The sequence below is a fragment of the Acipenser ruthenus genome, chromosome 55 (assembly GCF_902713425.1).
Source record: "Acipenser ruthenus chromosome 55, fAciRut3.2 maternal haplotype, whole genome shotgun sequence".
Taxonomy (NCBI): Eukaryota; Metazoa; Chordata; class Actinopteri; order Acipenseriformes; family Acipenseridae; genus Acipenser; species Acipenser ruthenus.
The window spans coordinates 37,067-155,000 of NC_081243.1; the positions used below are offsets into that span (position 1 = coordinate 37,067).

General features: G+C 43.7%; 6 protein-coding genes across 16 annotated transcripts; 4 read left to right on the forward strand and 2 right to left on the reverse strand.

The window, feature by feature from the left end:
- Window positions 1-585: 585 nt before the first annotated feature.
- LOC117401614 (methyl-CpG-binding protein 2-like) lies at window positions 586-15,392 on the reverse strand. The gene is made up of 4 exons (XM_059017213.1): window positions 15,165-15,392; window positions 7,730-8,140; window positions 4,923-6,045; window positions 586-1,413 (listed from the first exon to the last, which is right to left on the reverse strand). The coding sequence occupies exons 1-4, from the start codon at window positions 15,194-15,196 to the stop codon at window positions 1,369-1,371; spliced, it is 1,611 nt and encodes a 536-aa protein (XP_058873196.1). The 5' UTR covers window positions 15,197-15,392; the 3' UTR covers window positions 586-1,368.
- A 6,046-nt stretch (window positions 15,393-21,438) lies between these two features.
- Window positions 21,439-26,593, forward strand: opn1sw2 (opsin 1 (cone pigments), short-wave-sensitive 2). The gene is made up of 5 exons (XM_034002594.3): window positions 21,439-21,965; window positions 23,541-23,709; window positions 24,047-24,212; window positions 25,033-25,272; window positions 25,720-26,593. The coding sequence occupies exons 1-5, from the start codon at window positions 21,575-21,577 to the stop codon at window positions 25,840-25,842; spliced, it is 1,089 nt and encodes a 362-aa protein (XP_033858485.3). The 5' UTR covers window positions 21,439-21,574; the 3' UTR covers window positions 25,843-26,593.
- A 6,791-nt stretch (window positions 26,594-33,384) lies between these two features.
- LOC131723409 (uncharacterized) lies at window positions 33,385-40,931 on the forward strand. Of its 3 annotated transcripts, XR_009320264.1 has the most exons (11): window positions 33,431-33,532; window positions 34,144-34,401; window positions 35,306-35,479; window positions 36,288-36,445; window positions 36,644-36,842; window positions 37,202-37,298; window positions 37,920-38,091; window positions 38,518-38,667; window positions 39,041-39,312; window positions 39,929-40,078; window positions 40,234-40,931. XR_009320264.1 is itself a non-coding variant. In XM_059017182.1 (10 exons), exons 2-10 carry the CDS (start codon window positions 34,151-34,153, stop codon window positions 39,995-39,997), a joined length of 1,542 nt encoding a protein of 513 aa, XP_058873165.1. In that variant the 5' UTR covers window positions 33,385-33,448; window positions 34,144-34,150; the 3' UTR covers window positions 39,998-40,222. The 3 variants fall into 3 exon arrangements, 2 of the variants coding, with proteins under 2 accessions (XP_058873165.1, XP_058873164.1); XM_059017182.1 differs by lacking the exon at window positions 40,234-40,931 and having other exon boundaries at window positions 33,385-33,448; window positions 39,929-40,222; XM_059017181.1 differs by lacking the exon at window positions 40,234-40,931 and having other exon boundaries at window positions 39,929-40,222.
- Window positions 40,932-43,101: 2,170 nt separating this feature from the next.
- Window positions 43,102-76,902, forward strand: fgd1 (FYVE, RhoGEF and PH domain containing 1). Of its 2 annotated transcripts, none has more exons than XM_059017134.1 (18): window positions 43,102-44,933; window positions 60,214-60,411; window positions 60,839-61,019; window positions 63,653-64,304; window positions 65,173-65,262; window positions 65,707-65,855; window positions 66,190-66,346; window positions 67,305-67,443; window positions 68,100-68,158; window positions 68,578-68,724; window positions 68,893-68,985; window positions 69,874-69,953; window positions 70,667-70,697; window positions 71,211-71,312; window positions 71,605-71,730; window positions 72,105-72,266; window positions 72,719-72,865; window positions 73,023-76,902. In XM_059017134.1, exons 1-18 carry the CDS (start codon window positions 44,738-44,740, stop codon window positions 73,284-73,286), a joined length of 2,973 nt encoding a protein of 990 aa, XP_058873117.1. In that variant the 5' UTR covers window positions 43,102-44,737; the 3' UTR covers window positions 73,287-76,902. The 2 variants fall into 2 exon arrangements, with proteins under 2 accessions (XP_058873117.1, XP_058873118.1); XM_059017135.1 differs by lacking the exon at window positions 43,102-44,933 and adding an exon at window positions 53,238-53,883.
- A 549-nt stretch (window positions 76,903-77,451) lies between these two features.
- On the reverse strand, window positions 77,452-106,654 carry LOC117401609 (uncharacterized). Of its 7 annotated transcripts, none has more exons than XM_034002366.3 (20): window positions 106,468-106,654; window positions 96,522-97,276; window positions 96,223-96,366; window positions 94,600-94,723; window positions 93,603-93,982; window positions 92,255-92,331; window positions 91,897-91,940; window positions 90,427-90,570; window positions 88,306-88,350; window positions 87,614-87,667; window positions 86,997-87,074; window positions 86,383-86,433; window positions 85,888-85,959; window positions 84,722-84,892; window positions 83,481-83,687; window positions 83,103-83,165; window positions 82,625-82,714; window positions 81,886-81,981; window positions 80,981-81,211; window positions 77,452-80,334 (listed from the first exon to the last, which is right to left on the reverse strand). In XM_034002366.3, the coding sequence occupies exons 2-20, from the start codon at window positions 96,878-96,880 to the stop codon at window positions 79,837-79,839; spliced, it is 2,928 nt and encodes a 975-aa protein (XP_033858257.3). In that variant the 5' UTR covers window positions 96,881-97,276; window positions 106,468-106,654; the 3' UTR covers window positions 77,452-79,836. The 7 variants fall into 7 exon arrangements, with proteins under 7 accessions (XP_033858257.3, XP_058873076.1, XP_058873075.1 ...); XM_059017093.1 differs by lacking the exon at window positions 106,468-106,654 and adding an exon at window positions 106,040-106,277; XM_059017092.1 differs by lacking the exon at window positions 106,468-106,654 and adding an exon at window positions 100,731-100,806.
- Window positions 106,655-109,170: 2,516 nt separating this feature from the next.
- Window positions 109,171-116,122, forward strand: LOC117967548 (myoD family inhibitor-like). Of its 2 annotated transcripts, none has more exons than XM_059017209.1 (5): window positions 109,171-109,450; window positions 111,224-111,338; window positions 111,496-111,597; window positions 111,730-111,993; window positions 113,844-116,122. In XM_059017209.1, the coding sequence occupies exons 2-5, from the start codon at window positions 111,236-111,238 to the stop codon at window positions 114,089-114,091; spliced, it is 717 nt and encodes a 238-aa protein (XP_058873192.1). In that variant the 5' UTR covers window positions 109,171-109,450; window positions 111,224-111,235; the 3' UTR covers window positions 114,092-116,122. The 2 variants fall into 2 exon arrangements, with proteins under 2 accessions (XP_058873192.1, XP_058873191.1); XM_059017208.1 differs by lacking the exon at window positions 113,844-116,122 and adding an exon at window positions 113,426-113,823.
- The last annotated feature ends 1,812 nt before the right edge of the window (window positions 116,123-117,934 follow it).

Here is a 117,934-nt window from a genome sequence, read left to right on the forward strand (position 1 = left end):
GCGCCGTAATAACAGTCCAGTGCTGGCCTGGTGCCCACGAAGTCGACAGACAGGGCAGGCCGGTTGGTAAGACGTCTGTCTGGAATACAGTATTTAGACCAATCTACTGGAAACCCATTAGACCAGTTCAGGAAGAAGTTTAACTCCCAACATCACAGAAACACACTCCAGTACCCCCTCCCTCTGTTCACCACTGCAGAAATGCTGTTTCATACCAAGGAAAGACAACGGCCATGCAGCTTCCTCGATCATATGATTGGATGTCTCGTGAGGTGAGGGGGGCGTGGCTGACACGCAGAGGCCAATCAGCATGGATTTCAGTTACTAAGCCCAACCCCCTTTCAATGACATCACAAACAGGTCACAGGGGAGGCAGACCATCAATGGAAGCTGACAAAAAATATAAATTACAAAAAAATATATACCATGACCAGATGAGTTTCAAACTAGTTTTTTTTTTTTTTGTTCTGAAAAACGCAGACACGGTACGCGTCTACTTAGGGAAGAGTCTTTTTTTCAAAGTCCACAGGGTAAAAAAAAAGATTAGTTTTCCCCGGGTGGAAGAAACAGCAGGTTGTTGGTTTATTTGTTTGTTTATTGTTGTTTTTTTCAACCATTATTTTATTTTTTAAATGCTTATTATTTATTTTTGAGGAAAATGGCCACAGCGTACTTTGTAACAAAGCCGCGAGTGAACTGACATTTTCTCAATATCAGGAAGGCTAGGATCCGGGTTCAAAAGGTGACCTTTGTCTAATACAGTAGCTGCGGTGGTAGGACAACCCTTCTCACTGATTGAAGACAAAAATAATAATAATAATAAAAAATATATAAAAATAAAAATTATAAAAATAGGATAAAAAGGGAGTAGGGTGTCCCCCATCACGCAACATTTGCTATAAAGTGCTATGCATTTTTATCAAAACTGGCCAAGGTTGAAACAGTCAGCAATTTCACAACGTTGTGTGTGTGTGGTAGAGTTGGCTTCGGTGGGCTTCAGTGGACTGAGCTGCAATCAAATTTCGCCTTTCACTCGGACCCCCTGAAACCTGGTAGGAGACCTAGTTTGAGGTTTGCTGTATCAAACCCCCCCCCCCCCCCCCAAGTCTCCCTGCCTGGTGTGCCGCGCAGCGTCCTGAACCCCGGTCTCCTGAACCCCAGTTCCAAGCCCCAAAGCAGCTCCGTGTTCCCTCGGCTTTACAGGTACTGACTCCTCTTGTGAATCGGACTTCTCCGCATTATTGAAACAGGTGCGTTGAAATAAATTGGAAGGGCAAAACACGGGGCCCCGTGTCGTTAGCGCACGTGTGCGTTTCTGTTAAGACTTCCATCACAAGGCCACTTCTCTTTCCCTGCATCATCCCTTCTTCAAGGCCCTGTCCTTCTGGCACACACAGACTGTGTCTCAGAGCTCTGATTTGGATAAAATTAAAAAGAAACGTGATTTAGAGAGGAGGCGGTCCCTAAACGACATCAATGCCAGGAAGGTTTTGTTCTGGTGTCGTACAGCCTTAGGATGGGGGGGGGGGGGGGGAATCGGAAAATTACCTCCCAAGTTTTAGCTTTTAAAAAACATTTGTAAAGTTTTAGTCAACGAAGATGGTTGTGCGACACTGTGTGGTCATTTTCACTGTAAGGCTTTCCTTTTCATTAATCCAGACCACATGCCCAACAAGACCTGACTGGGGGGGGGGGGGGGGGGGGGGTCTGGTGCGAGAACTTGAACTCGCATCCTTTCATATTGCAGCCCAGTCCTGCAACCACTGCGCCACTGGAATTGACTGCTATACTAGCAACTAAGAACTAAAAAAATTCCTATCAAACTTTTTTTTTTTTTTTTTTAATGGTTGACCCCAAAACTAGATGATTCAGGCTGTTTCTCGTGTCCCATTTAGTCTTATATTTCCATGTACAATCTGCTCAGAATTGGTAGCATGTTAGTCACTCATGCAACGTGGAACACTGCGCTGTATTTTATTACACACACCTACGACAGCGCTGGGAGAAAATATCTGACTATTGCAACAACAAACACTGCAAGAAATTTATTCCTCGGGGGGGGGGGAATGGATTTCTGTTCTCGTACACGGAAGAAATCCGCTTCTTTTCTAAACATACACAGCAAACTTTTGGCAAGACGAGAAAATTCAGCGACAAAATGCCGGATCCGTTTGCGTTTCTAACTTTTTATTTTTTTATTCTGACTAAATTCTTGCAGGCAACTTCAGTGAGGTTAGGTTAAAGATATTTCCTGTCCTTGCAGACCCTGATAAAGTTGAAAAGGGAAACTTTAGGGACCAAATCCGATCAGCCACAGTAATTTTGCTTTTTGTGGATAAATCTAGGAGGCGTATTTATTCCCCCCCCGCCCCCCCTCCTCCATCCACAAGGCAGACAATCTCTCTCCTTCTCCACAACAAACTGGGATGCTGGCCAAGTCATGGTTTTGCTGAAATAAGTACGGTCTGGCTCTAGCAGTGTTTTTAACACTGTCGTGGGTTCTGCACGTTACCAGCACTGTGAATATGTCTGAGAGAGAGAAGCTGTGCATAACTGTGTATAAAAACGACACACCTTCTCTCAATAGAATGTATTTTAACACGGTGTACAGCTATGGCATAAAGAATTGCATCACCTAGAATTTTAATGATAACTCCAAAGCGCTGGTGTGTAATTCAATATGTTAACGTAACATTATTCAGCAGGTTTCATTCGACTTTATGAAGCAAAACGAGTTCATTCTATATGCAAAACACTTGGCCACAAATGACCTCTAGTTAACTCGGAAAGGAGGTTCGGTCAGTATTTTTTTTGTGGGGGGGTGTTATTTAATCTTGTGGTGGGTAAGACTCCGGCCCCGTGGAAGAAAAATGAGAACAAACCTTTCTGGCATTGGCTGAAAACATTTCATTATTATTATTATTATTATTATTAGTAGTAGTAGTACGATCAGCCTGCGTGTGGAGATACAGATGGCTTCACTTAGCCCGTCTTCAGTGATTATTGTCCTCCTTGATGCCTGTATGTCTGAATCTGCAGCATCACACACAGGTAAGGCTAGTGTGAACCTTTCACAGCAGGACTACACTTACCAGAATGCACTGGGGTGTGTGACCTGAAACGCTTGAACTGTGTCAAACCAAGGACGTTTTTACATTATCATCATTATTATTATTATTATTTTTACTGTGTTGTTTTTTTTATTTGTTTTAGATAAGGTGCTTTGTTATATGAATAATAAATATGTAGTTATATAACACAAAATAAAAAAACACAACAAATAAAAAAAATGAAACGGTACTCAAACCACAGCTGTAAGAACTCCCTGAGCAGCAGCGTCAGTCTTTCTTGCTGCTGGCAGACAGACAGACCCCTGAACCTGTCTGAAACCTCACCAGAAAGGAGTCTGTAAAACTCAAAAAAATCACACCTTGTTGGTGTATCTGCAGTTTACAATTCAATGCGAAAGCTCAGAGAGATCCCATATATGGCGCGGCTGCATAATTCCTAGCTCTTCACCTACCTCCAACATTAGTTAAAAATGCAGAACGGGAATCCGTTCAGCTTCTTTTAAAAGAGGTGCAAATCTAAGGTATTAAAAAAAATAAATAAATAAATAAATAAATAAAAATAATGAAATATATATGTTGTTTAGCTCAAAGAGCCAGCTGCCCAATGTGTCGATATGTTGTACATATCTTTCTCAAGAGCGCATGTGTTTGAATCACAACATTGGAGGTGTGTATATATATCTATAATCTCCTACTATCACTGTTTATACTGTAATGGAGCGATCCTATTTTATTAAGGGTCTGAACGGTTGTCCTTAACTAAGTATCATCTTTAACTTCTCCACTCCGCAGCCCCAGAAAGCGCACACACACAATTCCCAGAACCTCTTAATCCTCACACCTGTTTTAGAAATCCAAACGCTGTGTGTAACTAGGGCTCTGGTATCTGAGATTCAGCCTCCTCTCGAAGTCTGATCTTAACCTCTTACGAGCCAGACAGACAGACAGCCAGCAGGAAGTTCTTACCACACTGCAGTTAAACCACGTCGCTTTTCAAAGCTTCAGTAAAAAGCATGGAGAGAGATTCTCTAGCTTCAACGTATACTATAGCTAATGAACCTGATAGACAAACCTGGAATGGCTTTAGCTGCTATGCAGTGGTTTGTCTATTACTGTGTGTGTGTGTATTTATATATATAAAATAAATATATATATATATTTTTTTTTTTTTGTTTATTTAGCAGACGCCTTTATCCAAGGCGACTTACAGAGACTAGGGTATGTGAACTATGCATCAGCTGCAGAGTCACTTACAACTACGTCTCACCCGAAAGACGGAGCACAAGGAGGTGAAGTGACTTGCTCAGGGTCACACAGTGAGTCAGTGGCTGAGGTGGGATTTGAACCGGGGACCTCCTGGTTACAAGCCCTTTTCTTTAACCACTGGACCACACAGCCATTTTTTGCCATTAATAGCCTATCTTTCTTCTCAAATTCCACCTTGAAGCTTTGAAACAACAACAACTATTAGGATAAGGAAAAAAAAAAAAAAAAAACAAAACACCCCAAAAAATAATTATAATTGTAATAAAAATAATAATAATGAAAAATAAAAAATGTGTGTCTAGTTGTCAGGAAGCAACGTGTATTATTATTATTATTATTATTATTGTATGTATTTGTTGTCTGTTTAGGAGCCCTATCCACTGGGAGTACCTTCAGCTGCCTTTATTAATCTAAACTCTCAAAATATATATATATTTTTTTTAAGTTGTCGACGCAGTATTATTCTCCTTCCTCTTTTTACACGTTTTTTAATTATAATTATTAGTTTATTATTATTTGTTGCTGTCGTCATTATTATTATTATTATTATTATTATTTGATCGGGTTGTTTTGCAGTCAGCTCACTCTCTCGCTGACGGGGGTCCGGGATTCCACAGTCTCCTCCCGGCTGGGCCTCGGCACGGCCGACGTGGGCACAATGTCCTTCACGTCCCCTCCCTCCGCCCCCCCTCCCATGATCACCCCCGCCCGCTGTTTGCCTTTGGCTTCCACAGCAGCGGCTGCTTGAGTCTTGCTGGGGCAGCTGTCCCCTCGGGTGGCAGCCTCCTTTCTGGGCTGCTGCTGTTGCTGCTCCCGGCACAGTTTGGGGGCGCTCAAGTCCTGCGGCTGCTCTGCGTGCGTGGCGGGAGGGGGAGGGTGTTGGGCGGGGTGGTGATGCTTGTGCTGGGGTTTCTTTTTCTTCTGTCCCTTTGAAGGGCTTCCCCCCACTCCCACTCCCACTCCCACTCCTCCTCCACCTCCACCGCTGCTGCTGCTACCCCCACCTTCCCCCCCTTCCTTGTGCTTCCTCCCAGGGCACTTGGTCCCCTTCACTCCCTTCTCCAGCGCCCCAGAGGAGGCTGGGGGAGGAGGAGGAGGAGGAGGAGGAGGAGGCGGTGGCTCCGGCTCCTCCACGGTCTCCCTCGTCTTCCGCTTCTTGATGGGCAGCGCCGTATCGTGCACCTTCCCCGCGAGCGGAGCTCTCTTCCTGGCTTCGACTGCCTGCGCTGCGGACAGGCTGGCTGTCGCGGGTATCGTCCCCTGACTCCCGGACCCCCCAGCCACCCCCACCCCCACCCCCGCCGGCTTGCGCCCCCTCTTCTTCGGGGCGCCCCCCGGGGGCTCCTGCTCCAGCTTCCTCTTCCTGCCGGGCCTCTTTTTAATGGCCACCGCCCCGGTTTGGGGTTTGGAAGCCGGGGGAACGAAAGGCATCTTGACCAGCAGCTTGCCGGGACTCTTCTCCACCACGCGCTGCACCGCCACCCCCTCGGAGGCCGACCGCAGCTTCCCGCTGCCCTTGGGCCTCCCCCGCCCCCTCCCCGAGGCTTTCACCACCTTGGGTTTCTTGGGGGGCTTCTTGTCGCGTCGGGAGGGGCTGCCGCGCCCCGTGACGGTGAAGTCGAAGTCGTTGGGGTCGGTGGTGGTGTCCCCCACTTTCTGGAAGTACGCGATGAGCTCCACTTTCGAGCGGAAGGCCTTCCCCTCCGGGCTGCAAAAGAGAAAATGTGAAAAACGGTTCACTGTGAGCAAGTCAGGGTTTCTCCCTCCGCTCCCCTCTGCGTTCCCAAGTTCAAAATGCTGTATTTTCATTTTTCAAGTTGATGGATTACTGATCCGTATCCTGTTACAAAAACCATTAAAAAAAATAAAATAAATAATTCCATTTACTAACAGTACATTCATTTAAAAAGTGCAGCTATATCCCAACACCATAAAATAAAACATAGATCTCACTCTCTCTCTCTCGGCAGGTTTAACAGGTAAAATGAGAGAGAGAGAGAGAGAGAGAGAGAGAGAGAGAGATCTACGTTTTAAAATGAGACAGACAGAGAGAGAGAGAGAGAGTGAGATCTACGTTTTAAAAAGAGACAGAGAGGGAGAGACAGGGAGAGAGAGAGAGAGAGAGATAGAGAGAGAGGGAGAGAGAGAGAGAGAGAATGTACTACTTCAGGATCTGGATGGAGGGTTAATTAATTGGTTCAATTAAACCATTTAGAAGAGAGTTTGAAGCACAAGCCCACGAGTGAAAGGGCCAGCGTTCTTAAAACAGAATTCAAAATGTAAGCGATATGCAGAGGGTGCTACAGGAGCTTTGGCTGCTCCAGGGACGAGAATCTCTAAAGAAGAGGGTTACAGCTGCGGCCAAATGTTTTGCATCACCACCCTTAAAATGAACTTAAAAAAAGAGACTGACAAACTGAAAAAATGTGACGTTTCGAAAAATCTAACATGAAATACTTTTACGGCTTCCATTAGACTTTTTTTTTGCGATATCATTTTGTAGGTTCTTTGGACTACATGACGTTAAATAAGAAAAGATCCAAATTATGTTTTTTTTTTTTTTTTTTTTAAAGTATGTCTCAATCCTAAAATTCTAGATGATGCAAAAACTGTATTTATTTATTTATTTAATTTTTTAATCTGACACTAGAAACAGATTTGCAAACAGCGTCACCTCCACACGCACGCTGCTCGATTGACCTATGCACAGAAAAACAATAACCTTCCCACCAGACAGATATTTATTACAGAAAAATCAATTAATAATTTACCCGTGTTTGCACAGAAAACAAAAACAGCACAAGACATACTACACTTTCTTTTTTTTAACTTAAATAATAATAATAATAATAATAATAATAATAAATAATAATAATAATAATTCCTCCCGTAGTAAGAGAAATAAATAAAGTCTCCCCTCGTCCCGTCGCGCTACGCAGGGATCCTGTTGAGAGACGCGAGGCTGCAGAATAGACAGATTCTCTCATTCACGGTTTCATCAAAACAGGACGGTGCCCAAAAACACAGCCTTCAAATGGAGCCTCAGTTGGCATGACGAAAAAGTAGGTCAGTACACCCACTCTGTATGTCAAGAGACTTCAGAACGCTAAATCAAAAGCTGGAATCCTTTGCTGGAACGCAAATAAAAAAAAAAAAAAAAAAAAAAAAAAAAAAAAAAAAGCAGGTCACTGTGACACAGAATCTCAAACCTGCTTCTGCTAAGGAATGGCCGTACCAAGTCTGGGTTGATTATAATTAAATTTCAATAACCCCCTCCTCCAAAATAATTAAAAAAAAATAAAATAAAAAATACCAACCTCCTGAAACTCAGTTCCAAGCCCCAAAGTGGCTTGCACAAGCGCACCCCCCCCCCCCATACCCCCTCCACTCACTTGATCAGGTACACATCGTATTTCCCGGCCGACCTCCCAGACTTGCGCTGTTTCAGCTTGCGCGCCCAGCCCTGGGGCAGCGAGGGGTCGTCGTACAGGGGCCCCCGGTCGCGGATGACGGAGCGCCTCTGTTTGGGGGAGACGGCAGGCTCTGGGGGGGCTGGGGCGGAGCTGGCGGCCCCCGCTGCAGACTCACAGGGCTCGGCTCTCCCAGCCTCCATGGAAGACGGTGGCTGCTCTGCGGAGGAGGAGGAGGAGGAGGAGGAGGAGGGGGGAGGGGGAGGAGGAGAAGGAGGGGGCGGGGCAGGCTGCAGCCCCTCCTCATCCCGCCCCCCTTCCTTCTTCAACTTCTTCGGTTTTGGGGGTTTCTCCTTCTGTCCCGGCTGCTCCTGGTCTTCGTTTTTCTCCTCACTGGAGGGACAAAAATAAATAAATAAATAAATGCATTTAAAAAACAGGAAATGGAAAAAAAAGATCATGCTTCTGTTTTTCTGTGTTTATCCCTACCCCCTCCCCTCCAGTATTCGTTTATTTTTAAGAACCAGAGATTTTGTAGACGGTCGTACAAAAAAAAAATATTAATAGTAATAATAATAATAATTAAAAAGTCTACCGGAAGCCATAAATAAACCAAGCGATGGTATGCAATTGAAAATGGCAACTAATATTATTCAGCAGGTTTCGTTAGACACTGTGAAGTAAAAGGAGTTCATTCTATAGGGGGATGCAAAACTATTGGCCATCGCTGTAATTGGCTTACAACAACTCATGTGGTGATGTGTTAGTTTCCTTTGTGGTTGGTGGTGATGATGATGATGATGATGTGGCACAAACCCACATGCAGCGAAGGCCTCCACACGGGGAGTTTCTGCAGGTGGGTAAAACACCTGTTTCTGTCCTCTGAGCTCATTTTAAAATAACCCGTTTTTTTCTGGGCAGCAATGACTTAATTTGTACACACTCCCAGCCCCTCCTTCGAAGGAATGCAATTTGAAATGAACAAATAAAAAACGCGTTTTGATGCTAAAACTGCATTTCTGCTTGGGTTCAGATTCCTTTTGAGGAAAAAACCTACACTCCCCATCTCAGCATGTGTCGTCTAAGTTTTGTGTGTGTTGAATGTTTTATGCTCCAAAAAAAAAAACGACCAGTTTGCAAACAGTCTAGTCTTCTTAAAAGCACCCTAAAATCTCATTATTATTATTATTTTTTTAAAGAACTATATATATATTTAATAGATTTATTACCTTTTAATTTTTCAACAAAATGCCCTGCCCTTTATTACACCTGTAGTTGACCACCTATTTTTTTTTTTTTGTACGCAATTGGAAACGCGTAAAAACCACAAGAAAAGTTTCAAAACAGTTTGACATTTTACTGAACGCTTCACTGGAAACGCGCTCCTTAAAAAAGAACCTAAGGGGGGCTCCAGAGTGGCGCATCCAGTAAAGGCGCTCCACGTGGAGTGCAGGATGCGAGTTCAAGTCCAGGCTATTCCACAGCCGACCATGGACAGGAGCTTCCAGGGGGCGGCGCTCAATTGGCCGAGCGTCGCCCGGTGGGAGGGAGGGTTAGGTCAGCCAGGGTGTCCTCGGCTCACCGCGCACCAGCGCCCCCTGTAGTCTGGCCGGGCGCCTGCGGGCTTGCCTGTAAGGTGCCCAGAGCTGCGTTGTCCTCCGACGCTGTAGCTCTGAGGCGGCTTCACGGTGAGTCTGCAGCGTGTAAAGAAGCGGGCAGCTGATGGCACATGCTTTGGAGGACAGCGTGTGTTCATCTTCACCGCTCCCGAGTCAGCGCAGGGGTGGGAGCGGGGAGCTGAGCCTAAAAAAAATAATAATTGGCCATTCTAAATTGGGAGAAAATACTAAAAAAAATAATTGGCGGCAAGTAAATTTATAAAAAAAAAAAGAAAAAACGGACCTTATATAGATATTAGGGCTGTCCAAGTGCTGAACATGTACAATTCTTCCTAAGCCTGTATCCACGGCCAGAGCTACACACACGTCGGCTGTAGCGTCTAAACAGCTGCGTGTGTAAAACGCAGGCCCATACAGATAACTCTTCCACACACGCACTGTAATCCCATCCACATTGATGTTCTAGAAAGATCACAAAAAGCTGAAAACGTCTGGAAAAATGAACCGGAATTTAAGACCGCGGAACACGCCGTGGGGACACGAAGCCTCTTTGTAACTTCAGGAGAACGGAGCTCCTTTCACATTCCTACCCCAGTCCTGACCCAGGTTCAGTCCCCGCAGAGTGTGAATACACCCAGCGAGCCACCTCCAGGCGTGGCTCGACGCGCTTTGACCCGGGTCGAGCAAGACAAAATGCCCGACGGCCGTTTTGTGACAACAAACAGCCGGGCCCGCGTGAAGGTTTCACCTCCGCGAGGAACGCTTCTGTTTGTTCTGTTTCGCCACGTTTGTGTCGCTTGAGACATGAGCCGGACTGCAGCGGGGATGAAGAAGCGTTTGCTCTGATCAACATCTGAGCCGACGGTTCAATCCAGAGAAGCTTGGGAGGAAGCGTCTGTAACAAGCTGCTTCCAGGGCACTGATCCGCGCGTCGTGGACGTGCGTCTGTCACCCGGGTCAGCCCTGCTTTATCACAAGCACTGTGAAATCGTGAAGCCAACCCGCATGACACCGGCTCCCGACCCGGGCGGAGCACGCCAGCGTGAGAGGGGCTTAGGTTTCAGGCCACTGCGCGGCACACCAGGGGAGACTTGGGGGTTTGATACAGCAAAGCTGCCTCAAACCAAGTCTCCGGGGGTCTCCTGCAAGTTGCTGTTCCTGAAAAAGTGGCTTTGTCTTCCCTCAGCTTAACAGAAGCCGGTGTTTTTATCATTCTGTAAAAAAATAAATAAATAAATAAATAAATAAATAAATAAATAAATAGAAATAAATAAATAAACATAGAATAATCTGTTGCAATCTCCCGATACTTCAAAACTGGCAAAAAAAAATAATAATAATCGAAACCAGATCTCCTGCCTCTTAAGACAATGCTTGATTAAAAAAAATACATATATTTAAAAAAAAAAAAAAAAAAAAATAATAATAATAATGAATTTCATAACAATGTTTTTGCTCAGAGACAAACAGCTGGAAATAGAGAACGCAAGTACATTATGCAGACAACGCCATCGCAGATAAAAAAGAAAGCTTCCAATATATCAGCAAAAGCAAAAATTATTAATTTTACATTATTATTATTATTATTATTATTATTATTATTTATTTCTTAGCAGACTCCCTTATCCAGGGCGACTTACAATTGTTACAAGATATCACATTATTTTTACATACAGTTACCCATTTATACAGTTGGGTTTTTACTGGAGCAATCTAGGTAAAGTACCTTGCTCAAGGGTACAGCAGCAGTGGGATTGTACCCACGACCAACCAACGAGTCCAGAGCCCTAACCACTACTCCACACTGCTGCCCTACATGAACAGTTTAAAAAATAAAAAAAATATAAAATAAATAAAGACACACATTTTGTAGTGGCCTGTGCAAGAAACTGGTTAGTAAAGTTTTTGCAACACAAACAAAAGCTTAGCAGAAGAGACCGATCATGCAGGATAAAATGATTTTCATATTATTAAACTAGCTGGGTTACAGAATTACTGCACGCGGAATTCTCTTTCCGAATACCGCAAGTATTACATGCACGTTGCCAAAAATATCTCCAGTTGACCGACGCGGTGAAAAAGGAAATACTTTCTCAAAATAAAACCGGAAGGCCATTCCGTTAAGCCACGTTGTATTTATTTATACTTGAACAACTGGACTCCCCGGCCTCTGGCGTTGAAAGAGATCTGGGGAGAAAAACACAGCGGACCCCAATAGAATGAACAAATCCTGCTTCCTAAAGTCAGAGGACACCTGCTGAATAATGTTAACATACTGTGACATTTCGAAATCTAACATGAAATACTACCATGCCTTTCGATAGATCTTTCTTTGATTACACGATGCTAAATAAAAATATCTAAAATTATATTTATATATACATTTTTTTTATTATTATGTCTCAATCCTAAAAAAAAATTCTAGATAATACAAAAGCTTCTGGCCAGTGCTGTAGGCCGTCCAGTGGGTGCGCCCTTGTATGTTTTCCTTTCCCTAAAAGACGCAGGACACGCAGGGGCTCCGCTATTGGTCAAGGCGGGACACAGCACCTCCTAAGCCCCGCTCCGCATAGAGATTCCGGGAAGGAATGCTGGGAAACAAGTTGTAAATATTTAATTGAGAAAAAGGAGAATTGAATTTCAGTTTAATTCCGCCTCGCTTCAATGCTGGGAGCGAGAGCGGTGGTGTATTGATTTTGAAAAGACAGACTTGGGGGGAGAGGTGAGAGAGAGAGAGAGAGAAAAAACAATGGATCCACTTCCTAATCCAAGTTAATACCCTGACAGAAGTTATAAATCGCAATCGTTTCAAGGGTGATAAAATCGACAAATGAAAATGTAATTATTATATCCACGTAACCTGTAGTTATACCAGCGCATCCCTGTGAACGACATGTCGTTGTAGGGTTTGCTGTGGCGTTGTGAGTGACCCTGTTGCCAGATCGTCATTGTAAATAAGAACATAAGAAAGTTTCCAAACGAGAGGAGGCCCCCGTTCGGCCCATCTTGCTTGTTTGGTTGTTAGTAGCTTATTGATCCCAGAATCTCATCAAGCAGCTTCTTGAAGGATCCCAGGGTGTCAGCTTCAACAACATTACTGGGGATCCAGACCCTCACAATTCTCTGTGTAAAAAAGTGCCTCCTATTTTCTGTTCTGAATGCCCCTTTATCTAATCTCCACTCGTGACCCCTGGTCCTTGTTTCTTTTTTCTGGTCGAAAAAGTCCCCTGGGTCGACACTGTCAACAAAGCAAGGAACCAAAAGCCATCAGGTTTGTGTACTGGGTTCTGACCTGCTTGCGAAGATAGCCTTTCGAGGTGTGTAGAGTCAAGCGAATTTGGGTTGATTTTGTCACTGCTATAGAACTAAAACACAGAGAGGCGTTTTTAAATGAGGGTCTGGAAAGCGAAGAAGCTGGTCAAACTGAATTTTCCTTTCAAACTTTTGTTTTCATAAGGCCGTTGGTTTAAATGGAAAGGCATGGCAGGTGGTTCTGAGTATTATTTTTTTGGTTCAAATTTGGGCTAGTTTCACAGTCTTGGTTTTCAGTGATTGGTTAAATCGAGAGTAAAATTATAACGGTAATCTTAAAAAAAAAAAAAGTGTTTTAAACCTTTAAAATTGCGACCTTTGCACTAGTTCGTTCTCTCTCAGTGTCTCTACAGAGATCCTTCGAAAAGTAACTTAAAAACTTCCAGAAACTGAAAAACCGCCATTTACACTTGCTTTGTGTACAGGGTTATGTAAAACAAGTTATTATAAAATCTCCACAGGAAAACAAAAAAGTGTGCCAACATTTTTTTTTTAACATATCAAATCTGGCGGGAACATAGGCCTTGCCTACTCCAAACCGATTTTTAAGATGGTGTCCAAACTGAACTTATCGAAACACGTCCCTCCCAAACAGGACGTGTCTGAATATATCACACCTTTAACGTGCGTTTGTGAAAATAATAATAATAATAATAAATATAATAATAATAATAATAATAAACAGCAACAGCCGCCATCTTGTGTTACCCGAACTCAACCCGCTCGTTTTAAATTTTCAAATCTTGCGTCTCGCGGAACGACCGTTTCTCAAACGAAAACGAAGCGTATTTTCTCTTTTACAGTAATGGCGGGCATATATTTATTAAACCATTTTATTTATTTATGTATTTATTTATTTATTTTAAATCCCCTGTTTCTCCTTTACATTTTTGACTACAAATCCCAGTATATTTGTACAGTGGTATATAATGGTAGTCTGACTCTAGCTATACACTTCCCCGTTACTAAATTAGATAAACAGCACAATAAAAAAATACATATAAAATCAGGTGACCTTTTGGGGGGAAAAAATATAACAGAAAATAACCCCTATCCTGCCTCAAAAACCCGGTACATTTCCACAAATGTGAACGTTTTTCACAATGACGCACTTAAAACACACTCCACAGTCTGCAACACTGCTGGAGCCGTGTTTAATGTTAAGTACACCGGTGTATTTTACCATTCCCAAGCACATTAAAAGACGGTTTAAAATGTTATTTTCACACAACAAGAATTAATCTCCGTTAATTAAGAGACGCTGAATATTTTCGAAAGAGGCTGGGTGTATAAATTTGTGACAATGACGTTTTAACACGGTAAAAAAAACCCATAAAATACACACAGTGTGTGAGAAAGTATCATTGCACACTCGACAACGTAATCCCTTTTCAAGTACAGTTCACCTAAAAATGACAGCAAGTATGTTTTTTTTAAAAAATATAAATATATATTTAAGTCAACGACCAAGATAAACACAACTGAAATTATACTGGAAGGCTAAATGGTTTTTATCCTGTTTCAAAACAGCATTAATGACACAACAAGCCTCTATGAATCGGTGGCGCTTTGTTGTTTTTTTTTTTTTTTTATAGTTTATTAAAAAACACAAGCTTCAAAAACGCATTTAAAATAAATAAATCACATTTTACACACCCTCAGTGCGTGAACAAATATACTGTATTTTCAACATGACCAAATATATATATATATATAATATATAATATATAATATTGGCTCCTGTGCACAGTCCTGTCATCTCTCTCTCTCTTTTTACATCAAGAAAAAAAATATAAACACAGTTTTTTGGGTAAAATACACTTGCTCTTTCTTCGCCGGCAAAAAGACAGACAACGACACCGACAACATATACAGAAATATTAAAAAATACCAATCTAGGCTGTTCTAGTATTTTATATTATTTTTAAAACCAAAAAGTTTGATATTATTAATATTACGCATTGTGCTAACAACACAGACCCTGAACACACACCGCCGGACATCTGTTGTGTTTTTTGATATTGCAAATGTCACTTCAAGCAAAAAATAAAATAAAATAAAATAAAATAAAATAAAACATGCTATTTTAAGTAAGGCATTCTTGTTTGTGTTTTAGGGAGTTACAACGCTGACCAACTGGATGCAAAAAACAGGATGAGGTCTATATATACAAAAATAAATACATTTTAAAAACACAATGCCTTATATATTACAGTAAAGAGTGTCAGACATACAGACTAACGCACACCTCCTTTCTTTCTTTCTAAAAATGGTATTTCCTCACACCAGAAAGCGGGTGAAAATGCACCTCAATCAGGGTATTTACCCTCCCTCCCGTTAGCAAACAAAACAGAAAAATACCCTTCACTTATAAAGATTGCACGCTGCAAAATTGTTGATTTTAAACTAGAAAAATACCCCAAAAAACAAAAATAAGGGTGCGTATGTAATATATAATATATGTTTATTTTTAATTGTAGACTTACAGTCTCTCCTCTCCGCTCTCCGCGGCGGCCATTTTTGTATATTTAAATAAATAAATAAATAAATAATATATATATTTAAAAAATAAAAAAAATAAATAAATAAAAAATAAAAAAATAATTCGCTTCACATCTTTCGGATTCACCCCCCTCCTCCTCTTTGTGGAGAGGAAAAACTCTCGCGATATCCGCGCCAAAGCCTCTGCCGTTTTACCAGCACGTCTCGCGAGACTCCTGCACTCAGCTGCGAAGTCGAAAAATTGTCACCCTAAAAGACCTCCCCCCGCCCCCTTTCTCCAGATAGAAACTCCAATTGGCTGGAAAGCAACGACGGTCGCTGTGATTGGTTGCAGCACCTCGCACTCACCCGCCTCATGGAAAAGCGGACTGGCTGAGAGTAAAGCCGGTCCAATTTGGTACAAACTGATTGGGCAAAAGGGACGTCACTCGTCGACTAAAGTGGAGTCGTTTTACCCCGCCTGTCCATTCCCTTAAGTGTGATTGGTTAGAAGACATGTCAGTTGATTTTAGCTCTGGTTCAAGCCCGATCTGATTGGTGGATCAGAACCTCAATCCAATTATTACGTACAACCCCTTTTCTCTGTCAAAAAAACTTTTTGGTTGAAAAAAGTTAAGCGTAGGAAATGGTTTGTTTTACTTTCCAGCTAATTTAATAATGGCATTAACATAATTAATTACAAGCTTTTGTTTTGTTTTGTTTTCACCATTTAAAATGATGTGATCTGGATATATATATATATATATATTTGAGTGGGTTTTATGATAACTTTTACCACAGTATTCTGCATAATAATCTCTAATAATATATATTTTTATATATAAAAAAAAAAGTTTATGCTGAACAAAATCGTCTACGACTAGATAAATGTCAGAACAAATTTTAATAGACTTATCAAAACGCCACGTTCTCAAAAACCGAACATAAGAACATAAGAAAGTTTACAAACAAGAGGAGGCCATTCGGCCTATCTTGCTCGTTTGGTTGTTAGTAGCTTATTGATCCCAGAATCTCATCAAGCAGCTTCTTGAAGGATCCCAGGGTGTCAGCTTCAACAACATGACTGGGGATCCAGACCCTCACAATTCTCTGTGTAAAAAAGTGCCTCCTATTTTCTGTTCCAAATGCCCCTTTATCTAATCTCCATTTGTGACCCCTGGTCCTTGTTTCTTTTTTCAGGTCAAAGAAGTCCCCTGGGTCGACATTGTCAACCCAGGGGACGAATTACCGCAGCTCAGTGAAACAACAGTCGAGGACCGAAAATCCGTCAAGTAACCGTAATTTAAAAATGCAAAACCGCTGTCAAGTCAAATCCGCCCACCCGACCTCGATTCCTTGCGGTAATGTTTGCTTCCACCAGAGGGCAGAATACACACATAAAATCTACACCACGCAATCTCAAAATTACAACACGATTATCGATTCTCAATAGCAGGGCGATGCAAACTCTCCAACTGGGGTTAGAGAAAGATATATTTGCTATTGAATTTATGAAGTTTCTTTTAGTGTTTCTATTGAAGACGCTGAGAAAGACTTCCAGTGGAAACGTTTGCCGTTGAATTTATGAAGTTTCTTTTAGTGTTTCTATTGAAGACGCTGAGAGACTTCTAGTGGAAACGTTTGCCGTTGAATTTATGAAGTTTCTTTTAGTGTTTCTGTTGAAGACACTGAGAAAGACTTCCAGTGGAAACGTTTGCCATTGAATTTATGAAGTTTCTTTCAGTGCGTCTAATCTCAGAGCTGTTGAGTGTTTTAACAGCTCAGGACGGATGATGATTAGAGATGCTACTGTCTTTTATAGAGAGACTCAATCCCGCTCTGGATTTCGTAGGCCAGGGATTTCAATCCTAACAGGTTTATCATCTCAGGCAGAGACACAAAGCCGCGGAATCTCTTCCTGACCTATAAACCCTGCGACTCCCTCTCGGATTCAAACAGCACAGGTTTTATTTCCTGATAAAACTGTCCTGTAGCAAAAGCACAGCAAGGGGTAATAAAGCACAGAGAGGTGTGGTAAAGCATAGGGAAGCATTGTAAAGCACAGAGAGGTGTGGTAAAGCATAGGGAAGCATTGTAAAGCACAGAGAGGTCTGGTAAAGCATAGGGAAGCATTGTAAAGCACAGAGAGGTCTGGTAAAGCATAGGGAAGCATTGTAAAGCGCAGAGAGGTCTGGTAAAGCATAGGGAAGCATTGTAAAGCACAGAGAGGTCTGGTAAAGCTTAGGGAAGCATTGTAAAGCACAGAGAGGTCTGGTAAAGCATAGGGAAGCATTGTAAAGCACAGAGAGGTCTGGTAAAGCATAGGGAAGCATTGTAAAGCACAGATAGGTCTGGTAAAGCATAGGGAAGCATTGTAAAGCACAGATAGGTCTGGTAAAGCATAGGGAAGCATTGTAAAGCACAGAGAGGTCTGGTAAAGCATAGGGAAGCATTGTAAAGCACAGAGAGGTCTGGTAAAGCATAGGGAAGCATTGTAAAGCACAGAGAGGTGTGGTAAAGCATAGGGAAGCATTGTAAAGCACAGAGAGGTCTGCTAAAGCATAGGGAAGCATTGTAAAGCACAGAGAGGTCTGGTAAAGCATAGGGAAGCATTGTAAAGCACAGAGAGGCCTGGTAAAGCAATCCTCAGACAGACAGACAGACAGACAGATGACTTTCGCTGTCTCTTTGTCTGATCGCTGGCGCCTAACCCTGGCTGTGGATTTCTCCCGAAGCAACACAGTATTTCACTGAGAAGGATCGCGGTTCGCATCCGGAGCTGTCACGTTGCATTAGCACTGTCAGGTCTCGTCACCCCAATTGACAGCCGTTACGGTTGGGAGTGCCTAACGTAGCCTCCCGAAACCTGAGGGGGTGGGGGTGGGGGTCACTCTTTGTCAATCTCTGGGAGACCCCCGCCCTGTCCCTTTCGTTTAGAGATCTTAGCACAGTGTTTAGTGACATGAGCGCTAAGCGGGTAATGAGATCAGTTTTGGCGATGGAAGTGAGGTCACAGTATGAATGTCAAGGATGAGAGAGGGGAGGGGGTGAGGGGGGTTGACTAATTGAGAGTGAAAGAAAGGAGGGGGGTTGACTTATTGAGAGTGGAAGAAAGGGGGGGTTGACTAATTGAGAGTGAAAGAAAGGAGGGGGGGTTGACTTATTGAGAGTGGAAGAAAGGAGGGGGGGTTGACTAATTGAGAGTGAAAGAAAGGAGGGGGAGATGGGTTGGGGCGGCGGGGGGGGGGGGGGGGGGGGCAGGGTGAATAGAAAATAAAGTCGTTTACCTTATCGAAGCGCAAAAGCTGTCTGTAACATCTTCACACACACACACACACACACGAGGAGAGCCTGTTGTTTCTGATTTTACTGAGAGGAAAAATGAAATTATCACACCCAGAGGTGTTTGCGCGCAGGCGGGTATGTAGCAGTGACGGCTCTGGAGGTGTGCTGGTGCGTTTTGCACAGCGTTGTAGACGTATATCTATCTATCTATCTATCTATCTATCTATCTATCTATCTATCTATCTATATTTTCCTATATTGACGCTGAACTCCGCGTTACCTTCCTTGTCCAGGTGACAGAGTTGCAGCAGGCGCCACCCTGTGGACAGTCCGGGGATTGCAGGCTCTTTCCATTGAATTGAACTCTCTGCAAAGGAAAATAAAATTGTCCACATCAGGTCTCAAGTTGAAAGGTTCACGTAAGACCCGTAACCCCAACATGATTAGCGGCAGCCACTGGACACAGATAACATATACTCTTAAATGCAGGGTGTAGTTCGAGCTCGGGACGGACCCCTCCCAGAAGAATTAAGAGCTTAGAAAAACGCAGATGAGTTTTTCATTCCCCGCGGCGACGGGAAAAGAAATAAGCCGATTTTTCTTTGTGTCCCGTCCTGGTTTTTGTTTGTAAACCCAGGGAGCAAATCCTCAACGATCAGCAAGATCTGCGAAACGCGCACACAGAAACACACACACAGAAACACACACACACACACTGAGATACACACACACACACTGAGACACACACACTGAGATACACACACTGAGATACACACACTGAGACACACACTGAGATACACACACACACACTGAGACACACACACTGAGACACACACACTGAGATACACACACTGAGACACACACACTGAGACACACACACACACACGGAGACACACACACACACACAGAAACACACACACACACTGAGACACACACACACACACTCACACAGAAACACACACACACACACTGAGACACACACACACACACACTGAGACACACACACTGAGACACACACACTGAGATACACACACTGAGACACACACACTGAGACACACACACACACACTGAGACACACAAACTGAGATACACACACTGAGACACACACACTGAGACACACACACACACACTGAGACACACACACTGAGATACACACACTGAGACACACACACTGAGACACACACACACACACTGAGACACACACACTGAGATACAGACACACACACTGAGACACACACACTGAGATACACACACTGAGACACACACACACACTGAGATACACACACACACACTGAGACACACACACTGAGATACAGACACTGAGATACAGACACACACACTGAGACACACACACTGAGATACACACACTGAGACACACACACACTGAGATACACACACACACTGAGACACACACACACTGAGACACACACACTGAGATACACACACACACACTGAGATACACACACTGAGACACACACACACAGAAACACACACACACAAACTGAGACACACACACACACAGAAACACACACACACACTGAGACACACACACACAGACTGAGACGCGCACACAGAAACACACACACACACTGAGACACACACACTGAGATACACACACTGAGACACACACACTGAGATACACACACTGAGACACACACACTGAGATACAGACACACACACTGAGATACACACACTGAGACACACACACTGAGACACACACACTGAGATACAGACACACACACTGAGACACACACACTGAGATACACACACTGAGATACAGACACACACACTGAGACACACACACTGAGATACACACACTGAGACACACACACTGAGATACACACACACACACGGAGACACACACACACTGAGACACACACACTGAGATACACACACTGAGACACACACACTGAGATACACACACTGAGACACACACACTGAGATACAGACACACACACTGAGATACACACACTGAGACACACACACTGAGACACACACACTGAGATACAGACACACACACTGAGACACACACACTGAGATACACACACTGAGATACAGACACACACACTGAGACACACACACTGAGATACACACACTGAGACACACACACTGAGATACACACACACACACGGAGACACACACACACTGAGACACACACACTGAGATACACACACTGAGACACACACACTGAGATACACACACTGAGACACACACACTGAGACACACACACACATACACACACTGAGACACACACACTGAGACACACACACTGAGACACAGATACACACACGCACACATACTGAGACACAGACACACACAGTGAGACACACACACACAAACTGAGACACACACACTGAAACAGACACAGACACACACACAGACTGAGACACAGACACTGATACACATACACTGAGACACAGACACACACATACACTGAAACACAGACACACACACACGCACACATACTGAGACAAAGACACACACAGTGAGACACACACACACAAACTGAGACACACACACTGAAACAGACACAGACACACACACACACTGAGACAGACACACACACACATTTTGGCTCAAAAACAAAACAAAAGAAAAAAAAATCGATTCGGAAAAGTTTTTGTAGGATGTATTTATATATTTCGCCTCGTCTCCCACATGACACACTGCGGGGCTAATTCCAACTATCAGATCAGCTGCGGCACAAGCGCTCGCGATTAGCCGATGTAAACGCATTTTGAGGGGGCTAATCTTGCAGATCAAGCGCTGCGGACGGCTGATTTGCCACCGGGATAATCCCTGATTAACAGTTAGCAGGGATTTTAGGAGACGAAATCAGATTAAAAAAAAAAAACAAAAAACCACACACACACTCACACCACCAAAAAGAAAAAAAAATACATTGGGCGAATCGTAAAGCAAGGGGATCAAAAACGCCATTATATAAACCAGCTCTTGTGCGCTATAAAAAAGGGACATGCATTAACTGTGAAGCCGGAGCCCCCCCAAAGAGAGAAGAGGAGATAGCTGCGTTCAGGGAGAGACCGAAAAAAACCGACCAAGACCACAGCTAACAAACAAAAAAAAAAAACACACACAAACTCAGGTTTATTTATTTATTTATTTAAATATGCACAAAATGAGGTCCGACTCCAAAGTTCAGGAGCTCCCGGAGGACTTCTACATCCCCATCCCGTTGGATACGAACAACATCACCTCCCTCAGCCCCTTCCTGGTCCCGCAGACCCACCTGGCCAGCCCGGCGGTCTTCATGTGCATGGCCGCCTTCATGTTCGTCTTGATGATCGCCGGCTTCCCCATCAACGCCCTGACCATTGCCTGCACCGTCAAATACAAGAAGCTGCGCTCCCACCTCAACTACATCCTGGTCAACCTGGCCATTGCTAACCTGCTGGTGGCCACCGTGGGATCGTTCACCGCCTTTTACAGCTTCTCCAACATGTACTTTCGCTTTGGCCCTCTAGCGTGCAAAATCGAGGGCTTCGTTGCCACGCTGGGAGGTGAGTGAGTCAGCGGTAAGGTTATGTATAGTATGTAACTGGGGGGGCGTTGGGGGGGCGTTGGGGGAAGGGAGGGGGGCTCCAAAATCTAGATCTGTTGCACCAGTCAGGTTATAAGCAAAATAGTTCATTTGTAAATGCAAAAGGTGCTACGAATTAAGGGAGAGGGATAGAATTTGTGTTTTTAGACCTGATGTCCTGCTGCCCTTCATTTATTATTATTATTATTATTATTATTATTATTATTATTATTATTATTATTATTATTATTATTATTTATTTATTTCTTAGCAGACGCCCTTATCCAGGGCGACTTACAATCGCAAGCAAATACATTTCAAGTGTTACAATACAAGTAATACAATAAGAGCAAGAAATACAATAACTTTTGTTCAAGTGTGACAAACCACAATTCAATAATACAGCAGATAATAGTGATAGTTACATCAGGATATGATTAAATAGTGATAGTTACATCAGGATATGATTAGATACAAAGTACTACAGGTTAAACACTTGGCAGATTACAGTATTCTGAAGTACAGGATTAAATGCAGTAAAATAGGGGGCAGATAAGAGCAAAATAAAGCGCATTTAAATGAAGGGTGATAGTGTCCCAGGATACAAACAGAGGAGTTCTACAGGTGCTGTTTGAAGAGGTGAGTCTTGAGGAGGCGCCGGAATGTGGTCAGGGACTGGGCAGTCCATTTACAGCTATCCCCAAATGTTTTCCATCACCTACAATGTTAGTATGTATATATATATATATATATTATTATTATTATTATTATTATTTATTTATTTATTTATTTATTTATTTATTTATTTATTTATTTATTTCTTAGCAGGCGCCCTTATCCAGGGTGACTTACAGTCATAAACAAATACATTTCAAGAATCACAGTACAAGTAATACAATTAAGAGCAAGATAAACACAATGACTTTGGTTCTAGCAAGTACAAGAATATGACAAAATCCGATTCAATAACGGAGCAGATAACAGTGTCAGTGATAGTTACATCAGGATATGATTAAATGCAAAATACTACAGATTCAATAACACTTGATTACAGTTCTCTAAAGTACAAGATTAAATGCAGTGAAATATATGTAATGGCGCTGTTTACTTATCTTTTTAAACAGCTGAAGGGCTTTTGCCCCTGAAACGTCTTGAAAATAAAATATATATATATTTTTTTATCTTTTAAAGTTTTTGTATACATTTAAAAAAAAAAAAAGTCTTTCATATGCCTTCAATTTTGTACTCTGCAGTTATATATATATATATATAAAATATATATTAAAAAATATATATTTGAACATAATTTTTTTATTTAACATCATGCAATCAAAGAAACTGCAAAATGATATCGCCAAAAAATGTCCAAGAATCAGCAGAATTTCATGTTAGATTTCAAAATGTTAATTGTCAGTTATATGGAGGGATAACTCCAAAGCGGCGGTGTGTATGTAGAGGGGGGTGCTAGGGTTTGTTTTTTGGGGGGGACGGGACAGGACGTGTTCCCCGGTGCTTGCTGGGTGTTAAGTCACGGGTGGCTCGATTGTTTTCGCAGGGATGGTGAGTCTGTGGTCTCTGGCTGTGGTGGCATTCGAACGTTACCTGGTGATTTGCAAGCCAGTAGGAAACTTCTCTTTCAAGAGTACTCACGCTATCATAGGCTGCGTGGTCACCTGGGTCTTTTCCCTCATCGCTTCTGTGCCACCTCTCTTCGGATGGAGCCGGTAAGTAACCCCCCCCCCCCCCCCCCCAGCCAACTCTCTGTTTCAGGTTAACTGTTATTAATTATGAATGAGTCATTCAGCAGACGCTTTTATCCAAAGCGACTTACAGAGACTCGGAGGGTGAACTCTGCATCATCAACAACTGCTGCTGCTGCTGCAGAGTCACTTCCAACAGGACCTAATCCGAAAAGTGGACCGTAAGTTGTGCCTCTGCGTAGAATGAACTCGTCTTTGCTTCGCGATTTGAAGCATGTTACGTTAGCACATTGAAGTGACATGCCAGCTTTGCAGTGTTTCCGCATTACTTCATGCTAACAAAGCGACAGTGTCCTTGCAGTTACATCCCCGAGGGTCTGCAGTGTTCCTGCGGGCCGGACTGGTACACGACAAACAACAAATACAACAACGAGTCCTACGTCATGTTTCTCTTCTGCTTCTGCTTCGGGCTCCCCTTCAGCGTCATCATGTTCTGTTACTCCCAGCTGCTGTTCACCCTGAGATCGGTAAGAACGACCACTGTGCTTTACAATGCTTCCCCATGCTTTACCAGACCTCCCTGTGCTTTACAATGCTTCCCTATGCTTTACCAGACCTCTCTGTGCTTTACAATGCTTCCCTATGCTTTACCAGACCTCTCTGTGCTTTACAATGCTTCCCTATGCTTTACCAGACCTCTCTGTGCTTTACAATGCTTCCCCATGCTTTACCAGACCTCCCTGTGCTTTACAATGCTTCCCTATGCTTTACCAGACCTCTCTGTGCTTTACAATGCTTCCCTATGCTTTACCAGACCTCTCTGTGCTTTACAATGCTTCCCTATGCTTTACCAGACCTCTCTGTGCTTTACAATGCTTCCCTATGCTTTACCAGACCTCCCTGTGCTTTACAATGCTTCCCTATGCTTTACCACACCTCTCTGTGCTTTACAATGCTTCCCTATGCTTTACCAGACCTCTCTGTGCTTTACAATGCTTCCCTATGCTTTACCAGACCTCTCTGTGCTTTACAATGCTTCCCTATGCTTTACCAGACCTCTCTGTGCTTCACAATGCTTCCCTGTGTTTTTTTGGTTCACCCCTGAATTGATTTCTCTGTTTCATCACAAATCCTGCAAGAAAAAAATCAGTAACAACAGGGATAGAAACAAGACTCACGTTGCACAGCGGACAACACAACACACCTGAGCTTGTTAGCTAAACACACTGTGTGGCTGATCAAGCTGGTAGTAAAACCTGGAATGGGTGACACTGCTGTGCAACAGGAGTCTGATTCCCATCCCTGAATCCCAAAACAAATCAATAACCGGTAATCGATGGCGCGCAGGTAGCCAAGGCACAGGAGCAGTCAGTCTCAACTCAGAAGGCGGAGCGGGAGGTCACGAAGATGGTCGTGGTCATGGTGATGGGTTTCCTGGTGTGCTGGCTGCCCTACGCCTCCTTCTCCCTGTGGATCGTGCTGAACCGGGGAGAGACCTTCGACCTGCGTCTCGCCAGCGTGCCGTCCATCTTCTCCAAGGCCTCCACCGTCTACAACCCAGTCATCTACGTGTTCATGAACAAGCAGGTGAGAGTCGGGGGGGGGGGGGCTGGGATTGAAGCAGAGAGAGCCCAGCGAGAGAAACACTAAAAAAAATTCAATAGAGTTTCCACTAGAAGTCTTTCTCAGCGTCTTCAATAGAAACACTAAAAGAAACTTCATAAATTCAACGGCAAGCGTTTCCACTAGAAGTCTTTCTCAGCGTCTTCAATAGAAACACTAAAAGAAACTTCATGAATTCAATGGCAAACGTTTCCACTAGAAGTCTTTCTCAGCGTCTTCAATAGAAACACTACAAGAAACTTCATAAATTCAATGATTGTGGGACACTTTTATAAGTGTAACTCTATAATTCTGCTACAAAGCTGACTGTCTCTCCCTGTTCTCCTCCCTCTCTCTCTCTCTCTGACCCCCTCTCCCTGTTCCCCTCCCTCTCTCTCTCTCTCTCTCTGTCCCCCTCTCTCCGCCCCACAGTTCCGCTCCTGCATGCTGAAGCTGGTTTTCTGTGGGAAGAGTCCGTTCGGCGAGGAGGAAGATGTCTCCTCTCAGGTCACCCAGGTCTCCTCTGTTTCCTCCAGCCAGGTGACACCAGCGTAGACCTTCCCTGCATCCCTTTCACCTCCGACTGCTGCCACACAGCCACGGCTGGGCCACAGCAGCCACCAATTTGTTGTAAATTTTATTTGGTGTGTGTGGGGCAGAGTCTTACTTTTTAAACACATTAAAATGTGAGGTTTATATGTATATATGAATAAAATAGTCTACAGCATCAAAGCACAGAGAGGTGTGGTAAAGCATAGTGAAAGCATTGTAAAGCACAGAGAGGTGTGGTAAAGCATAGGGAAGCATTGTAAAGCACAGAGAGGTCTGGTAAAGCACAGGGAAGCATTGTAAAGCACAGAGAGGTCTGGTAAAGCATAGGGAAGCATTGTAAAGCACAGAGAGGTCTGGTAAAGCATAGGGAAGCATTGTAAAGCACAGAGAGGTCTGGTAAAGCATAGGGAAGCATTGTAAAGCACAGAGAGGTCTGGTAAAGCATAGGGAAGCATTGTAAAGCACAGAGAGGTCTGGTAAAGCATAGGGAAGCATTGTAAAGCACAGAGAGGTCTGGTAAAGCATAGGGAAGCATTGTAAAGCACAGAGAGGTCTGGTAAAGCATAGGGAAGCATTGTAAAGCACAGAGAGGTCTGGTAAAGCATAGGGAAGCATTGTAAAGCACAGAGAGGTCTGGTAAAGCATAGGGAAGCAATCTCTGAACTAATCTTCTCTGTTAAATAATGTAGCATTATTAATTATTATAATAACAACACCTTTTGTTCTAGAATGTAAACAAAATACCCCCCCCCCCCCCCCCAAAAAAAACCCAAAAAAACAAACACTGTATGCTAGAGAGGAGTTTATTATGGTTACTTGACTTGTTTCTGATGAAAATAAAATATGCAGCAGATAAAAAAGTGCCGTGTGTGTTTGTTTTTTCTATTTTTATTTATTTTTTTATTTAAGTATATCAAAATGTACACGGGGGTATGGTAAACAGTGTAAGTAGAACACCAATAATAATAATAATACTACTACTAATAATAATAATAACAACAATAATAATAACACTAATAATAATAATATTAATAATAATAATAATAATAATAATAATAATAAACACAGCAAAGGCATGGTATTAATATCGAAGTTTATTCTGAAGTAGTGCTTTGTGAAAGATGACTCATTCGCTCCGCGTTGATAATTATCCTCTTTGCACGCTGCACGTCCGTCCCAGGGGTGACAAATCGAAGGGGACTTGACAAATTGCAGGGGACAGCCGGGTAATGACAGCCTGACATCAAATCAATGGCCTGCCTGACACCTTGGCACTTCTGACAGCTCTCGTAAAACTTTTCCTGAGGTACGTGCCTGGGTGGAGCTGGAGTAAAGATTAGTTAAAAAAAAAAAGCACATAGTAAAACCAGGTATGGATTAAACTGCTATGCAATGGGAGTCTTATTTCCATCCCTGTATATATAGTAGCCATGGTAGTGCCACTGTCTGTCTGTCTGCCATTGAAGATCATTGAGGGTATCGTTAGCACACTGTGGTCCCGTTCTACCAGCCTCACCCCATTGCAGCTGCCCTATACTTGTGCTACCATTGCCCCTCAGTGTAATACAGAACCACTGTAGCTCCACTGTCTGTCTGCATTGCCATTGAAGATCATGTAGGGTACAGTTAGCACACTGTGGTCCCATTCTACCAGCCTCGCCCCATTGTAGCTGCCCTATACTTGCCACTGAAGACATTTCAAAGTAAGAGAATGCAGACAACAGATTCTCAGATGATGTTCTTCAAAATCAGGGACAGTTGAGAACTCCACACCCCCCTCCCCCTCTCCCCAGACTATCCACCTGTCCATCAGAGAATCATGTGTGACATCACTCAGTTCTGAAGGTGGGACCGGCAGTGTCTAAGGTATATAAACCCCTGCACAAAACCCAGAGTGTTGATTTCGCTGGACTGGACCCGGGTTCGACTTCTGTATAATCAGGTAAGATTCATACGAAATTCTTTTCGCATTGTAAGTTTTTTTTAACATGTTCATTTTGCAGGGTTACCTCACCCTTTATCGTTCAACACAGGTGAGGGAGGCTGGTGTCGATTGGTTCTGATTTACCATTCAGAGTGATTTCAGAGACAGCTGCTGGGGTTCGAGTGGATCGCTGTTCTCCGCAGAGTCTTAGAAAAGCAGCGATCCTCACAAACCCAAGCAGCTGTTTCTTCACTCGTTTCGCTAGGAAAGGTAAATTAGCCCGATCAACACAGAAAACCCTGAACTGTGGAGAGCTGATCCGTATTAGCTAATAACTGCTTTGTACAATCTATCTATCTATACATGTGTGTGTGTGTGGAGTAGTGGTTAGGGCTCTGGACTCTTGACCGGAGGGTCGTGGGTTCAATCCCAGGTGGGGGACACTGCTGCTGTACCCTTGACCTAGTTCACATTGTATTCTAGTAGTGTTATTATTATACATAGCATCCTAGTTCATATTGTATTCTAGTAGTGTTATTATTATACAGAGCATCCTAGTTCAGATTGTATTCTAGTAGTGTTATTATTATACAGAGCATCCTAGTTCAGATTGTATTCTAGTAGTGTTATTATTATACACAGCATCCTAGTTCATATTGGATTCTAGTAGTGTTATTATTATACACAGCATCCTAGTTCATATTGTATTCTAGTAGTGTTATTATTATACAGAGCATCCTAGTTCATATTGGATTCTAGTAGTGTTATTATTATACAGAGCATCCTAGTTCATATTGTATTCTAGCAGTGTTATTATTATACAGAGCATCCTAGTTCATATTGTATTCTAGCAGTGTTATTATTATACATAGCATCCTAGTTCATATTGGATTCTAGTAGTGTTATTATTATACATAGCATCCTAGTTCATATTGTATTCTAGCAGTGTTATTATTATACATAGCATCCTAGTTCATATTGTATTCTAGCAGTGTTATTATTATACATAGCATCCTAGTTCATATTGGATTCTAGTAGTGTTATTATTATACACAACATCCTAGTTCATATTGGATTCTAGTAGTGTTATTATTATACAGAGCATCCTAGTTCATATTGGATTCTAGTAGTGTTATTATTATACAGAGCATCCTAGTTCATATTGGATTCTAGTAGTGTTATTATTTGCACTTGCTGTAAACTACACTGTGTTTAAATATGAAGCTTGCATTGTAACCCTGTGTTGCCCTGTAACACCTGTGTGAGTCGCCTAGGATAAAGGGGTGTGGCAAACAAATTAATAATAATAATAATAATAATAATAATAATAATAATAATAATAATAATAATCATCATCATCATCATCTCTGGCACTGCAGGCTCTGAAGGAGAGATGTCTGTGCTCCCCTCTCTCCTCTTGCTGGTCACAGTGGTCACCCTGGCGCAGAATCTCAGGGCTGGAGAGGTCCCAGGTGCGAATGGAGCATGCAGGGACCGTCTCATGAGCAGAATCTACCCTGGTGAAGACGTCCTGCTCGATAGCTCTCTGTGCTTTACAATGCTTCCCTATGCTTTACCAGACCTCTCTGTGCTTTACAATGCTTCCCTATGCTTTACCAGACCTCTCTGTGCTTTACAATGCTTCCCTATGCTTTACCAGACCTCTCTGTGCTTTACAATGCTTGCCTATGCTTTACCAGACCTCTCTGTGCTTTACAATGCTTCCCTATGCTTTACCACACCTCTCTGTGCTTTACAATGCTTCCCTATGCTTTACCAGACCTCTCTGTGCTTTACAATGCTTCCCTGTGCTTTACCAGACCTCTCTGTGCTTTACAATGCTTCCCTATGCTTTACCAGACCTCTCTGTGCTTTACAATGCTTCCCTATGCTTTACCACACCTCTCTGTGCTTTACAATGCTTCCCTGTGCTTTAGCAGACCTCTCTGTGCTTTACGATGCTTCCCTATGCTTTACCAGACCTCTCTGTGCTTTACAATGCTTCCCTATGCTTTACCACACCTCTCTGTGCTTTACAATGCTTCCCTGTGCTTTACCACACCTCTCTGTGCTTTACAATGTTTCCCTATGCTTTACCAGACCTCTCTGTGCTTTACAATGCTTCCCTATGCTTTACCAGACCTCTCTGTGCTTTACAATGCTTCCCTATGCTTTACCAGACCTCTCTGTGCTTTACAATGCATCCCTATGCTTTACCAGACCTCTCTGTGCTTTACAATGCTTCCCTATGCTTTACCAGACCTCTCTGTGCTTTACAATGCTTCCCTATGCTTTACCAGACCTCTCTGTGCTTTACAATGCTTCCCTATGCTTTACCAGACCTCTCTGTGCTTTACAATGCTTCCCTATGCTTTACCAGACCTCTCTGTGCTTTACAATGCTTCCCTATGCTTTACCAGACCTCTCTGTGCTTTACAGTGCTTCCCTATGCTTTACCAGACCTCTCTGTGCTTTACAATGCTTCCCTATGCTTTACCAGACCTCTCTGTGCTTTACAGTGCTTCCCTATGCTTTACCAGACCTCTCTGTGCTTTACAATGCTTCCCTATGCTTTACCAGGCCTCTCTGTGCTTTACAATGCTTCCCTATGCTTTACCAGACCTCTCTGTCCTTTACAATGCTTCCCTGTGCTTTACCAGACCTCTCTGTGCTTTACAATGCTTCCCTATTCTTTACCAGACCTCTCTGTGCTTTACAATGCTTCCCTATGCTTTACCAGACCTCTCTGTGCTTTACAATGCTTCCCTATGCTTTACCAGACCTCTCTGTGCTTTACAATGCTTCCCTATGCTTTACCAGACCTCTCTGTGCTTTACAATGCTTCCCTATGCTTTACCACACCTCTCTGTGCTTTACAATGCTTCCCTATGCTTTACCACACCTCTCTGTGCTTTACAATGCTTCCCTATGCTTTACCAGACCTCTCTGTGCTTTACAATGCTTCCCTATGCTTTACCAGACCTCTCTGTGCTTTACAATGCTTCCCTATGCTTTACCAGACCTCTCTGTGCTTTACAATGCTTCCCTATGCTTTAGCAGACCTCTCTGTGCTTTACAATGCTTCCCTATGCTTTAGCAGACCTCTCTGTGCTTTACAATGCTTCCCTATGCTTTACCAGACCTCTCTGTGCTTTACAATGCTTCCCTATGCTTTACCAGACCTCTCTGTGCTTTACAATGCTTCCCTATGCTTTACCAGACCTCTCTGTGCTTTACAATGCTTCCCTATGCTTTACCAGACCTCTCTGTGTTTTACAATGCTTCCCTATGCTTTACCAGACCTCTCTGTACTTTACAATGCTTCCCTATGCTTTACCTCTCAGGTAACACGGTCGAACAGAACTGGTTTTTGTTTAACCAAAACCTTGACGTCAAAGAGAAAAGGCAACACCCGGGAAAGAGAGAAGACGACTCCGCCGGGAAGGAGGAAAACAGACAACGGGAACCGACTTCGGGAAAGACGAACGCCGCGGCGAAACGGGAGCGGCCGTCAATGGCGACCACGATTCTGTCCGGTTACCGCAGCCTGTTGCTAGGGAAACGGTGGCCGGGAGTCGAACGTTTCCTTGACGACGCGACGCAGGTGAAGAGACAGCATCCAGGGAAGAGGGGCTTCTGAGTGTGCAGCAGACACAATTCATAGTGAAATATCGATAATCGATCATCTACATTCACTTTAATTATGTTTTTTTAAATGTACCGAGGAAGCTACCACATTGTAAATACTGCTTGCAATGCCACAAAACAAAACGCAGCGTTTAAAGACATGTTTTTATTTTTTAAATGTATTTATTAATTTTATATATATATATATATATATATATATATATATATATATATATATATATATATATATATATATATATATATATGTAGATGCCTATAGGTCTATACGTCTGCTTTGAAATCGTGATTATGTAAAAATTAAAAATAAAACAAATTAAATAAATGAGCAAACGTCTGACGGGTGTTTTCTGTGGTTTTACTGGACACGTTGTATTTTAGTTCAGCTTTTCAGTTCCAGTAAGTATTCTTAATTTTAGAACAGAAAATAGCAGGCACTTTTTTACACAGAGAATTGTGAGGGTCTGGAACCAACTCCCCAGTAATGTTGTTGAAGCCGACACCCTGGGATCCTTCAAGAAGCTGCTTGAGGAGATTCTGGGATCAATAAGCTACTAACAACCAAACGAGCAAGATGGGCCGAATGGCCTCCTCTCGTTTGTAAACTCTCTTATGTTCTTAAAACTCTGTGTACCTGTAAATATTTTAAATATCCCTTACCAATCTTTACCTGTTATTTTACAATGGGAAAAGGTGTATACACCTGGGCTGGGTTGCGCGCAACTATGCGTAATTTAATTCCTAAATTAGAACGTAAAGTCTCTACTAAGTCCTTAGTTGTTAGCAGATAGTTTATAATAAGCGTTATCTTACTTCAGTTGCACTAATTAAGACAATTGTTTGTTAGTTTATCGCCAAGACCGTCGGTGACATCATCGCTGCTCTGGTAGCCAATTAGAAGTGAGGATATTTCAGAGGGCTTTGTCAATGATACAGATCCAAACTACCGAAAATAAACATATAATTTAATGGGAAATATTAAGAATGTTTAGTTTTAGAGATGAATTGATTAAAATTACACCCGCGCCTTTTTGTGAATCGGGATCTGGTATAAAATACTTAGTTTTAGGAAAGTTTATAAATTATAACTTCAATAACGTTAATTGATGTTCCATATGTCTCTGAGACATGTTCTATTCACAAAAACCTTCAAGTGTCTCAAATACTGTGTGGCTTGTTCACGGATAATAAATATACATATTTAATTACACATCAGAATATAACCCTGCTGAAAAAAAAATTAAAAGTCCAATAGGATATGTTATTATTATTATTTATTTCTTAGCAGACGCTCTTATCCAGGGCGACTTACAATTGTTACAAGATATCACATTATACATTATTTCACATTATACAGATATCACATTATTTTACATACAATTACCCATTTATACAGTTGGGTTTTTACTGGAACAATCTAGGTAAAGTACCTTGCTCAAGGGTACAACAGCAGTGTCCCCCACCTGGGATTGAACCCACGACCCTCCGGTCAAGAGTCCAGAGCCCTGACCACTACTCCACACTGCTGCCATTCTGAAGGAATCCTTCAGAAATTGAAATAATTCAATACGAATTTATTTTATTTTATTTATTTATTTATGTATTTATTTTTGTTTATCCTATTCAATCCTACAAGAAACTTTAGAATCTACCATGATTTAAAAGGATGTCCTATAATTATCAGGAGGGTGCAGGATATGTATGATTGTACTGTGATTCTTGAAATGTATTTTTGTTTAGGGCTGTAAGTCGACCTGGATAAGGGCGTCTGCTAAGAAATAAATAATTATAGAAATAAATAAATACATAAATAAATTAGCTAAGCTAAGTAAGAACTTACAAAGAGGTGGCGCATGCGCATGCGCAGGCCATTGACAAAAGTTAATACAAATGCGTTTTTTTTTGTTTTTTTAATTGGAGCGGTTATCCAATCAACAATAAGCAGCATCAGTCCTTAGCCAATGAGGATAGTTTGGGGGCGTGTTTTTTTCGGGGCGCTGGATTCAAAGACGACAGAACAGCGGGCAACAAAAACTGCTGGTTCGTTTGGTTATTAATTTACTGCTTTTTTAAATTGGAAACTTAATTTTAACGGGTGTCGAAGCAGACTGGTGCGAATTTAAAGTAGGTTTATTTGGAAATAAGTTGACCGCTTGAGTTATTTATTTTTTCAAATACACTGTATTTGTTTTTGTTATAAAGCCATCAGAAGAAGTAGCGTTGAATTAACTACGCGAGGTGTGAAACAATTTTTAATTGAAAAAAAAAAACGAACCATACCCAAACTTTAGGGTTTAGCGAGTTTCATTCCTGAAAAATAACATTCAAATTAAATTAGTCGTTTGGTTATTTGTATTTAATAACGAAAAAAACAAAACAAAAACCAATTGCGTTTGCTTGTTTTGCTGGTGGGGTGAGATAGCGCTAGATTATAATTTTATGGATGTTTAGCTAAAATGAAATTCGTCTGCCATTATTAAATAAATAAATAAATAAATAAATAAATAAATAAATAAATAATAATTATTATTATTATTATTGTTATTATTATTATTATTATTATTATTATTATTATTATTATTATTATTATTAGTCAGTTTCGCCCAGAAATTCCTGAAATGCGACATTTGTACTTAGCCAATAAACATACGGTCGCGTATCCAAGTACCTGATAATTTAAAATAACTATAGATTGTAAAAAAAAAATATCTAACGTGTTGTGAAATGTCTCGCAGCTGCGAGATGTCCATGCTGGTGCTGTCCGCCGGGCTCCTGTGCTGGTTCCGACCCGCTGAGCCCCTCCTCCCCGAGGCGGCGGGTGTGATCGCGGAGGGTCGGGCGCAGCTGGAGCGGGTCGAACATTTCGCCAGCCAGCCGCGGTACGGAGAGTGCTGGTCAGCGGCGCTCCGGAGAGTCGACGTCGGGTGCAAGGATTTCAACGAGGAGACTCAAAGCAGGATCGCACTGGCTTTTGCTCACTGTCACCTGCAAAGGTACGATCGACCCGTTTTTAATTATCTGTGCGTTTAGTTATGCGTTTTATAACTCCTGCATTGAGCTAGTGACCTATAATACCAGATAACTGTTCGTTCCTATATGATTTCGGTGGAATATTTCAAGACCGTTGACGAGAACTTGATGTAAACAAACCGTTTTGCTTGGTTAATACATTAAACAGCTAAACAGGCAAATGGGATTTTAATGTTCCTGTGTTAATTTTCACTATGTTCTGTATTTTGAATTTCATTTTACTCTTGCAGGTATCCCTACTCACGGTTTTTTTTGTTCTCATCACCCAGGGCGAGTTACATACTTATTATTATTATTATTATTATTATTATTATTATTATTATTATTATTTATTTCTTAGACGCCCTTATCCAGGGCGACTTACAATTGTTACAAGATATCACATTATTTTTACATACAATTACCCATTTATACAGTTGGGTTTTTACTGGAGCAATCTAGGTAAAGTACCTTGCTCAAGGGTACAGCAGCAGTGTCCTCCACCTGGGATTGAACCCACGACCCTCCGGTCAAGAGTCCAGAGCCCTGACCACTACTCCACACTGCTGCAATACAGTAGTTAATTTAATTTTATTATTTATTTATTGCATTTTTAAATAGTGCTTTCAATACAAAATTATCACAAAGCACATGTCAAAAACCATTTACACAACACCTTTGTGTAACGGTCCTCAGGCATGTGTCGCACACACGCACACACTCGCTTATTAAATAGCTTACAGTAAGTACACACAATGAAATAGGAGGCAGGATTTTCACGAGTTACACCTGCAGTGGCAGATTAGCCGTGCGAGGGTTCGTGCACCCGCTGAGGATCCGGTAACGGGGGCGCGTGTGTTTCTCAACGGTGTCTGTGCTGTTCGGCAGGTCTGCCCGCTCGTTTCCCCTGTGCGCCGAGGGGAGCTCCGTTCAAGACTGCACTCGCCATATGGACGCGTTGGCCTTCAGCACCTACACGGAGTTCTTCACTCACGCCCACAGCATCTGCTACTTCCTGCAGAGCGAGGCCTGGCAGCTGCAGGCCGAGAACACTGTCCAAAGGTACGGGGCAGAGGGACCATCTTAACGGTTTAACAGTTTTTTGAGAGCGAGGTGCTCCCAGTGGTTAAAGGGGTCTTGCTACCAGGAGGTTCCTGGTTCAATCCCAGCCACTGATTCCCTGTGTGTGTGCGTGACCCTCAGCAAGTCACTGAACCTCCTTGTACCCGTTTACACAGTTGGGTTTTTTACTGGAGCAATCTAGGTAAAGTACCTTGCTCAAGGGTACAGCAGCAGTGTCCCCCCCCCACCTGGGATTGAACCCACGACCCTCCGGTCAAGAGTCCAGAGCCCTGACCACTACTCCACACTGCTGCCCTTGTTGATGATGCAGAGTTCACCCGCCCTAGTCTCTGTAAGTCTCTTTGGATAAAAGCGCCTGCTGCTAAATGGCTGATTGATAAGCGAGAGCAGTGTTGTGTTCTGGCCACTGCTTGGGTCTATTTTAAAATGATCCTCCTGTATGGCAAAGGATGGCAATAAGAGTCCTGTTGCATAGCAGTTTAAATCCATACCTGGTTTTGCTACAAGCTTGATTTAGCGATTAGTGTGTATAGGTAACAAACTCAGGTGTGCAATGCAGACAGACAGTGGCAATGCAATAATGGTTCTGTATTACACTGAGGGGCAATGGTAGCACAAGTATAGGGCAGCTGCAATGGGGTGAGGCTGGTAAAATGGGACCACAGTGTGCTAACTATACCCTACATGATCTTCAGTGGCAATGACAGACAGCGACACTACAATGGTTCTGATTTGATCATTTTTCTCTCTCTCTCTCTCTCTCTCTCTCTCTCTCTCTCTCTCTCAGGCTGACGGAGAATTCGGCCCACGTTGCCCTTCAGCTGGAAGCTACGAACCGCCTGGCTGAGAGGATGGTGGAGGCGCAGAACGCCACTCTGAGATCCCAGGAAGAGATCCTGCAGAACGGAGACGCCCTGAAACAGACCCTGCAGGACTCCTCTCAGGGTAGGAATCGGACTCCTATTGCACAGCAGCTTCACCCAGTCCAGGTTTTACTACCAGCTTGATCAGCCCCCAGTGTGTCTAGGCACAGGGCTGGTAATAAGGCTGCTATTGCACAGCACTTGGAGGGGTTTAAAAGATAACTGGGCAACATTTGTAAAACTCTGTCTCCCTCCCTCCGTCTCCCTCCCTCCCTCTCAGGAGTGAAGCAGGTGTTTGCGGAGATGCAGCAGTCGGCCAGCGAGCAGCGGCTGGTTTTCTCAGAGATCTTTAACCGCGTCTCGTTCCTGCACAGCTTCGTGGTGTCCGAGTCCCACACTCTCTACTCCCTGCTGTACAACCTCCTGGCACTGGGGGCAGTGTTCATAGTGACTGCCACGCAGCGCACTGCGGGAGCCCGGTGAGAGACGGACACACTGAGACACAAACGCACTGAGACACACTGAGATACAAACACAAACCCAATGACACACACTAAAATACACCGAGACACTGACATCAGTGAGACACAGACACACACACTGACGTACACTGAGCTACTCGGACACAAACACACAGTTTAGCAAGCAAAGAGGCATTGTATGATTTTAATGTCCCTTTCACCTGGAAACAATGTTCTTTTTAATCCTGTATTTTTTTTTTTTGTTTTGTTTTGTATTTATTTATTTCGTTCAGTGTCCTTTAAGAGCTGGCCCCCGGTCCAGCCATGATTGGACCCTGTGGTTTGAAGCTGCCTGCTTCATCTCTTTGCTGTTGCAGGCTGTTCCTGTTCTGCCTGGTCGCTCTCAACGTGTATCTGGAGCGGCTGATCTGCCACGTGGTTCTGGAGTCCACGGAACCGGGCTATGAGCAGGCCGTGAGAATCTCAGCTTCTTTACATCATCATAATAATAATAATAATAATAATAATAATAATAATAATAATAACTATTTGTTTATTTAGCAGACACCTTTATCCGAGGCGACTTACAGAGACTAGGGTGTGTGACTAGGGTGTGTGCTTTAGTAATGAAAGTCCCTCCAGGACTGGAGCTTCACACCCCAGCAGTAGGCTCAGTCGCGGGGGGTTATCTCGCTCCTGGAGGTCTGTTCCACTCCAGGTTTTAACTGGTTACAATTTCTACAGTTGACCACTTCAGGGTCTGAATGCAAGTTTCAATTAAGCAATTTAGAACAGAGCTGGAACAAAGACCAGGAATGGAATAGCCAGGAATGGAATAGCCAGCTTTGGCTGTCCCTGATCTATTTTGTAATAAGCCCCCCTCTCCTCCAGTGTGTGTCTCATTCTCTCTCTTTTTCTCTCTCTCTCTCTCAAATTCAAACGAGGCTTTATTGGCATTACAAAATAAATGTAAGTTTTGCCAAAATACCAAAGCATTTAAAACATCAACACAACTCCTCAATAAGATAGCTGCTCCCCCTCACAGTTTTCTCCTTTCTCTCTCTCTCTCTCTCTCCTCTCTCTCTCTCTCTCTAGGAGCAGCTGTCTTTCCTGGTCGGGTTGCTGCGCAGGTCCATGGTTCTGTTCTCGGTTCTGGTTCTGGTCTACACTGCGGTCCGGTACAGAGACCTGACCCGGGAGAGTGTGGAGATTCTGAGGCAGCTCCGAGAGACGCAGTCCAACCTGCAGGAGGTGTTCAGACAGGCCGGTGAGAGGAGAGGAGAGCTCTGGCCAAAAGTTTAGCATCGTCTAGAATTTTAGGGTTGAGACATTTTAAAATAAAAAATAAAAAAAAATGATTTTTTTTTTTTATTTAATTCTTGTAATCAAAGAAACTTCAAAATTATATCGCAGAAGTCATACTAGTAGTACAGTAGTTGGATTTCAAAATGTCACGTTTTTAAATTTGTCAGTTTTATTTGCAAAGTATATGGGGAGGAAAACTCCGAAGCGCTGGTGTGTAATTCGATATGTTAACGTATCATTATTCAGCAGCTTTCATTCCACTTCATGAAGCAAAATTTAGTTAATTCTACAGGGTGACGACGCAAAACATAATTTGTAAAGCAGTAATCCTCTATTGAAAAGTATTTAGAAAGTTTCTGAGGACTCTGATGTCGCCGTCTCCCTCCAGAACGTCTGACGCAGTCGATGGACGTCCGGATGTGCCAGCGAGGGAAGGAGAAGGAGGAGGAGACGACCGAGTGGGACGGGGACGTGTCTGTCCTCTCGTTCCCTCGCTATCCTGCCGAGACCAGCTCCTTGTCCTCTGACGCACAGAGCTGTGAGCAAACCTGTCTGTCTCTGTCTTTTTTTTTAGGGATGTTTTTAAACACATTTGTTAAACATTTTTACAGTCTACCCTAACTTCGGGGAATGACACAAACGGATTGTGGGTTTTCATGAATCAGAATATGGATCAAAGTGTGTTGGTTTTTATTTATTTATCTCATTTTATAGTCTCCTAATCCCATTCACACCAGCTGTAACAAACCCTCGCTTGTTACGAATCCATTAACAGAGGATACTGACTAGTCTTTCCCACTGCCTGTCACACTGAGCTCCTTTTTAAAGTCAAACAAATGTATACTCTCTCTCTCTCTCTCTCTCTCTCTCTCTCTCTCTCTCTCTTGCTTTAATACCCCTGTTTCTTCCAGCTGTGTGGCTGCAGTCTGTGGGGGTCCGTGATCCTGTGAGCCCCTCTCAGAGGAGGTCTGTGGGGGACAGTGCTCCTGTGAGCCCCTCTCGGAGGAGGAGTTCTGTGGGGGTCCGTGATCCTGTGAGCCCCTCTCGGAGGAGATCTGTGGGGGAGAGTGCTCCTGTGAGCCCCTCTCGGACCAGCAGGAGACAGCAGTCTCATTGGAGACACGTCTCCAAGCCAGCCCCCAGCGCTCTGGTGTACAGCATCCTGGTGGAAGATGAGCCAGCAGTGAGTATTTCTGGGACTGTGTGTAATATTTATTATTATTTCTTAGCAGACGCCCTTATCCAGGGCGACTTACAATTGTTACAAGATATCACATTATTTTTACATACAATTACCCATTTATACAGTTGGGTTTTTACTGGAGCAATCTAGGTAAAGTACCTTGCTCAAGGGTACAGCAGCAGTGTCCCACACCTGGGATTGAACCCACGACCCTCCGGTCAAGAGTCCAGAGCCCTAACCACTACTCCACACCACTAGATATAGATAGACAGATAGATAGATATACACACAGTACTGTGTGTGTGTGTGTATATGTATATGTATATATATATATATATATATATATATATATATATATATATATATATATATATATATATATATATATAAACAATTAAACAAACTTTTTAAAGATGCTCAAAGTACAATATGAACACTGAAGTGTTTAAGGACAGTTTTAGCTGATTTATCTTGTGTCGTCAAACGTCCTGAATACTTCTGTGTTTTACTTTTTGTGCACCTTTTTACTGTTTCCCCACCCCCAGCCCACAGCCTTCCACACCTTCTGCACAAAAAGGTGAAAACGATTCTCTCGCTGTCTCTGTTTCACTCCCAGAAGCCAAGATACAACCTGCGCAATCGGCAGTCCTTGCCAGGGCCGCTGGCATTGCAAGGGTTAAAGTAGACGGACGGACGAAAAGAACTCCAAAACCACAAACTTATAAACCTGCTGGGATCTCGCAGCTGGAAAGCACAGAAAGATTAGGTACAATATGATAACTATTTTATTTCTAGCTAGAGAAAGTTTGCTGAAACATATACCAGGGATGAAAATACGATCTCTCTCTCCTCTCTCTCTCTCTCTCTCTCTCTCTCTCTCTCTCTCTCTCTCTCTCTCCCTCCCCCCCAATTGCACAGCAGGTTGATCCATTCCTGGTTTCACGAGGAGTTTAATCATCAGACACACCTGAGCGTGTTACCTATATACACACTGGGGGCTGATCAAGCTGGTAGTAAAACCTGGACTGGGTGACACTGCTGTGCAATAGGAGTCTGCCATCCCTGATGTACAGAGGGTCTATACCCCCGCTCTTAAACTCTGTAATAATCAATGAAGTTTGTGGTTTGTTTTTTTTTAAAGGTCCGCTTTTAATAAAGGATCTTATTCTGCATCATAAGCTGAGCTCAGTAGAAACTGACTTTGAAGTTGTACTGTATTCTTAAACACCTTGCACTGTGACATTGATGTACAGCCCTGTACTCGCAACCCTGTGTGGTTTGCTGGTAACTGTGTTTGTATTTTTTTTCAAAGCAATCCACTGGTGAATTTAAGCTCCTAACAGGTCCAGCTGTCAGTCATGTTGACAAGAAGTTATCATTAAAATAAAATTCAGATCAAGTCTGGGAATTTTCATCCTCAGAGTCATAATTATAGAGGCTGTATTTCCTTTGAGAGCTCTTTTAAAATGGAATAAGAAATGGATCAAATGATACATGTTTGTTTTTTTTTTTTTTTGTTACTGGCATGTGTTTTTGTGGTGCTGCTTTTAATTGCATTTCTTTTTTTGTACTTGGAAAATAAATCTTGATTTTGAAAAAATCTATTTTCAACTTGCAAACTTGTTGTTGTTGTTGTTTGGGTGGGTTGGGTTTAAACAACCATTTGGAAGAGAAAATATTTCCCACATAGAAAAATAAAGGTGAGAGGTTTTGGTTAATTTAATATATATATATATATATATAATTTTTTTGTTAAAACAGTTTGTATGAACTTTTATGGAGTTTGAGATGTTTCCCTGCCATAACTTTGAGAAAAAAAAAAAACACACACACACACGCCTTCTAAACAGATAGTAGGTATGGTCCAATTCTGCACACAGTGATTCGAAGGTGATATCAAATGTAAAGTGTGGTCCAGTGGTTAAAGTCCAGGGCTTGTGACCGGAAGGTCACGGGTTCAAATCCCACCTCTGCCTCCGACTGACTCGCTGTGTGTGACCCTGAGCGAGTCACTTCACCTCCTTGTGCTCCATCCTGCGGATGAGATGTTGAATCAACGTAATGCACAGTTCACAGCCTGCCTCTGGAAAGCGCTTTGTGATGGGGGTCCACTATGAAAGGCGCTATAAAGATATTATTTATTATTAAAATAGCAGGCTCTGTGGTCCAGTGGTTAAAGAAAAGGGCTTGTAACCAGGAGGTCCCCGGTTCAAATCCCACCTCAGCCACTGACTCATTGTGTGACCCTGAGCGAGTCACTTCACCTCCTTGTGCTCCGTCTTTCGGGTGAGACGTAATTGTAAGTGACTCTGCAGCTGATGCATATATTCACACACCCTAGTCTCTGTAAGTCGCCTTGGATAAAGGCGTCTGCTAAATAAACTAATAATAAAATAAATGCAAATAAAATATACACTGTAAAATTCATTTGCATACAGAACCATTAAAAATATGCAATTGTTTAATGCTTTTAAACAGGAAGACGACATACATTTTGTGTAATACCCTCAGGATTATCAATTTATGCTCTACCCAGTTACTATAATTATTTATTTGTTTTTGTATCTGTAATATAGGTGTGTTTGCATTTATGTATCGAAACATCGGTATGGTTAATAAGATCAATCATATCTGATGTGATTATATATACCTTAATAAATAAAATTAATAGGGCAAACCGGCGCCCTCTGCCGTTGACTTTCGGAACTGGCACTGATTGAAACTAATTGCAGTCGACTCCGGGCAGTCTGGTCTCCTGGAGAGATTGCCATGCGAGCGGGCAGATCGAGCATTCAAAATAATGAGCGATGTCGACGATTACAAATCAGCCTCATTATAGCTACCAATGTGTTTACTTGAAGCTAATTCGACAAGAGCACCGAGGGGTTCAATTAAAAACTCGTGAAGCCAAGTTTTGCTTGTATTGTCACCATGCAGTCCCTTTGAAGTTATATTAAAATGGGTTGACTTACAGAAAATAAAGAAAAAGCATTGGTCGGACCAATCAAAGACAAGCTATAATTTCACGTAATTAATTTATATCTTGGATATAATAATGTGAACTGTGCATTATATGCAGAGTCACTTCCAACAGGACAGTGATTTCAAGTCTCATCCGCAGGATGGAGCACAAGGAGGTGAAGTGACTCACTCAGGGTCACACACAGTGAGTCAGTCAGTGGTAGAGGTGGGATTTGAACCAGTGACCTTCTGGTTACAAGCCCTAGACTTTAACCACTGGACCACACTGTCTCCTAGATCTTGTTTAAGAACAGGGATTGGGAAATAACTCCTATCGCACAGCAGTTTCATCCGTTCCAGGTTTCACTGCAACCAGTTTGATCTGCCACAGTGTGTCTAGGCAGTATGGAGTAGTGGTCAGGGCTCTGGACTCTTGACCGGAGGGTCGTGGGTTCAATCCCAGGGGGGGGGGCACTTTACCTAGATTGCTCCAGTAAAAACCCAACTGTATAAATGGGTAATTGTATGTAAAAAATAATGTGATATCTTGTAACAGTTGTATAAGTCGCCCTGGATAAGAGCGTCTGCTAAGAAATAAATAATAATCAGACACACCTGAGCTTGTTACCAGTACACTCTGGGGCTGATCAAGCTGGCAGTGTAAGCTGGACTCCAGTTGCAAACTCCAGTTTCGTGCATGTTTTTTGGGTAGCGTGCTGGATACGGCACAGTGCACAGCTGAAAGGAATTGTCTTCATAATATACTGTAACTCGCCTTGCCCTTTTAAGATGATGTCGGTCTGTGGGGAGAGGAGAGAGAGGGGGGAGGCGGAGGGTATTGAACACAGCTGTTGCGTTTGATGGTTTGTGACCGAGTGGAAAGACAACAAGACGCAGGACGAGGCAGACAGGCGAGGTTTTTTTTTTGTAGTTAAAGAGAGAGAGAGAGAGAGAGAGAGAGAGAGAGAGAGAGAGAGAGAGAGAGAGAGAGAGAGAGAGAGAGTCAAATTTCAACTAAAGGAAGAAAAAAAAAACGAAAAACGAAGTAACAGCAATGGGAGAGAGAGAGAGAGCGGCCGGCTCGTGGTTTTACTGATGCGGCTAAATTATCAGAGAGAGAGAGAGAGAGAGACACGTTTGGATATTAGTGGTATCGATTATCATCGCTTTTTAATCTCAGGCATTTGAAAATAAAGAAATACACGGTGCCGGTGGCTCATTTGTTGAAGTTGATAGAAGACAGAGGAAGGAGAGAGTGGGAGGGACGTTTTGGTCTTGAATTTGGTGGAAGCAGCCGCGGCTGAGTTTGCGAATTCCTGACTGGGGTCGAAGAACGAAGACGCACGATTTGGGAAATTTTTTAAAAAAAATATATATATATATATATATTATTATTATGCTGTCCTGCAAACATGACAAAAAAAAGCTGACACGGATCGAGCCTCAACGTGAAACGAATTATATTCATTTTTATTTTTTGGGATAATTATAAGAAAACCACAAAAAAAAAGACTTTTGTGGACGTTTGGATAACGGGAGATTATTTTAACAAGAGTTCTTTTTTTTAAAAAAAAGAGATTTCTAAGGGAAGACAAAACGTGTAATAATAATCACTGCTCAAGAAAATAAAACACGCGTATCTTCCATATACCGAAGGATTATTATTAGTATAGTTATCGACATAGTTTTTGACATCTTAAAAAAACAAAACACGTTTTTTATTATTTATTTTTTTTGATATATTTTTGTTTGATCTTTAGACACCCACACATCTATACTAACAGGACTAGAATACGTTGCAGGCGGTTTTTGCAAACGTGGATTTTTTTGGAAATTGAGGTACATACTGGATAAATAACCGTGGCCTTTTTTCATTTTTTTTTTTCTGAAAGGAAAATATAACAGAAACGGATGTACGCAATTCTGTGAGCATATTTGAATTTCATTTTCACTATTACTAGTTTACCTATTTGTGTTCTCGATTATTATTATTATTATTATTATTATTATTATTATTATTATTATTATTATTATTATTATTATAAACATTGTGTGCGTGTGTTTTGAAAGCAAAACAAAAACACGACTTTCTTTACTGTACAGTATAAAAACAAACTTAGATGATTCAAATAACGGTAAGATCCTAATACTATAAAGACACACGCTATACACTTTTAATTAGCGTTATTTGATGGCGATTTTCGACTCGAGTCGCAATTACTTTGGGGTTGAAACGCACCTTGTCTGTACAGCTCGTGGGACGTTCGTTTCACAAACTTTTGACAGACTCCGTACTTGCGCAAGAATCACTGATAAAAATTATAATACCAACAACAATAACTGTGCCAAAGACTGCCACCCATATCATTTCATTTCAACTATGACTGTAATCTGACAGGGTCTTAATAATAATAATAATAATAATAATAATAATAATAATAATAATTTCGAAGTTGGCACAGGAATGCATATCAACAGACCCAAAAGCGACCTGTTTAGTTTCTCTTCTCCTCCGATATCGCCTTCCGGTCATAACCAGGACAGTAAATCTGACTCTTACTCCAAACAATTCAAAACCATGCGGTTTTCTTACCACATCGGAGATGGGATGGCGAGTCCACAACAGCGGCAGCTGCTGAACCAGGGGCCCCGGAGAAGCGGTGAGTTTCAGATCCATTTTATTACTGTACGTTATAGCCTGGTTTAATTTGAACCGGGATCAAACTGTTTTGATGTTTTGTACAAGGTGAGATGAACGGGCAACAGCTAAAGTTTTTTTTACGTTAAATAATAATAATAATAATAATAATAATAATAATAATAATAATAAATGTCTTTGCCGCGATGCCAGCCAGCTGTCTTATCTTTAAGGTGCGGGAACACGAAACCCCGTTTTCAGGAACCTGGTTCTGGGAGACCCAGTTTGAGGTTTGCTGTATCAGACCCTCCCGGCACGGTGTGTGGCGCTGTGGTTTTAGTCACATTCCCGACGAGCTTGACTATTTTAAATATAACCACCCGCTGCTGTAAGTCAGTCAGACCCCTAGGCTCAGGGGTCAGAGAGAGAGAGAGAAAGGAAGCGCTGGGCTGCAGTGTGGAAGGCAGCGGGGTTTGAGGAGCTCAGTGGTTAGATAAAGAAAGCGCTGGGCTGCAGTGTGGAAGGCAGCGGGTTTGAGGAGCTCAGTGGTTAGATAAAGAAAGCGCTGGGCTGCAGTGTGGAAGGCAGCGGGTTTGAGGAGCTCAGTGGTTAGAGAAAGAAAGCGCTGGGCTGCAGTGTGGAAGGCAGCGGGTTTGAGGAGCTCAGTGGTTAGATAAAGAAAGCGCTGGGCTGCAGTGTGGAAGGCAGCGGGTTTGAGGAGCTCAGTGGTTAGATAAAGAAAGCGCTGGGCTGCAGTGTGGAAGGCAGCGGGTTTGAGGAGCTCAGTGGTTAGATAAAGAAAGCGCTGGGCTGCAGTGTGGAAGGCAGCGGGTTTGAGGAGCTCAGTGGTTAGATAAAGAAAGCGCTGGGCTGCAGTGTGGAAGGCAGCGGGTTTGAGGAGCTCAGTGGTTAGATAAAGAAAGCGCTGGGCTGCAGTGTGGAAGGCAGTGGGTTTGAGGAGCTCAGTGGTTAGATAAAGAAAGCGCTGGGCTGCAGTGTGGAAGGCAGCGGGTTTGAGGAGCTCAGTGGTTAGATAAAGAAAGCGCTGGGCTGCAGTGTGGAAGGCAGCGGGTTTGAGGAGCTCAGTGGTTAGATAAAGAAAGCGCTGGGCTGCAGTGTGGAAGGCAGCGGGTTTGAGGAGCTCAGTGGTTAGATAAAGAAAGCGCTGGGCTGCAGTGTGGAAGGCAGTGGGTTTGAGGAGCTCAGTGGTTAGATAAAGAAAGCGCTGGGCTGCAGTGTGGAAGGCAGCGGGGTTTGAGGAGCTCAGTGGTTAAAGAAAGCGCTGGGCTGCAGTGTGGAAGGCAGCAGGTTTGAGGAGCTCAGTGGTTAGATAAAGAAAGCGCTGGGCTGCAGTGTGGAAGGCAGCGGGTTTGAGGAGCTCAGTGGTTACATAAAGAAAGCGCTGGGCTGCAGTGTGGAAGGCAGCGGGTTTGAGGAGCTCAGTGGTTAGATAAAGAAAGCGCTGGGCTGCAGTGTGGAAGGCAGCGGGTTTGAGGAGCTCAGTGGTTAGAGAAAGAAAGCGCTGGGCTGCAGCGTGGAAGGCAGCGGGTTTGAGGAGCTCAGTGGTTAGATAAAGAAAGCGCTGGGCTGCAGTGTGGAAGGCAGTGGGGTTTGAGGAGCTCAGTGGTTAGATAAAGAAAGCGCTGGGCTGCAGTGTGGAAGGCAGCGGGTTCGAGGAGCTCAGTGGTTAGATAAAGAAAGCGCTGGGCTGCAGTGTGGAAGGCAGCGGGTTTGAGGAGCTCAGTGGTTAGATAAAGAAAGCGCTGGGCTGCAGTGTGGAAGGCAGCGGGTTTGAGGAGCTCAGTGGTTAGATAAAGAAAGCGCTGGGCTGCAGTGTGGAAGGCAGCGGGTTCGAGGAGCTCAGTGGTTAGATAAAGAAAGCGCTGGGCTGCAGTGTGGAAGGCAGCGGGTTCGAGGAGCTCAGTGGTTAGAGTGTTCAATTACTAGACTATCAATCACTTAACCAATCTTACAAAACTGATTCATTCCTGTCAAGCAGCACACCTGTCAATTAATAAAAAAAATCTGAGCTCTACTCTCTCCCGCCCCCCTCCCCCTCTCCTCTCTCTCCTCTCTCCTCCCGCCCCCCTCCCCCTCTCCTCTCTCCTCTCTCCCCTCTCTCCTCCCGCCCCCCTCCCCCTCTCCTCTCTCCTCTCTCCCCTCTCTCCTCCTGCCCCTCTCCTCTCTCCTCTCTCCCCTCTCTCCTCCCGCCCCCCTCCCCCTCTCCTCTCTCCTCTCTGGGTTTGGCTCCTCAGCTGGATTGCTGTGCAGGAAGTGTATTCTGACTCTTACAATGAGCCAGTAGCTGTGGGTATTTCCTCGCTTCGCAGCTCCCAGCAGCCTGGGAATAATAACAGCCTGAGGCCAGCCCAGCCTGAGGCCAGCCCAGCCTGACCCCCAAGCAACCCGCCCACCGGGGACAGAACAGGCACCGCCAGCACTCCTATTATTATTATTGTTATTATTATTATTATTATTATTATTATTTATGAGGCGTTTATGCCAGGGTTTCCCAACCCCAGCCCAGGGGAGCCCCTCTGTCTGCTGGTTTTCATTCCAACTGAGTTCTCAATTAATGAATCACACCCTTAACTGAACTAATAATGAGCTTAATTAGACCTTTTTCTAATTGTTCTCGGCTCCTGAAAAAGCTGTCAATTTCAAGTTACTAATAAAATGGTACAGCTAACTAGAAATCTCCCAACTGTTTAAAAGCTGAAAACAATTAAAACAGTCTAATTAAGCTGATGAACAGTTCAATTAAGGGTTTGATTCAGTAATTGAGAACTCAGTTGGAATGAAAACCAGCAGACAGAGGGACGCCCCTGGGCTGGGGTTGGGAAACCCTGAATCAACAGACGCGTTTATCCGAAGCGACTCACAAGAGACTAGGGGAAGTGAACTGTGCATCATCAACAACTGCTGCTGCTGCACACACGCACGCACACACACACACACACGCACGCACGCACACAGGGAGTCAGTGGCTGAGCCGGGATTTGAACCTCCTGGTATCATGACCCTTTCTCTAGCCACTGGACCCCCGAGCCATAGAAAGAGATAACCTGGGCTGTGCAGCTGTGGCCAAACATTTAGCATCACCTAGAATTTTAGGATTGACAAAAAATAACTATAGGAACATCATTTTATTTAACATCATGTAATCAAAAGAAACTACAAAATGATATCGCCAAAAGTCTAGTGGCACAGTAGTATTTCATGTTAGATTTCGAAAAGTCAGTTTGTCTTAAGCATCTGGAAAACTCCGAAGCGCTGGTGTGCAATTCAATATGTTAACATCACGTTATTCAGCAGCTTTCATTCCACTTTATGAAGCAAAATTAGTTCATTCTATGTAGAGGGGGATGCAGAACTGTTGGCCACAGCTGTAAATTGCATATAGTCATAAAAAAGGGGAGTGGTCTTTACCTAAAAAGCCCCGCCCCTTCCTTAATTTTTTTTATGCGAGCCAAAAAAAAAAAAATCATTACCTTTAACCCCCACACACCATCCCTTTTAAGATTTATATTTTGAAACGTCCAGCATGATTTCAACCCCGTCTATTGCTAGTGATTTTCATGTGGGTGCGAAGCCTCCTACAGCGTGTGTGTGTGAACTCAGGGTTTATTTACATTCCTCAGACAGGCAAAGAAATGGACGGCTTTCGGTTTAACTGGACGGTAAACTGTTTAGCTGGTTCACTCTCTTTTTACTATTACACTGCAAGGCATTGAAGATATAACTCATTGTGATCCTAACTGGCTGCATCCTAGTTCATAATGTATTCTAGTAGTGTTATTATTATACAGAGCATCCTAGTTCATATTGGATTCTAGTAGTGTTATTATTATACATAGCATCCTAGTTCATATTGTATTCTAGTAGTGTTATTATTATACAGAGCATCCTAGTTCATATTGGATTCTAGTAGTGTTATTATTATACAGAGCATCCTAGTTCATATTGGATTCTAGTAGTGTTATTATTATACAGAGCATCCTAGTTCATATTGTATTCTAGTAGTGTTATTATTATACAGAGCATCCTAGTTCATATTGGATTCTAGTAGTGTTATTATTATACAGAGCATCCTAGTTCATATTGTATTCTAGTAGTGTTATTATTATACAGAGCATGCTAGTTCATATTGTATTCTAGTAGTGTTATTATTATACACAGCATCCTAGTTCATATTGTATTCTAGTAGTGTTATTATTATACAGAGCATCCTAGTTCATATTGTATTCTAGCAGTGTTATTATTATACATAGCATCCTAGTTCATATTGTATTCTAGTAGTGTTATTATTATACAGAGCATCCTAGTTCATATTGTATTCTAGTAGTGTTATTATTATACATAGCATCCTAGTTCATATTGGATTCTAGTAGTGTTATTATTATACAGAGCATCCTAGTTCATATTGGATTCTAGTAGTGTTATTATTATACAGAGCATCCTAGTTCATATTGTATTCTAGTAGTGTTATTATTATACAGAGCATCCTAGTTCATATTGGATTCTAGTAGTGTTATTATTATACATAGCATCCTAGTTCATATTGTATTCTAGTAGTGTTATTATTATACACAGCATCCTAGTTCATATTGGATTCTAGTAGTGTTATTATTATACAGAGCATCCTAGTTCATATTGTATTCTAGTAGTGTTATTATTATACAGAGCATCCTAGTTCATATTGTATTCTAGTAGTGTTATTATTATTTGCTGTAAACTACACTGTGTTTCAATATGAAGCTTGCATTGTAACCCTGTGCTGCCCTGTAACACCTGTGTGAGTCGCCTGGGATAAAGGGGTCTGCCTAATAAATAATAATAATAACAATATTAATAGAAGGGTGGGAGACCAGTAATAATGTTGCTGGTGTACCCCATTTACATTTACCACTCAGTCCAGGTTGAAAACCGTACTGGCCCTGATTCTGTGACCCACAAGCTGCCCCTGATTTTAGTTTTTCTGACCCTTTCCCCAAAGCGTGATAGGTGGAAAGTATGTCACAACACTGACCAATCAGGTGATGAGTGGGCGTCAACATTTAATCCACATCCGAGCTGAGCAAGCTTCTCTCTGTTTTAACAAAGCTAATAAGAGGTGAGAGAATGGATTTTAAAGATGGTCAGCGCTCCTTTAAAGGGAGGGGGCAGCGATACTGTTAATAAAGCTAATAAGAGGGGAGAGAATGGATTTTAAAGATGGTCAGCGCTCCTTTAAAGGGAGGGACCAGCGATACTGTTTATAAAGCTAATAAGAGGAAAGAGAATGGATTTTAAAGATGGTCAGCGCTCCTTTAAAGGGAGGGGTCAGTGATCATGTTAATAAAGCTAATAAGAGGGGAGAGAATGGATTTTAAAGATGGTCAGCGCTCCTTTAAAGGGAGGGACCAGCGATACTGTTAATAAAGCTAATAAGAGGGGAGAGAATGGATTTTAAAGATGGTCAGCGCTCCTTTTTAAGTATTTTCTGAAGTTCCACCCACGTGTGGTTTTGATTCAGTGACTGGACGAGAGAGAGAGACGGATGAGGGGGTGGGGAGAGGTGGAATGCCGAGTTTGGAGAGGAAATGCCCGAATTCCCTGGGAGAGAGGGAGAGGGAGAGGAGGAGAGAAAGGGATAGAGGGGGAAAATGAAGGGGAGAGAGAAAGGGAGAAAAGGAGGGGGAGAGAGGAATGGAGTGGAGGAGTGAGGGAGGGGAAGAGACAGAAGAGGAGAGATCGAGAGAGGGGTAGGGTGACAGTGAAGAACAGATTAAAAAAACCAAAAAAAACACAGTGATTTCTGAAAAATAGCAAGAGCGATGAGTCAGGTATTGATCAGCCTCAATTCAACACGTTTGTGTGACTTTTCTTTTTTTTCCTGTGCTAGTTGTATTTGTAATCACCGCAAACATAATTGTAACTGAAATAATAACTTAATTAAAAAACAGCGTGGGAATACGGGAATTGCAAATTCAGCAAACAGTTCTGCTGTCATTGTATCTATAATTGAGTCCAGTTCTGCTGGAAGTAAAGCCTGCCCCTTATACTGGAGGCTAGGAGGATGGAGACGTTTCACAGGATGCTTGGGAACAAAGAGCCAGCTCTCGGAGGGAAGTCAGCTGTGAAACGAGCGATGAAGAGATGCTGGGCATTCCCATTTGCGACATGAGCAGGCAGAAAACCTGTTTCGTATCCCTGTTACAATATTATGGGAACCAGACTCCCATTGCACAGCAGCTTCATCCAGTCCAGGTTTTACTACCAGCTTGATCAGCCCCCAGTGTGTGCAGGTAACAAGCTCAGGTGTGTCTTATTATTATTATTATTATTATTATTATTATTATTATTAATAAACTCCTAGTGAAAAACCAGGAATGGATCAAACCGCTGTGCAACGGGAGTCTTATTTCCATCCCTGGTATAGCAAACGTGTGTTTTCATTTTGAAATATTTGGTGCTAAAGCTAGGCTGTGTTTGTGGGAGTGAGTGTCTGTGTGTGTGTGTGTGTGTGTTCTAGGAGTGTGAGTCTAAAGCTGTGCGTGTTTGTTTGTGTGTGTGTGTGTGTGAAGCAGTGTGTGTGTGTGTGTGTGGTGTTTTGGTCCCATGAGAAGCCCTGTCAACGTGGCAGTGCACAGAGAACTGTAATTAGTGCTGACATTGAAGCCAGAGAGAGAGAGAGAGAGAGGAACAAAATATCTAGAGAAGGAAAGACAGAGAGAGCTGAGGAGGGACTGGGAGGGAGGGAGGGAAGCAGCGTGGTCTAGTCTAGCAGACTCAAGTCCTGTGTTATTTTTTCTTTAGGACACAATCCTGCTCCAGGCTAAGACAATACAACATGGCCCGCTGACCTTTGCAGTGCTCTATATATAACCTCTGACTATCCCAGTGGAGCTGGAGGTGTAGATAAAGATTAGCATTGCCGCCTGTCTGCAGCTCTGAAACGGCAGCTGAGAGACTCCCTGCCAGCCCCTCACTATAACACAGAACCATTATTGCAACGCCATTGCAGTGCCGCTGTCTGTCTGTCTGTCTGTCTGTCTGTCTGCATTGCCATTGAAGATCATTTAGGGAATAGTTAGCATGATGTGGTCCCATTCTACCAGCCTCACCCCAGTGTAGCTGCCCTATACTTGTGCTACCATTGCCCCTCACTATAACACAGAACCATTATTGCAACGCCATTGCAGTGCCGCTGTCTGTCTGTCTGTCTGTCTGCATTGCCATTGAAGATCACTGACAAGCTTATTTTTGAGAGAGTCTTTCAAATTCTAAAGCACATTTCTGTTTGCTGTAGACAAATTGTTCCCTCTTCTATTACAGATTCTTTAAAAGAAAGGAAAATAATAATACTAATAATGGGCAGCAGTGTGGAGTCGTGGTTAGGGCTCTGGACTCTTGACCGGAGGGTTGTGGGTTCAATCCCAGGTGGGGGGGACACTGCTGCTGTACCCTTGAGCAAGGTACTTTACCTAGATTGCTCCAGTAAAAACCCAACTGTATAAATGGGTAATTGTATGTTAAAAATAATGTGATGTCTTGTAACAATTGAAAGTCGCCCTGGATAAGGGCGTCTGCTAAGAAATAAATAATAATAATAATAATAATTTGCCTGGCGTACAAACGGTTAAACTGCAAGCTATTTTATATATATATTATATATTTTTTTTTTTTCTAAACCTGGTGGGTGGGTGGGATCAATGCACCCATATATTATAGACATGACGACCTGTGACCCCTGCTCTGAGACGAGTCAGGGAGACGGCTATTGTCTCACACGCTGTGACAGCGAGCATGGGGACTGGACATATGGCACTGCCTTTGGAGTGACCGCTGGGCTCCTGCTTTGCATTTAAAGGGGGGGGGGACGTGTGCCTGAGGCATGAATAGCAATACTCTGATGGGAGGAGGGGCCAGACTCCCCGTTTACTAGAGTGCGTTACCTCACTAACACGCGTTGGTTTTGAAAACCGACTGTGTGACCACAGTTTGAGCGTTGAGACCAGGGGTAGTGCAGAGTTTGCAGACAGCCTCGGTCCAGCAGGAAAGAGCGTCTAAATTGGGGGGGGGGGGGGGAGTTAGGGTTGGGGGGGTTGGGGTTAGGGTTAGGGTTAGGGTTAGGGTTAGGGTTAGGAAGGGAAGCTTTAAAATCATCACAAAGTGACCAGCAACAGCATCTACATGAGGAGTGAGGAGAAAACTGGGGACCTAGTTTGTTGCTAGGGAAACTGTTTTTCAGAGAGAGAGAGAGGGAGAGAGAGAGAGAGAGAGAGGGAGAGGGAGGGGAGGGGGTGGGGAGTGTGTGTGTATATACAGCATACAGGCTGTGGCAATGCATAGGCAGCCTTGATTCCTATGGTAAAGGATTGTCGTCTGACATACTGGGAAGAACACCTCTTGTGTATCGAATCTGTATTCCAGCAATGCAGAGAGGAGCTGTGCAGAATTGCAAGGGAGATTTCATTATTCATGGATTTAAGGGATTCAGCTTTTGGTCGATTCTTACAGCAGCTCAGAAATCAGGGATTGACGAGAGTTGGTGATTTGATTTCCTAGTGCATCCTGGCTGAAGGATTTTAATATATATATTTTTTTAAATTCGTGAAAGACCCAGGGAATTATTAATATATGACTGAGTCATTTAGCAGACGCTTTTACCCAAAGAGACTTACAGAGACTAAGGGGTGAACTATGAATCATCATCATTATCATCAACTGCTGCTGCTGCTGCTGCTGCAGAGTCACTTCCAATAGGAGCTTGTTTGTTTGACGTCTCATCCGAAGGACGGAGCACAAGGAGGTTCAGTGACTTGCTCAGGGTCACACACACACACACACACACGCAGCCGGGATTTGAACCTCCTGGTATCGAGCCCCTTTCTCTAACCGCTGGACCAGCGAGCCTCAGTGATTGGATCTCCTGTCCGTGGTTCTCGTTTCCTGCTGCGTGATGCACGCGGGCCTAAGCGATGCTGGGGGTAAGGAGGAATGTGTCTGTCTTGCTGGCGTGTGACACGCGTGGGGATGGCGTGTGCTGGTTGCTGTAGAACATCCAGGCGTTCTGGGATTATCCTGTGCATTTAAAATGTACAGTCAGGATTTTGTCATCCGTGTCATGCAATATTATTATTATTATTATTATTATTATTATTATTATTATTATTATTATTATTATTATTATTATTATTATTATGATGTATGCATTGGACTGTATTATACTGCTGTCTCACCTGCCCACATTGGTTTTTATATAGTTGTCAGTGTAAATCATAGCTCATCAATAAGGGTGAATTCTTCTGTAGATTTTGCACCATTGTTGACCTTTAAAATGTTTCTGATTTAATAGTGTCTGAATGAGGCTGGGTTGTGATAAGCGACGGGGCCTGTCTGACCAAAACATTTGCTCTTGCATCCCAGATGTATTCCCCCAGTGCTTTATTTATACACGGGCCTGTCCGTGACATCCCTCCCCCATCACCCCCACGGCCGTGCGTTCACAAGCAGAGCTGGCAGTGTGAAGGGTATTCAACAGCGTCTGCAGCTGTGGAAAAACGTGGGATTGAGATATAATTAATAAAAAAAACAAAACAATGATATGAACATCATTTAGATATTTTATTTTGTCTCACATACACCCCTTTGAAATGTCTTTATAATATATAGCACTAGACCCTGATATTGATGAGATCCAGCCCTCTGAATTGTCTTTATAATATACAGCACTAGACCCTGATATTGATGTGATCCAGCCCTCTGAAATGTCTTTATAATATACAGCACTAGACCCTGATATTGATGCGATCCAGCCCTCTGAAATGTCTTTATAATATACAGCGCTAGACCCTGATATTGATGTGATCCAGCCCTCTGAAATGTCTTTATAATATACAGCACTAGACCCTGATATTGATGTGATCCAGCCCTCTGAAATGTCTTTATAATATACAGCACTAGACCCTGATATTGATGTGATCCAGCCCTCTGAAATGTCTTTATAATATATAGCACTAGACCCTGACATTGATACGATCCAGCCCTCTGAAATGTATTTATAATATACAGCACTAGACCCTGATATTGATACGATCCAGCCCTCTGAAATGTCTTTATAATATATAACACTAGACCCTGATATTGATGCGACCCAGCCCTCTGAAATGTCTTTATAATATATAGCACTAGACCCTGATATTGATGCGATCCAGCCCTCTGAAATGTCTTTATAATATATAGCACAAGACCCTGATATTGATGCGATCCAGCCCTCTGAAATGTCTTTATAATATATAGCAGACTCTGATAGTGTTGTGACACTGATGAAGGCACTGGAGCCCAAACGCTGGTCTGCTTGACTCGGTCTCTTCTAGTTTCAATAACACTGATGAAGGTGCTAGATGACACCATGTGTCTGGTGTCTGGGAGGGAGCAGGTGTGTTTGTAAATGCTTCAGGGCCTCTGCATCTGGTTCCAGTCCAGCAAGACTTTCTGAACTGAACAGTAGCTGTTTCCATTACACTCTTCCTGCCTGTCTGCCTGCCTGCCTGCCTGTCTGTCTATCCGTCTGTCTGTCTGTCTGTCTGGTGTACTTATTATTATTATTATTTATTTCTTAGCAGACGCCCTTATCCAGGGCGACTTACAATCGCAAGCAAATACAAATACATTCAAGTGTTACAATATAAGTCATACAATAAGAACAAGAAATACAATAATTCTCAAGTGTGACAAATCACAATTCAATAATACAGCAGATAATAGTGAAAAAGTTAGTGTACTCTAACTAGTATTCCCTATTTTTAGATATGTTCCAGATTCCAGACCTCTCTGTGCTTTACAATGCTTCCCTATGCTTTACCAGACCTCTCTGTGCTTTACAATGCTTCCCTATGCTTTACCAGACCTCTCTGTGCTTTACAATGCTTCCCTATGCTTTACCAGACCTCTCTGTGCTTTACAATGCTTCCCTATGCTTTACCAGACCTCTCTGTGCTTTACAATGCTTCCCTATGCTTTACCAGACCTCTCTGTGCTTTACAATGCTTCCCTATGCTTTACCAGACCTCTCTGTGCTTTACAATGCTTCCCTAAGCTTTACCGTGCTTTATGCATTATCACACTTTGCTATGCTTGTACTGTGGGAAACTTTTTGACCGTGTTGTTATGGCGACAGGCAGGGGGGTTTTCTTGTGCAGTTCCTGCAGAATTGAATTGAATTGAATTGAATTGAATTGAATTGAATTGAATTGAATTTACAGTAGTTGTTAATAAGCTGTGGAGCTTGTTGTGTGTTTTGGGCAGTTTTCAGTTCCTCTCTGTTTTTATTTCAAGAGCTTGTCGCGACTCGAAGCCTCCTGGTTTTTTGGGACTCTGCCGAGCTGAGCCTCTATATTTAGCCCAGGGTGGTGTGCAGCCAGGAGCCACAATACTTTTTATACATTTTTTTATTTTTTTATTTTAACAGTTCCATGGTCAGACTTTTAAACACTCAACAGTGCTGCCTGTGCTTTACCAGACCTCTCTGTGCTTTACAATGCTTCCCTATGCTTTACCAGACCTCTCTGTGCTTTACAATGCTTCCCTATGCTTTACCAGACCTCTCTGTGCTTTACAATGCTTCCCTATGCTTTACCAGACCTCTCTGTGCTTTACAATGCTTCCCTATGTTTTACCAGACCTCTCTGTGCTTTACAATGCTTCCCTATGCTTTACCAGACCACTCTGTGCTTTACAATGCTTCCCTGTGCTTTACCAGACCTCTCTGTGCTTTACAATGCTTCCCTATGCTTTACCAGACCTCTCTGTGCTTTACAATGCTTCCCTATGCTTTACCAGACCTCTCTGTGCTTTACAATGCTTCCCTATGCTTTACCAGACCTCTCTGTGCTTTACAATGCTTCCCTATGCTTTACCAGACCTCTCTGTGCTTTACAATGCTTCCCTATACTTTACCATGCTTTCACTGTGCTTCATTACACTTTGCTGTGCTTTGACTATGGGGGAAACACTGATATACGGAAAGACCAGAAGCACAGTGTAGCTCTCTGCAGTTCACTAAGTGATTCTTGAATGAAGTGCGCTTCATACTGTATTTGGCATAAATATGTTCCCTATCGAGACCTGCATCCTGCGAGTGAGACGTCAAACAAACAAGCTCCTATTGGAAGTGACTCTGCAGCAGCAGCAGTTATGTGATTATGTTATATGATATGCTAAATGACAGATTAATAATAATAATAATAATAATAATAATAATAATAATAATAATAATAATAATAATACTGTATCGTTACAAGCTTACGAAAGACCCTTTCTGGTTCATGTTGGGTCTTGCTAATGCATTGAAGTTGTTTGTGTCTTGGTTTCTGACCGCGATCAGGGTATATCCTCTGATATAAACTCTGTGTGTGACATCAATACATTCAGTGGAATATCTCAGACCTTCATAAACCAGAGCCAAACAGATTGCTCTTGTAGCCAGGCTGGATCCAATCAACACGTGGAATTAATTTAAAAAAAAAAAACAAAAAAAAAACAGGAATAATGGCTCACGGCTGCCATCATGTGGAAATAATTAGGCCCAGGCGGGGACCGCCGTGCTCTTAAAAGGGCAACGGCACCCAGGTGCTGGCCCTGCTTGCAGGGAAAGTGGCGTCGCTCCTTTAACGGATTCCTCGAATTTAAAAAAAAAAATGCACACATGTTGCTTTTTTTTTTTTTCCTTTTCTGTGCTTCAAAGAAGGAAACGAATGAATGCCGCCTCAGCAGTTTTGAAGCTGCCACACTGAGCAACTCAAACACAAACACTCAACACCGTCCACACTGTAGCCCCGCGCTCTAACCACTGAGCTCCTCAAACCCCCTGCCTTCCACACTGCAGCCCAGCGCTTTCTTTATCTAACCACTGAGCTCCTCAAACCCGCTGCCTTCCACACTGCAGCCCAGTGCTTTCTTTATCTAACCACTGAGCTCCTCAAACCCGCTGCCTTCCACACTGCAGCCCAGCTCTTTCTTTATCTAACCACTGAGCTCCTCAAACCCGCTGCCTTCCACACTGCAGCCCAGCGCTTTCTTTATCTAACCACTGAGCTCCTCAAACCCGCTGCCTTCCACACTGCAGCCCAGCGCTTTCTTTATCTAACCACTGAGCTCCTCAAACCCGCTGCCTTCCACACTGCAGCCCAGCGCTTTCTTTCTCTTACCACTGAGCTCCTCAAACCCGCTGCCTTCCACACTGCAGCCCAGCGCTTTCTTTATCTAACCACTGAGCTCCTCAAACCCGCTGCCTTCCACACTGCAGCCCAGCGCTTTCTTTATCTAACCACTGAGCTCCTCGAACCCGCTGCCTTCCACACTGCAGCCCAGCGCTTTCTTTATCTAACCACTGAGCTCCTCGAACCCGCTGCCTTCCACACTGCAGCCCAGCGCTTTCTTTCTCTAACCACTGAGCTCCTCGAACCCGCTGCCTTCCACACTGCAGCCCAGCGCTTTCTTTATCTAACCACTGAGCTCCTCAAACCCGCTGCCTTCCACACTGCAGCCCAGCGCTTTCTTTATCTAACTACCGAGCTCCTCAAACCCGCTGCCTTCCACACTGCAGCCCAGCGCTTTCTTTATCGTGACCTTCTAGTTACAAGCCCTGGACTTTAACCACTGGATCACACTGCCTCCTAGATCTTGTTTAAAACTAGGGATTGGGAAATAAGACTCCTATCGCACAGCAGTTTCACCCGTTCCAGGTTTTACTGCAACCAGTTTGATCTGCCACAGTGTGTCTAGGCAGGAGATGGGAATAAGGCTCCCGTTTCATAGCAGTTTGATCCATTCCTGCATTTACTGTTTGAGTTCAATAACAAGACACACCTGAGGTTGTACCCTATACACACTGGGGCTGATCAAGCTGGTAGTAAAACCTGGACTGGGTGAAACTGCTGTGCAACAGGAGTCTTATCTCCACCCCTATGTAAGTAAAGCAAGTGTATGTACCTTTACATAACTTCTGAAATGATAGCAATTCATGTTAAACAGTATGCAAACAATTTGAACCCACAATCATAACGTGTGGGGAGGGTTTAGGTCAGCCAGGGTGTCCTCGGCTCACCGCGCACCAGCGCCCCCCTGTGGTCTGGCCGGGCGCCTGCGGGCTTGCCTGTAAGCTGCCCCAGAGCTGCGTTGTCCTCCGACGCTGTAGCTCTGAGGCGGCTGCACGGTGAGTCTGCAGCGTGTAAAGAAGCGGTCGGCTGACAGCACACACTTCGGAGGACAGCGTGTGTTCATCTTCACCGCTCCTGAGTCAGCGCAGGGGTGGGAGCGGTGAGCCGAGCTTAAATAATAATTGGATATTCTAAATTGGGAGGAAAAAATAAAAAGTACTTAGCGACTGCTAAATAAAATAATTTTAAAAATGCATTGCAGAGGCTACGTTATTGAGTGGAGATGGGAATTGTTTGACGGTCCCTGGAGCCCAGCTGCTGGCTGTACGGTCCCTTACCCTAACCCCCACATTCTATAAAGAATGACATCACCAGGGCTGCAGGAGCAGCATTTCTCAGCCTCAGATGTACAGCTTCCATTATTGACAGCTAGCCCAGGACATGGGCCATCTGCTAACTATCACAGCTGCAAAATAAAAACATGCATGAGAGACACTGACCCCATCATGAAGTCAGAGCTGGGTTTTTTTTTTTTATAATTGTTTTCTGAAATTGCAATTATAATTCCCGTGCTATTTCGTTTAAGTTGCAATTGCAGCTACAATTATGCTGGCAGTAATTACAATTCTAAATTAGGGTTACACTACAAAGTGAGACAGAGGGGAAAAGTGGAAACGTTTGCCGTTGAATTTATGAAGTTTCTTTTAGTGTTTCTATTGAAGACGCTGAGAAAGACTTCTAGTGGAAACGTTTGCCGTTGAATTTATGAAGTTTCTTTCAGTGTTTCTATTGAAGACGCTGAGAAAGACTTCTAGTGGAAACGTTTGTCATTGAATTTATGAAGTTTCTTTTAGTGTTTCTATTGAAGACGCTGAGAAAGACTTCTAGTGGAAACGTTTGCCATTGAATTTATGAAGTTTCTTTCAGTGTTTCTAATCTCAGGCCTGTTGAGTTGTTTAATAGCTGAGGACGGATGATGATTTTGTTAGCTACAGTAAAATGACAAGTCCACGGGATTATGAATTGCTGCAGGAGGGCGTTTAGGTGTTTGGATTTAGGTGTGTGTGTGTCTGTATTAACGAGATGGTAATTATCAACAGAGATCAATACAGATCAATAGATTCTCCTCCTCTAATGCTCTGCTCTCTCTCTCTGCAGGGTCCTCGTCCAGCCCTCGTCTCCTCTCCAAGTCCCTCTCCCTCGAACCCGGCTCCTGTCTGGGGGGCAGGCAGACCCCCCACCGGCTCTGCTCGGACCCGGGGCCACTGAGCCCCCAAGACTGCAACGGGACGAGCGAGCACAACCCCCCCGCGCCCCCCAAACAGAGACCCCACACAGCGGGACCCAAACCTCAAGGTGGGTGAGAGCTGAACAGACTCCTGTCCTTTTGGTAGCTGCCCTATCCCTGTGCTTCATTGCCCCTCAGTATAACACAGAACCATCATTTGGGAAGGATGTACAGTTGTTAACACTCTGTGGTCCTATTTCACCAGTGGCAGCCTCATCCCATTGTAACTGCCCTATACTTGTGCTACCATTGCCCCTTGGTATAATACAGAACCCTTATTGCACTGCCAGTGAAGAGCATTGAGTGTGTTCTGATGCATTCAGTATGATGGCTTATTTATTAATAATTTACTTTACTTTCTAAAACTACTGAGTTTTTTTTTTTTTTAATCTGCTTTCTGATTGGTCCCCTGTGCCTGTGAGCTCTCCTGTGATTGGTTCCCTGTGCTGTGCCCTGCTCTCTGATTGGCGGCTTTTTGTGTTTGACCCCCCGCAGTGCCACCGAAGCCCCCTCACCTGCAGAGTGGGCGTCGCCCGAAAGGGAAGGGGCAGCACATCCCCCCGCCCCCGTCCCGACCCCTGCCTGCTGACCCCCGGGGGGATCGGGGGACCCTCCCCCGAACTGAAGGGGGCGCCACTCCTTCCTGTGTGCTGTCGCTCATCGAGAAGTTTGAGAGGTACGAACCAGATCATTATACTGGGAGCTAAACTGTAATCGAGGGCAAAGGTTTAGCACCTCCCTCTATAGAATGAACTCACTCAGCTTCATAGAGTCCAATGAAAGCTGCTGAATAATGTTCCCTTGTTAACATATTGAATTACACACCCTTTATATAGAATGAACTCCCTCAGCTTCATAGAGTCCAATGAAAGCTGCTGAATAATGTTCCCTTGTTAACATATTGAATTACACACCCTTTATATAGAATGAACTCCCTCAGCTTCATAGAGTCCAATGAAAGCTGCTGAATAATGTTCCCTTGTTAACATATTGAATTCCACCCCCTCTATATAGAATGAACTCCCTCAGCTTCATAGAGTCCAATGAAAGCTGCTGAATAATGTTCCCTTGTTAACATATTGAATTCCACACCCTCTATATAGAATGAACTCCCTCAGCTTCATAGAGTCCAATGAAAGCTGCTGAATAATGTTCCCTTGTTAACATATTGAATTCCACCCCCTCTATATAGAATGAACTCCCTCAGCTTCATAGAGTCCAATGAAAGCTGCTGAATAATGTTCCCTTGTTAACATATTGAATTCCACACCCTCTATATAGAATGAACTCCCTCAGCTTCATAGAGTCCAATGAAAGCTGCTGAATAATGTTCCCTTGTTAACATATTGAATTCCACCCCCTCTATATAGAATGAACTCCCTCAGCTTCATAGAGTCCAATGAAAGCTGCTGAATAATGTTCCCTTGTTAACATATTGAATTACACACCCTTTATATAGAATGAACTCCCTCAGCTTCATAGAGTCCAATGAAAGCTGCTGAATAATGTTCCCTTGTTAACATATTGAATTCCACACCCTCTATATAGAATGAACTCCCTCAGCTTCATAGAGTCCAATGAAAGCTGCTGAATAATGTTCCCTTGTTAACATATTGAATTCCACCCCCTCTATATAGAATGAACTCCCTCAGCTTCATAGAGTCCAATGAAAGCTGCTGAATAATGTTCCCTTGTTAACATATTGAATTCCACCCCCTCTATATAGAATGAACTCCCTCAGCTTCATAGAGTCCAATGAAAGCTGCTGAATAACGTTCCCTTGTTAACATATTGAATCACACCCCCTCTATATAGAATGAACTCACTCAGCTTCATAGAGTCCAATGAAAGCTGCTGAATAACGTTCCCTTGTTAACATATTGAATCCCACGCCCTCTATATAGAATGAACTCCCTCAGCTTCATAGAGTCCAATGAAAGCTGCTGAATAATGTTCCCTTGTTAACATATTGAATCCCACGCCAGCACTTTGTAGTTTTCCAGATACTTAACAATAAACAAAAGACAACAATTGAAAAATGTTTCAAAATCTAACACAAAATACCTCTCTACTGCTGTTATGGCTTCCTTCCGATAGACTTTTACGTGATATTGTTTTGTAGTTTCTTTGATACATGATAAATAAAAGATCTGAATTATGTTCATATAGGTTTTTTTTTTATTTTTATGTCTCAATTATAAAATTCTAGGTGATGCTAAACTTTTTGGCCACAGCTGTGTAATGAATGGCACAGAACCATTATTGCATTGCAGTCTGTCTGCATTGCCATTGGAGATCGTTTGGGAAGGGTATTGTTAGCACACTGTGGTCCCGTTCTGCCAGCCTCACCCCATTGCAGCTGCCCTATACTTGTGTTTAATAAATGCAATGACAAACATTTGAGCTCCAAGTCTTGCAGACATTGACAAAGGCTTTTACATTTAAGTGTTGTTGAATTTACCGCTTTTGAGTGTCTTCATACTTACTGCTAATTTAATAGATATTCCCCCAGAGACTGTCTGACGGCACTGCTATCGATCCCCTGTAATGCATGTTATCAAACTTTCTCTCTCTCCTCTCTCTCTCTCTCTCTCTCTCTCTCTCTCTCTCTCTCTCTCTTCTCTCCTCTCTCTCTCTCTCTACGCAAATTTGAAAATGATGAGCTGGTTCTTAATCTGTCATTGATTTTCCTAGAAATGTATTTGATAGCAAATCGATTTTGGTAACCTTTAGAAAAGTTCCGCATAGCAAAAGAACAACAAAGCGTAATACAGCACAGTGTAGGGAAGCATTGTAAAGCACAGAGAGGTCTGGTAAAGCATAGGGAAGCATTGTAAAACACAGAGAGGTGTGGTAAAGCATAGGGAAGCATTGTAAAGCACAGAGAGGTCTGGTAAAGCATAGGGAAGCATTGTAAAGCACAGAGAGGTCTGGTAAAGCATAGGGAAGCATTGTAAAGCACAGAGAGGTGTGGTAAAGCATAGGGAAGCATTGTAAAGCACAGAGAGGTGTGGTAAAGCATAGGGAAGCATTGTAAAGCACAGAGAGGTGTGGTAAAGCATAGGGAAGCATTGTAAAGCACAGAGAGGTGTGGTAAAGCATAGGGCAGCATTGTAAAGCACAGAGAGATCTGGTAAAGCATAGGGAAGCATTGTAAAGCACAGAGAGGTGTGGTAAAGCATATTAATAAACATGGTTTTTCACTATGTTTTATTCTTGTATTGCTTTGTAATGGGCTGATAATGTTAATTGATCTTTAAAAGTCAAAGTCTACCTCTCTCCCTCTCGTTTTCCCTCTCCCTCTCTCAGGGAGCAGATTATTCTCGTCCCTGACAACAGCGGTGTCTCACTGGGCCCGACCAGAGTCTCGGAACCAGAACTGGACCTGATCTCAACCCCCGTCGGAGACCGGACAGAAAAACAGCGGGCAGAAGAAGGAGGAGAGGGAGACCGAGAAAATGGGAGAGAGATGGGTGAAGGGGAAAAGAGCCCTAGCCTAGCCAGGGAGCCCCAAGAGGAAGCCTGCCGGCCATCAGACAGACGCTTGTCCTCCGAATCAGGCTACGCCCCGTCCGATAGGCTTCTGGACTCCCTGGAAATGAGGGACCCGCTGGCCGACCAATCGAGTTGCTGCTCCGAGCGGCTGGCCCCACCCCCTTGCGGCCTGAGCGACGGCAAGCTGACCAATCGGGACAGCGGGATCGACAGCATCAGCTCTCCGTCGCACAGCGAGGACCTGTGCTTCGTGGGAGAGGAGGAGAGGGGGGTGGGAGAGAGGGAGAGGCCACACCCCTCACGCCCTGTTAGCCACGCCCACAGGGAGGAAGGGGGCGGGGACTGGGAGGGGGATAGTGATTTGGGGGAGGGGAGCGGAGACGAGGAAAGCAGCGAGACCCCGACTCGGAATCAAGCGGAGATGCAGGCTGTACCCCCCAAAACAGAGAGACAGGATTCTTCAGAGGTAAAGACAAAAAACACACACACACACACACACACGAAAATAAAACAAATCAAAAGCTGCTTTTTATTAATACGGAAAGAAAATAGTTTAGAAATACTAAAAGAGCCTTGAATTCAGTGACAAACGTTTTCAGACTTGAAGTCTTTTCTGTGTTTAGCCGAAACGTTTGCCGTTGAATTTATGAAGTTTCTTTCAGTGTTTCTATTGAAGACACTGAGAAAGACTTCTAGTGGAAACGTTTGCCATTGAATTTATGAAGTTTCTTTTAGTGTTTCTGTTGAAGACACTGACAAAGACTTCTAGTGGAAACGTTTGCCGTTGAATTTATGAAGTTTCTTTCAGTGTTTCTATTGAAGACACTGAGAAAGACTTCTAGTGGAAACGCTTGCCGTTGAATTTATGAAGTTTCTTTCAGTGTTTCTATTGAAGACACTGAGAAAGACTTCTAGTGGAAACGCTTGCCGTTGAATTTATGTAGTTTCTTTTAGTGTTTCTATTGAAGACGCTGAGAAAGACTTCTAGTGGAAACGTTTGCCGTTGAATTTATGAAGTTTCTTTTAGTGTTTCTATTGAAGACGCTGAGAAAGACTTCTAGTGGAAACGTTTGCCGTTGAATTTATGAAGTTTCTTTCAGTGTTTCTATTGAAGACACTGAGAAAGACTTCTAGTGGAAACGCTTGCCGTTGAATTTATGTAGTTTCTTTAGTGTTTCTATTGAAGACACTGAGAAAGACTTCTAGTGGAAACGCTTGCCGTTGAATTTATGTAGTTTCTTTCAGTGTTTCTCTTGTTATAAGGATAGTAAGTGTCGGAACAGTGTAACAGTATTCAGTGTATCTCTCTGATGTCTGTCTTTTTCCCCACGCAGTTGTCAGCTCAGCAGAAAGTGTTCAATATTGCGAACGAGCTCCTGCACACAGAGAAGGCCTATGTATCCAGACTGCACCTCCTGGACCAGGTAAAAACATCGGGTTCCTAATAAAGTGGCCACTACCTCTGTGTGGAAATGTACCTTGGATAGCAGGAGTATTATCTATAGAAGTGCTTTCAGGACAGCTGACTCCTCTCTCTCTCTCCTCCTTTCTCTCCTCTCCTCTCCCCTCTCCCCTCCCCTCCTTTTTCCCCTCTCCCCCTCTTCTCCTTTCCTCTCCTCTCTTCTCCCCTCCTCTCCTCCCCTCTCCCTCTATCTCTCTCCCTCTATCTCTCTCCCTCTTCTCCTCTCCTCTCTTCTCCCCTCTCTCTCTCCCCTCTCCCCTCTCCCCTCCCCTCTCTCCCCTCCCCTCCCCTCTCTCCCCTCCCCTCCCCTCCCCTCCTCTCCTCTCCTCTTCTCTCTTCTCCTCTCCCCTCTCCCACCTCTCCCCTCCCCTCCTCTCCCCTCTCCCCTCTCTCCCTCCTCTCTCAGGTGTTCTGTGCCCAGCTCCTGGACGAGTCTCGCTCTCGCGGTTCTTTTCCCTCGGAGGTTGTCCTGGGTATCTTCTCCAACATCTGCTCCATTTATTGCTTCCATCAGCAGTTCCTGCTGCCCGAGCTCGAGAAACGCATGCAGGAGTGGTGAGTCCAGAGACCCGGGCCAGACCCGGGCCAAAAGTTTTGCATCCCCACCCTATAGAATGAACTCTGCAGAACAATGTGACGTTAACATATTGAATTACACACTGCGTTGTAACACTAGGGTTGGAGCTAGGGGTAGGGGTAGAGGTAGGGTTCATTTAAATCTTAAACTCTGTATTTGAATACTCTCAACTATTGTTTAAAATATGTCTACCCCTCTGCCACTTTTTTGCATTGAAACGAATATTCGAACACTCAAGTCTTGACCAGATATCTGAATATGAAATCGCCTCCCCCCCTCTCCTCCTCCTCCTCCTCCTCCTCTCCCCGTTAGGGACTCGAACCCGCGGATCGGGGACATCCTGCAGAAGCTGGCCCCCTTTCTGAAGATGTACGGGGAGTATGTGAAGAATTTCGACCGCGCCATGGAGCTGGTCAACTCCTGGATGGACCGGTCAGCGCAGTTCAAAGGGATCGTCCACGAGATCCAGGTGAGAGACACGGAAAGGAAGCCTCCCGTCCCGTTTTAATAGAGCCGAGGCTTAGAGAAAGGGGGCTTGCTACCAGGAGGTTCAAATCTCAGCTCAGCCACTGACTCCCTGTGTGTGTGTGTGTGTGTGTGTGCGTGACCCTGAGCAAGTCACTGAACCTCCTTGTGCTCCGTCCTTCGGATGAGACGTCAAACAAACGAGCTCCTATTGGAAGTGACTCTGCAGCAGCAGCAGTTGTTGATGATGCAGAGTTCACCCCCCTAGTCTCTGTAAGTCGCTTTGGATAAAAGAGTCTGCTAAATAATAATAATAATAATAATAATAATAATAATAATAATAATAATAATAATAATAATGAGTGGTTAAAGAAAAGGGCTTGTAACCAGGAGGTCCCCGGTTCAAATCCCACCTCAGCCACTGACTCATTGTGTGACCCTGAGCAAGTCACTTAACCTCCTTGTGCTCCGTCTTTCGGGTGAGACGTAGTTGTAAGTGACTCTGCAGCTGATGCATAGCTCACACACCCTAGTCTCTGTGAGTCACCTTGGATAAAGGCGTCTGAAAAATAAACAAATAATAATAATAATAATTTAATATAGTTTACCCTGGTTTGTTTTTTAATATGCTTTACCAGACCTCTCTGTGCTTTACAATGCTTCCCTATGCTTTACCAGACCTCACTGTGCTTTACAATGCTTCCCTATGCTTTACCAGACCTCTCTGTGCTTTACAATGCTTCCCTATGCTTTACCACACCTCTCTGTGCTTTACAATGGTTGCCTATGCTTTACCATGCTTTCACTGTGCTTCACTTTATTGCACTTTGCTGTGCTTTTACTAGGGGACACTTTCATAAGGGCTAGTTTACCCTGGTTGTTGAAGTTCTTCCTGTGACATTGTGTGTGTGTCTCATGGTGGTTGTTGAAGTTCCTCTTCTCTTCCCCCCGTGTCCCTGCAGAAGCAGGAGGTGTGTGGGAACCTGACCCTGCAGCACCACATGCTGGAGCCCGTGCAGAGGATCCCGCGCTACGAGCTGCTGCTCACGGATTATCTGAACAAGCTGCCCCCCGATGCCTCCGACAGCAAGGACGCCCAGAGTAAGAGGGGAGACACGCACTCCCGAGAGCAGAGCCCTGGAGCACTGCACCCCACACTCACAGAACCACTGTGACCCGACCTCTGCACCCCACACTCACAGAACCACTGTGACCTGACCTCTGCACCCCACACTCACAGAACCACTGTGACCTGACCTCTGCACCCCACACTCACAGAACCACTGTAACCTGACCTCTGCACCCCCACACTCACAGAACCACTGTGACCCGACCTCTGCACCCCACACTCACAGAACCACTGTGACCCGACCTCTGCACCCCACACTCACAGAACCACTGTGACCCGACCTCTGCACCCCACACTTACAGAACCACTGTAACCCGACCTCTGCACCCCACACTCACAGAACCACTGTGACCCGACCTCTGCACCCCACACTCACAGAACCACTGTGACCTGACCTCTGCACCCCCACGCTCACAGAACCACTGTGACCCGACCTCTGCACCCCACACTCACAGAACCACTGTGACCTGACCTCTGCACCCCACACTCACAGAACCACTATGACCCAGCAACCTAACCCTGACCCGTGGACTCCACATTGTCAGAACCTAACCCCTGTTGTTGTTGTTATTATTATTATGATTATTATTATTATCGTCGGCTGATCTTTCCCCTCCCCTCCCTGCAGAGTCTCTGGAGCTGATTGCCACGGCTGCAGAGCACTCCAACACTGCCATTCGCAAGATGGTGAGTCCCAGAGGAGCCACGGCTTCAATCAGGCATCTTATTAAACCCATCGTGAAGCCCCAGTGTGTCTAGGCGACAAGCTCATGTCTTATTAAACTCCTAGTGAAACCAGGAATGGATCACGCTGCTGTGCAACGGGGAGTCTTATATTATTATTAATATTTATTTCTTATCCAGGGCGACTTACAATTGTTACAAGATATCACATTATTTTTTTCATACAATTACCCATTTATACAGTTGGGTTTTTACTGGAGCAGTCTAGGTAAAGTACCTTGCTCAAGGGTACAGCAGCAGTGTCCCCCACTGGGGATTGAACCCACGAACCTCCAGTCAAGAGTCCAGAGCCCTAACCACTACTCCACACTGCTGCCCATATCCATCCCTGGTCTGTCTCACTGTCTGTCTGTCTGTTTCAGGAGCGAATGCACAAGCTGTTGAAAGTCTACGAGCTGCTGGGCGGAGAGGAGGACATTGTGAACCCCACGAACGAGCTCATTAAAGAGGGGCACATCCTGAAGCTATCAGCCAAGAACGGGACCACGCAGGACAGATACCTAATCCTGGTGAGAGGGTTAGGGTTAGGGTTAAGGCATCTGGGGAGACTTGGGGGGTTTTGATACAGCAAACCTCAAACTAGGTCTCCTGGAACCAGGTTCCAAGACGCCGCTGTTCCTGCGAAAGTGGCTTCGCGTTCCCTCGGCTTAACGGATCTTCTCGCTGTGTCTCTGCAGTTCAACGACAGGCTGCTGTACTGCGTTCCCAAGCTGCGCTTGATTGGGCAGAAATTCAGCGTCCGAGCAAGGATAGACGTGGACGGGATGGAGGTGAGTCACTATACAAACTGTCCACCGCGTCGAATGTAATTTGGGGTATTTGGTGTAGAAAGAGGGACCCAGGCTCATGCGCACCTAACTTAATGTTAGGGTTAGAGCTAGGGTTAGGGTTAGGGTTAGATGGGTTAGACCATTGAAGAATTGCATTTAGGGCAGTTCGTTTCGTTTTTCAACACTCTTACTACCAATGAGGAATGGCTGGGCGTGAAAAAGGAGAACATTTTGGGGGAACGTTCTACTTTTATTAGTTTATTTAGCAGACGCCTTTATCCAAGGCGACTTACAGAGACTAGGGTGTGTGAACTATGCATCAGCTGCAGAATCACTTACAACTACGTCTCACCCGAAAGACGGAGCACAAGGAGGTGAAGTGACTTGCTCAGGGTCACACAGTGAGTCAGTGGCTGAGGTGGGATTTGAACCGGGGACCTCCTGGTTACAAGCCCTTTTCTTTAACCACTGGACCACACAGCCTCCTACTTGTGAAAATATTGGGTGGTTATGTATTCCGAGATGCTCAGGTGTTTAGTATTGAAGGGGTCTTGCTGTGAATCATTCGTTGTTGCCAGTACTGGACTGTGTGGCATTTTATTAGCTCAAGGACTCTTATGTCTGAAACAGACTAAATACTTCTGTATCCATGTTATTATTATTATTATTATTATTTATTTCTTAGCAGACGCCCTTATCCAGGGCGACTTACAATCGTAAGCAAATGTTGTATTTGATGCACCTTTAACTATTACTTCAAAAGATTTTTTTGTTTATTATTAAAATTCGAGTGTGCATTGCATTGAAATCTTCATTCATATATAAATATATATATATATATAGAAGACACAATTCCACTCAAGCCCTTTCTTCACATTTTGTTCCCAGTTGAAAGAGACGAGCAGCCTTAACATCTCCCGGACGTTCCTGGTTTCCGGGAAGCAGAGATCCCTGGAGCTGCAATCCAGGTTTGAGATTTATATTCCGCGGACCTCGGAGAGGTCTCTAACAAAGGGAGGGCTCTGTTAACGTTGCAGGTGCTCACAGGAGGTAACGGAATTTATTCAAATGGTGAGCACCCCTTTAAAGGGGGCCAGTGCTCATGCAAGAGGCTTGGTGGTCCAGTGGTTAGAGAAAGGGGCTTGTTAACAGGAGGTTCAAATCCTGACTCAGCCACTGACTCACTGTGTGTGTGTGTGTGTGTGTGTGTGTGTGTGTGTGTGTGTGACCCTGAGCAAGTCACTGAACCTCCTTGTGCTCCGTCCTTCGGATGAGACGTAAAACAAACGAGCTCCTATTGGAAGTGACTCTGCAGCAGCAGCAGTTGTTGATGATGCAGAGTTCATCACCCCCTGAAAAAATGACTCATTAATAATAATAATAATAATAATAATAATAATAATAATAATAATGCCATAGCTGTACATCTTAACTTGTTGCATCCTAGTTCATATTGTATTCTTGTAGTATTATTTGCACTTGCTGTAAACAGCTATAAGTCACCTTGGATAAAGACGTCTGCTGAATAAATAAATAATAATCTAGAAAACCGCTTATCCAACTGCAATGAAACTTAGTCAGGACATGGTTTAGCACGAGTTCTTGAGTGTCAGACTCTGGGGGTGTGTGGAGGTTGTGTTTTCTGTGATTGTGTTACTGACTCACTTGTTTACTGTTGCAGGACTGAAGAGGAGAAAAAAGACTGGGTTGAGGTAAGTGGATCCTCTTCATTAATGAAGCAGTAACAGCGAATCAAACAGTTTACTTCAAAACTGTGACCCAGGGGTTAAAGAAAGGGCTTGTTACCAGGAGGTTCAAATCCCGGCTCAGCCACTGACTCCCTGTGTGTGTGTGTGTGTGTGTGTGACCCTGAACAAGTCACTTCACCTCCTTGTGCTCCGTCCTTCGGATGAGACGTCAAACAAACGAGGTCCTATTGGAAGTGACTCTGCAGCAGCAGTTGTTGATGATGTTGATGTTAATGTTTATTTTTGTTTAATGTGCTTTACCATTGCATAGCAGTTTGATCCATTCCTGGTTGTTACTTTGAGTTTAATAATCAGACACACCTGAGCTTGTTAGCTAGACACACTGTTGGGCTAATCAAGCTGGTAGTAAAACCTGGACTGGGTGATGCTGCTGTACAATAGGAGTTTGAATTCCATCCCTGAATCTCTCTCTCTCTCTCTCTCTCTCTCTCTCTCTCTCTCTCTCTCTCTCTCTAGGCAATTCAGGCCACCATTCAGAAGCATGAACAGACTCTAGAGACTTTCAAACTGCTCAACACATCTTTAAGAGAAGAGGACTACACCCCCCCCAACTCGCCAGTGAGTCGTCCCCACCCCCCCCCCCCATCCCCTCCTCAATCCGGACACAGGGTTTAAAGAACTGGCTTCTCAGCCCCATTGAACTGAATGGCAAGTCATTCATTTGGCGCCCAAACGGGGACTTGAATGAATCATTTGCACACACATGCGGCTGACACAGTAATCCCACTTATTATCGAATTAACCATTATGTATGCCCGTCGCGTCGTAGATTTCACATTTTTTTCAAAATATGTATTGCTCCCTTGTCTCACCTGTCTCTCTCTCTGCCCCACCCCCACCCCCCCTCTAGAACACAGATCTCGGGCGTCGGGCCCCCACGCCCATTCGAGAGAAGGAGGTCACCCTCTGCATGACGTGTCAGGAGTCTTTCAACTCCATCACCAAGAGGAGGCATCACTGCAAGGCCTGCGGACATGTGAGTGCAGTACTGGGAGGGGGCTGCACTAGGGGGCACTGTGGAGGCTACTGTAAAGGTATTCAGGAAAGCAGAAGCCATAGTGCCATAATATTTGACTTCACGTTCAACGCAGAGAAACACGAGTCAATACTTTCAATTGGTTTTTTTTCCCACAAGAAAAAAATACACAGATTTACACCAAGGCAGTTATTGGCACTCGCACAGCCTTCCTCGTCCATTCAAATCAAGCCAGGTAAAGGCAAAGTTAGAGGGAAATGAGAACTCAATGTTGTGAGACTGACGCTTGTCCTCTGTGTCTCTCTCTCTCTCTCCCCCTCCATTTCCCTCTCCGTCCTCCTCTCTCCTCTTCCTTTCTCCCCCTCTCTCTCTAGGTGGTGTGTGGGAGGTGCTCCGAGTTCCGCGCCAGGCTACTGTACGATAACAATCGTCCGAACCGCGTGTGCGTGGACTGCTACACCGCGCTGCACGGGGCCCCGCCCACTCCGGGCTGCCCCGCCCACGCCCCGCCCCTGAGACGGCGCTCAATACTGGAGGTGAGACAGAGTTTCCAAGCGAATTTTACTATGAGTATAGGAGTTTTTATATGAGATTTATAAGAGTAATGCACATTGTTTTATAAGGATTTTATAAGTCAAATGAGTGCTATTGAGCCATGCTGAAGAGGCAGGATTGTCTAGGTAACAAGCTCAGGTGTGTCTTATTTCCTTCCTGGCAGTGTGCTGACTCACTCTCTCTCTCCCTCTCTGTCTCTCTCTCACTCCCTGTCTCTCTCTCCCTCTGTCTCTCTCTCTCTGCCTCTGTCTCTCTCTCTCTCTCTCTCTCTCTCACTCCCTGTCTCTCTCTCCCTCTGTCTCTCTCTCTCTCCCTCTGTCTCTCTCTCTCTGCCTCTGTCTCTCTCTCTCTCCCTCTCTGTCTCTCTCTCTCCCTCTCTCTCTCTCTCTCTCTCTCTCTCTCTCTCTCTCTCTCTCTCTCTCTCTCTGTGCAGAAGCAGGCCTCAGTCGTGGCTGAGAACAGCGTGGTCTGCAGCTACATGCAGTTCATGGAGAAGGGGGCGGGGCGAGGCTGGCAGAAAGCGTGGTTCGTGGTCCCAGAGAATGAGCCGCTGGTTTTGTACATCTACGGCGCTCCGCAGGTAAGACCCCTTCCGCTCTCCCAATTATTATTATTATTATTATTATTATTATTATTATTATTATTATTAATATTAGGGTGCAGCAGCAGCAGGGCTAGTGTGAGTTTCTGACCCTGTTATTTTGTTCATCCTCCTGTCTCTCTGTCGCCCCCTGCAGGATGTGAAGGCTCAGCGCAGTGTTCCCCTGATCGGGTTCGAAGTCTCGGTCCCGGACTCTTCCGATAAACTGGAGCGGCGCTCCGCCTTCAAGATCAGCCAGAGTCACCTGACCCTCTACTTCAGCGCGGAGGGGGAGGGGCTACAACGCCGCTGGATGGAGGTTCTGAGCAGGGCGGGGCGGGGGGAGGAGCCGACAGGAGGCCACGCCTCCATCTCCGAGGCAGAGGAGGAAGGGGCGGGGCCAGAGGATGAGAACACGTGATCTCAGAACAGCTTTTAAATTTGACGAAGCTGAAGAATTTCCAGCATTTCATGATCAATATGTGTGGAGCACAGATGGTTTTTTTTATATAAATGAGAGGGAGAGGGAGAGGGAGAGGGAGAGGGAGAGGGAGAGGGAGGAGGGTGACTCGTACAACTTGTGTTTAAATCTTTCCATATTGTTTACCATGGGTATTGGCTTGACCATGCTATATTAGACTGTTTCTCTCCATCGCGAATGATTCCCATCCAAATCGACTTTGATTCAATCCCCGCGCTGCTTTATTGCCATCTAGTGGACGTCTGCCAGAACTGCAGCCTGCTGTTCAGTCCACCGTAGTTTAGAGACTAAACTAGACAGAACCTACCGGTTTTTTTTTTTGAGGCACTTACCACCAGCTTTATAAAAGAAAATAAATAAATAAATAAATAATCATAAATAAAGGGATTTTCTTTTGCACTTTTTAAACGAAAATGTTAAACAAAAAACTTTTTTTTTCAAGTTTTCGATTCTGTCAAATTGAGGATTTTTGTTTCTTACAGGCTTTTGTTTTTTTTTTATTTTTTTGTTTTGTTTTTAAGCAGCCAAAGTCCTGTGTTTTATTGTCTTTTTTAAATAGGAAACTATTGAATGGTACACTTTTTAATATAAAGTGGTAGGTTCAGAAGCCTGTGATTGAGATTAGGGACGTGCTGTTTTATCACCCCTTATAAAATGTACCTGTGCTTTACAATGCTTCCCTATGCTTTACCACACCTCTCTGTGCTTTACAATGCTTCCCTATGCTTTACCACACCTCTCTGTGCTTTACAATGCTTCCCTATGCTTTACCACACCTCTCTGTGCTTTACAATGCTTCCCTATGCTTTACCACACCTCTCTGTGCTTTACAATGCTTCCCTATGCTTTACCACACCTCTCTGTGCTTTACAATGCTTCCCTATGCTTTACCACACCTCTCTGTGCTTTACAATGCTTCCCTATGCTTTACCAGACCTCTCTGTGCTTTACAATGCTTCCCTATGCTTTACCATCCCTCTCTGTGCTTTACAATGCTTCCCTATGCTTTACCACGCATCTCTGTGCTCTACAATGCTTCCCTATGCTTTACCAGACCTCTCTGTACTTTACAATGCTTCCCTATGCTTTACCACACCTCTTTGTGCTTTACCAGGCTTTATGCTTTATCACATTTTGCTGTGCTTTTACTATGGGACACTTTTATAAGGGTATCGCGAGTTAAGAGTTTGTGTGTGTGTGCAGGGCAGGAAATCAGACTCCTATTGCACAGCAGTGTCACCCATTCCAGGTTTTACTAGCAGCTTGATCAGCCCCCAGTGTGTCTACCTAACAAGCTCAGGTGTGTCTGATTATTGAGCTCACAGTAAAACCAGGAATGGTTCACACTGCTGTCTTAGTTCCTGGTGCGGGACTGTGAGAAAGACTTGAGAGGCCAGGTTATGGAAAAAAAAGCCAAAACAAGATATGAAGGGCCTGCATTTCTGTACTGAACCAATGAAAAAAAAAAAAAAAAAAGCTTCAAACTCTCCTGCATTTAAAAAAAAACCACACACACAAAAAACAACGTTTTGTTTTGTAAATATAATTTATTTCTTGCTTTTCTAAGCTTATGATCCTGGCAAACGTCAGTGACTTCTGTACAGAAAAACAAGTAAAAATACAATACAATAAATAAATAAATAACCAGCAGGTCATTAACACACACACACACACACACACACAAGACACAGACACACACACACACACACACAGACACTGACACACATACAGACAGACACTGACACACACACAGACACACACTGACATAGACATACATACAGACACACACTGACACACACACACAGACACAGACACTGACATACATACACACACACACACACAGACACTGACATACATACAGACACACACAGACAAATACTGACACACACACACAGACAAACATACAGACACTGACATAGACACACACACACACAGACAGACACTGACACACACACACACACAGACACTGACATAGACACACACACACACAGACACAGACACACACACACACACTGACAGACACACACACTGACACACACACAGACACTGACACACACAGACACAGACACAGACACACACAGACACTGACACACACACACACACACACACACACACACACAGACAAACACAGACACATACACAGACAGACACTGACATACATACAGACACACACTGACACACACACACACAAACACTGACATACATACAGACACACACTGACACACACACACACAAACACTGACATACATACAGACACACACTGACACACACACACACACACACAGACACTGACACACACACACACACACAGACAAACACTGACACACACACACACACACAGACACAAACAGACAGACACTGACATAGACACACACACACACACAAACAGACAGACACTGACATAGACACACACACACACACACAAACAGACAGACACTGACATAGACACACACACACACACACAAACAGACAGACACTGACATAGACACACAAACAGACAGACACTGACATAGACACACAAACAGACAGACACTGACATAGACACACATACACAAACAGACAGACACTGACATACACACACAGACACTGACACACACACACAGACACTGACACAGACAGACACTGACACACACACAGACACTGACACACACACACACACACACACACAGACAAACACTGACATACATACAGACACACACAGACAAACACTGACATAGACACACACAGACAGACACCGACACACACACACACACAGACAAACACTGACATACATACAGACACACACAGACAAACACTGACATAGACACACACAGACAGACACCGACACACACACACACACAGACAAACACTGACATACAGACACACACACACACACACCGACATAGACACACACAGACAGACACTGACACACACACACACAGACAGACACTGACACACACACACACACACAGACACTGACATACATACAGACACACACAGACAAACACAGACACATACACAGACAGACACTGACATACATACAGACACACACACAAGGTGATTTTTTTGTAAAACAGTGCCAACTTTTTACTTCTACAAACACGCTTACAAAAAAATGATAATCTGCCCCAGAAAAGCCGAGTCTGCGCTGGCTGTTATACGACCGCACTGACAGTGTAAAGGTGAGGGAAGGACGGCTTGTCTTGGTTTTAAATCAACACGCTAAAGAATGGATTCATGAAATACCTGCCGACTTGAAATGTTTCCTAAAGGCAGGGGTGAGTTCAAGTCTCTGTGCAGACCTAATGTTTCAGCAACGTGAACAACTTCCTGTAATAACAAACTGTGGCGGATTTTAAATGTGTAAACAAGACTGTATGTCATTATTATTATTATTATTATTATTGTTATTATTATTATTATTGTTATTATTATTAATTATGAGTGGCTGGCCACTAGGAGTCATTGTATGTTGCTCTCCCAATGAAATCTGTGCAAAGAGAAACAAAACCAAACAAAAATAAAACAAATTTATACAAAAATAAATGTAATGATAATAAATAAAAATGCAAACGTTTCTGGTTTGAATACACTTTTTTGTCTGTTTTCACCATCTTCTGAGAGAAAGGGGGCTCCCTCCCTCCCTCCCTCACCCCCCTAAGAGAAAGGGGGCTCCCTCCAGTCCAGGGCAGGCTTGAGGCACGGAGACTGAACTGCTCCCTCCCTCCCTCACCCCCCTAAGAGAAAGGGGGCTCCCTCCAGTCCAGGGCAGGCTTGAGGCACGGAGACTGAACTGCTCCCTCCCTCCCTCCCTAAGAGAAAGGGGGCTCCCTCCAGTCCAGGGCAGGCTTGAGGCACGGAGACTGAACTGCTCCCTCCCTCCCTCACCTCCCTAAGAGAAAGGGGGCTCCCTCCAGTCCAGGGCAGGCTTGAGGCACGGAGACTGAACTGCTCCCTCCCTCCCTCACCTCCCTAAGAGAAAGGGGGCTCCCTCCAGTCCAGGGCAGGCTTGAGGCATGGAGACTGAACTGCTCCCTCCCTCGCTGGGCTTATAAGTAGAAGGTTGTAGGTACAGATCATGGATTTCGAGAAAAACAGTAAAAATAATAATGAATCACATCTCGGATTTAAATTCCATTCTCGGAACTGAAAACACCATTTTATTTATTTTATTTTACAGTACAGTATCGATCCAGTGTTATTTATTTTATTTTTTTAATGTATTTATTTCATTAAAACAGTAGAGAATTATTCTTGTTTTACAAATAGAAAAAAAAAAAAAAATTGAATGTTTTTACAACTGTATTATCCAAACACTGACTGTGCAGTTGGGTTTCTCAATACACAGAAATTGCATCTACTGAGGTTTGAGGAGCTCAGTGGTGAAAGAATGAAAGAAAGAAAGAAAACAAGCAAGCTCTGGGCTGCAGTGTGGAAGGCAGCGGGTTTGAGGAGCTCAGTGGTTAGATAAAGAAAGCGCTGGGCTGCAGTGTGGAAGGCAGCGGGTTTGAGGAGCTCAGTGGTTAGATAAAGAAAGCGCTGGGCTGCAGTGTGGAAGGCAGCGGGTTTGAGGAGCTCAGTGGTTAGATAAAGAAAGCGCTGGGCTGCAGTGTGGAAGGCAGTGGGTTTGAGGAGCTCAGTGGTTAGATAAAGAAAGCGCTGGGCTGCAGTGTGGAAGGCAGCGGGTTTGAGGAGCTCAGTGGTTAGATAAAGAAAGCGCTGGGCTGCAGTGTGGAAGGCAGCGGGTTTGAGGAGCTCAGTGGTTGGATAAAGAAAGCGCTGGGCTGCAGTGTGGAAGGCAGCGGGTTTGAGGAGCTCAGTGGTTGGATAAAGAAAGCGCTGGGCTGCAGTGTGGAAGGCAGGGGGTTTGAGTAGCTCAGTGGTTAGAGCGCGGGGCTGCAGTGTGGGTATGTCATAAATAAAACAAACATTTCTGTCTACATCTCATTCTGTACATTTTGACATAACACAAAATTACAATCAACATTCTAAAAGCAATCAAACAGATCCTCGTTCGGGCCACTGCTGCCACCTAGTGTCTAGAGTATGCATTGTGCTGGACCATCGATCACAATTCAAGTAGAATCCAGTGCCGTTTTTTGTCCTGTTCCGAAAGACCTCTTTTTTTTTCATCACCACCAGCAGCTTCACTGCCCTCTAGTGGGCATCTGCGGACACGCAAGTCTGTGTTAAGAGGCAACAGTGAAAAAATACCTGCAACCTTCGCCTGTTAAAAAGGGGATCTGTTTAATTAATCCGCTAAAAAGAAAAAAAAAAAAAACACACAACAACACAACAAAGGCATCAGTTGTATTTTTTTTTTTTTTAAGGTTTAGTTTAACTCTTAGCCTCCAAATTGCTCCTGCTTCACAAACTGATTTATCACTGCGCTGTCCAATCCCAGTCCCGGCGGGCTGTCCCTCTCCAGGCAGGTTTAACAGGTAAAAAAATGACATCACAAGGTCCGGACAGAGGCTAAAAATTACATTTAAACTGGTTCATTTTTTCAAAGCAATTTGCCCTGCTTTTAAAGGATTCTGTTCAGTTAAGAATTATGCGTCGGCCACGAATTTAAAATTATTATTATTATAATTTTTTTTTTTTAATTGACATTTTTAGTAACAGTTTGTGTTGCCCCTGCATATAAAAAAAAATATTAATAAAACAACAGGTGCACTATAAAATAGATCGATAGGACAGCAAATGTTTAGATGATGCAAATTATGCACGCAGTGACCTGAAGGGGGATTATATGTATATAATAATAAATACATGTTTGAAAACCTCTTACTCAGACCCAATGATCCCAAACAACCTTCAAAATTCATTAAAATATAAAAACAACAAAACAATGTTGTTACAAAAAAGCACACACATTTTTAACAGCTTTTTGTTTGATTCCAGGACTTAACGAGCTGTTAATTCTAATTATTCGTTAGTGAGTTTGTTTGTAGTAGTGGGGGAAGGACAAAATCGAACTTCTATAGAAAACAAGTTATATCGAGGTAGAGTCTGTCTTGCACAGAACTTGAAAAAATAAAAAAAAAACACGCTACAACCACCCTGGGGGGTGGGGGGGTGGGGGGGCAAGTCGTTTTTAAGGGTTCCGTGGTGCCGACAGACAGACAGAGAGACTCTCCTTTCACCTCTCGAGTCCAGGGTTCAAATCCAGCTGATTGACTGAGTTTTTAGGGTTGTGTTGTAATCAAAAAAGGAGGTGAAAGGAAACCAAACGCATGAAACCGAGACCTCCGTTTGTGTCCGTTCCAGCGTGAACACAAATTATAATCATTACAAGAATCAACAAAGTGTCCTGTATCCTTGCACGCCTTAAATAAAAAATTTAAAAAAAACACGTCTGTCTGTCTGTCTGTCTGTTTTTCCTGGTGTCCTTCATGTGATATCCTTGCACGCCTTTTCAGAAACTCCTTAAATCAAAAAAGTTTCAATAAAAATAACCTCCGTCCGTCCTGTCCTCCTTGCCCCCCCCCCCCCCGGCTGCCCCCCCCCCTCACACAACCAGCGGGGTCACGCTGCAGTGATCACACCTCTCCTCGCTCTGCACCAGCAGGTCGCAGGTTGCTGCTCTCACAAACATCACAAGCTCCTCCTCGGCTGCGGGCAGGTTATTGGGGTACCCGGGGCACACCCTGTACCCCTCCAGGTCGGCGAGCAGGCCGATGACGTCTCCGACGGCGAGGAGCCGCGGGGGGTGGCGCTCGTACAGCGGGTGCGAGAGCAGCAGGGGCTGACCCTGCACTGTGATCTGGTAGTAGAACCCGGGCTCGATCTGGACCACAGTGTCAGACATGGTGGAGAGTTTGGAGCACTGCAGCAGCTGGATCCGCGGGCCCTCCAGCGCCAGACCCACCCAGTGTGCCGGGAGGGGGACCTGTCTGATCCGGTCCAGGAAGAGGAGGAGATCGTGGGGCTGGGGCTGGGGCTGGGGCTGGGGCTGGGGCTGGGGCTGGGGCGACTCGCTGGAGGCAAGGCTGTAGATCCCAGTGATCTGGGAAGAGAGAAGGGAAATACCTGTATAAGCAAAAAGCAAATGCAAGAGAAACACTACAAGAAACTTCATGAATTCAACGGCAAGCGTTTCCACTAGAAGTCTTTCTCAGTGTCTTCAATAGAAACACTAAAAGAAACTTCATAAATTCAATGGCAAACGTTTCCACTAGAAGTCTCTCTCAGCGTCTTCAATAGAAACACTACAAGAAACTTCATAAATTCAACGGCAAACGTTTCTACTAGAAGTCTTTCTCAGCGTCTTCAATAGAAACACTACAAGAAACTTCATAAATTCAATGGCAAACGTTTCCACTAGAAGTCTTTCTCAGTGTCTTCAATAGAAACACTAAAAGAAACTTCATAAATTCAACGGTAAACGTTTCCACTAGAAGTCTCTCAGCGTCTTCAATAGAAACGTAATGAATTCAATGACAGACATTTTGACTGGAATAATTGGAGATTTCTCTCTCTCTCCTCTCCCCGTTTCTCTCTCTCTCTCCCCGTTTCTCTCTCTCTCTCCCCGTTTCTCTCTCTCTCTCCCCGTTTCTCTCTCTCTCCTCTCCCCGTCTCTCTCTCTCCCCGTTTCTCTCTCTCTGTCTCTCTCTCTCTCTCCTCTCCCCGTCTCTCTCTCCTCTCTCTCTCACCACTGGCGTGACCTCCAGCACGTCATCGTCGACCTGCACGATCTTCACCCCCTCGTCCTCTTCCTCGTCCAGATCGATCGTCTCGATCAGCTCCCGCGCTCCCTGCTGCACCTGCTCCTCCCTGCAGAAAGGGGGCGCTGTGGCCTTGCTGTATAGCACCTGGGGCACCACGGGGGGCGGCTTCTCAAAGAGGACAGGGGCCCCCGTCCTGTCGTACAGAACCTGGACTTCCTGGGAGACAAAGACCCCCCCACTCAGTGGTCAATGGGACTGCATGTCTGACCTTTTTTAGGGATGGCGATAAGACTTCCGTTGCAGAGCAGTGTGATCCAGTCCTGATTTTCACTGTGTTTAATAATAAGACACACCTGAGCTTGTTAGCTAGACACACTGGGGGCTGATCAAGCTGGTAGTAAAACCTGGAATGGGTGACACTGCTGTGCAATAGGAGTCTGATTCCCATCCCTGTGTTTATACACCATGGCTGTTCACTTACCCTCAAAAACACAGTTTGATACTTTGCGTTCGCCTCATGGCTCTTATTTTTGACACAGGTCTATGTTAGTAATTTTTTGTCTGAGCTTAAACAGGGCCAGGCGCGGTTTATTCTGGGTGGAGCCGGGAAGTTGCCCTGGCAACTGGTGGCGACATCACTTTGTCAAACGTGACTTCAAATAAAAAAAATCGAGTACTTGTTTTGGGAGCATTGAACGAATTCGGAAGGCAGCGCCTGCCAAATAATTAATAATAATAATAATAATAATAATAATAATAATAATAATAATAATAATAATAATAAATGGACAATCCTGGCTAAGTGTAACTGGTATACACGAGATTAGATCACTCAAAGTAGACAGTTTTGCAGGTGGTCCCTGTGTTTAACTCTCGTCTGATTTACTCACAGTGGAGGGGAAGCATTCGCTCAGCTCCGCTCCGGGTCTTGAGAACTCATTCACTTTCATGATCTGGACGTTTCCGTAATCTGTCTTCATGCAGCCCTGCGGAGAGCAGGAGAAGAGCGGAGAGCATCAAACATCTCGCCTGTGTGTGTGTGTGTGCGTGTGTGTGTGTGTGCGTGTGGCTCCTGAGCTCGCACTAGCCCTGCTGCTGCTGCTGCTGCACCCAGTCCTGGGGTTCAGAGCTCTCCCCTCAATGAAGTCTAGTATTATTATTATTATTATTATTATTAATATTGAAATGATCAGGAGCCAGGAGTTTGAGCAGGGTTAGAAACTCACACTAGCCCTGCTGCTGCTGCTGCACCCAGTCCTGGGGTTCAGAGCTCCCCTCAATGAAGTCTATTATTAATATTATTATTATTATTATTTATTATTAATGAAATGATCAGGAGGCAGTGGAAACATTTGTAATTGAATATATTAAGTGCTTTTTTTTGTTTTGTTTGGTTTTTATCTGCGACTGAATCCATTCTGTCCTGCTAAGGGCTAAATGTACTGTGTTTTAGACCCCTAATGAAATGTGTGGTGCTCAGTTTCCATTGGTACCGCTCAGCTGGTAGCAGCTGCACTGTGTAAACGGACGCATGCTAGCGGTCCATCGTGTTAATAGAGGGGGGTCGGATCTTGCAGGATGACCGGATCTGCAGTACCCCCCCCCCCCCTTCTCCCCCCCTCCACTGACCTGCACTCCGATGGGGTAGCTGTTGTCTAGTTGCTCTGGTTTGTGGTTGAGGTAACCGGGGTATTGAGGCAACTGAGGTGTGGGGTCCCCCTGGAGAGGAGAGAGGAGAGAAGGGGGCAGGTTAGAGACTCCGCAGGCTCCAGGGCTGGGATTGATTCCTGTTTTATCCCCTCCCCAATTTTAAAATCAATTCCAATTCCTTAGGAAGGGTATTTATTATAACAATTATTGCGATGGTGCAACGGCTTTCGTTTTGAAGTCAGTTTTATTTGACGAACTAACAAACAACGTGACCAGAAGCTCATTCTAACAGCATACTGCCGATTGCAGATTTTGATCACTGCTGTGTTGGAATTGATTTTTTTTAAAAAAGGGAACTGGCAATGATAACACGGGAATTGACCTCAGCCCTGCTCACAAAATGCTGAAGCTACCTGGATGGGAGTTTGGGGGTCACCCCCTCTAACTCTTAGGGTACCTGTCGTTCCAGCTCAATGTTTTCTTCCATTCCATCTTCTTCCAATTCCAGCTCCTCTTCGTACTGATGGGGAGGAGACACAACACACATTACAGCAGCGTGCAGACGTACCAGAAAACCTCAAGGTTTGTCCATTTTATTTATTAATTTACTTACATAAATACATTTAATTAATTAATTAAATTATAAAAGTCAGGATGGAAAAACAGTACAATTGCAACAGATTGTAACGATTTAAATTCTTGCTTTTCAATCTTGTTTTAATGGTACCTGGTACGCGTTTTTTATTTTATTTTTAACCCCAGAAAACAGACACGATTGGTCGATTTCTAAAACGCACGATTTTACAAACTCGGAAAACTAAAAGGTTGACGTTACCTGCAGCTCGTACTCTTCCTCCTCGTTAGCGAACTCGAACGCCTCCCAGGAGGGCCAGGTGGGACGCGGGGTCTTTCGGGGGCGCCCCGCCTTGCTCCTGCGCAGTTTGGGGGTCCTGGGGGACTGGGGGCGCTGCCTGCCTGGTCCGAGCCAGCCGACGTCTCCCATGTGCTTCGTCTGACCCCTCTGGAAGGGAAGCAGGTGCCTCTGCCAAAAAAAACACATTTATTATTATCACATTTATTGGCTTGGTGCTGGCTTATTGCTGGTCCAGTGGTTCGAGAAAGGGTCTCGATACCAGGAGGTTCAAACCCTGGCTCAGCCACTGACTCACTCTGTGTGTGTGTGTGTGTGTGTGTGTGACCCTGAGCAAGTCACTGAACCTCCTTGTGCTCCGTCCTTCGGATGAGACGTAAAACAAACAAGCTCCTATTGGAAGTGACTCTGCAGCAGCAGCAGCAGCAGTTGTTGATGATGCAGAGTTCACCCTCCTAGTCTCTGTAAGTCGCTTTGGATAAAAGCGTCTGCTAAATGACCAATTCATAACAATAATAATATTTATTCTTGTAGGTTCATCTCTCCACAGAGAAGTTGGATTGTGTTTTTTTAAATACTGTACTGTATTGAATTACACTGCATTGTACTGTATTGTATTACACTGCATTGTACTGTATTGAATTACTACATTGTACTGTACTGTATTACACTGCATTCTACTGCATTGAATTACACTGCATTGTACTGTATTGTATTACACTGCATTCTACTGCATTGAATTACACTGCATTGTACTGTATTGAATTACACTGCATTGTATTGTATTACACTACATTGAATTACACTGCATTGTACTGTATTGTATTACACTACATTGTACTGTATTGTATTACACTGCATTGTACTGTATTGAATTACACTGCATTGTACTGTATTGAATTACACTGCATTGTACTGTATTGAATTACACTACATTGTACTGTATTGTATTACACTGCATTGTACTGTATTGAATTACACTGCATTGTACTGTATTGAATTACACTGCATTGTACTGTATTGAATTACACTGCATTGTACTGTATTGTATTACACTGCATTGTACTGTATTGAATTACACTGCATTGTACTGTATTGAATTACACTGCATTGTATTGCGGTGTATTGTATTGAATTACACTGTATTGTATTGTATTACACTGCATTGTATTACACTGCACTGTATTGTACTGTATTGTATTCACCATGGCCTCCACTTGGCACTGCCGGAGGCGACACTTCTGTCTCTTCTTGTTCCGGCCCCCGAATTTGGGCTTGTCCTGGCAGAAGTCGCAGGTGCGGCAGTCCGTGGTGCGCAGGCAGGCCTCGCACCCGCCACACGACCGCCGGCTTCGCTTCTTGGGTCCGTCCTGGTCCTGCGGGGAAACGTACCCGAGAGGTCAAAGATTTACTGCAGTCAAAATGTCTGTCACTGAATTTATTACGTTTCTGCTTAAGACACCGAGAAAGACTTCTAGTGGAAACGTTTGCCATTGAATTTATGAAGTTTCTTTTAGTGTTTCTATTGAAGACGCTGAGAAAGACTTCTAGTGGAAACGTTTGCCGTTGAATTTATGAAGTTTCTTTTAGTGTTTCTATTGAAGACGCTGAGAAAGACTTCTAGTGGAAACGTTTGCCGTTGAATTTATGAAGTTTCTTTTAGTGTTTCTATTGAAGACGCTGAGAAAGACTTCTAGTGGAAACGTTTGCCATTGAATTTATGAAGTTTCTTTCAGTGTTTCTATTGAAGACGCTGAGAAAGACTTCTAGTGGAAACGCTTGCCGTTGAATTTATGAAGTTTCTTTTAGTGTTTCTATTGAAGACGCTGAGAAAGACTTCTAGTGGAAACGTTTGCCATTGAATTTATGAAGTTTCTTTCAGTGTTTCTATTGAAGACGCTGAGAAAGACTTCTAGTGGAAACGTTTGCCGTTGAATTTATGAAGTTTCTTTTAGTGTTTCTATTGAAGACGCTGAGAAAGACTTCTAGTGGAAACGTTTGCCGTTGAATTTATGAAGTTTCTTTCAGTGTTTCTATTGAAGACGCTGAGAAAGACTTCTAGTGGAAACGTTTGCCGTTGAATTTATGAAGTTTCTTTCAGTGTTTCTATTGAAGACGCTGAGAAAGACTTCTAGTGGAAACGCTTGCCGTTGAGTTTATGAAGTTTCTTTTGTAGACATTGAATTTTTGATTTTTTTTTTAATTTTAGTATTTCCACTAAAAAGACAAAATACTACAAAGAAACTTCTTAAAAGCAAAAGACTTTTAAATACTTGGAACAAGAGTCTTTTCAGAACAGATTTAGATTTTGTTTTCAGCACGTGCCCCATTATTTAAACAAATAAATAACCAAATAAATGAACAAACTCACATCATTGTCATCCTCATTATCCACGTAGAAATACGAGAAGTCTTCCGGGTCGTGGTATTGTGGGATGGGGAACTGGAAAAGTACAAATTCAAATTATATATGTTTTCAATTACAGTTACACTGTAGTAATTTCAATTACAATTACGCTAAACTGTATCCTAAGCAAAGACTCACATTAGCGTGTTTATTTATAACTGCCAAGCAATAGTCACAGGTACAAATACAGAAATAGGCTATGCAACTTTATTTTTTTTCAAACAAATAACGTTGGGGGGGGGGGGGGGGGGGGGGGGGGGGGTCACCAAATGCATCAAGCAAAACGAGTTCATTCTACAGGGGGATGCAAAACTTTTGGTCAGAACTGACGCCCAGGTCAGGTCAGCTCCACCCCTCCAGGTCAGCCCCCCACCCCCTCCAGGTCAGCCCCCAACCCCCCTCCCCCCCCCCCCCCCAGGTCAGCCCCACCCCTCGTGTTTGTACTGAAAGCACGCTCACCTCTCTCATCGTTCCCATACTCAAACAGCTGTACTGTTCCTTCTTCTCTTTCTGAAATTTGATACAAAATGATTCCTTGTTGGTCGGATCAATAAAAGGTTTAGCTGTACGCAGAATTGGAAGCACAAGTTTAAACAGTAATGACAAGATAAAAATAAAAACTAGTAGTTCTGAAGACATACAGGGATGGAGAGAAAAATCCTGTTGCATAACAGCTTCATCCATTCCTGGTTTTCACTGGGAGTTTACGCACCTGGGCTTGTTAGCTAGACACACTGGGGGTTGATCAAGCTGCTAGTAAAACCTGGAATGGGTGACACTGCTGTGCAATAGGAGTCTGATTCCCATCCCTGAGGTATATTTGTGCACACATACCAGGGATGGAAACAAGACTCCTATTGCATAGCAGTGTCACCCATTCCAGGTTTTACTACTACAAACTTGATTAATAATAATTTAAAAAAAATAAACTGTGCATTTACTGTGTTGCAAAAATGCACATGATGTAGGTGCAGCCCAGAGTTCACAAACCAGCCTCACTCACTCCTCGTCTCTCAATAAAAGCGTTATTTTGCAAAAGCAGAACGTGTCTGAATGGAGAGGATTTCTCTCACCTTGCTGTACGGCACGATGTAATCGTCATCCTCCCAATGCTCCGACTCGCTCTCCTCCAGCTTCACCTTCTGCATGCTCTGAAAACACACAGCCCACCTCTTACTATTGCGAGGCGCTTTGATTTTAGGAGGAGCTGCTAAGTTTTTTTTCGTGATATTTTACATACACCCCTGTATGTTTTAATTGATAAAATGCCATCTGTTATTACCTTGCCAGAGCAACGGTTTAAACTAATTAGAAAGCTGCTATAAAAACACAATCAATCACATCTATATATATATTATTTATTTCTTAGCAGACGCCCTTATCCGGGGCAACTTTTTTTGTTACAAGACAAACTAACTGCAAAATATCACGTTATGGAATATCACAGTAAAGATAGGAGCAGATATACAATGCAAATTCAAATAAGGGCAAAGTAAAGCACACAGTCAATAATTGCATTTCAGATCGTGTTTGACTAAGAGCAGTTAAACTGATAGTAAACCTATTTGCTTATACAAGTAAATTCCTCTGAGAGCACGCAGGAAGTACGATAAAGGGATGAGAACGATTTCAAATCCGAGCAATTACAAAACAACGTGGCAGATAAAGAAAAAATAAACTAAGCACTTACCCTTATCTTGTTCATTCTCCCCAAATAATCTGACTGCAGTTTTTTCTTTAGTTTCTAGAAAGAAAAACCCATGTAATATCAATCAGAACAAATTAAAAAAAACAGCACACACACATATATATTTATTGGTCTTTGAAAATTGGTTAAAATGGCACTGTTTTCACACTTGATCAAAACAAACCTAGGGGTTGAATCTGGCAGTCGAATGCATGAACAGAAAAGGTTTAAACTATTTTTAAAAAATAAGAAAAATAAATCCTTTACTTCAAGACGTTTTGGACAAAAGCCCTTCTGCAGCTGTGTAGCCCTTAACATTATATTCTTAAAATATATATATATTATATATTTCACAAAGCTTTCACACCAACGGTGTACCAGGATGCTTGGTGAATCTGGTGATTAGAGCAAGGGGCTTGCTACCAGGATATTCCCAGTTCAATCCCAGCTCAGCCACTGACTCCCTGTGTGTGTGTGTGTGTGTGTGTGTGACCCTGAGCAAGTCACTTCACCTCCTTGTGCTCCGTCCTTCGGATGAGACGTAAAACAAACGAGGTCCTATTGGAAGTGACTCTGCAGCAGCAGCAGCAGCAGTTGTTGATGATGAAGAGTTCACCCTCCTAGTCTCTAAGTCTCTTTGGATAAAAGCGTCTGCTAAATGACTCAATAATAATAATAATAATAATAATACTCACTGTGGATTTAATCTGCTTCCCACGCTTCTGTCCTTTCAGTGTCTTCTACAAATAATTAAAAATAATAATAAAATACTACAATAATTAAATTGCTTTTACGTTAACTCTGCAGTAACCGGGTTATTAAAACACAACTCGGAAACTGAAAGATCGCTGCTTTCTGAAGTAACGCGTTCTTGTGTAATATCATGCATGAAACACAAACAGCTGAAAAAAAATAATAATAATAATAAAAATAATTTAAAAAAATGGGTCTTGGGACACACAATAAATGAACTGAACACATTTTACATTTTTCCCATTGCTTCATATATGGGAAAACACAATGGCATCCGGTTCATACGACTCTATCATGCACGTCCCCACATATAAACGACTAGAAGAGAGGTCTTTTTTTTTTTTTTTTTTTTTTTTTTTTAATCGGTCACCATGCATGAAAGGGTGAGATGTAACTCCCTGTAATACTAAACTGGTTGCATCCTAGATCATATTGTATTCTAGTGGTGTTGTTATTATACATAGCATCCTAGTTCATATTGTATTCTAGTAGTGTTATTATTATACATAGCATCCTAGTTCATATTGTATTCTAGTAGTGTTATTATTATACAGAGCATCCTAGTTCATATTGTATTCTAGTAGTGTTATTATTATACAGAGCATCCTAGTTCATATTGGATTCTAGTAGTGTTATTATTATACAGAGCATCCTAGTTCATATTGTATTCTAGTAGTGTTATTATTATACATAGCATCCTAGTTCATATTGTATTCTAGTAGTGTTATTATTATACAGAGCATCCTAGTTCATATTGGATTCTAGTAGTGTTATTATTATACAGAGCATCCTAGTTCATATTGGATTCTAGTAGTGTTATTATTATTTGCTGTAAACTACACTGTGTTTAAATATGAAGCTTGCATTGTAACCCTGCGCTGCCCTGTAACACCTGTGTGAGTCGCCTGGGATAAAGGGGTCTGCCTAATAAATAAATAAATAAATAAATAAATAAATAATAAAATGCACCCTGTGTGGCCTCAATAGAGAATCTCAGAATCTAAACTCTACAGATGGTACAGCAGAGTTAAACCCTAGCCTGGTCTGTCTCACAGTGCTGTGCAATGGGAGTCAATGGAAGGCTGGTCTGTCTCACAGTGCTGTGCAATGGGAGTCTGGCTGGTCTGTCTCACAGCGCTGTGCAATGGGAGTCAATGGGAGTCTGGCTGGTCTGTCTCACAGTGCTGTGCAATGGGAGTCAATGGGAGTCTGGCTGGTCTGTCTCACAGTGCTGTGCAATGGGAGTCAATGGGAGTCTGGCTGGTCTGTCTCACAGTGCTGTGCAATGGGAGTCAATGGGAGTCTGGCTGGTCTGTCTCACAGTGCTGTGCAATGGGAGTCAATGGAAGGCTGGTCTGTCTCACAGCGCTGTGCAATGGGAGTCAATGGGAGTCTGGCTGGTCTGTCTCACAGCGCTGTGCAATGGGAGTCAATGGGAGTCTGGCTGGTCTGTCTCACAGTGCTGTGCAAAGGGAGTCAATGGGAGTCTGGCTGGTCTGTCTCACAGTGCTGTGCAATGGGAGTCAATGGAAGGCTGGTCTGTCTCACAGTGCTGTGCAATGGGAGTCTGGCTGGTCTGTCTCACAGTGCTGTGCAATGGGAGTCAATGGAAGGCTGGTCTGTCTCACAGCGCTGTGCAATGGGAGTCTGGCTGGTCTGTCTCACAGCGCTGTGCAATGGGAGTCAATGGGAGTCTGGCTGGTCTGTCTCACAGCGCTGTGCAATGGGAGTCAATGGAAGGCTGGTCTGTCTCACAGCGCTGTGCAATGGGAGTCAATGGAAGGCTGGTCTGTCTCACAGCGCTGTGCAATGGGAGTCAATGGAAGGCTGGTCTGTCTCACAGCGCTGTGCAATGGGAGTCAATGGGAGTCTGGCTGGTCTGTCTCACAGTGCTGTGCAATGGGAGTCTGGCTGGTCTGTCTCACAGTGCTGTGCAATGGGAGTCAATGGAAGGCTGGTCTGTCTCACAGCGCTGTGCAATGGGAGTCAATGGGAGTCTGGCTGGTCCCCCCCACCACCCCCACACCCCCACACCCCCACGCCCTGCCGCTAGTCGGCAGTACCTTTCGGATGGGCCGGAGACACTTTCTTCTCCGACACCGGACAGGCCGGGCCGAGTCTGGGTTCAGGAGCCCATTCCGACAGCTCGCACACATGCCACAGTCCACTGTGACGTGGCACGCCACGCACTGACCGCAGGGCAGCCACTGCAGAGAGGGCAGAGAGGAGCCCGGGTGAGACCAGCACACTGCCCTGTAGAGCACGGGCGTGCGATCACTCCTGCAGGACAGCCACACCGCTCCAGGTGGAACAGGTCAAAAAATGTGAATCATGAACACTACAGCTGGGGCCAAAGGTTTTGAAAATCACCTAGAATTTCAGACTGAGACGCAATTAAAAAAATAAATATCAGGGTAGCAGTGTGGAGTAGTGGTTAGGGCTCTGGACTCTTGCCTGGAGGGTTGTGGGTTCAATCCCAGGTGGGGGACACTGCTGCTGTACCCTTGAGCAAGGTACTTTACCTAGATTGCTCCAGTAAAAAACCAGCTGTATAAATGGGGAATTGTATGTAAAAATAATGTGATACCTTGTAACAATTGTAAGTTGCCCTGGAGAAGGGCGTCTGCTAAGAAATAAATTATATATGTTCATGCTATTGCAAAACGTTTGGCCGCGTCTCTGTTTCAGCTGTTTCTTCACTCGTTTCACTCGGAAGAGAGCTCCGTTCCTCAGAGAAGTCTTTCTCTTTCGACAATAAAGTCGAAACACAGTTCTGGAATACGCAGGTTTGGAAAAGTAAAAAAAAACAAAAAAACACACTAGCTGAAAGAAATCTCCGTTTGCCGGCCTCGCTCTCAGATAGCATCGCACTTCCTCGCTCGCCCACGAAAGAGGTGACGCTGTCCCCGCCCCCTTCAACGGCTTCTATCCTATCATTAACCAATCAGCTGCTGCTTCCCCAATTGACTGACATGCCTTCAGCCAGTAAGACGACCCAGAAGACACTGCTGAGGTGACGTTACTAAACCAAACCTACAACAGGTGGTTTGAGGTTTGGTGGTCCAGTGGTTAATGAAAGAGGCTTGATACCAGGAGATTCCCGGTTCAAATCCCGGCTCAGCCACTGACTCCCTGTGTGTGCGTGCGTGTGTGTGTGTGTGTGTGTGTGTGTGTGACCCTGAGCAAGTCACTGAACCTCCTTGTGCTCCGTCCTTCGGAGACGTCAAACAAACGAGGTCCTATTGGAAGTGACTCTGCAGCAGCCACTGACTCCCTGTGTGTGTGTGTGTGTGTGTGTGTGTGTGTGTGTGAGCCTGAGCAAGTCACTGCACCTCCTTGTGCTCCGTCCTTCGGATGAGACGCAAAACAAACGAGCTCCTATTGGAAGTGACTCTGCAGCAGCAGTTGTTGATGATGCAGAGTTCACCTCCTAGTCTCTGTAAGTCACTTTGGATAAAAGCATCTGCTGAATGACCAATTCATAATAATAATAATAATAATAATAATAATAATAATAAAGTTGCAGCGCTTACCTTTCTGAAGATGATATTTCGAGAGCTTTCTGGTTTTATAGCAGCTGCGCCAGACAGGAATGAAAAAGGAGAAGATTATGAGAAATAAATTCAATTAAAAAAAAATTAAATCCATGTTTGGTTTGTCTCGTTTTCTGTAAAGCATTCACCAAATCATTTTAAAATGACACAGTAATTTAAATAACCCATCAGGGGTGGAAAATAAGACTCCTGTTGCACGGCAGTTTCACCCATCCCAGGTTTTACTACCAGCTTGTGTCTAGGTAACAAGCTCAGGTGCATATTATTAAGCTCGCAGTGAAACCAGGAATGGATCGCACTGCTATTTTGAATAAGATTTTAAAGAAAGAGAACTTACGGCTGCAGTTGGAACACAGCTGTCCGGTTATTCCGAATTCCATTCCGGAAAGAGGCTTCCCGCAATTCTGACAGCCCCTGTGAGGGGGGGGGGGGGGGGCACACGACAAAGACAAATAAGATCAAGCAGTAATGTGAGAGTGTCCAGAAACTTGGGTTTTAATTTCAGATTTGATTTCGAACGTCATAGAAAAAAATAAATAAATAATAATAAAAAAAAAGTCTGGTGCATTTCTCTGAGGAGAAGCCATGAAATCTTCCAGAACCTTTTTCAAGAAACTGAAACTGTCTCTGCTTTATAAAGGAAATGTTTTCAGAATTTTTGTGAGGAGAAAGACACTGTCTTCGATGAGTGTTACACAGCTGAGAGAGATCATGGTAAAATTTTAAAAAAACAACATTTAAAAAAACAAAAAAAAACAGATTGCCACTGTATCTTTGTAGTTCCTCTCTGTGCTTTACAATGCTTCCCTATGCTTTACCAGACCTCTCTGTGCTTTACAATGCTTCCCTATGCTTTACCAGACCTCTCTGTGCTTTACAATGCTTCCCTATGCTTTACCACACCTCTCTGTGCTTTACAATGCTTCCCTGTGCTTTACCAGACCTCTCTGTGCTTTACAATGCTTCCCTATGCTTTACCAGACCTCTCTGTGCTTTACAATGCTTCCCTATGCTTTACCAGACCTCTCTGTGCTTTACAATGCTTCCCTATGCTTTACCACACCTCTCTGTGCTTTACAATGCTTCCCTATGCTTTACCACACCTCTCTGTGCTTTACAATGCTTCCCTATGCTTTACCAGACCTCTCTGTGCTTTACAATGCTTCCCTATGCTTTACCAGACCTCTCTGTGCTTTACAATGCTTCCCTATGCTTTACCAGACCTCTCTGTGCTTTACAATGCTTCCCTATGCTTTACCAGACCTCTCTGTGCTTTACAATACTTCCCTATGCTTTACCAGACCTCTCTGCGCTTTACAATGCTTCCCTATGCTTTACCAGACCTCTCTGTGCTTTACAATGCTTCCCTATGCTTTACCAGACCTCTCTGTGCTTTACAATGCTTCCCTATGCTTTACCACACCTCTCTGTGCTTTACAATGCTTCCCTATGCTTTACCAGACCTCTCTGTGCTTTACAATGGTTCCCTATGCTTTACCACACCTCTCTGTGGTTTACAATGCTTCCCTATGCTTTACCAGACCTCTCTGTGCTTTACAATGCTTCCCTATGCTTTACCAGACCTCTCTGTGCTTTACAATGCTTCCCTATGCTTTACCATACAATGTTTCCACTGTGCTGTGTTGTGGGACACTTTTAAAAGGGGGAATCAGCCCCACACTTACAAGACGACGGGCTCCGTGGGAACGAAAGGCAGGATGTGCGGCTCATTCGTCACAGCTCGGGACCAGGAGGAAGGATCGGGGTGCAAGGAGGTGGCGGAGGAGGTGGAGGAAGAGGGGCGGGGGGAGATATTCGGCGGGGTGGAAAATTTGATGGGAGAGGCCTTTGGGAGAGAGAAGCGTTGAGGCGAGAGTTTGGGGGGCGTGTATTTGGTTTGGGGGGTCTTGACCGGAGTGCCGATCCTGTCGGGGGTGAAGACGCGGTCGGGGGTCCGCACGGAGTCCGGGGTGGAGGCTAGATCGTCCGTTTCCATCAAGAGCTGTTCCTCCTCCTCCTCCTCCTCCTTCTTCTTCTTCTTCCTCCCTCTTCCTGCCCGCTTCTTCTAGAAGAGAAACGAAGACCGGAACTTCGTTACAATTAAAAACCGCCTTGCAATTCCAATTCCATTGTGTTCAATTGCAATTAGAATCGTGCCGCAGTCATTGCAATTCTAAATTACAGTTCTGCTAATGAGTTACACAAACAACGACCCACATCATTCTAAGTAACTCAGGTGAGAGGTGGGACGTCAAAAAAAAAAAAAACGCTCGTTGTATTTAAAAAATAAAATATATTTACACTGGAAATTTTCACAGGGAACTGACAATAATCTGTCATTTAGCAGACGCTTTTATCCAAAGCGACTTGCAGAGACTAGGAAGGTGAACTCTGCATCATCAACAACTGCTGCTGCTGCTGCTGCAGAGTCACTTCCAATAGGAGCTTGTTTGTTTTACGTCTCATCTGAAGGACGGAGCACAAGGAGGTTCAGGGACTTGCTCAGGGTCACAGACACACACGCACACGCACAGGGAGTCAGTGGCTGAGGAACCTCCAGGTATCACGTGTCCAAGTACAGGTACATTTCACGGAAATCGTGAAATCCGTGAACAAAAAAAAACAAAAACACAGCCTTAAATATGGGGGTGCTCTGGGTAACTGGATCCCAAATTGTCTTACCCTTTTCTGGGTTCCCCCGGGCACCACGAAGCACCCAGATTTGTAGTCGAACTGGGTGAGGTCCAGCTGACCCCCGATGTGCTTCACCATCTCAATCCTGCTGCGCATCCGAGTGCCGTCCGGACTGCAGAGGGAGAGCAAGAGAAGGGAGCATCGATCAAACAAAACAGCCACAAACACCCGCCTACTGATGAAGGCACTGGAGCCCAAACGCTGGTCTGTTTGACTCGGTCTCTTCTAGTTTCAATCACACTGATGAAGGCGCTGGAGCCCAAACGCTGGTCTGCTTGACTCGGTCTCTTCTAGTTTCAATAATCACACTGATGAAGGCACTGGAGCCCAAACGCTGGTCTGCTTGACTCGGTCTCTTCTAGTTTCAATAACACTGATGAAGGCACTGGAGCCCAAACGCTGGTCTGCTTGACTCAGTCTCTTCTAGTTTCAATAACACTGATGAAGGCACTGGAGCCCAAACGCTGGTCTGCTTGACTCGGTCTCTTCTAGTTTCAATAACACTGATGAAGGCACTGGAGCCCAAACGCTGGTCTGCTTGACTCAGTCTCTTCTAGTTTCAATCACACTGATGAAGGCACTGGAGCCCAAACGCTGGTCTGCTTGACTCGGTCTCTTCTAGTTTCAATCACACTGATGAAGGCACTGGAGCCCAAACGCTGGTCTGCTTGACTCGGTCTCTTCTAGTTTCAATAACACTGATGAAGGCACTGGAGCCCAAACGCTGGTCTGCTTGACTCGGTCTCTTCTAGTTTCAATAACACTGATGAAGGCACTGGAGCCCAAACGCTGGTCTGCTTGACTCGGTCTCTTCTAGTTTCAATCACACTGATGAAGGCACTGGAGCCCAAACGCTGGTCTGCTTGACTCGGTCCCTTCTAGTTTCAATAACACTGATGAAGGCGCTGGAGCCCAAACGCTGGTCTGCTTGACTCGGTCTCTTCTAGTTTCAATAACACTGATGAAGGCACTGGAGCCCAAACGCTGGTCTGCTTGACTCAGTCTCTTCTAGTTTCAATAACACTGATGAAGGCACTAGAGCCCAAACGCTGGTCTGCTTGACTCGGTCTCTTCTAGTTTCAATAACGCTGATGAAGGCACTGGAGCCCAAACGCTGGTCTGCTTGACTCGGTCTCTTCTAGTTTCAATCACACTGATGAAGGCACTGGAGCCCAAACGCTGGTCTGCTTGACTCGGTCTCTTCTAGTTTCAATAACACTGATGAAGGCACTGGAGCCCAAACGCTGGTCTGCTTGACTCGGTCTCTTCTAGTTTCAATAACACTGATGAAGGCACTGGAGCCCAAACGCTGGTCTGCTTGACTCGGTCTCTTCTAGTTTCAATAACACTGATGAAGGCACTAGAGTCCAAACGCATCATCATCATCATCATCATCATCAAAACAATTACAGTATAACCCTTATTCATCATATTATAAAAACAATAATAAAATATACATATATATACACACACACCCCGAGAAAAATAACTGTTATTGGTGTATTCAATGGTGCTCCTGCTCCAAGCCCCGCCCCTCCTCTTGATTGGACACACACGACTAGCCACACCCCTTCCCCTTTGACTGCCCACGCGGCTAGCCCCGCCTCCTACCTCAGGTAATAGGTGTCCGTCTTCCCCACGGACGCTCCAGACCTCCTGAACACCTCTTTCCGTTTCCACCCGGATCCCAGTATGGGCCAGTCCTCCCAGTCGTCCTCCACCAGTGCCTTCTTCCGACGGGTGCCTCCGAACGAGCTGGAGAGAGAAGAGAGGAGAGACGGTCACAAACAACCTGTAAGAAACCTGCGTCAAAAACCCCCCCCCAAGGAATTTGCGCGAGAAAGCCGTCTGAAAAAGCCGTGCGAAACTGGAAAAGCAATTTGCGCGAGAAAACTGCGCGGGTTCCTCACTTGTTCCGACGCTCTCTCTTGCTCTCTCCCGGGAAGTTGACATCGCTCCACGCCACGCTGCTCCCCCTCTCGCTCTCCCCGCCGTTGCTCTCGTTCTCTCCCGGCAGGCCATCTGCTGTGCCGTTCACCTCACGGCTTCCAGTCATTAGATCCGCGTGCTGCGGATCCTCGTGCTCCTTCCCATCAGCTCGGACCAGCTCGATCTCCCACTCCTCGCTCCCCGCCAGCTCGCCTGTTGGTTCGGTCTCCTCCGCTCCTATTGGCCCAGGCTGCTCTGCTGCTGATACGATTGGCCCAGCCTCCTCCCCTCCCTGGACCAGCCCATTCTCCGAGGGGTGTTCCGGCTGGTGTTCGCTCATTTCAGCAGCCAAAGTCCGCGGAGACCTTTTCGTAAAATCATGCACGCTTCAGAAGAGAGTCGATTATTCTCTTCGGATTGCTAGGCTCTGTGCTCCAAATTCCGGATTCTGTATTTCAAATGGGTTTCGTATTCCAATTTCTAGGTTCTGACCGCCAAATTCTGGATTTTGGGTTCCGGGTTCCGAATTCTGAATTCTAAGGTTCTGTCATTCGAATTCTAGGTTCTGGGTTCCTTGTCAGACAGAATCTGTTTTTTTTTTGTTTTGTTTTAATTAAAGTATTTCCGTGTTCTGTGTGAATAATAATAATAATAATTTAAAAAAGAAACAAATTCTGTTCTGTTCCCTCCCAGTCAGACGGTCGTTATGAATTTGGTTGTTGGGCAAATTTTCAACCTGTTAAAAAAAAAAAGAAAGAAAAAATTAATTATGAATAAAAATACTTTTTTTTTTGCGATATCATTTTGTAGTTTCTTTGATTACATGACGTTAAAATATCTAAATTATGTTCATATATACATATAATTATGTCTCAACCCCAAAATTCTCACTGCTGCTGTCCCCTTGAGCAAGGTACTTTACCTAGATTGCTCCAGTAAAAAACCCAACTGTATAAATGGGGAATTGTATGTAAAAATAATGTGATCTCTTGAAACAATTGTAAGTCGCCCTGGAAAAGGGTGTCTACTAAGAAATAAATAATAATAATAATAATAATATACATACACTCACACACAAATACACTCACAATAATTCAATAATAATAATAATAATAATCTGATTGACTGAAGTGAAACCTATTTTTTCTTTCTCAATGTTGCTGCCAGAAAAAAAAGGTCACTATTAAAAAATACAAAATATTGTGTTCATTAAAACGTATTGCACGGTCAGAACCAGGACTTCATTTAGGAGATACGCGAGAAGCCACTTTTGCCTGTACTGTAGGAAGATTGGTACATCGTGAAGTCTCACCCGACAGACAGTAACAACAGAAGATGCGAATTTAAATACCTCCTGCTGTTCACTGGACTTGCCTGACCTCAGCACCACGTTACTGGATCCTAAGATAATGTATATAATGCATTGTAAATATACGTTGTTGTGATCCTAACTGGATGCATCCCAGTTCATATTGTATTCTAGTAGTGTTATTATTATACAGAGCATCCTAGTTCATATTGTATTCTAGTAGTGTTATTATTATACACAGCATCCTAGTTCATATTGTATTCTAGTAGTGTTATTATTATACACAGCATCCTAGTTCATATTGTATTCTAGTAGTGTTATTATTATACAGAGCATCCTAGTTCATATTGTATTCTAGTAGTGTTATTATTATACAGAGCATCCTAGTTCATATTGGATTCTAGTAGTGTTATTATTATACAGAGCATCCTAGTTCATATTGTATTCTAGTAGTGTTATTATTATACATAGCATCCTAGTTCATATTGTATTCTAGTAGTGTTATTATTATACATAGCATCCTAGTTCATATTGTATTCTAGCAGTGTTATTATTATACATAGCATCCTAGTTCATATTGTATTCTAGCAGTGTTATTATTATACAGAGCATCCTAGTTCATATTGTATTCTAGCAGTGTTATTATTATACAGAGCATCCTAGTTCATATTGTATTCTAGCAGTGTTATTATTATACATAGCATCCTAGTTCATATTGTATTCTAGTAGTGTTATTATTATACATAGCATCCTAGTTCATATTGTATTCTAGTAGTGTTATTATTATACATAGCATCCTAGTTCATATTGTATTCTAGCAGTGTTATTATTATACACAGCATCCTAGTTCATATTGTATTCTAGTAGTGTTATTATTATACAGAGCATCCTAGTTCATATTGTATTCTAGCAGTGTTATTATTATACACAGCATCCTAGTTCATATTGTATTCTAGTAGTGTTATTATTATACAGAGCATCCTAGTTCATATTGTATTCTAGTAGTGTTATTATTATACAGAGCATCCTAGTTCATATTGTATTCTAGTAGTGTTATTATTATACAGAGCATCCTAGTTCATATTGTATTCTAGTAGTGTTATTATTATACATAGCATCCTAGTTCATATTGTATTCTAGTAGTGTTATTATTATACATAGCATCCTAGTTCAGATTGTATTCTAGTAGTGTTATTATTATACAGAGCATCCTAGTTCATATTGTATTCTAGCAGTGTTATTATTATACAGAGCATCCTAGTTCATATTGTATTCTAGTAGTGTTATTATTATACAGAGCATCCTAGTTCATATTGTATTCTAGTAGTGTTATTATTATACAGAGCATCCTAGTTCATATTGTATTCTAGTAGTGTTATTATTATACAGAGCATCCTAGTTCATATTGTATTCTAGTAGTGTTATTATTATACATAGCATCCTAGTTCATATTGTATTCTAGTAGTGTTATTATTATACATAGCATCCTAGTTCAGATTGTATTCTAGTAGTGTTATTATTATACAGAGCATCCTAGTTCATATTGTATTCTAGCAGTGTTATTATTATACAGAGCATCCTAGTTCATATTGTATTCTAGTAGTGTTATTATTATACAGAGCATCCTAGTTCATATTGGATTCTAGTAGTGTTATTATTTGCACTGGCTGTAAACTACACTGTATTCAGATATGAAGCTTGCATTGTAACTGCCCTGTAACACCTGTGTGAGTCGCCCTGGATAAAGGCATCTGCCTAATAAATACATAAATAAGATCTCCAGGTATGAAAATCTCCTCTGTGTTGTTCAAACGGGAGAGTACGCGCGCCGAGACGCTTCTCAATAAATACTACTCTAGACATCGAGTTGAGAAGATAAACTGTTTTATTACTAAAACAGAAACGTTAGGGTTGCAATCGGCAAAGCTGTGCTGTGATACGATGTAGAGCAAGGACGTGTAATAATATTATTAGCATGTCTGAACTTTCTCATCAAGAAAATAAATTTAAAAAAAAACGTCCTTATGTTTCTAATCTAACATTAGGGTTCGTCTCCCGCGGCATAATAATAATAATAATAATAATAATAATAATAATAATAATAATAATAATAATAGCGACATCCTTTTTTGCATTCAGTACAGTACGGTTAAGCCTTATGTTAGATATTTAATAAACACGCAATCGACAAAAAACCATCATCGTGCAACGCTGTTAATTTTAACAACAACCAAACATCATAATAATAATAATAATAATAATAATAATAATAATAATAATAATCCGTAAAATATAATGTTGGTTTCGTGTACCCTCGGCTTGCGCTTATGCATATTATGACGCGTGTGTTTATTTTATTCTATATTAAATTAAGGCACAGCGAGTACATCCAATCGTTTAGAATTATACACATTCATCTATTTATTTATTTATGTTTTGCTCGTTTGTTTGATTTTTTCTCCAAGATCCCCTTCTCGTATTTTCTACTCACACAGTGAAGTCCAAAAACCGGAAGCCGCCGCCTTCTCGTTGAAGCTTGCCTGCAAACTCAGCGAAGGGTTCCCGCATCACGTGATGGGACTACGCTGCCCCCCCCCTTTATGAAAAACACAAAATAAATACAAACGAGAGAGTCGCTCGATTGAACACGCAGCTGCGCGTTTAAAACCCCCCCAAAAAACTAAACTGAGCACAGCTTAGCAGCTCCGATTTCCATTTCGCAAAAACGCGCAACATTTTGCAACAATATCCATGTTATTTTGTTTCCCGAAATAATAACGCGTTGCAAAACCACTTGCACAACTCTGGCTGTGTTTTTTTTTTTTGGATGAGTATTATTAGTAATAATAATAATAATAATAGCGATGATAAAATAGGTTACATGTTTGCAGACGCGCTTCGCTCCGGCACGATCGCAGCTGCTATTGATTTACTGAACAATGCGGCGTTTGTCTCCGCACTCCTCCCCCTAGGAACCCCCCCCTGAAGATCGGTCACGTTTTCTTTTTTTTTTTTTACAAAGTCGTAACTGCCCCCTCCCCCGAAACCACGTTTACGCGTTTTTTGTACCCCGTTTACAAACTGCGATCTCTCAAACTTCATAGCAAAATAACCGAATATCACGTTTTTGCGCACCGCGTTTAATTTCTCTCCCCTATTAATTCCGATCGTACCGATTAAAAATAAAACAATTAATTTAAAAATAAAAAAATGTAATAATTGTTACAGCGATTGTGTTTAAAACCTTATTATTATTATTATTATTATGATTATTATTAATACAAGTTAGCATTGCAGTAATATTATTTCGTTGTATAATCCTGAATTTATTACTAATTAAAACGTAACACTGTAAAAAATAAAACGCTGCCCGTATTATTAAAGCTGGCATTTCAGTTATATTATTGGGTCGTTGAAATCGGAATTATATTATTAATTACAAGGTACAATAAAGAACACCCACACACTAAACCAAACACGTCGAAAAAAATAAACAAGTGAAATTGAAGACGTATTGAATGGAGTTATGCAAAACTCAAACACGAAACTGATTAAAATCTTTATTTTGGAATATTTAATATTATAACTATACGATTAATAAACCAGTACTATGCTAAGCGGGTCTCTGCAGCACGCCAAACAGGTATGTGAATTTTGAGATACAAAAGCTACGTTTACACCTGCACACCCGAGCCGAGCCGAGCCGAGCCGAGCCAGCCTAGTACGGCTCGCGTAGCTTGAGTTGCGTTTACACTAGAGAAAGGCGAGCCGAGCTACGTGACGTCACGCATAATGAACGTGCTGAGTCGATTACATTGAACAGACTGCGAAAATAGAACTAATCATTCATTTAATAAAATATATTTTTTACCATGGATTTTTAAATTTTTTTGATTGCGGAGAAGTACTGAAAATGCGCGGGGCTTGTAATACATACCATCATATTAAAGACATACATAATAACGCGCCTCTGATATAACGCTCCTACAGCGTGTCTCCCGGTTCCCTATACAAGTGCAATAAATACAGTCACTATATGCGTGTTATAGAGAGGGAGTTATTTTATTTAGTATTTCAGTCGGATGTGTGTTGTTCTGTGTCCCGCGGAGTGAAAGGTAAGGAGTTAAGAAAACGTTTAGCGGTTGAGGTCCTGGGGGTTGCCACTTTTTCTTGTAATAACGCTTGAGTGTGATGACGAAATGCAGTAACCCCACCCACGAGCCAGATTCAGATATTTTGCAGGGCCGGAGTTTCACGACTCGGTTATAGCTCGGCTCGGTTATTTGCTAGTGTGAACACACCCGTACCGTGAGGGCGTGGAGCCCACACGGCACAGGTGTGCTAGTGTGAACTAGAGAAGTGGGTGAGGCTATGATTTTTCTCCCGATTCTGTGGGCGTCCGCTCCGAGCTCACCGGGCCCCTGGCCAGCAAGGATCCTGCCGGTTTTACCTCCCTAAACCCCCACGGGAGAGCGCCAAGGCCAACGTGACGCTACAGTGAAAAACGGGTTTACTTCACCCTGCGAACCCCGCGGCTGCGCATCTACGAAATAAATAATAATAATAATAATAACAATAACAATAATCATAACCTACCAGGGGAATATCGGACTTGGGTGGCAAGGGTTTTCATATTTGAAAATGTTGGGCAATTTATTTATCCCCCCCCCCTCCGAAGAGATATGCGCTACAGTTGTCCCCCCCCCCCCCCCCCCCCAACGACCGCATTCACGATTTTGAGCCGTGATCTACAATAATAATCAGCCGTACGGCTAGTTTCACAAACACAGACGCCTCGATTCTTGGAAGTGGGGGTTCAGGATGCTGCGCGGCACACCGGGCAGGGAGGCTGGGGTGGGGTTTGATACAGCAAACCTCAAACTAGGTCTCCCAGGAACCAGGTTTCAAGCCACTGCTGTTGCAGAAAAAGTGGCTTCGTGTTCCCTTGGCTAAGTTTCTGCCTGAAGAAGAGACCTTTGAAGCCTTGAAAGCTTGAGATTAATCTTGTTGAGTTTCGTCCAGTAAAAAGGGATCGGGTCTCCCACCTGGGATTGAACCCACGACCCTCCGGTCAAGAGTCCAGAGCCCTGACCACTACTCCACACCGCTGCCCTACTGTGGCTGCATTTCAGTCACAATAGAAGCATTAGAGAGATTTTTTTTTTAAATTTAATTTTATTTAAAAACGAGGGCTGCGACGGATATATATATATTTTTTATTAAGTTTTAATTCATTTTGAATCGTATTCACGTTGCTTGGTGTGGTTATTCCATTTGTGAGCGGTGACCGTTGTTGTTTTTTTGCACAAGCCGGATCGCATTTCATGCAGAGTAATTAAAAATAGCGTCTATATTGGAATAATTGCTAGGCTGAGTAATGCAATCGGGAGCTCGCTGGTTCGAATCCTGCTCTCGCCAATTTGCCGATCTTGGCTGGGGGGCCTACAGGGAGCAGGGAGCTGGCCGCTGCGCCCCCTGCTTGCGACGGGAGGGAAATCGGCTGGGGTGTTAATTAAGGAGTCATTCAGCAGACCCTTTTCATCCAAAGCGACTTGCAGAGACTAGGGGGGTGAACTCTGCATCATTAACTGCTGCTACAGAGTCACTTCCAATAGGAGCTCGTTTGTTTGACGTCTCATCCGAAGGACGGAGCACAAGGAGGTGAAGTGACTTGCTCGGGGTCTTACACAGGGAGTCAGTGGCTGAGCCCGGGATTTGAACCTCCTGGTAGCAAGCCCCTTTCTTTAACCGCTGGGCCACCAAGCCTTACCAGCGACCCCTACTGGTCCGATTAGGGCAAAACGTCACATCGAACAATTTTCTGGATTATTTAAATTAGCTTGGATTTACGCCCCTGCCAGTGAGAGGAGGTTAAGAGCTCTAGAACCACGAATGCAGATGAGCCTGGCTCTTTTGCACAGCGGTTAGGGCGCTCGTTTGCGACGCGCGGGGTCACCGGTTCGACCCCCAGCAGCCTTGGCCCCGCTACACAGCTAGTCTCACCCACAAAATTATTTCATGCGTCTTAAATAGAAGTAACAGCGCCCCCCACTGGAGGGTATTTTATTGAGCTCCTAATCCGGTTTGCACGCGTTTTGTAAAACTGAACAGAATCTAACAGTCCTGTCTGTCTTTTGATCTCTCCAAACGGCAAACCTGTGTCACAAGACTCCCTGCCTGCTCAAACAGAACATTTACATTCGTCTTAAAATTGTACTACTGTGTTCTAAAGAATATTACACAGTCGACTTCACTTGTTCGCGTACTGGACAATTACATAAAATCGCTTGACCGCACGCTGGTCCCAATCTTTTTTTAGTGCGTCTTTTTTTTTTATGATTGCACGATACGGTTAAATGCATGAAGCTGCACGGTCCCGAAAAGTCCATCGTCCGTTGCATTTCAATTTGGATAATTGCATAATGCAAACAGCGTGCAGGATGAGTGCAGGATGCGCCCTGTAGCCTGGAGGTCGCCGGTTCGAGTCCAGGCTATTCCACTGCCGACCGTGGACGGCAGCTCCCAGGGGCTGCCCGGAGGGGGAGGGTTTAGGTCGGCCAGGGTGTCCTCGGCTCACCGCGCACCAGCGCCCCCCTGTGGTCTGGCCGGGTTCCTGCGGGCTTGCCTGTAAGCTGCCCAGAGCTGCGTTGTCCTCTGACGCTGTAGCTCTGAGGCGGCTGCACGGTGAGTCTGCAGCGTGTAAAGAAGCGGGCGGCTGACGGCACACGCTTCGGAGGACAGCGTGTGTTCATCTTCACCGCTCCTGAGTCAGCGCGGGGGTGGGAGCGGTGAGCTGAGCCTAAAAATAATACAATTGGCAAATTCAAATGGGGAGAAAAAGGGGTAAAATCAATTGGCGACTATTAAATTTATTGAAAAATAATAATAATAACTTGACCGCTTTCACACACAAACACGCTTTGAAAGTGTTTTTTTTTTTTTTTAAATTTTATTTTATATATATCAAAGCGTGTTTTTGTGTGAAAGCGGTCAAGTTAAAAAAATATGATCTTTAAGTTCTGGTGCGTAGTTTTATCACTGAATCCTCGGGGGTAAGACTTTCACCTAACAGGGCTAGTTTATAGTTAACATTAAGGAACTACAATACAGAAATATTATCATTTTAAAGAAAGAGAATAGAGTGGTGGTGTTAACCTCGCGCGCGCAGCGAAGGCCCAGGTTTCGAGTTGAATTTACTGTTCCGGAAACATTGGAGAGACATTTCGCATTGGCCAAGGGATTCATTATATATAATGCTGAATATATGCTGGAGGTGTTTACATTGCAGGTTTAATGTTTTATTCCACCGAACCTAAACTGCTTAAAAAAATATAAAAAATTAATAAAAGTATCTTTGCATGTAATTTGCCTTTTTCCCGAGATTATACTATTTTACCACAGTTTAGTTTCTTATGTCCATTAATATGCTTTACAATGCTTCCCTATGCTTTACCAGGCCTCTCTGTGCTTTACAATGCTTCCCTATGCTTTACCAGACCTCTCTGTGCTTTACAATGCTTCCCTATGCTTTACCAGACCTCTCTGTGCTTTACAATGCTTCCCTATGCTTTACCACACCTCTCTGTGCTTTACAATGCTTCCCTATGCTTTACCAGACCCCTCTGTGCTTTACAATGCTACCCTATGCTTTACCAGACCTCTCTGTGCTTTACAATGCTTCCCTATGCTTTACCAGACCTCTCTGTGCTTTACAATGCTTCCCTATGCTTTACCAGACCTCTCTGTGCTTTACAATGCTTCCCTATGCTTTACCACACCTCTCTGTGCTTTACAATGCTTCCCTATGCTTTACCAGACCTCTCTGTGCTTTACAATGCTTCCCTATGCTTTACCAGACCTCTCTGTGCTTTACAATGCTTCCCTGTGCTTTACCGGACCTCTCTGTGCTTTACAATGCTTCCCTATGCTTTACCAGACCTCTCTGTGCTTTACAATGCTTCCCTATGCTTTACCATACCTCTCTGTGCTTTACAATGCTTCCCTATGCTTTGCCAGACCTCTCTGTGCTTTACAATGCTTCCCTATGCTTTACCAGACCTCTCTGTGCTTTCCTATGCAACCTGGCGCAGCCAAAGACATTTTTTTAGTGCCAGTCGGAATCGCTGGCTCATGCAGATTCCAAAAACGGGTCTAAAAAAGGCAAACCGTTTAATTTTTCCAAACTACTACCTATACAGCCGTTCTCGCTCCCCAGTAAAACGGTCGCTGTCTGTCTCCAGCGGTCGTTATGAACGCAGAGCCCGCAGGAGAAGCTGTGTGTGTGAGAGACTGTACAGATTGCATCGTTTTACTACAGCGATGTGCGGCTGTAAAACAATAATATTAGACACCCCCACGCTACGCAGCCTGTGGACTGTGCGTATAGCTAAAACACAGTATTAATGCAAACAGCGACGCGGCGGCTGAGCACAGAATTATTTCTACATTTCTTATTTTACAGAACCATTTTGCTCTGTTTTTGTGGCAGATATTTTTTTATATAGATCTGTTTTTGTTGCAGATATATATATATATATATATATATATATATATATATACACACACACTTTTTTTTCAAGCAAGCATTTTGATTTTCTTTTGTTTTTTTCAGCGCTTACCTCATTTTTTTTTTTTTTTTTTTTTTATCCTTTCTGGAATTTTCCCCGTGTCAGTTTTTCAGACAGCAGAAGCAACTTCACACAGCTGTTGCCCCTCTTCCTCTCCTAAAATAAAGCGGTCTATGCTCGTTCGTGTGTGTGTCTGTGTTTCCATCTTCCTGAAAACCAAAGAGCTTCGCAATGCGCATGCGCAATAAGCGGGGGACGTGATCGTTTTTAAGAGAAACGCTGGCAAGTACGTAAACCGCCCCCCCCCTCCCCCCACATACATGCATGCATACATACATACATACATACATACATGCATGCATGCATGCATGCATACAAAGCCTCGGGGTGTTTCAGTATTTCAACATTTATAATTTAATTTCAAAAGTAACTCCGGCCAGACAGGTATTTACGTAAACATAAATGGTAATCCACTATGTAAATTGCAGCGGGTCGTACCAACTCAGTTTCAATTATCTGACGAGATTTTACGGATCATTTTTAAAAAATATTATTATTATTATTATTATTATTATTATTATTATTATTATTATTATTATTATTTATAAATGCTGTTTTGCAAAACTGCGCCCCCGTTTAAATGACTTAATCGAGGTTCACACTATAGTATCGGATTCGATTAATCGACTCACGCATCCTCATATATTCCTAAACCGTTTTCGAACTGGAATCGGTTATATAAGGAACTGAAGTATCGATTTCTAAACCGATTGAGTTCGGCATCGAAACCGCCCGTTTGATTCAAAGCAATCGATTCTAAAATCAATCCATCCCCTGTGTAAGTAAAGGTAGTCATATTATTATTATTATTATTATTATTATTATTATTATTATTATTATTAATTACCGAGGATCGATCGATTTAGCATCCTGTACTGAACTTCAAAAGAACAGCAGCCTCGATTTATAATCAATGGAGGCAGACTCACGATAACGTCTCTAAGCCACGTTGCTATCGATAAATCGAGTTACGTAACGTCAAACAACGATACTGAATACGTTGAAAAATAAAATTTGGAAAACTACACGAGGGAGCTCGTCTGTAAACTCTATAAATGTGTATTTAAGCAAAGCATTGCTGTTTTCAGTTGTCCAAATGTGCGGTGAGTGATGTTTTTTTTAGAAATTTTTGGGCTTCGAAAATTTGTAAAACAACTGTGTGATGCACCAGCGCCAGAAGCAGGAAACACACACACACACACACACACACGATGCCTCGGTGCACTTGTATTTTAAAAACGAACAAACATAAGGTAAATCGAAATCGAAATCCAAAACAGCGCCGAAGCTGGGTAGGAGGAAACACAAACGGCTTATCGGCTGTTCTCCTAAACTTCCCTCCCCCCTCAGCCACCCGTGACACCCGGCTTTGTTCTTTTTAAGCGGCATAGTGTCTTATCCAGGTTTTTTTTTTTTTTTTTTTTTTTAATTTATTTTAAATCAGGCCGTTTTTTTGTTTTTTTTTTGCAATCGAAGTGTGTGTGTGTGTGTGTGTGTGTGTGTGTGTGTCTTCTCTATGGCTCAAGTGAATTAATCTCTTACAGCGTGCCCTACTGGGCTGGAGTGAAACTACACGACATTGAAACGCGCAGCGTTACAACACGAAATGTATCCTCGCACCGACACTAGGCGTCACCATGAGAAAATTGCAGCCTGATATATATATATATATATATATATATATATATATATATATATATATATATATATATATCCAAGGCAGGCTTGAGGCGCGGAGACTGAACTGCTCCCTCCCTCCCTCCCTCACCCCCCTAAGAGAAAGGGGGCTCCCTCCAGTCCAGGGCAGGCTTGAGGCACGGAGACTGAACTGCTCCCTCCCTCCCTCACCCCCCTAAGAGAAAGGGGGCTCCCTCCAGTCCAGGGCAGGCTTGAGGCACGGAGACTGAACTGCTCCCTCTCTCCCTCACCCCCCTAAGAGAAAGGGGGCTCCCTCCAGTCCAGGGCAGGCTTGAGGCACGGAGACTGAACTGCTCCCTCCCTCCCTAAGAGAAAGGGGGCTCCCTCTAGTCCAGGGCAGGTTTGAGGCACGGAGACTGAACTGCTCCCTCCCTCACTCCCTCCCTCACCCCCCTAAAAGAAAGGGGGCTCCGTCCAGTCCAGGGCAGGCTTGAGGCACGGAGACTGAACTGCTCCCTCCCTCCCTCACCCCCCTAAGAGAAAGGGGGCTCCCTCCAGTCCAGGGCAGGCTTGAGGCACAGAGACTGAACTGCTCTCTCCCTCACCCCCCTAAGAGAAAGGGGGCTCTCTTCAGTCCAGGGCAGGCTTGAGGCACGGAGACTGAACTGCTCCCTCCCTCCCTTCCTCACCCCCCTAAGAGAAAGGGGGCTCCCTCCAGTCCAGGGCAGGCTTGAGGCACCTAATATATTGTACCTTCTCTGCTATACAAAGAGGGCTGTTTTTTTATTTCTTTCTTTCATTCTTTCTTTCTTTCTGTATTTATTTTGTCCAGCATCAATTTACAAAAAAAAAAAAAAAAAAAAAGTTCCCGCAGTGGTAGCCTAATATTTTTGATAATATTTAATTTCATTTTAATTATATTTTTTTGTACCCTGTAACTTCCCAAGCAACTTGGGCTGAATGTTATTTCAGGAAAAAAAAAACAGGATGCCGTGACGATAGCATTAGCAATTCCAGAGAGAGAGAGAGAGAGAGAGAGAGAGAGAGAGAGAGAGAGAGAGAGAGAGAGAGAGAGAGAGAGAGAGAGAGAGAGAGATTCACTTTATCGTCACCCAACGACTGTCTAAACGGAAAACTACGTTAGCCGACAAACTTCAAGTTTCGCCATCAAGACCTCAATGCGACACTACTAAACACCCCAATAGTGCTTTATAAAAAGATAACACATTTATTTAATTAATTTTTTATTCATTCAATTATTATTATTTAGTTTTTATTTTCTTTTTTCTATTGTGGTATTATCCCAGGGTCTAAGACTGGCTCCAACCGCGAACAGGTAAGGCTACAGACTGAACAATAATTAAATATATAAATCTTTTGCATAATGGTGATTAAACTATAGCGCTTTTAATATATATTAACAGACAGTTACAGAACGAGTTATTGCTTTGACTTTTGCGTCATACGGTCTGTATCGTGATATAAACTTTAAATAATACAGTATTTATTATAACTAACTAGAATTACAAAATTATACAGACAACGTTGTATTCCATATATATATATATATACTATCGTGACCACAAAACTGAACACACCCAGCGTCTTAAAACGTCTTAAAACGCTGTCGTTCTGCACCGAACTATTTGGCTATTTTTCTGTAACTGTTTGGTCTGGAGCGATGTACCATACTATAATATTCACGAATACCGCAATATTGTACGACAAAGACGTTTCAGGTCAAACTATATGACATCACTATACGTTTCCACACACAAAACTCCTAGGCTTTTGATGGCGTGGTTTGCATACTGTTGATAACGGCTTCTTACACTGTAGACGGGGAAACAGTGTAATTCGCCTAGAGATTAAGTATTGTTCGATTTTGTTTTGAGAACGGTGACGCGCAATCGATATTATTATTATTATTATTATTATTATTATTATTATTATTATTATTATTATTATTATTATGATGTCCGGTCCAGTTCTAGGGCAGTATTTAGATTAAACCGAACCGCATTCCGTTCATTATTCAACAGCGCTCAGTACAGATCTCCTAAAGACAGAATCACTAATAAGCGTTTCAACACATCGTTTATACTGATAGCTAAATAGCCCCCTCCCCCCCCAGGGCAATTATATATGTGTCGGTAAAAAATAGGACGTATCAATTATTTAGCTGCGTTCTGTCCGGGCTGTTTGCCGGGCACCTTATAAGATTTCACGCCTTGCTATTCACACACCAGAATTGCTATTTAATAGAGAGAACAGAATTATATAAAAATATATTAATTAGGCTATGTGTCCCAAACGACTTTTTTTTTTTTTTTTTTTTTAATTTATTTTGGTTGAGAGCAACACTATTTTCTAACTATTGCGTCAAAAAAAAAAAAAAATTTGAAAGACCCATTCATCACACGGGAGTCAACAGAGGCACGGATCACAACTTGAGACAAGAGGCGTCTGTTCCCGGTCAGTTCTGTTATTTTAAGAAAATCAGGGGACTGTTTGGAACGTCGCTATTAACCCTGTACTGCCCATTTCTCTATCTCAGTGTTTATAACCACCCCTGTGTGTATAGATAGATAGATAGATAGATAGATAGATAGATAGATAGATAGATGTTAAATCCAGCCTCTCAAGTCAAAGGTGGTCAAAGGTTACGCATCACCCTATAGAATGATCTCGTTTAGCTTCATGAAGTCGAATGTTTGTCATACAGATGATGTTTCTCTGTGCTTGTTGATTGTGCTTCGGATACCACACCTTGAAAATCGAGCGATTTCACTCAATGTGTTCCCTTCTGTATGCGAGTCAAGGTTGTTATAATAGTAGAAAACACTAGTGGAGGCTTTGAGTAAATTGTTGATGCTCAGAATGCATCAGAGTAGAAAAACGCAACATGTCTAAGACTTTCGCACAGCAATGTGTGTGTCTCTCTCTCTCTCTCTCTCTCTCTCTCTCTCTCTCTCTCTCTCTCTCTCTCTCTCTATATATATATATATATATATATGACAAGACTGCTGATCAATGGTACATATGGAGAGGATGAAGTTAAAATCTAACGCCCCTAATTGAACATTTTTGGGGTCCCCTTGTTTGACAGATCGGATCCCAGATGTCTGAGTGCGTGGCAGACATTGTGGACTCAGGGAAGGCCAGGGACGCAGAGGCCAGTGGCCCGAGCGAAATGGACCCACACAACGGGCCGCCGCGAGCAGGTGAGGGACTGGAACTAGAACTGGAACTGAAAACCAGGAGACCCCAGCCTGTTTCTGCTCAATTGCAATCGTTCATTTCGATCTGTTATTTGAACCTCCTGGTATCAAGCCCCTTTCTTTAACCCCCCCCCCCCCCCCCTCATTTTTCTCTCCTCAGAGGCGGAACCGGCCGACGAGCGCTCGCTAGCAGGAAACGAATTCTCCACCAATGAGAGAGAGCAGCTCCTCCCCTCCACACCCGCCCACAAAACTGGAGAAGGTAAACAGGAAGTGAGGGTCACTCCCGTCGCCAGGCAACTTCCTTCACCCGGATTACTTTGAAAAAGAAAAAAAACAAAAAAAAACGTTTTATTTTATTTTTGAACATTTTTCTTTTATTTGACCTTAACAGACCTCGCCTTACCTCAGCCTGAATGCCCGCCCCCCTCAGCTAGCTACACAGAGGCCCCTCCGCCTTATGTGAACGGCCACTCCCACCCAAAGGGCGTGTCCAACGGAGCCCCGCCCATCTGCACGCCCCCTCAGCTTCAGGTTCCCGTCAGATGCCTCCAGAACCATCGCCCTGGCAACGGGAAGCGTCTGACTACCTCCAGCTACAAGAGCCAGCATAGCATCAAATGCACCGCCTCCCACATGCAGCAATCAGCTGGAGAAGGTGAGTCAAAGCACTGCCACTAGGGGGAGCTCTGAACCCCAGGACTGGGTGCAGCAGCAGCAGCAGGGCTAGTGTGAGTTTCTAACCCTGCTCAAACTCCTGGCTCCTGATCATTTCAATATTAATAATAATAATAATAATAATACTAGACTTCATTGAGGGGAGCTCTGAACCCCAGGACTGGGTGCAGCAGCAGCAGCAGCAGCAGGGCTAGTGTGAGTTTGTAACCCTGCTCAAACTCCTGGCTCCTGATCATTTCAATATTAATAATAATAATAATAATAATAATAATAATAATAATAATAATAATAATAGACTTCATTGAGGGGAGCTCTGAACCCCAGGACTGGGTGCAGCAGCAGCAGCAGGAGGGCTAGTGTGAGTTTCTAACCCTGGAAATCTCATTCTAGCTGCTCAGATGATGCAGTGTGATCTTCAAGGGGCGTGATGCGCAATCCGTCTCAATTGAAAGCTTCCCTAAACGACACGGCTGGGGGGTTTGAATGACAGGCTAATGCACTTCACTCACAATTAAACTGCGGATTCGTTCTCAATCCATTAGCGCCTTCCCAACCCTGAGCCAAATGTCTTCCATTACTGACTCTGTGAGCAGTAAGCAACTTTCAACGTCATTAGAATATATTTTTTTTTTGCATTGCCCCTCCTATATAAGCGTTTCCCGTAGCTTGTACCTCTCTGTGCTTTACAATGCTTCCCTATGCTTTACCAGACCTCTCTGTGCTTTACAATGCTTCCCTATGCTTTACCAGACCTCTCTGTGCTTTACAATGCTTCCCTATGCTTTACCAGACCTCTCTGTGCTTTACAATGCTTCCCTATGCTTTACCAGACCTCTCTGTGCTTTACAGTGCTTCCCTATGCTTTACCAGACCTCTCTGTGCTTTACAATGCTTCCCTATGCTTTACCAGACCTCTCTGTGCTTTACAATGCTTCCCTATGCTTTACCAGACCTCTCTGTGCTTTACAATGCTTCCCTATGCTTTACCAGACCTCTCTGTGCTTTACAATGCTTCCCTATGCTTTACCAGACCTCTCTGTGCTTTACAATGCTTCCCTATGCTTTACCAGACCTCTCTGTGCTTTACAATGCTTCCCTATGCTTTCCCAGACCTCTCTGTGCTTTCCAATGCTTCCCTATGCTTTACCAGACCTCTCTGTGCTTTACAATTTGCTGTGGTTTTACTATGGGGCACTTTTGTAAGGGTTAGTTTCTCTGAGACACATGAACTAACATTTCACAAGGAGCTGCTCAAACTAACTGACTCCTGTTTTTCTCTCTCTCCTTCCTTGTCTATCACACTCCTCCACTCTCACTCCCCTTTCCCACTCCGCCTCTCCTCCCCTCTCCTTCTCTCCCTCGCGCGCTCCCCTCTCCCCTACCTTCCTCTCTCTCCTCTCTCCTCTCCTCAGAGGTGTGTGCCTCTCTGTTTCTTGCCTGCCTCTCCTGTCACCTCTCTGAGTGTCTGCTCATCTCCCCCTCTGTGTGCTGGACATGTACGGACTGCCTCTGCGCCCAGTGCTGCCCCTGGCTGCTGCCCCCTCTGCTGGCCGGATGCCGTCACTGCGCGGGCTGCCTGAATGACAACGCGCGATGCTGCTGCTACCTCACGGGCCAATCAGGCTGCTCGATCTGCGAGGCGTGCCTGCAGACTACGGAATGTCTGGAAATCGCCATGGAGATCTCGGAGCTCTGCTTCCACTGAACCAGAGAGAGACATCGTGCTTATGTGATTTAATACACAACCCTTACAACTAAATTATATGCTTTTATAGGGGTTCTGTATGCGGTACTAATGTATTTTTGTCTGCTCTCTGTCTCCCCCTACAGACCGCTGTGTGCACTGCATCCTGGCCTGCCTGTTCTGTGAGTTCCTGTCTCTATGCTCCCTATTGGTGGAATGCGTGGCTTGTGGGCGGGGCTGTGGGGAGGCCTGTTGCTGTGGGGGCGGGGCCTGCTTCAGGGGCGGGGAGGACAGCTGCGCCACCGCTATGGATTGTGGGATGCTGGAGGACTGCTGTGAGTCCGACTGCCTGGAAATCTGCTTCGAATGTTGTTCCATTTGCTTCCCAGCCTAGGAAAAGGAACTGTCTTTCCTTCCCCACCTGACTGCACCGTTCCGCCTTTCCTTAGAGGATCAACACTTTAAACTGTAGAGAGAACGGGAGGCTCTTATACTCTCTGAACAGCCTCCCTCTGCTCTGTGCTGGTAGAGCAGAGAAAGGGAGGCTCTTATACTCTCTGAACAGCCTCCCTCTGCTCTGTGCTGGTGGAGCAGAGAGAGAGAGAAAGGGAGGCTCTTCTACTCTCTGAACAGCCTCCCTCTGCTCTGTGCTGGTGGAGCAGAAAAAGGGAGGCTCTTATACTCTCTGAACGGCCTCCCTCTGCTCTGTGCTGGTGGAGCAGAGAAAGAGAAAGGGAGGCTCTTCTACTCTCTGAACGGCCTCCCTCTGCTCTGTGCTGGTGGAGCAGAGAGAGAGAGAAAGGGAGGCTCTTCTACTCTCTGAACAGCCTCCCTCTGCTCTGTGCTGGTGGAGCAGAGAGAGAGAGAAAGGGAGGCTCTTATACTCTCTGAACAGCCTCCCTCTGCTCTGTGCTGGTGGAGCAGAGAAAGAGAAAGGGAGGCTCTTCTACTCTCTGAACAGCCTCCCTCTGCTCTGTGCTGGTGGAGCAGAGAAAGAGAAAAGGAGGCTCTTCTACTCTCTGAACAGCCTCCCTCTGCTCTGTGCTGGTGGAGCAGAGAGAGAGAGAAAGGGAGGCTGTTATACTCTCTGAACAGCCTCCCTCTGCTCTGTGCTGGTGGAGCAGAGAGAGAGAGAAAGGGAGGCTCTGTATATAACCCAATGGTTTAAACATGTTAAAAATAATAATAATAATAATAATCATCAAAATTTTGCTACTGGTGCTTACAACTGGATCGTCACGTGCAGCTGCTGTCAGAGCCGAGGTGACTCTGTGATTGCTGATGTTATTTCTGGTTACGGTTTGCTGTAAATACGTTATGTTCTGGGATTCTGAAATAACAAAATAAAGAGACTCTAAAAAAAATCAAGTCCAATGACGTCTTACTGATTATAATAATTACTGAATATATTCCCGTAGCACAGAGAGGTCTGGTAAAGCACAGGGAAGCATTGTAAAGCACAGAGAGGTCTGGTAAAGCATAGGGAAGCATTGTAAAGCACAGAGAGGTCTGGTAAAGCATAGGGAAGCATTGTAAAGCACAGAGAGGTCTGGTAAAGCATAGGGAAGCATTGTAAAGCACAGAGAGGTCTGGTAAAGCATAGGGAAGCATTGTAAAGCACAGAGAGGTCTGCTAAAGCATAGGGAAGCATTGTAAAGCACAGAGAGGTCTGGTAAAGCATAGGGAAGCATTGTAAAGCACAGAGAGGTCTGGTAAAGCATAGGGAAGCATTGTAAAGCACAGAGAGGTGTGGTAAAGCATAGGGAAGCATTGTAAAGCACAGAGAGGGATGGGAAAGCATAGGGAAGCATTGTAAAGCACAGAGAGGTCTGGTAAAGCATAGGGAAGCATTGTAAAGCACAGAGAGGTCTGGTAAAGCATAGGGAAGCATTGTAAAGCACAGAGCGGTCTGGTAAAGCATATTAAATACCACGTTAAGCTTACAGAAAGGGCACACATACCGATTGACGCCCATTTTCAACTTTCACCGACAAATATCTGCGGCCCAGTTTTTTTAAAAAAAATTTTTTATTAACGAGCTGTGTCAAAGTATTAGCTCGGAGATTTACAGCTTCCCTTTGACGGCACTTTGAAGAGCGCCAGACCTGCGTCAGTGCCGGTCGACCCTCCTCCCCCAGGACACAGTTTGGAAAGCACCGCGTTACAGCTGGCGTGGGGCCCGCGCGCAGTTTCCTTCCAAATTCAGAGCAACATTCCTCACTTTTACAGTAGCAGAGAGGCAACCCATATATAACAGAGTCCCACAGCGAAATGCACAGCACAGTGTAATAAAGCATAACGCAGGGTAAAGCATAGGGAAGCATTGTAAAGCACAGAGAGGTCTGGTAAAGCATAGGGAAGCATTGTAAAGCACAGAGAGGTGTGGTAAAGCATAGGGAAGCATTGTAAAGCACAGAGAGGTGTGGTAAAGCATAGGGAAGCATTGTAAAGCACAGAGAGGTCTGGTAAAGCATAGGGAAGCATTGTAAAGCACAGAGAGGTCTGGTAAAGCATAGGGAAGCATTGTAAAGCACAGAGAGGTGTGGTAAAGCATAGGGAAGCATTGTAAAGCACAGAGAGGTGTGGTAAAGCATAGGAAAGCATTGTAAAGCACAGAGAGGTGTGGTAAAGCATAGGGAAGCATTGTAAAGCACAGATAGGTCTGGTAAAGCATAGGGAAGCATTGTAAAGCACAGAGAGGTCTGGTAAAGCATAGGGAAGCATTGTAAAGCACAGAGAGGTGTGGTAAAGCATAGGGAAGCATTGCAAAGCACAGATAGGTCTGGTAAAGCATAGGGAAGCATTGTAAAGCACAGAGAGGTCTGGTAAAGCATAGGGAAGCATTGTAAAGCACAGAGAGGTCTGGTAAAGCATAGGGAAGCATTGTAAAGCACAGAGAGGTCTGGTAAAGCATAGGGAAGCATTGTAAAGCACAGAGAGGTCTGGTAAAGCACAGGGAAGCATTGTAAAGCACAGAGAGGTGTGGTAAAGCATAGGAAAGCATTGTAAAGCACAGAGAGGTGTGGTAAAGCTTAGGGAAGCATTGTAAAGCACAGATAGGTCTGGTAAAGCATAGGGAAGCATTGTAAAGCACAGAGAGGTCTGGTAAAGCATAGGGAAGTATTGTAAAGCACAGAGAGGTCTGGTAAAGCATAGGGAAGCATTGTAAAGCACAGAGAGGTCTGGTAAAGCATAGGGAAGCATTGTAAAGCACAGAGAGGTCTGGTAAAGCATAGGGAAGCATTGTAAAGCAGTGAGGAGGAGGAGGAGGAGGATGAAGATGATGAGGAGGATGTTGGTCCATCCAGCACATTCCTCACAGCCTTCCTCGTCTCTGATGCCTGTTTCCTCCGCTCTGAAGCTTCAGCCAGCGGGCTGTCTAAGAGCGGCCACCTGCCTTGCTTTTTAGAGTAAACAAGTACTTCCTGTCCCACAGGGGCTTTAAATCATACCCCCCCCCCCCATAAAAGTGAAGTTTAAATCTGCACTGTGATTTTTGCGGTTTTGCATTTCAACACAGTAAGAGAAACTTCATAAATTCAACGGCAAGCGTTTCCACTAGAAGTCTTTCTCAGCGTCTTCAATAGAAACACTAAAAGAAACTTCATAAATTCAACGGCAAACGTTTCCACTAGAAGTCTCTCTCAGCGTCTTCAATAGAAACACTAAAAGAAACTTCATAAATTCAACGGCAAACGTTTCCACTGGAAGTCTTTCTCAGTGTCTAAATTCAGCACTGTTGAATGTTTAGTAGTTATGAATGCTGTCAAGTGAATACAAACAGAACTCTATTCATAAAAATAAAAATAAGAAACTGACAAGTCCTGCAGCGATCGCTGAAAGCAACAGCAAACCAGAACTGCCTATCAGTCTGAAAATCCAAAAAGTAAAGAATATTATTCCTGGTCCACCCAGAGATAAAAATCCACGCTACCACCCACCCTGTTGTAAAGAAAATACACAGCAACATACCACCCTGTTATAAAGTCACAAAAGGAACACCAATGGCTTTGCCAAAGAAAACAAAAATACATTTTCATCATTTTTGTAATGGAAAGGGAGGGAGTGTCCTGCCCCCTCTCAGAGAGACCTGTCAGGCAAAACTCTGTCTCTGTACCCCCGCTCCACTGATCCTGCCCCTCCGATCACAGAGAGGTCTGGTAAAGCATAGGGAAGCATTGTAAAGCACAGAGAGGTCTGGTAAAGCATAGGGAAGCATTGTAAAGCACAGAGAGGT

Coding starts and splice junctions, on each gene's coding strand:
- LOC117967548 (XM_059017208.1), top strand. CDS start 111,236: ATGTCTGAGTGCGTGGCAGACATTGTGGACTCAGGGAAGGCCAGGGAC. Junction 111,339..111,495: donor CAACGGGCCGCCGCGAGCAG/GTGAGGGACTGG, acceptor TTCTCTCCTCAG/AGGCGGAACCGGCCGACGAG. Junction 111,598..111,729: donor CGCCCACAAAACTGGAGAAG/GTAAACAGGAAG, acceptor TGACCTTAACAG/ACCTCGCCTTACCTCAGCCT.
- LOC131723409 (XM_059017182.1), top strand. CDS start 34,151: ATGTCCATGCTGGTGCTGTCCGCCGGGCTCCTGTGCTGGTTCCGACCC. Junction 37,299..37,919: donor AACCGGGCTATGAGCAGGCC/GTGAGAATCTCA, acceptor CTCTCTCTCTAG/GAGCAGCTGTCTTTCCTGGT. Junction 38,668..39,040: donor GTCCTCTGACGCACAGAGCT/GTGAGCAAACCT, acceptor TGTTTCTTCCAG/CTGTGTGGCTGCAGTCTGTG.
- opn1sw2 (XM_034002594.3), top strand. CDS start 21,575: ATGCACAAAATGAGGTCCGACTCCAAAGTTCAGGAGCTCCCGGAGGAC. Junction 21,966..23,540: donor CTTCGTTGCCACGCTGGGAG/GTGAGTGAGTCA, acceptor TTGTTTTCGCAG/GGATGGTGAGTCTGTGGTCT. Junction 23,710..24,046: donor CCTCTCTTCGGATGGAGCCG/GTAAGTAACCCC, acceptor GTGTCCTTGCAG/TTACATCCCCGAGGGTCTGC.
- LOC117401614 (XM_059017213.1), bottom strand. CDS start 15,196: ATGGCCGCCGCGGAGAGCGGAGAGGAGAGACT. Junction 8,141..15,164: donor GAGAGCGGAGAGGAGAGACT/GTAAGTCTACAA, acceptor TTGTCCCTCCAG/TGAGGAGAAAAACGAAGACC. Junction 1,414..4,922: donor GGACCCCCGTCAGCGAGAGA/GTGAGCTGACTG, acceptor TATCCAAATCAG/AGCTCTGAGACACAGTCTGT.
- LOC117401609 (XM_034002366.3), bottom strand. CDS start 96,880: ATGAGCGAACACCAGCCGGAACACCCCTCGGAGAATGGGCTGGTCCAG. Junction 91,941..92,254: donor GCTGTGTTCCAACTGCAGCC/GTAAGTTCTCTT, acceptor TGTCTGGCGCAG/CTGCTATAAAACCAGAAAGC. Junction 81,212..81,885: donor GCGAATGCTTCCCCTCCACT/GTGAGTAAATCA, acceptor TTTGTCTCCCAG/GAAGTCCAGGTTCTGTACGA.
- fgd1 (XM_059017134.1), top strand. CDS start 44,738: ATGCATATCAACAGACCCAAAAGCGACCTGTTTAGTTTCTCTTCTCCT. Junction 61,020..63,652: donor CTCATCGAGAAGTTTGAGAG/GTACGAACCAGA, acceptor TCCCTCTCTCAG/GGAGCAGATTATTCTCGTCC. Junction 67,444..68,099: donor CGACAGCAAGGACGCCCAGA/GTAAGAGGGGAG, acceptor CCCTCCCTGCAG/AGTCTCTGGAGCTGATTGCC.